Source organism: Sus scrofa, chromosome 6 (genome assembly GCF_054392235.1).
Source record: "Sus scrofa isolate SSC_HxYL_T2T_F1_AM1 chromosome 6, Sscrofa_HxYL_maternal_Yorkshire_Landrace_v2.0, whole genome shotgun sequence".
Taxonomy (NCBI): domain Eukaryota; kingdom Metazoa; phylum Chordata; class Mammalia; order Artiodactyla; family Suidae; genus Sus; species Sus scrofa.
Genome location: NC_139388.1, coordinates 4,771,984 through 4,881,414, shown reverse-complemented (window position 1 = coordinate 4,881,414; position 109,431 = coordinate 4,771,984). Strand labels below are relative to the sequence as shown.

Genomic DNA, 109,431 nt, shown 5'->3' with positions numbered 1-109,431 from the left:
CTCCACTCTGCTCCCCCCACCTCTTTAGGCTCCCTGTCTCCTCTCTCCATCTCCACATGCCACCCCTCCCAGACTTGCGGGCTAGCAGCCATCGTTTCCCAGAGCCAGTGTCCCAGGTGTGCTTAGCAGCCAAATGGCTGCTGCGTCCTCTTCCCCGATGGCATCACAGTGGCACTGCCCCAAGTTGGGAGGACCGGGGATAGCAGTGGCACCTCTTGCTGGTTTTATCAGTGAGCTGGCCGCCTGGGTCTTTCTCACACATCACCTGCCTGAGGAAGAAGGGCGAGAGCCTTTACTGGCCTCTGCCCCCCAGGCAGGGCTGCTCCCGGGGCCCTAAGGACCTCTGCTCCTGGGCTGCTCTTCTGACTGAGCCAGCTGTTCCGTGACATGCCCTGGGGCAGAAAGCGGCAAGGTGTGTGATGGAGGGGGTGCCATGCTGTCCACAGGACACCAGGGAGGCCCATCTCGTAGCAGCAACAGAAGAGGGCAGGGCATCTGTGTCCCATCCCAGAGGCCTCTGTTATGCCTGGAGCTGGACTTTAACCCAAGTCTGCCATCTCAGGCCCTGCTCTTGTTTCAACCACTTGAACATGACCGCCCGTGTAAATTCCTGCAGGGTATTCTGTCCCCAGAAGGCCTTGCAGGGCTGCTCATGGGAGCTGAGGGCTGACCACGGGCCTCCACTCAGCCATCAGCAGATTGCTGTCCCCACGCTGGGCTGGCAGGGCAGCGTGGGCTGGGCGGAGGGCAGCGAGGAGCCAGGCCTCCCTCTTCAGATTCACACACGGGGTGGGGGGTCCACACTGAATGTGAGCTGAGGCCAAGGTCATTGTCTCCAGGACGTAGCCACATCCTCCATGGAGCCTGACAACTCTGAGCTCGCTCGCAAAGGTGCCAGCTATTCACCAGGTTTGTGCCGGGCAGGCGGGGGGTGCTGGGATTACAGTGGTGAAGAGGCGGCAGCAGACCAACGAAGCCAGGTCAGCTAGGGACAGTGACAAAATGGCTTGAAACCCAGCAAACTGTACATTTTAAATGGGCAAATGTTATGTGTATAAATTATGTCTCAACAAAGCTTTTTTTTTTTTTTTTTTTTTTTTTTTTTTAATGGTATATGGAAGTTTCTGGGTCAGGGATTGAATTTGAGCCACAGCTGCAATTTACATGACAGGTGAGGCAACACCAGATCCTTTAACCCACTGCTGCAGGGCCAGGAATTGAACCTGTGCCTCTGCAGCAACCCAAGCCGCTGCAACTGGATCCCTAACCCCTTGCCCCACAGGGGGAACACCTTTGGGTTTTTTGTTTTCTCATGTTTTGTGTTTCTTCGGCTGCAGCATGCAGCAGCTTGATGGGGGGATCTCATTGCCCAGACCAGGGATCGAATTCCAGGCGCAGTAGTGAAAGTGCCGAGTCCTAACCACTAGACTGGCGGGGAACTCCCCAAAACTTTGAAATCAGTATGCTAAACTGAAGAAGCCAGGAACAAAGGACACCCTGACATATGATTCAGTTTATGTGCAGTGGCCGGAATAGGCAAATTACAGGAACAGAAAGTAGATTAGTGGTTGCTTCAGGCTGGGGTGGGAATGAGAGAAGACAGGGATGCAGTAGCTAAAGGCTATGAGTTTCTCTTTCTGGGGATGAAAATGCTCTAAAATTGACGGTGGTTGTATTTGTACATTTCTGTGACTATAAGAAAAGTCATTGAATTTTATGATACATGAAGTCTTTGGCAATAAATTTGTTGAAAATATTAAAGCGGTAATTCAGCCCATTCTCTGAGTTTTGCATATGGGTCTCCCAGATAATCACAAGTTGAGAGCCAGGATAAAACCCTCCTTACTTGGGTTCTAAAATCGGGAATAAATTGTTGAGTGTAGAGTCAGCACTGATTTCAGGCCTGCCCGGGAGCAATTCTCTGTGTGCAGGTCTCAGGCCATCCTCCAGAGGGCGCCCTAAAGCAGTCGTCCTCAAACGGTGGTCCCTGGATGGGGGCGGCAGCATCCCAGGGACTTTGGGAATGCGGATTCTCAGGCTCCACCCAGATCTGCTGACTCGGCCCTCCTGGGGAGTCTAATGCAGGCCTACCTGAGGATCATTGCTCTCTAGAGGGTTCTGTCCCCGCTCTGCACCCACAGGCTTTCCCGAGCTAGGAATCTGCCAAACCTAAAGCCCCCGGGCTTCTCTCTGGTTAAGTACAACCCGGCCTGGGGGTAGCTGAAGCTTCCAGCTTGAGACGGACGGAGAGGTCCTGGAGCAAACCTCTGCCGGAGCCGCACACCTGCTGCCTCCCAGAGAAAGTGAACTTCGTCTGCGGACTTCCTCTTGAGGGGGGTGGGAAGCCCTAGGGTGCGGCCCAACCCTTTGAATGGTGTCCAGCATCCGCTGGCCCTGGGACTGCAGGCTGGGCTCAATGGCATCCCTTTACCAGGCATGCCAGAGCAGTGATTCATCTTCCCAGGGTCACGGCGCCACTCCCTCAGTCACCTAAAGGCACTAAAATAACTGCTATGTGCCATTCCGATCTTGTAAGGGCACTAGTGCTGGGGGCCTTTTTGCGGTGGTTCCAGGCTGAAATTCGAGAGAGCAGGATGCCAGTCTGAGCTCCATAACTAATTAGGTTCAGGCAAAGCTGTGCTTGGGGTCTCCTGCTTTTAAAACAGGGACTAGATTCCCCTCTGTGACGTGGACAGAGCATGAGGCTTTGTACCAGGAAGGTGGGACTTAGCTTTAGCTCTGTCACGTGCCCTCTGCACTAGACACTTTCTCTCTGACATCTCCGTTCCCTTCGCTGTGGGCTGAGATGGCTGGAGAGGATTCATGTCCCTCAGGGTGTGACCTGCATCCCGCTTATCCTCTAAGCAGGTGCCCAAAGGAGCCCTGGTCAGGAAATGATTCGGGGGAGTTCCTGCTGTGGCTCAGTGGTAGTATGAGTACCTGAACCTGAGTAGTATCCATGAGGACGCTGGTTCAATCCCCTGGCCTCGCTCAGTGGGTTAAGGATCCAGTGTTGCCATGAGCTGTGGTATAGGTCGCAGACATGGCTCGGATCCTTCATTGCTGTGCCTGTGGTGTAGACCGGCAGCTGCAGATCCAAATCGACCCCTAGCCTGGGAACCTCCGTATGCCGCGGGTGGACCCTAAAGAGACCCCAAAAATTATTGTATAACTAATGGAGCAAAAATGCCAACAGCAACAACACGGCCTTATATACAAAACACTTTCATAGTAATTCTCTATCAAAGGGTAATCACTCTTTAATTATTTTTTAAGTTCCTTGAAAAGAATTCATCTCCGATTGGAATGAAACAATCCTTGTCACAAGCCACTTAGTCTAAAAAATGTTTGTCCATCTGGAGACCCCAGGTTGATCGTGATAACATCCTCCCTTATAATAAAGATGCTTAGCATGGACCAGACGTCGGGTGGAGCTCTGCCTTTGATGTCTCATTGTGTACACTTCTCCGCTGTGCTAGAGGCGCTCCTCGTAATCTCAAGATCAGAGATGAAGAAACAGAGACAGAAAAGTTTAATCTCTTGTCGAGGGGGCAGAACTGGAATCTAAGCCTCGGCGCGTTTGCCTCCGAAGTGAGGCAATGTCGGCCAGTACAGGTGTATTCACAACCTCTGTTCACAAAGGTGTGTTGATGGAAAGGAAAAGAAGCTATGCCTCTAGAAAAGGACTCTTTCCCTGCGCTTGCGTTCCTGCCAGATGACTCAAAGCGACCAGAGAGGTTCTTGGCAAATGCCAGTTCCTGTGTCCTACGCACAGCGAGGCCAGGCAAACAGAAACCTAAGAGTTTGGAGCAGAGAAAGATTTGTGGCAGAGCCAAGCAAGGAGAATAGCTGGCTAATGCTCAAGAACCTCGAATTCATCTCTGGTTTTCCAGGAGAAGTTTTTAACAGGCAAAACCTGGGGGGCGGGCTGCAGGGCATATGGCTTTGCTCTGATTGGTTGGTGATGAGGTCACTGGGCGGTGCTCCAGGAATCGTGTGCTCAGCAGGAAGTTGCCATCCTCCATCAGGGTGGGGGCCTTGTCCTGCAGAACTCGAAGATACTGTTACATCTCTTCCTTGAGAAGGAACCCTGGCCCAGGGCTACACTATTCTTTCTAGTTTCTGCATCCCCTCCCTTCCCTGATAGGCAACTGTTGGAATCTGCCCTTTGGAACTCAGGGAAGGGCTGAATGAAACCTAGTACCCACAAAGAGAAAGGATTTGTACCAGGGAGGGGCACAGAGGTTCCTGTGCCATTTCAGTTCTACTTACAGCTAAACATCCCCTGAACTGTTGACAGATACCATGATGTCACTTTTTTTTTTTTTTTTTTTTTGGTCTTTTCTAAGGTGCACCCATGACCTATGGAGGTTCCCAGGCTAGGGGTCAAATCAAAGCTGTAGCCACCGGCCTTTACCAGAGTCACAGCAACAGGGGATCCGAGCCACATCTGCAACCTACACCACAGCTCACGTCAACGCCGGATCCTTAACCCACCGAGCAAGGCCAGGAATCGAACCTGCAACTTCATGGTTCCTAGTTGGATTCATTAACCACTGAGCCACGGCGGGAACTCCAACATCAGTATTTTTCGATTCTTTCCCTTGTTAATCAGCTCCTCTGCAGCTTCCTATTCATGATGGCTTAATTGAGAAGGCTGAATTTTCTCTGGCTTCAGGTGTGGCTGTATCCAGGAGTTCCCAAAGTGTCTCCAGCCTGGAATTCAGTTACAGGCTCTTACCTGGCACCAAGTCCTCCTATCTCTTTGTGCTCCTCCACCTCCCCAGCCCCACTCCCACATGTTTAAATATGCCGATGCCTGAGATGTCTGTCTACAGTGAAAAAGTGATCTCCATTCCTGTGCTGAAAGCTTTCAACGACAGGATATTTTCACTTCCTGCCTTGGCGCAACCTGTCATACGCTGAGCTCACCAATCTTGGCTCCCACTGTTTTCACCCACATGTCATATAAATAAAAATTATCCCCTGTTTGGGACACTAGATGCTCTCAAGGTGTCTTAGCAGACTACGACAGCTTGTTCCTCAAGTCTGCCCAGGGGTCACCTGACTCTCAAAGGCATTAGAAGCCCCCCTGACGGTGTTACAACCCAGATTGCTGGCCTGCCTACTCCTGGAATTTCTGATTTGGTGGGGCTGAATTGGGGCGGAACCTCAGTATTACATTTCTCACAGTTCCCAGGGGTTGATGCTGCATTTTTTTCTTTTTTCTCCTTTTTTTTTTACAGCCACACCTGTGGCATATCAAAGTTCCCAGGCCAGGGGTCGAATTGGAGCTGCAGCTGCGACATATGCCACAACTTGCAGCAACTTGGGAGGCTTAACCCACTGATCGAGGCCAGAGATTGAGGCTGAATCCTCAGAAAGACAACATTGGGTCCTTAACCTGCTGAGCCACAACGGGAACTCCAGAGACCACAGCTCGAGGGCAAATTTTTCCTGGAAAGGGCCAGAGAGTAAGGATTTTGTGGGCCAGAGGGTCTGTGTTGCAACTCCCCAGGTCGGCTTTTGCAGCAGGAATGCAGCTGGAGGGGATATGTAAATGCATGGCCCAGAACTTGTTCTGATAAAACTTTATTTACATAAGGGAGCAGTGGACCACCTCTGGCCCAGAGCTTGCCTCTCCAGGGAAAGGTCATTTTGTGCGACTCACTGTTTACCACTGGACTCGCACTCTGTCAGTTGAGATGTTAGCTCGTGGTGAATTATAAGTCACATGTGACTTTGGTCCTGGAGAGATGAAAATGATGTACTTTTTTTTTTTTTTTTTTTTTTTTGTCTTTTGTCTTTTTAGGGCTGCACCCATGGCATATGGAGGTTCCCAGGCTAGGAGTCAATCAGAGCTGCAGCTGCCAGCCTACACCACAGCCACTGCAACGTGGGATCCCAGCCGCATGTGCTCAGCTCATGGCAACGCCCTAGCCTTACCCCGCTGGGCGAGGCCAAGGATTGAACCCACATCCTCATGGATCCTAGTCTGGTTCTTAACCTGCTGAGCCACACTGGGACCTCCGGGCATGGCTTTCTTGACATAAGAGAAGCCATTTTGGCCTAAGTCATTTTGTGACCGAAGGCTGTTCTGCCCCTGAGCAGGTCTCTGTAATGAGTGATCTTCACGGAGAAAAGGATACAGGAGCAGAGACGAGGCAGTGATAGGCCGAGTCTTAGCTTCTTCTCGAGGAATACACAAAGCAATAGACCTTTCTGCTCTCTGGGAACTAAGCCCCCTCCAGCCCCTGCGGGGAGGCGGGAAGGACCCTTCTGTCAAGGACGACTCCCGACTTCCATCAACTGAGGCTTGGCCTCTGTGGGCCTTTGCCCCAATTCTAGGCTGAATTCTCTTCTGCTCCAGCCCCTTCATGCATATGCATGTCCCCTTAGCTTCAAACTCCCCCAGTTTTGCTGTCGGGGGACCATGCTCTGGGAAGATGTTCTCTTTCCTGCTACGAGTAGTAAGAAACCCTTCCTCCTCCCCTGCCTCCCCCCTCCATCACCTTCTTCTCCTCCTCCTCCCCCTCTTCCTCCCTCCTCCTTCTCCCCCCCTTCTCCCCCCTCCACCTCCTTCTCCTCCTCCTTCTTCTCCCCCTCCTCCTGCTCATCCTCCTCCATCACCTTCTCCTCCTCCTCCTCCCTCCCCTTCCCCCCTCCCCCTCCTCCTCCCCCCTCCTCCTCCTTCTCTTTTTCTGGCCTCCCTACAGCATATGGAGTTCCAGGGCCAGGGATCAGACCTGAGCCACTGCTGCAACCTACACCACAGCTGTGGCAATGCAGGATGGTTTAACCCGCTGTGCCAGACCAGGGATGGAACCTGCATTCTGGTGCTCCATCGATGCTGCCCATCTCACTGAGCCACGGTGAGAACTCCAATCCTTCCTTTTTCTGATCTTTGGCTTGACTGTGTCTATTGGCTCAACGCCTACCAAGAGATGAAGCCAGTTTTCAGGAAATGGTAAGAGAGCTACCGAGTCCGCAAGACACTGGAGGAGAGGCTGGAGCAGGTTTATTTGTCAACACACAGAAACTATCCTGAAATGCAAGGGCTGCAGTTCCCATTGTGGCTCAGCAGGTTAAGAACTCAACTAGTATCCATGAGGGTGCGGGCGCAGTCCCTGGCCTCGCTCGGTGGGTTAAGGATCAGGTGTTGCTGTGAGCTGAGGTGTAGGTCACAGAGGCAGCTGAGATCCAGCATTGCTGTGGCTGCGGCTGTGGGGTAAGCCAGTGATTATAGCTGCACTATGACCCCTACCTTGGGAACTTGCGTATGCTGCAGGGGCAGCCCTAAAAAGAAAGAAGGAAAAAAACAAAAAAGACAAAAAATGCAAGGGCTTGTCAGAGAGCGAAGATGAAACTTGAGTTATTTGAAGGTGGTGAGGGCAGAAGTTACCGGCAAAGTCTGAGGCATCCAACAGGCCTGGGTTCAAATCCTGGCTTGACCCTCTAGGGAGGGACCAGTGACATGAACTAGGGTAGAAAAATCCACAATTTCTTCGTGTGTAAAATGAAGCGAAGAGTAATGGCTCTGACTTCCTAAGATTGTGGTGAGGATTTAACAGACTGATAGACACAAAACATGAGTCCAGAACCTAATTTCCATCTATAGGGCGACGAGGCCCTGGGGACTCAGGAGAAAAATGAGAGTGTTTCCACGGTGTCGCCAGAGTCCCCTGGAGGTGAAGGATCTGCATGTGCTCCTCCAGGAAGTAAGTGAATACAGGAGTTCCCGTCATGGCGCAGCGGAAACGAATCTGACTAGGAACCATGAGGTGGTGGGTTCAGTCCCTGGCTCGGGGGGGTTAAGGATCCCGCGTTGCCGTGGCTGTGATGTAGGCTGGCGGCTGTCACTCCAATTGGACACCCAGCCTTGGAACCTCCCTGTGCCGCAGGTGTGGCCCTAAAAAGCAAAAAAGAATGAAAAAGTAAATGAATATAATTGCAGTACACGCAGACTTGGCTTTCATTCGCAGTTAGATGATCTTATTCGAGGACAGGCCTCGGAGGGACTTATTCGTACGTGCAGACTTCAGAGACCGTTTGGTGCTACAGACTGAACGTTTGTGCTTCCACCTCGACAGGGATGGAGGGGGACAGTTGCCCAGGAAGCGGAGGATAGGGAGGGAAACCTGGGGGACTTTGGGGGACCTCTGTTAAGTTCATAATCACTCACGAAAGCCCTGGGAACTAGCAGGGAGAAGGCGCTGCCCTGAGGATTAGGCGGCTACGTTTGTATAATCCAAGGAAAGTGGGGAGGAGGAAAAGTGGCCCTCATCCTCATCCTTAGGTAGAGTCCGGCTCAGCGTCCGTCCAGTGGGTCCTCTGTCATGTCCGGAAAGAGAGTATCCGACCCTCTGAGGTCAAACCAGGACTGTCCTGGTGCTTATTCAGATCAGCAGAAGGCGGTGACTTAGGCTAAAACATGTCTGATCATCCCCAGCTTTCTGTATAATGAGGCTCTCCTACTTGGTTTTTTTTTTTCTTTTTCTTTTTTTGTCTTTTCTAGGGCCGTCCCCGCGCGGCATATGGAGGTTCCCAGGCTAGGGGTCCAATCGCAGCTGTAGCCATTGGCCTACACCACAGCCACAGCAACACAGGATCCGAGCCGCATCTGTACCCTACACCACAGCTCATGGCAATGCTGGATCCTTAACCCACTGAGCGAGGCCAGGGATCGAACCCGCAACCTCATGGTTACTAGTTGGATTCGTTAAGCACTGCGCCACGACGGGAACTCCGCAGCTCTCCTACTTTGGAAGGTCATCCTTCCCTTAAACTCCTGCCCTTGGTCCTGAGGTTCACTATCTTTTTGAACTTGAATGCAGGCCTCTGTTTCTCTCTCACTTCATGACTGGAGGCATAGCTGGGGCTTTTATTTATGGGTTTAGAGTTAAGCAGGCCTGGTTCGTTGGGATGCTTTCTCGAGCGATGGTTAACTTGCAGTGGTCTCCCCCAGTCCCCTAGCTTCCCTCTCTAGCTGTGGTCCCCTCCAGGGACTTCTGCACCCCCCTGTGTAACTCTCCTGCTCCATCCCCATCAAGGGACGAGGGCTGGTCTTCCTCTCTCTAACTAGCCGGGTGAGCTTGTCAAGCTCGGAAAAGCTCAGGGGTCCTGGAACGGGAAGGAATTTCCACTCAGGACACAGCCTGAGAGTGGGCGAAGGCTTGAAAGTGCGGCTTCCTTTGGAGACTCCAGCCCCGGTTGCCAAGTTCTTTGGGGCCCCGGTCCTTCATGACCTCGTCAGAAATGTGTGGAGCGTGTCGTGTCAGACATCAAGCCTTGTTGAGGCTACAGTGAAAAGCAAGCTGGGGAGTTCCTGTCTGGCACAGTGGAAACGAATCCGATTAGGAACCATGAGGTTGCGGGTTCGATCCCTGGCCTCGATCAGTGGGTTAAGGATCCGGCATTTCCGTGAGCTGTGGTGTAGGTCGCAGATGTGGCTCGGATCTGGCGTGGCTGTAGCTGTGGTATAGACTGGCGGCTGTAGCTCTGATTAGGCCCCTAGCCTGGGAACCTCCATATGCGACGGGAGTGGCCGTAAAAAGTCAAAAGACCCCAAAGAAAGAAAGAAAGAAAGAAAAGCAAGGTGGCGTGGTCCCCACCTCCCCAGAGCAAAAGCAGGATTGTTGGGGCAGAACCGGGAACTGCGTGGCTTTGACCTGCCAGCGTGTGAGGGGACCAAACCATCACTTAGTCTGCTGCTCAAGTTCACGGGCGGTAAGCGGCCCCCCTTTATGAGGAGGCCCTGCTGTCGGGAAACCCTTAGGTGCTCACTGGCCGCCAAGTCATTGCATATTTAATTACTTAATGATTGTTTAAAAAGGGAGAAGATGAGAAATGGGGCAATGTTCTCAGGGATGGGAATTCTGGAAACAACCTACTGGGCCCATGTGAGCTGAGAACTCGTGTGTATCTCTCTAGGTCCAGTCCGTGTACAGACACATTCTGCATTTGCTTCTATTTTACTGCCTGTGCCCCCGTCTGCAGCATCTGTATGGACACTTGCGTATGGTAGGCGCTCCCGATGCTCTGCTGAATGAAAACATACCAATAAATGAATCACTGACGCATTGGAAGGATTTAACCAAAGTGCCAGCACATGGTCTTCTGCGAATGGTGGATGGTATTACCTGATTTGCCCCCTGCCCATTTCTTTTTGTCTTTTTTTTTTTTTTTAAATTTTTGGCCATATTCACAGAATATGGACATTCCCAGGCCAGGGATTGAATCCTTGAACCCGCTGTACTGGGCCAGAGATCAAACCAGTGCTCCCACAGTGACCTGAGCTGCTGCAGTCAGATTCTTAACCCACTGCACCGCAGCGGGAACGCCATCCCTGCCCATTTCTCCACTGTCATCTCTGCCAAGGCTCCCAGCCTCTCCCGCCCGGACTCAGCTGCTGGTCCAGCCCCGTGCTTTAGAGATGCTGAGCCAACATGTCTAGTCTGCCCTGGAGCCCCCTCTCCTCCACCCCTGCATGGCCCACCACGCTCCCTGGAGGGTCAGTGATACCCGCTTCTTGGGCAGCCCTGGCTGTCCCCTCTCTATCTATGGTCCTCGGTTTAGCTGATGTATATGACCTCATTTAATCCTGACAAGGCCCCTTTGACAAAGGCATCAGAGGAGGAAACCAAGTCTTCCTGCAGCGGCACATCCACAGCTCCCCTGCTGCTGAATCAGGGAGCCGGGGACTGAGCTTAGGCCTCTGGCGCCCCAAAGCCCACGTTGCAGATTCCAATCGTATCCTTGCTAATAACTAGCTCAGGGGGAGAAGAGAAATCGAACAATCATAGGGGTCATGCCTGCGTGCTGGGGCCATGGGCGACGGTTCTTTTCAAAATCTCTTCATCTTTTATTGTAGTCAACCTTCCCTGGAGGGTAGAAAAGACCCTTATTTAGATAGGCGAAAGGAGATTGGAAGGAGTTCCCCGTGCGGCTCAGTGGGTTAAGGACCTGGCATGGTCACCATCATGTTTCGGGTCACTGCTATGGCCTGGGTTGGATCCCTGGCCCAGGAACTTCCACATGCTGAAGATGCAGCCAAAAAAAAAACAAAAAACAAAAACAAAAAAACAAACAAAAAAAACAGGCCTCAACTCTGTGTTTTCTGCCACCCAAAGTAAAAGAGCCAAAGAGTGAGAAGAAGAAATAAACGGGTGAGCATCGTTTTCGCGTGTCGGAAGGCAGGAGCTGATGGAGGGAGGCGGCCACCTGTGTTTCCTCCTCCACCTGCTCCCTTCCCTCCGCAGAGAGGTCGCTGGGCTGAGTTTGATGCTGACATTTAAAGATGAAACACATTTCCGATAACATGTCCTGCAGGGCGGGCCACACAACTAGGGGCTCAGGTGGACAGCCTGAAGTTCCCTTTGGCTCTGGGTGAAAACCCCTCAGACTTGGTTTTACGAAGTGACACAGCCATCAGGGAAAGAGCCGCGAGACCACAGAGGCAGAGATGGGAGTGAGGCAGCTCCCAGCCGAGGACGCTGGCAGCATTAGAAGCTGGGGAGAGGCCTGGAACAGATACGCCCTGAGAGCTTCCAGAAGGAACTGACCCAGCTGCCACCTTGATTTCAGACTCCCAGCCTCCAGAGCTGCCAGAGGATAAACGTGTGTTTTGTTTGTTTGTTTGTTTTTAGTGGCCACACCTTCGGCCTGCTGAGGGAGCTCCCTGGGTCAGGGATTGCATTGGAGGCTAAGCTGCAACCTGAGCCACTGCAGTCAGCTTTTTAACCCACTGTTCGAATGTAGGAATTCCAATGTCTGTTGTTTTAAGCCTGCCCCCAGTTTGTGGCAATTTGTTACAGAAGCCACAGGAAACTCATACCGCTACTAGGCAGGTTCCTTCTTGCGAGAATGGGATTCCTCTGATGGGCAAATTTGGCTCAAGGACTTTCTATCCATGTGGCTTCTCAGAGGACCTGACCAGACACTCTCATACCTTGGATTCACAGTTAGCAAGATTTCACCATATTAGCTTCATCTATTCCTTTTTTTTTCTTCTTTTTTTGGGTTTCTTCCTATGGCTGCACCTGTGGCATATGGAAGTTTCCAGGCTAGTGGTCAAGTTGATGCTACAGCTGCTGGCCTACTCCACATCCATGGCAACGCCAGATCCTTAACCCACTGAGCGAGGCCAAGGATTGAACCTACAACCTCATGGTTCCTAGTTAGATTCCTTTCCACTTAGCCATGACGGGAACTCCGTATTTTTCTTTATTGCTTTGCAAAAACAATTTTTTTTGATCGGCAAGAAGTAGATTTATTAAGATAGGATGCTCGTGAGAGATGCAAGCGGGCAGACAAGGAGGCTCGGTCACGAAAAACAAATTTCTTAAAGGAAAATTGCAAAGTGGAATGTGAAATCCTATCAATGAATTCTTGTAGCTCTTAGATTAAAATCCACCAGTCAGTCTTATACTTGGAATGGATCTTTCATTCATACATGCATGATTTTATAATATCCGACATGGGTCATTTGGAAAATATTGATTCAGTGAGTTAAGCAGATCTTCCAAATGTTGAAATATTCCATTAGTCATTATTTTTAAAAAAAACCACCTCATTTGTTACTCTCACCACCAATCTCATCGTCTTTAAGTCTTGGGAAGCTGCCCAGCTCACGATTGTGGATAAGTTTCCCCAAATTCTAATTTTTGTTTGAAAGCATGTTATCATTAGCAATAAATCCTGGCAAAAATGCACCGAGCCTATGCAAACATCACCTTCCCTTCCAGAAAGTCTGTGAATAATAATGATAATTTCCATCATTTATTGAGCTCTTGCTCTGTGCCAAACATCTTACTGAGGAATTTACACGTGTTTTCTTGCTACTGTGTTCATTTTCCCTGCATTGTTGCGAGGCATTACTTCTCCCATTTTACAGATGAGGAAACAGAGGTCCAGAGAGGTCAGGTACTTTTGCTCAAGGTCACACAGCTGGCTGGCGATACTCTTCTATATTATCAGAGTCCCAGGAAAGAATTTGCCAGATGGAGTTCCCATCGCGGCGCAGTGGTTAACGAATCCGACTAGGAATCATGAGGTTGCGGGTTCGGTCCCTGCCCTTGCTCAGTGGGTTAACGATCCGGCGTTGCGTGAGCTGTGGTGTAGGTCGCAGACCTGGCTCGGATCCCGCGTTGCTGTGGCTCTGGCGTAGGCCGGTGGCTGCAGCTCCGATTGGACCCCTAACCTGGGAACCTCCATATGCCGCGGGAGCGGCCCTAGAAAAGACAAAAAAAAGTCCCTTCACATGTGTTGAATGGCAGCTTACAAGTGTTGGGCACCATATTCCGTGGGCTAGATTTATTCCTCCCTTTCCTCCTGCTATGTGCTTGCAAAGGGGGTAGTATGTTCTCCCCTTGTTAATTTCCTACTGCTACTGTAACAAATGATCACACATTTACTGGCTTACAAATGATTATTTTACAGTTCTGGAGGTCAGAAGAGTCACTGGGCTAAAAGCAAGGTGCAGTCAAGGCCATGTTCCTTCTAAGGAGGCTCTGGGAGAAACTTTTTGTTTGTTTGTTTGTTTTGTCTTGCTTTGTTTTGGCCGTGCCCCCACGATGCAGAAGTTTCTGGGCCAGGAATCAAACTGGTGCCACAGCCATGAATGGCCAGTTCTTAACTTGCTGAGCCACCAGGAAACGCTGCAAAATGAAAATCTATGTCTTTAGTTGCCTCTCTCAATTTAAAAAAAATGTTGTTCATTTAATTTTATTAAATATATATATATGTATATATATATATATATATATATTTTTTTTTTTTTTTTTTTTTTTGCTGCGGTGTGCAGTGGCTTGATGTGGGACCTCAGTGCCCAGACCAAGGACTGAACCCGAGCTTTGGTGGTAAGAGTGCTGAATCCTAACTGCTAGACCTCCAGAAAACTTCACATCTTTACCAGCTTCTAGAAGCTCCTTCATTCCTTGGCTCTTAACCCCTGCCTCCATCTCCTAAGCCAGCAGCACAGCTTCTTGAAACCCCTCCCCTGCCACACTCCTCTCTTTCTCCCGCCCCTTCCGTGGTCATTTTCTGATTATCCGACCCTCTGGCTTCCTCTCCCTTTCCTTTATAAGGATCTTTGTATTCCTATGGGTTCCACCCACATAATCCAGACTAATCCATTTTAAAGTCCTCAGTTTAATCACATTGGCCAAGTGTCGTCACCCACCCCACCCCCACCGCCATGCTTGAGGTCTGTGGCATTTCCTGGGCCAGGTATCAGACAGACCCTCACCACAGCAGCGACCACAGCCCCTGCAGCAGTGCCAGTCCCGGTTGCCATGTACAGTGACATCTGCACAGGTTCTGGAGATTAGCAAGTGGACATTTGGGGATGGGATTATTCCACCTACCTACCTCCTTTTACAGAAGATTTGGAGGGCGTTCCCATCGTGGCTCAGCGGAAATGAATCCAATTAGCATCCCTGAGGACAAGAGTTCGATCCCTGGCCTCGCTCAGTGGGTTAAGGATCCAGCATTGCCATGAGCTGTGGTGAAAGTTGAAGACAGACGACCCTTGGATCCCGAGGTGCTGTGGCTGTGGTGTAGGCAGGCAGCTGCAGCTCTGATTCAACCCTTAGACTGGGAATCTCCATATGCCTCGGGGGTGGCCCTAAAAAAAAGACAAAAAAAAAAAAATTTTGGAGAAAGTTTAAATAACCTGCTGAAATTGACACAGCCCAGTGAGTGGGGTGTCAGGGTTTTAGTTCAGGTCTGTCTTCACTCTGGATTCTTCCGCCGGCTCCGCTGCAAATATGAGGGGCCTGCTAAACACCGCAGGGCCCACTATGCCATTCATATTTTCCTTTTCACATTTATCTCCTTGTATTGATTTTTTTTTCTTTTCTTGGCAGCACCTACAGCAATGGAAGTTCCCACGCTAGGGAATGAATTGAATCCAAACTACAGCTGTGACCTATGCCACTGTGGCAATGCTGGAAGCTTAACCACTGCACCACGGTGGGAACCCCACCCCTAGCTTTTTGTTTAAAAAATTTCAAACATACAGGGAGTTCCCGTCGTGGTGCCGTGGAAACGAATCTGGGAACCATAAGGTTTCAGGTTTGATCCTGGCCTCCTTCAGGCATTATGACATTCACCCCTAAATTTTTCAGATGCATATCTTTTTTTTTTTTTTTTTTTTGGTCTTTTTGCCATTTCTTGGGCCACTCCCTCGGCATATGGAGGTTCCCAGGCTAGGGGTCGAATCGGAGCTGTAGCCGCCAGCCTACGCCAGAGCCACAGCAACATGGGATCCGAGCCGTGTCTGCAACCTACACCACAGCTCACGGCAACGCCGGATCGTTAACCCACTGAGCAAGGGCAGGGACCGAACCCGCAACCTCATGGTTCCCAGTTGGATTCATTAACCACTGCGCCACGATGGGAACTCCAGATGCGTATCTTAACAGTAAAAACATTCTCTCTCAGGAGCATATCATTATTACTCTGTGAATGATACTAATAATGCACTAAAATCATCTATATCCAAGCCACACTCAACTTTCTACAGTTGTCCAAAAATATCACCAGCTTAAAAAACACACCAGGATCCAATCAAGAATCAAGATTCCAAAAAACTTACTTGGTTAAGTTTTTTAAAATACTTTTATTTTTTAAAAATTTTGTATCGAAATATAGTTGATTGACAATGTGGTATTCATTTCTGGTGTACAGCAAAGTGATTACAGTTATACATATGTGTATATACTCTTTTTTTATATTTTTTTTAGGGGTCCAATCGGAACTGTAGCTGCTGGCCTACATCACAGCCACAGCAACCTGGGATCCCAGAGGGTGGCTGCAGCTAACATCGCAGCTCACTGCAACGCTGGACCCTTACCCCAATGAGTGAAGCCAGGTGGAACCTGCCTCCTCATGGGTGCTAGTCGTGTTTGTGAACCTGCTGAGCAACAGTGGGAACTCCAAGGCATTCTATTTTTGAAAAGACCAGGCCCCTTGCCTTATGGAACCTGGTAATGGATTTACTGTTGATCTCCTCTGCTTAGCAGTGGAGTCTGGAGACTAGCCGCTGTATTCCCTGAGCACATGAGAACAATAATGGAGTCACAGTAGCTAATTGTTATTGAGGGTTGGATCTCTTGGCCAGTGGGCTCACTCTCATTTGATAGTCACAGAAATCTTATGAAATTAGAAATTTTATTGGGATTTCCCCGTTGTGGCTCATCGGAAGCGAATCTGACTAGCATCCGTGAGGACTCAGGTTCGATCCCTGGCCTCGATCAGAAGGTTAAGGATCCAGCGTTGCCGTGAGCTGTGGTGTAGGTCGCAGATGCAGCTCACATCTGGCGGGGCTGTGTCTGTGGCTGTGGCTACAGCTCCGATTTGACCTCTAGACTGAGAACCTCCATATGCTGTGGATGCGGCCGTAAAAAAAAAAAAAAAAAAAAATTAGTTTCACTCACAGGTAAGGAAACCAAAGGTTTAGGAATGGGAATTAACTCGCCTGAATCACTCAGCTCGAGAGGGTCAAAGCCGGTGGCGGTAAACTGCGTGGTCAGGTAGGGGTCACTGTTTCTTGAGTCAATGACCCGAAACTGGTCTGTCTGGATACTTGCACGTATGTGTGTGATGGGTGACACTTAGTGCTCACTATTTGTCAGGCCTCAATCATAGGCGCTTTTATGTGTCCGTCCTTTTTTTTTTTTTTTTTTTTTAAATCTCTAAATATATTCTCCCATGCCTATGGCACCTCAGTGTTTGGGTAATGAACGAAAAGTGAATAAGTGAATGAATGGACGGATGTGACCGCCGTAAGCCGAGACTACTCTGAGGTCTTCGGCCCTCAAGTCGGGGACCCGGGCCCAGGGAGGCCCTAGGCTTTGGCGGCGGGGGCCGAGGTCCGGCCGCGGCACTCGGGCTCCGGCCCTCCTCGCCCGCGCAGCACCCAGGTGGCCTCCGGGCAGGTGAGCAACCCAGGCCGACTGGGCGCTTTGGCGTAGTCAGCTCTGCCCGCTAGGGTTTTCTCTTCCCGCCGCGCGGCCCGCCCCGGAGCTCCCGGTCCGCCGCTGACCCGCCGGCCTCCGCGGAGGTGCGCGGGCCCCGAGTCCACCCGGGCCGGGTTCCCGCGTTGCACGCCCACCTGTCGGCCGCGCATGCGCAGCGCGCGCCCGGCGCGCCGCCTCCCCGCGCCCCGCGGCGCGCGGTCAGTGCGCAGGCGCGGCGGCGGATGCGAGTGTGTATGTGCGGGCGAGAAGATGGCGGCGGCGGGGGAAGCAGCGTGAGGACTCGGACGGGCGCCGAGGCTCATTGAAACGGGCCGCCATGGCCCTCCGCAACCCGCAGGTAGCCGCTGGCCGGCGCTCTCGGCTGGAAGGCGTCCCGAGCGGCGGGCGGGCCGGCCCCGGGGCTGGTGGGCGGGCGCCCGCACCCTGGCCCGAGCGAGCGTGTGGGAGTGGGGGAGGGCGCCGGGACATGCTGCCCGGGACTAGGCCCCGGGCCTCCCGCCGCCTCCGCGCCTCGGCCGCCGGCAGCCCGGCCGGCCCGGCGCCGGAGCCCGCCGGGCCCCCGCCTTGGGGGAGCGGCGAGGAGGGGGCGCCGGGGCCCGCCTGGAGCGGGCGTGGGGGGCGCGAAGGGGTTAACCTCGGGGCTGGCCCGCGGGCCGAGCCGGCGGTGCAGCCGGGGCCCTCGTCGCCCGGAAAGGCAGCCTGGGGCCTCGGGAGGCCCCCGAGGCGGCAGAACCTTCCACGCCCTCAGCTCGCTTCTCGGCCCGGAGCGAATCACCAAGATTTGGGGGTGGCCGGATTTCCCCTGTGCCCCCCAGGGTTGCTTTCGCAGCTTGATCAACCCCTGGGTGTGTATGGGGGGGCTTGTCGGTTTTCTGGCTTTTTAGATTCAAGTCACTAAGAAGCAGCTTAAGGTTACAGTTGCAAAGAAACTCGAAATAACTCGCCAGGACCGCACTTTGACTTGCCTTTGAGTGACTTCTTTTGCACGAATCCCTCTCCGCCAAGCTGACACTCCTAACGCACCCTGTCAGAGCCGTGGGTCAGGTTTAGGGGTTGTTTATAATAATCCCGTGGTGGAAAGAAAGAGTAAAACGCCGCTTTCAAAAGGGAGACTTGTGTGTTGAGTTGAACTTTTTTCCCCCTCTCCCACTCCCCGAAATTCAGTGAATTTGAGTAAAAATGGGCATGTGGTATTAACTTGTCCGGCTGGCTGTAGACCGCCGATTTGTCGACTTTTAATCCTAGGAGTTATTGCGAAGTTTCCATCATCTATCTCATTGTGCTTTTGTATTAAATCCGCGAGCATGAAACAAAGTAAGTATTGGAAGGCTGGCGACCAGTAAATCATAACCCTGTATAAGCAAGTGGCTTTTGTTGCCTCTTTGGAAATGGAGTCGATTTTAATAACTTGTAACTGATGCGTGTTGTGGAATTTAAAGTGAGGAAAATTGCAGAAAATTAAATTTTACAGGAACCTGCAGTTTTGTGAAGTTTTTGGCACTTGAGTGTGCTCTCCAACTTGCTGCCTTTAACTTTCTGCACTTGTACATCAACTTTTAAAGTAGTTCTTTGCATAAAAGAAGGGCTTCGTTGCATAAGTTTTTCAAATGTGTAATTGGAAGATTTTTTTTTTTCCCCTTAAGACATTTGGTATTTGCCTTTCTCTTAAAGTAAATAGCTGCAAAATAGGTAAAGGTTCATTATGCACGAATGGGTAATATGATATTCATAGTGATTTTAGAATGGGGAAATCGTGTTTAGGCAGAATTTACTTGCACTTTTTTTTTCCTTTTTGATGGCGCTGGAAGCAGCGGGGCAGTTCCCCCGACAGGGATGGAACCTGTGCCACAGCAGTGACCCAGCTGCTGCAGTGACAAGGCCAGATCCTTAACCCTCTGTGCCACAAGGGAACTCCATCACTTCTGTTAAGCACCAGTTGCAGTGCAAAATTGATTGAAGTGTTAATGAATGGAGATAATCTGTAAACTAGATTGTAGTTTCTTTTGCTTTCATTGTCCTGGTATTTATGTTTGTTTGTTTGTTTTTTGTGATTTCTTGGGCGCTCCCGCAGCTTATGGAGGTTTCCAGGCTAGGGGTCCAATCGGAGCTGTAGCCACCGGCCTGCGCCACAGCCACAGCAACTCGGGATAAGACCCAAGTCTGCGGCTCACAGCTCATGGCAACACTGGATCCTTAACCCACTGAGCAAGGCCAGGGATCAAACCCACAACTGCATGGTTCCTAGTTGGATTCATTAACTACTGCGCCATGACGGGAACTCCAGGTATTTATGTTTTATACAGCAGTATTGCTTGTACACATCTTTCTCGAAAATTGAGTGGCAAAGTAAGGTAAACTTAAATGTTAGCAACACTTTGGGTTTATTCTTTTAAAGTATGATTTAAATACTTTTAAATTCTAGCTTGGAGAAAGTAGGAAAGAGTATAATTTCTTGTATTTCTTTTTTTTTTTTTATTCTTAATTCTTTTTGAAAGAACAGTAGTGAAGGAGTTTCTGTCGTGGCGAGGCAGAAACGAATCCAACTAGGAACCGTGAGGTTGCTGGTTTGATCCCTGGCTTCCCTCAGTTGGTTAAGGGTCCGGTTGCCTTGAGCTGTGGTGTAGGTCGCACGAGGCTTGGATCCCCCATTGCTGTGGCTGTGGTGTAGGCCGGCAGCTCCAGCTCCAGTTGGACCCCCGGCCTGGGAACCTCCATGTGACTCGGGTGCAACCCTAAAAAGACAAAAAAAAAAAAAAAAAAAAAGAGAATAGTAGTGAAAACATCGATAACATGGTTGAATGATTGGATCCTGCTTGAGTCAGGCTGAATATTTTAAAGAATTTATTTTATTCAGTTACCTGCTGTCTGAGGGTCTGCAGCCTTAATGGCCGCGTGTTGATGGAGCACTCAGTCTGTGCACAGCACCATCAGACTGCCGCGTGGTACCTGTTTATGATTGGAGATGACAACCACAAATTAACAGTAGCGGGCCTATTTTAAAATTAGCTTGTTATGGTTAAAACATTTGTATAGGTTATATCCTATTTCTTTTCTTTTCTTTTTTTATTTTTATTTTTTTGGTCTTTTTTTTTTTTTTTTTGGTCTCTTTAGGGCTGCACCCGGGTCACATGGAGGCCAGGGATCGAACCAGTGTCCTCATGGATACTAGTCGGGTTCTAGTCGGGTTCGTTAACCACTGAGCCGTGAGGGGAACTCCTATGCTATTTCTATACTACTGATGGAACTCTGTTGCCTAGGTTGACATGAAACAGTGCAAAACTTGGAAACACTTCTAATGACATTAGCTTTCAACACAGTTTAACAAATACAAACGGTGAACTCTGACAATTGAAGTGAAAGTTCATCTCTAATTATGAATATTTGTTCACAAGGAAACTGGTTAAACGATTTGGGATAATTCATTTGAACTGACCAATTCTGCCTAAACCGGAAGAAATTTCTGTGATCCTTGTGGTTGCTTTTAGTGAAATCCCTACAGTAGTGCTGCGTACACCCTGTTTGGATAGCCTGCGGTTGCTCTGGTCTGTGCTCCCTCTAGGCTCTTCATTACCTTGCAATAATGTGGCCCTACAGTTTACACTGTGAGATTCTTTGTATCCAGTTTACTGCATATGGCAGAGTGTTACTGTATCCTTGTATGTCTTTGTGACTGACAGCCCTATTAGTAATTCTCCAAAAAGATACATTTTATTGGAGTTTCATGGTGAGCAGCTGAAGTAAATGAAATTATTTGAAACATAGGCTATTTGGAGATGGCCCGTTTTCTCTGCGGGGTGACAGCAACATACTGAAACATGTCCTCAGACTAGATGTGCTGTTTGAAGTTTGTGAGTTGACAGTTGCGTCTGGTTTCTGCGGAGCCCCAGCGCAGACGAGCCCTGTCCAGGGCCTCATGCACCCCGTGGAGTCCGTCTTGTTGGGACTACAGAGTACTGACATTACAGTGGTGATAGGTGGACCCGCCTCAGTCTCAATTCCTCTCTAGAGCAAAATTTAGGACGTTTGTTCCAGGGCTGTTTTTAACATGGACCTGGCATGATTCAAATAGTTGTTCACCATAGGGAAACCTAAAGGAGAAGAGAATTACAGAGCTTAATGATTATTTAATGCTAGGCCTGGTGGCACCTTTACTGTGTGTTGTGCTCAGAATGTAGTTGAGAAAAGTTGTGTGGTCTCTGCTTGAGTTAGTTACATTCGAGGTTATTTTTTGTTTTTGTGATTTTACAAATTTCAGACATGCTGGTACTTGCTATTAATGGATCTGGTTTTTCAAGTGGTGCGTTAAAGGACACTTCTTCCTGATAATATGCTAAATATGAAAAGTAGTAGGAAACCCTTGCTTTTGAATTTCTAAATAGGCTGTTACAGTTCTATTTACTGCCACACATGCGAGAATCACTGTGGCACAAAACAGATAAATCTGTTTGCAATGGAATTTACTGGCCTTGGGCCCTTGGATTACTGTCATTTGTCACTTTAGTGCTACTTCAGCAGTGTAAACGTTCATTTCCAAAGACTGACATGTGCTTGGACTGCAGTTTTCCTGTTCATTGAGGTGTCCTCCCAATAGGTCTTTCTGTGGCCGATTCTGTCAACGCAGGCTGGACTAAGGACTCGTGTAGGCACAATAACGGTAGCCTGTGGGGCAGCTTTATAGTTCTGTTTGTTTCAGGGATCAGAAATTGTAGAGTCTGTCATAAACCTAGATGTGGCGTCTTCAGAAAACAGACTTTTCATGAGTGGGCTACTTTCTGTTTGGAAAAGCTTTTCAATCAATACCCCATTTTCAGCAGAAGACCCGAGAAACCAGAAACTGTCTGCCGGTAGCTCCCTTCTGCCCCTTGTCTTGAAGCTCAGGTTGCCCTGCCCTCTCCTGGGAACAGGGAAGGTGAGCTGTAGGGTGGAAGTGTGGTTTGGAGCAGGGAGAGAGGATTAAAGCATGTCTTCCTGGACACTCCTTTCTGCTCAGTTGAGAATTGTGAGGTGACAGCGAGCCTGGAGGGCAGCCCAGTGCCTGCACGAGGCCAGTATGCTGCTCTTGTTCCTCGGGCCCCTCCCTTTTGGGCTTCATCTGCAGCTTTCTTGGTTGCCCTTCTTTTTTTTTTTTTTTTTTTTATAATTTTTTTTTATTTTCCCACTGTACAGCAAGGGGATCAGGTTATCCTTACATGTATACATTACAATTACATTTTTCCCCCCACCCTTTCTTCTGTTGCAACATGAGTATCTAGACATAGTTCTCAATGCTATTCAGCAGGATCTCCTTGTAAATCTATTCTAAGTTGTGTCTGATAAGCCCAAGCTCCCGATCCCTCCCACTCCCTCCCCCTCCCATCAGGCAGCCACAAGTCTCTTCTCCAAGTCCATGATTTTCTTTTCTGAGGAGATGTTCATTTGTGCTGGATATTAGATTCCAGTTAGAAGTGATATCATATGGTATTTGTCTTTGTCTTTCTGGCTCATTTCACTCAGGATGAGATTCTCTAGTTCCATCCATGTTGCTGCAAATGGCATTATGTCATTCTTTTTTATGGCTGAGTAGTATTCCATTGTGTATATATACCACTTCTTCCAAATCTTGGTTGCCCTTCTTTAGATCAATTCTCAGTGTATTTTTCTAGTATCAGTTCAAGGGCCATCTCGTAAGCCTGGATGCATTGTCTGGTTTAGTAGTCTCACAAGTAGTGCATTAGAAATGAAAGTCATCTCCCCCCCACTTCTAGGGCTGCACCCATGGCATATGGAGGTTCCCAGGCTAGGGGTCGAATCAGCGCTGCAGCAGCCGGCCTAGACCACAGCTCATGGCAACGCCGGATCCTTAACCCACTGAGCAAGGCCAGGGATCTTACCTGCATCCCCACGGATACTGATTGGGCTTGTTACCGCTGAGCCACGACGGGAACTCCTGAAAGTGCCTCCTGATAGAAAGGCTGGTGTTCCCTCTCTTGTGCCTTGGGTACCTGATTTTTATATATAGCTGTCTGCCTTTCTCTCTGGTGGTGGTGCAGTTTTGTTTCTCCATTGTGCTTGTTTTATGAAAAAGTGCTGCTTTTCATCTAAGTATATTAGAGGCAGACATTCGGCATGCCCTTGTTCTTTTCTGGCAAAGTAGTCTTAAAAGTTTCAAAAGATTGATCACGTCAGCTCCAAACTAAGATTCTCATTGGAGCTACTGTGAAAAAAAGGTTAAATGTTAATTTAATAATACTAGAGAAGTCAGGTATGCCCTGATGCAAGAAACTGAATGTAGGAAAAAACTCCCATCTAAGACACACGGAACACAGGGGTTCACGTTAGAGACCTGTGATTGTGGATGTGCTGGCTGGGGTGAGAGAATGTGCCCCCCCCCCCATCGAGCTTAGTTAGATGTGATCCACTGGTTGAACTGGAAGTGGTGGGGTGATGGCTTTTCAGACCATTTTCTCAGCTTACTCTCCTCATTTGCAAAATTAGAAGTTAACCGTTATTGTGAGTACAACTGGAAGGTGCTCATTTTTATTTTATTTTAAAAAATTTTTTATTTTTTTGCTTTTTAGGGCCGCACCTGCAGCACATGGAGGTTCCCAGGCTAGGGGCTGAATCGGAGCTATAGCTGCCAGGCTACACCACAGCCACAGCAACACAGGATCCGAGCTGCACCTGCGACCTACACCACAGCTCACAGCAACACCAGCTCCTTAACCCACTGAGCAAGGCCAGGGATTGAACCCACAACCTCATGGTTCCTAGTCGGATTTATTAGCCCCTGAGCCACAACGGGAACCCCAGATTTTTTTTTTTTTTTTTTTTTGCTATTTCTAGGGCCGCTTCCGCGGCATGTGGAGGTTCCCAGGCTAAGGGTCTAATCATCACAGCTGTAGCTAGGGCCTATGCCAGAGCCACAGCAACTGTGGATGCGAGCTGCATCTGCAGCCCACACCACAGCTCACGGCAATGCCGGATCCTTAACCTACCGAGCAAGGCCAGGGATCGAACCCGCAACCTCATGGTTCCTAGTCGGATTCGTTAACCATTGAGCCATGACGGGAACTCCCAGATTTTTTTTTTTTTTATTATAGTTGATTTACAATGTTTTGTCAACTTCTGCTGTACAGCAAGGTGACCCAGCTGTGTGTGTGTGTGTGTGTATGTATATTCTTTTCCTCACATCATTCTCCATCACGTTCTGTCACAAGTGACTGGATATAGTTCCTGTGCTGTACAGCGGGATCTCATTGCCTATTCATTCCAGAGGCACTAGTTTGCATCTACTAACCCCACACTCCCAGTCCATCCCACTCCCTCGTCCTGGGCAACCACACATCTGTTCTCCATGCCCATGAGTTTGTTTCTTTTCTTTAGATAGGTTCATCTGTGCCGTATATAAGTGATATACATGATCTCATATGGTATTTGTCTTTCTCTTTCTGACTTACTTCACTTAATATGAGATTCTCTGGTTCCATCCAGGTTGCTGCAAATGGCATGATTTCCTTCTTTTTTCTGGCTGAGTAATATTCCAAGTGTAGATATACTGCGTCTTCTTAATCCATTCACCTGCCCATGGGCATCGGGGCAGAGCACGTTTATCACAGAGCACGAAGTGTTGCAGTAATCAACATGTGGACAGTGTGGAGGGTATGAAGTGCACAGTTTATAAAGTGCTGTGGCTTGTTCCAGCTTTACAGCGACTCTGTAATGTATTGTTACTGTCACTATTTTACAGATGAATAAACTGAGACGTAGGGAGGTTGTGGGAGTTGCGGTTGTAGCTCAGCAGAAATGAATCTGACCAGTATCCATGAGGATGCGGCTTTGACCCCTGGCCTCACTAAGGATCTGGCGTTGCCGTGAATTGAGGTATAGTTTGCAAACGAGGCTCAGATCTGGCGTGGCTGTGGCTGTGGTGTAGGCTGGTAGCTACAGCTCTAATTCGACCTCCAACCTGGGAACCTCCATATTCCCTGGGTGCAGCCCTAAAAAGATGAAGAAAACAATGCCCTCCCCCCCAAAAAAACCCAGAGGTGGTGACTTAAAGTCACGTGGCTGTGAAGTCAGGAACTTGAGAGTAGGTCTTGGCAGTCCCCTTGCCTTTTCTGCTTTGCTGGGCCAACAGAGTCGTGGTCCACGCAGTGGCTTCCCATGGGAGCTCCTCGGCGAATGTTTACGGAATGGCCGAATGAGCAGAATAGAGGTTTAAATGTTCAAAGACATCGTTACTAATTACTGAGTGCTACTAATCTGTTACTAATTGTTAGTTAACGAAATTTTGTGTGGAATGCGTTTTGGTAAAAGTTCTGACTGGTTTTATTTTATCTTTATTTTTTGTCTTTAGGGCTGCACCCACGGCATATGGAGGTTCCCAGGCTCGGGGTGGAATCGGAGCTGCAGCTGGCAGCCACAGCCACAGCCACAACTTAGTATCCAAGCCCAGTCTGCGACCTACACCACGGCTCATGGCAACACCGGATCTTTAACCCACTGAGCAAGGCCAGGGATTGAAACTGCATCCTTGTGGATGCTAGTCAGGTGGTAGTCAGGTTTGTCACCACTTAGCCACGCTGGGAACTCCTGATGGGTTTTATTTTTAAATACAAAATAAAGACTTGGAGTTTCTGGAGTTCCCACTCTGGCTCAGCGGGTTAAGAACCCAACTAGTATCCATGAAGATGTGGGTTCGGTCACTGCCCTCACTCAGTGGGTTGAGGATCTAGTGTTGCTGCAAGCTGTGGTGTAGGCCAACAGCTTGCAGCTCCGATTCCACCCCCGGCCTGGTGATGGCTCCCAACTAACTTTTTCTTTTCTTTTTTAAAGGAAATGGTACTTTGATGACATTCAACCTGTTAATTATAGCAGCTGTGCTGTTTTCTATATTGTAAAAAAAAAAAAAAAAAAAAGTCTGATTCAAATTCAGATTCTTGTCTTTTGGTCAGCTCTTCCTTAGAGGAGATTGCTGAGAGGATTAACCTTTAGTTGGGGAGATTGGTAGGATAGTCCTCAGCCCTAGGAATAGTGTGGAATTGGGTGTGAACCTGGGCTTTCCTCTGTCTTCTCCAAAATCAGGCTTTTGGCACTTCTCCTTTTGTTTTTTTGTTTTTTGTCTTTGGTCCTTTTAGGGCCACACCTGTGGCATATGGAGGGTCCCAGGCTAGGGGTCTAATCAGAGCTGAAGCTGCTGGCCTACACCACAGCCACGGCAGTGCCAGATCCACGCCATGTCCGAGACCTACACCACAATTTACGGCAATGCCGGATCCTCAACCCAGTGAGCAAGGCCAGGAATCGAACCTACAACCTCATGGTTCCTAGTCGGATTTGTTAACCACTGTGCCATGACGGGAACTCCGCCCTTTTGTTTTTTATCAGATACTGTAATGGCCAAGGGAAACAAGCAAGCAAAAAAGCCAAACCCCAAACTCTCCTACTCCTTGCCTCAGATCCCTTCCCCCAGAAGCTGTACTCAACCACTACTAATAAAATGGCAAAATAAGGTCTTCGAAGGGTAGCATTCCGTGTCCTTTGGAATTAATTTGTGGGCTATCAGACAACTCATTCAGAACTACATATAGAGGATTATATATCTTTTGTGATTGTTCAAAAAAAGAATTTTAGTGGCCAGGCATTAGCAATATAGAGCTGAAAAGAGAGGTTCTGTGCTTTAAAGTTCACAGAGTAGTCTGGCGGGGGGGACAGGCTCACTGGTAAATTCTGTTTTAGGGTCGTGGTTCCTGTGCCAAGCGTGAACAGTGTCGTCGAGAACTTTCATTCATTCATTCAGCAAGTAGCTGTTGAATGGCTACCGCGTACCAGGCACTGAGTCTGGCGTGGAGAGCAGAAACAGGCATTGTCCCTCCTTCCAGGGCGCTTGCTGTCGAGTCAGATAGGCACAGTAAGGCGCGTGTCATCCCAGACTGAGGACCGTCCAGAAGGAAGGGCGCGCACACAGCCTGTGCCCAGCCTGTGCGCCGACTCCGTGGCTGGAGCCGGGTGTGGGCCGCCCGGGAGACTCAGAGAAGGCTCAGGGTGGAGGTGGGGGATGGCCACCTCCCCTTGGGGAAGCGTGGAAGGGGACGTGTTGCCCTTGGAGCTCAGACTCTGCCTGCCCTGCAGACCCGAGCCCAGCAGGGGAAGCTTGGGCGGGTGCGGCGGAGCTGGGGTAAAGTGGCATGGTCCCGGAGATACTTAGATTGAAAAGAGGAGTGCCAGGGACGCTGGGGAGATGGCTCTTCTAGGAAAGGGGACATTTGGGCAGAGGAGCACAAGAACATGGTGTGTGGGGGACACGGGCCGAGGGACAAAGTCTCCCAGCCTGCAGCCTGTTTGGGAACCTGAGCTCGATGAGTGACTGCTTGATGTATAGGATGAAGCAGGGTTCAGGAGTCAGGAGCGCTGAAGGGCCTTGATAGTCCAGCCGCAGATGGTGTTTGGTCTTGTGAGCAGGTGGTGTCTGGGAAGCCGCGGCTTGGTGTCCCTCCCCGTGTTAGCACTGCTGAGTGCAGCCGTGCTGCGGGGCCCTGATGGGGGTCCTACACGGCTTGGCACGGGTTTCACGCTTCCGGCTCTTGTCCAGAGCTGAGGATGGCCTCTCTGCTCGCCTTAGCACCCCAAGCATCTTAAACCCCAGACTTTGAGCGGGAAGGGAGGAAGCAGGACATGCTTTTGGGGTCATCTGAGGTGGATTAACGCAAGGCAGATAGCCCTTGAGTGTCCTTAGGTGTGATTGGATAGAGTCGTTGGGGCAAGTCGTTTGGGACGTGATTCCCTTTATTTTTTAGGGCGAGGCGCCTTTAAACACAAGCTTCGTCCCTTTATTATACTCCTAGAAAAGAGAAAATACTAAGAAAAACATTACCTGTGATCTCTCATGACTCTGAGGTAACGTGTTAATATTCTGAAATACTTCCTTTTGGGGCTTTTTGTAGTAAATTTTAGACATTTGGGGTCATTTTATTTATATATTTTTGGCTGGGCCCATGGCATGTGGAAGTTCCCAGGCCGGGGATCACCTGTGCCTCAGCGTTGACCTGAGCCACAGCAGTGACAAGGCCCAGGCCTTAGCCTGCCTGCTGTGACAGATGCCTGTCTAGTAGTGTTTCTGAAGCTGTGCTCCTTGGCCATGGTCCTCTTTCATCTGAACCACCTGGTGCCCTGATGGCCCTGCAGACACACTAAGTGGGGTCTCTAACTAGGCCCCCAAACCTCAGCTCTCTCAGGTCCCTCAGCCCAAGCAGGTGTCCGAGCCTCCACACAGCTTTTCCCCTTAACCCACTGAGCACCTCCTTTGAATAGGATTAATTAAATCATATTTTGGACATTTCAAAACTTTTCCAGTCTAGGTTAGGTCTGAACAGAAACAAAAGATACAGGCTTGGAAGTTCCCATTGTGGCTCAGTGGTAACGAGCCCAACTAAAATCCATGAGATTGCGGGTTCGATCCCTGCCCCCGCTCAGTGGGTTAAGGATCTGGCGTTGCCGTGAGCTGTGGTGTGGGTCACTGACTCGCCTCAGACCTGTGTTGCTGTGGCTGTGGTGTAGGCCGGCAGCTGCAGCTCTGATTCGACCGGAGTGAACCATGGGAATACAACCAACTGAGGAGTCTTCAAATGTTGCCACTTTGAGGACCCTGGGGCACTGGGTCTTCAGAATGAGAGTTCAGTTTTGCTTGAAGTTCATTCACCAACTGATTGACTAATTCCTTCTCAACATTTATCCTGTTTTTGCTGAGCCCTGTGTTGGGGTTTGTGGATTGCAAAACACCATTACACAAAATCTGTAAGTACAAATAGCCTCTTCCCCAAAGCCATGAGAAACTGCTGCACTCCCAGTCCTGAAACAGGACCCTAGTGGGGGCTGGGGAGCAGCGCAGAATCCACCAAAGCTCCCTGTACCCGTGATCATCTGATGCCCCCGAGCGCTGGAATGAGCTTCCTAGGTCGCCTCGAGGCCTGGCTGTGGTCAGGACGTCCTTGGGGATGTGTGCACCAGCAATAAGCCAGTTTGCTTCAGAAATTCCTGCTGCCTTTTTTTGTTACTGGTCATGGGTTTGTCAGTTTAGGGTATTCTTGTCTCCAGTTTTTCATGAACTGGTGCTAAAATAATCACTCTTGGTTGCATCTTGGTTCTCATGAATCCTTGGCTTTTCCATGCCATTCTGCACAGTGTGTGGGGGGGTGCCAGCAGCATGAACTTTTTCGTCTATGACAGGGTTTTGTTCCATGAGAAAGAAATGAGATAGCTTTTTAAAACTTTTTTTTTTTTCTAACAAAGGACTATTATGTGAACAGGTTTAATGTAACATGAAATGCCAAAGATTAGAACCATTAATAAAGTGTCTAATTCTTATTTCAACTTAAAAAATATAAAAAATCTTAAAAAAAAAAACCAAACCCGTTTTCCTCTGTTTTGGCTGGAAGCTCGCCTGGCTGTAACTTGAACTTCACACACAGTGACATTGTAGCAATATCCTCGCCATGACTAGTCCTGGACGCAGAGTTGCCCGAGTTCAGTTTGGAAAGAGTTTACCTCTCACCCCATGACACACGTTGAACAAGTGAGTTTGTTCTTTTTAAGGGAGACAGGAAGGAAGATAGGTTGCCATTTTGTTGCTCTGCTCTTGATTTCTTTTTGGGTGGGAACAGATCCGAGTTGACCTCCTCCCACCATGTGCCCAGTGAGCTTGGTGGGCCCCGTAGACTTGGACTCTGCAGGTGCCCTGCTTTTCTGCTACTGTCAGCCAGCCTTTCCCTGCCGCCTGCCGCCTGCCAGCCCCGATGGGCCAAGTGCCAAGGTGGTGAAAGGAAGGCATGGGCCTGCTGGACGGAGGGGGCAGCACCCAGACAGTCGTCTAGCTGGAGTCTGGCGGGTGCACTCAGGTGGGAGCCGAGGGGCCCCAGAGCAGCCTGGCCGCCCTGCTCCTCCAGGGCCCGCCTTCCCTGTGCCGCAGGTCGATGGTGAGTTAACCTGACAGAAGGAGCAGCTGGCTGTCAGTCCGCAGGTTCAGGACTGCATTCTGCAGATGAAGCTCAGGAGCAGGGTGTGCAGAGTTTCACGGGACAGATTTGCCTTCCCTAGAAATAGCTCCGTAGCAGTGAGAGCTGAGGAAGGGGTGGGCTGCTCAGTTCAGAGGGGTTGTAAGCAAGATTGTGGCTGGCATTGAGACTTCCTTTTAGAGTTTTCATGGCTCTCTTGCTCTCTTTTTTTTTTGCGGAGGGGATCTTTTTAGGGCCACACACTTGGCATATGGAGGTTCCCAGGCTAGGGATTGAATCAGAGCTGTAGCTGCTGGCCCACACCACAGCCACGGCCACAGCAACTCGGGATCCAAGGCACGTCTGTGACATACACCACAGCTCACAGCAACGCTGGATCCTTAACCCACTGAGTGAGGCCTGGGATTGAACCTGCGTCCTCATTTCATAGCTCTCGATCTCTGCTGGAGTTCCTCGAATCCAGGCGACTGACCTGTATATCAGCTCATTAGCTGTTTTGTTTCACTCTTTGGGCTGTTTCTCAACAGAGATAGCTGAGATCAGAGGACATTTACTGATGTAGATAAAATGCCTTGGCCTTGGCCTTCCCAATCCCAGTAGTGTCCAGAGCAGGGATCCTTTGTTGACCTGGTCTGAGCAAATGCTGTTATCCCTAAATGTGAGGCCTGCAGAGCTGCCTGCCTTGCTGGGTGGAGAGCCTGTGTCATTGATGCGTGTGGAAGGAGAACTTCTCCCTTGGCTTTTGCCTCCGTTCCCCACCACGACACCGTCGATATCTCAGCCAGTGTTAGCCTTCACCCATGGTACTTCATTTTATTTTTGTGACCACACTCGCAGCATATGGAAGTTCCTGGGCCAGGGGTTGAACTCGAGCTGCAGCAGTGACTCGGGCTGTTGCAGTTAAAATGCTGGATCCTTAACCTACTGAGCCACCATGGAGCGCCTCATGTTTGTATTTTAAGACTAGTATTTGAGACAGAGCAAGTTACACAGAGCAAGTTATGAAATAGTTGGAAAAGATTGAGAAAGGTCTTTTTAGAAAAAGTTTGTCAGTAAGCTGGCCCGTGTTTGGTGAAGGCCAGCGGCTTTAGCTGCCGCGCGTAGCTGACGGGAAGGTAATAACCCAAGCGGTCTTCCCTGTGTGTGCAGCGGGTGACTCAGCAGGTGACTAAGGCACAGGAGGCAACTGGAGGCTTCTGGGATGTGGGATTAGGTGCCGGACGAGGCGGTGCGCATGCTGAGTTCTGCAGGGTAATTGAGGGAGGGAGACGGGTCGTGAGGAGCCCTGAGAATGAAGAGGGTTTGGCACGTGGAGAGAAACGTGCCGTGTGAGGAGGGCTTCGGTCTCATGTTAACCTGTCACTTTGGCGTTTTGAGTGATCTTTGTAGGAATCCCCTGTTGCTGCCGTGGAACGTGAGGCAGACCTTTTATCTCCTATATGGCTCACTCCATTCCTGTCTCAGGATGCTTTTGCTAATAATTAAACGTTAGCTCAGCTCTTACACCATAAATTAGAGATTTACTAGCTCATAAAACTAGAAATTTCTATAGGTAGGTCAGGCTTCAAGGTTGGTTTGACTCATCAGTTCAGTGACATCTTTGAGAACCTGGTTTTTCTTTACCTGTGTTGTATCTGTTTTGTCCTAAGGCTAGGCATCCCCCCCGCAGCAAAATGACTACTGTAGGAGCTCCTATTGTGGCTCAGTGGTTAACGAACCCAACCAGCATCCTGAGAATCCTTGGCCCCGCTCAGTGGGTTAAGGATCTGGCATTCCCGTGAGCTGTGGTGTAGGTTGCAGACGAGGCTCAGATCCTGAGTTGTTGTGGCCGTAGTGTAGACAGGCAGCTGCAGCTCTGATTCAGCCCCTACCCGGGGAACCTCCATATGCTGAGGGTGCGGCTCTAAAAAAGAAAAAAAAAAAAAAGAGGCTACCGTAGTGGCAGGCTTCATGTTTGTGCCCGGCACACGCACTGGAACAAGAGAGTGAGTGTGTCCCAGAATTCTTTGGCACCCCCTGAACCCAGCACTCTGTGCGAGGAGGATAGCACGCCCTGTGGACTCCCCTCTGGAGCTGGGGGTGTGTGTGTGTGTTGGCCTTCTGAACTGGGGCCCCCTCTCCCGGGAGGAAGGGAAAGGACATTGGGAGGATGGCCACAAAGTCCCTTGCAGTCCTGAAGCCCTGTCCCTCCCCACTCTCCTTTTCCAGCTTTGTGGTTTCCTCGTTCTGGGCTCCCAGACTGAGGACTGTCCTTTCTCCCTGGCAGGTCATTCTGGACCATCTGAACATTTCTTCTTTTATTTTAGAGTCTTCCTTAAGTTTTCTTGTTGCTTAACTATCTATACATCTGTGCCTCGGGGTCAGCTCCAGCTTCCAGTCTCTCCTCTCCCAGTTTATGTTTGTGGGATCTGGGGCACGTTTATTTCTCTCAACCTCTAGTTCTTTTCATCATCACCCAGTAACAGCTACTTACTAGATTATTACTTTTTTTTTTCTTTTTTTTTTTTTTTTTGGTCTTTTGTGTTTTTAGGGCCGCATCTGTGGCATATGGAGGTTCCCAGGCTAGGGGTCTAATTGGAGCTGTTGCTGCCAGCCTACACCTCACCAACAGCAACGCCAGGTTGAGCCAGGCCTGCGAGCTACACCACAGCTCATGGCAACACCGGATCCTTAACCCACTGAGCAAGGCCAGGGATCAAAGATGGTTCCTAGTCGGATTCGTTTCTGCTGCAGCATAATGGGAACTCCTAGATTACTAGATTCTAAGTGTGCTTAAGTGGATGGGATCTAGAACTGAAAGATGCACAGAGATCATAGTTTATTTACAGAAACATAGATAAATGATAATTACCATGACATGTGAACAAGGCTTTGAAAGAAATAGGGGTTGCAGTGAATTCCCTGAGGGGGTGATGCCTGTTTTCAGCTTGATGGGCAGAGGAGTGGGGGGTGAGGGAGCCGCCTGCATGGAGGGCAGGAGAGTAGTGAGTCCATTTGGAGTCACGGGGTCTTAGGTGCACAGAGAGGTAAGGTCGGATCCTTTAGGCCGGGAGGGCCATTACACCACGCTAGAGAGTGTAGATCCCATCTCTGCCGTCCGTACAGGTAGCAGTTGACCAGATGTCCTGGTGCACACTTGTTCCAAGGTAATTAATTTGGTCCTTTTACTCTGAAAGTTGCCTCCCATTTGGATGAGAAATGTTCACCCAACTTAATGGAGGAGTTTGGAGCCACGTGGTGCTTACTTTATAGGAGGATCCTGGGGTTATGTGAGCCTCAGCAGCTGCTTTGCAAACTCAGCCTACACTAAGGATCCCCTGGGCATCTTGTTAATGGCATATTTGGCTTCAGTAGGTCTCGGTGGGGCCTCAGAGCTGCATAAGCCCCCTGGGTTCCGCCTTCGCTGCCGGGCCAGGGATCAAACCCGAGCTGCCACCCGAGACAGCGTTGCATCCTTAACCCGCAGCGTCACAGCAGAACTCCGAATCACTGTCTTTTAGGAGTGACGGGATGGCTAAATGAGGTCTGTATGTTAAACGCCTTCAGGGCAGCACTTAACCCGAAGGAGTCATGCAGCTCGTGGTAGGTACTTGTCCCCCACCTCCATCCCCGCAAGTTTTTTGAAGGCAGTAAACATTGCTTAAACATTTAAAATACTTTTTTTTTTTTTTTTGTCTTTTTTCTATTTCTTTGGGCCGCTCCCGCAGCGTATGGAGGTTCCCAGGCTAGGGATCTAATCGGAGCCGTAGCCACCAGCCTACACCAGAGCCACAGCAACGCGGGATCCTTAACCCACTGAGCAAGGCCAGGGATTGAACCCGCAACCTCATGGTTCCTAGTCGGATTCGTTAACCACTGAGCCACAACGGGAACTCCTAAAATACTTTCTTTATATCTTCTGTGCCATTGGTGCTCAGTAGAAATCTGTTTAGTTTGGTGACAGACTGTTTTAGGACTGTTGGCCGTTCTGTCAGCATTTTTTTTTTTTTTTTTTTTTTTTTTTGTCTTTTTAGGGCCACATCTGCGGCATATGGAAGGTTCCCAGGCTAGGGGTTGAATCAGAGCTGTAGTCGCCAGCCTACACCACAGCCGTAGCAATGCAGGATCTGAGCTGTGTCTTCGATCTACACCACAGGTGACGGCAACGCCAGATCCTTAACCCACTGAGCGATGATGCCAGGGATCGAACCCACGTCCTCATGGATGCTAGCTAGCCGCGTTCATTAACTGCTGACCCACGACGGGAACTCCCATTCTGTCACCATTTGAGGGTCTCTTACGTGTCAGGCGTTCAGTGGGTGTTGGGAGGCCGAGGTCTCATCTTGGTTATTGCCGGCGGCCAGGCCTGGAGGGGCTGGCTCATCAGGGCTTGGGTTGGGCAGTGCTTTCTGACTGGTGTGTGATGTGTGTGCGGAAAGGTGCTGCTCCTGCCTTTGCCTCATTGAGGTCCTGGTCTCTGGATCGATCGATCCTGCATGAAGTGTTAGTATGTAGCACTGCATTAGGATTCTGATTTCAGCCCCTGCAGTTGCTGCTGTTTTTACCAAATAAAATTTTTGTGCATTTTGGTACTTTGATGAGGTTTTTCCTAGGTACTTGGGTATATAATTCAAGGTAATTTTCAAAGTTTCTCATCTGGGAGGTTAGAAGAATGATGAAATTTGCTCTTGACATAATTGTAGAAGCTGATTTTGAAAAAATAATGGGCCTCTTGATTTTAAAGTTAAACTAGTACGTAGCAGCAGAAGAGCCCAAGAGTTGGGAGCTTGAAAGAAGCAACTGGAGGAGAATTGAGCAGCCCAGGTAGAAGATGTATTTGGACTTCGTCAACTTAGTTGAAGCTCTGAGAGTGGGTGAGCTGCTTAGCCGGGGAATATCCAGGTGCCCAGCCAGAGGGGAGAGAGAGAATGGTTCAAGAGGCAGGACCAAGTCTGTTTTTCTTTTTAGGGCTGAACCTGTGGCCTCTGGAAGTTCCCAGGCCAGGGGTAGACTCGGAGCTGCAGCTGGGGCCTGTGCCACAGCCCTGGCAACACCAGTCGTCTTAAGTTTAATTTTTCTTTTTTTCCTTGTTTTCCTTTTTTTAGGGCATATGAAGGTTCCCAGGCTAGGGGTCGAATGAGAGCTACAGCTGCTGACCTACACAAAAGCGACAGCAATGCAGGATCTGAGCCGCATCTGTGACCTGCAACACAGCTCATGACAACGCCAGATCCCCGACCCACTAAGCGAGGCCAGGGATTGAACTGGCATCCTCTTGGATGCTAGTTGGATTCGTTTCCGCTGAGCCACGACGGGAACTCCCAGTTTAATTTTTCTAATAAAGGATTTTATTTTATCTATTTATCTATCTGTCTGTCTGTCTATTTATTTATTGTCTTTTTGCCATTTTTTGGGCCGCTCCTGCGGCATACGGAGATTCCCAGGCTAGGGTTTGAATCAGAGCTGTAGCTGCTGGCCTACGCCAGAGCCACAGCAACAGGATCCGAGCCACGTCTGCAACCTACACCACAGCTCACAGCAACGCTGGATCCTTAACCCACTGAGCAAGGCCAGGGATCGAACTCGCCACCTCATGGTTCCTAGTTGGATTCGTTAACCACTGAGCCATGACGGGAACTCTAATAAAAGATTTTTAATCCTAACAGTGAACTTACTCATAATTCAAGAATGGAGTGCAGCCTCTGGTTTTGGCTGGTAAAGTAAATTATGGCTCTGTCATTACAGTCTTCAAAGGCTATTTTCAATAGGTTGTTTGTTAGGTGGAGGTTAACTGAGAAGGTACACAGTAGACTGGGCACATCACAAAGCTATCAGCACCCGTTTTGCATTCTTTCATTTTCAGGAGATAGTAATTTTGCAGCTTTCACTGCTCGATCAACCCTTCTAAGTAGCTTTGGGTTTCCTTTTTTTGGCCACACCCTCGGCACGCTGAAGTTGCTGAGCCAGGGATGGAACCCGAGCCACAGCAGTGACCCAAAGCACAACAATGACAACCCCTCATCCCTAACATGCTGAGCCACCAGGGAACTCCCAGTAACTTTGGTTTTCATCAACAGCCAAAGCAACTCATTAAATAGAATGTTCTATATATTAACGCCTTAAAATTGGAAGAAGAGGGGTGTGTGTAACAGCTAACATGAGTACCTTTCTTTCCAGCTCTGGGTTTTCCAGGTGTTGGAAGAAACCATTGGCAGTGACTAGGAGGTTAGAAGAGAAGAGTTTATCTTTTTCTCTAGAAGTCTGTCTGTCTAGTTACACTTCTTTTTTCCTGAAAGTCTCTTAATGTGCTGCTCTGGTTTAGTGACAAACTTTCCTTTCTGGCATGTGGGCTTCTGTAGCCAAGCTTTTGTTGGTTGAGTTCCAGCACGTTTCATTAAGTGCAAAATCCTGTAGAACAGATGGATTTACAAGTTTCTGCTCATGTAGCATTCTGTTTAATGCAACACTGGACTTTGGGTTCAGCATCGTTGGCAGTAATTGTCTATGTGTATAGTGTGGCGTTGGAGTAGGTGGTCAGGGGATCCAGGCAGTTATAAAAGCCAAGCCAGGCATGAACAGTCTGAGGTTGGAGGCTTAAAGAAGCCTGTTACAGTGATAACTGGCAGCAGTATACAAGTACATGCTAGTTTAGATGGTGTTACGTACCACTAGTTAAGAGTCTTTGAACCTAGGAACATGAAATCTTACTAAAAAAAAAAAGTCTTGGGAGTTCCCGTTGTAGCTCAGCAGTAATGAGCCCGACTAGTATCCATGAGGATGCAGGTTTGATCTCTGGCCTCGCTCAGTGGGTTAAGGGTCCAGCGTTGCTGTGAGCTGTGGTGTAGGTTGTGGATGCGGCTCGGATCCCACGTTGCTGTGTGGCTGTGGCATAGGCCGGCAGCTACAGCTTCAACTTGAGGACCCGTAGCCTGGGAACTTCTGCATGCCATGGGTGAGGCCCTAAAAAGACCAAAAAGAAAAAAGTCTTGCCGTGTGAGTGAGTATAGAGTGCTTACGAATTGTGCTTGTGTACATGAAAAGTTGGTAATGTGGTCCTTGGTCTTCAAGAGCTGTTTTTATAACAGAGCTGCCTTAGCCGTGCTCTTTATAGACGTGCACCTGCTTTTAAAAAAAAAAAAAGTCAACCATATGGAGGCATCATTTAATACAGTAAATATATCAATTTTAAGTTTTCCGTTTGAGTTTTGACAAATGTATATAGCAGAGTAACTGCCACTATGATCAAGATAGAGATATTTTCAGAGTTCTGGCTGTGGCATAGTGAGTTAAGGATCTCATTGCAGTGGCTTGGGTTGCTGCGGAAGCTCAGGATTGATCCCCAGCCTGGTGCAGTGGGTTAAGGGATCCAGTGTTGCTGTGGCTGGGGCATAGGTTGCAGCTGTGGCTCGGATTCACTTCCTGGCCCCTGGTTCGGAAACTTCCACATGCTGTGGATGCAGCCGTTAAAAAAGAAAAAAGATACTTTCATTGCCCAGAAATTTCTCACATGTCCTTTTGCCATGAATCTCTACCCCATACCTAGACAGTTACTCATCTGCTTTCTGTCACTACAGGCTAAGTTTCCCTTTTCTAGGACTCTCTTTATGTGGAATTATATAGAATATTCTTCTATCTCCCTTCTTTCATTCAGCGTAACATTTTTGAGATTTACCCATGTTGTAAGAAGAGTTCCTTTTCAGTGCTGAGTAGTAGTCCTTTATATGGATGGACCACAATTTGTTTATCTCTTCACCTCTTGATGGATATTTGTTGTTCTGTGGTTTGACTGTTGTGAGTGATGCTCTCACTACATTCGTATACAAGTCTTTGGTTTTGTACTTGTACAATATATGTTTTCCTTTCCTTTTGCTTTTTTTTAATTTTTAAAATTTTTTTTATTTATATAATTTTTTTTATTTTCCCACTGTACAGCAAGGGGGTCAGGTTATCCTTACATGTATACATTACAATTACATTTTTCCCCCCACCCTTTCTTCTGTTGCAACATGAGTATCTAGACAAAGTTCTCAATGCTATTCAGCAGGATCTCCTTGTAAATCTATTCTAAGTTGTGTCTGATAAGCCCAAGCTCCCGATCCCTCCCCCTCCCTCCCCCTCCCATCAGGCAGCCACAAGTCTCTTCTCCAAGTCCATGATTTTCTTTTCTGAGGAGATGTTCATTTGTGCTGGATATTAGATTCCAGTTAGAAGTGATATCATATGGTATTTGTCTTTGTCTTTCTGGCTCATTTCACTCAGGATGAGATTCTCTAGTTCCATCCATGTTGCTGCAAATGGCATTACGTCATTCTTTTTTATGACTGAGTAGTATTCCATTGTGTATATATACCACATCTTCCGAATCCAATCATCTGTCGATGGACATTTGGGTTGTTTCCATGTCCTGGCTATTGTGAATAGTGCTGCATGAACATGCGGGTGCATGTGTCTCTTTTAAGTAGAGTTTTGTCCGGATAGATGCCCAAGAGTGGGATCTTTTTGCTTTTTTAAGGCTGCACCCATGGCATATGGAAGTTTCCAGACTAGGGGTCACATTGGAGCTGCAGCCGCTGGCCTACACCACAGCCGCAGCAACAGGAGAGTCAAGCCATGTCTGCGACCTACGCCACAGCTCACGGCAATGCTGGATCCTTAACCCACTGAACGAGGCCAGGGATCGAACCCTCATCATAGATCCTAGTTGGATTCGTTAACCACTGAGCCACGACGGGAGCTCCATGTTGTCATTTCTTAGGTTAAAATGCCCAGAAATAGAATTGTTGTATGTTATATTGTAGATGTATGTTTTATCTTGTAAGAAACTGCCAGGCTTTCCCAAAGAGCAGGATCCTTTCACGTCTGTGGCAGGAGTGTGTGAGAATTCCCCTTCTGCATCCTCACCGACACTTGGTATTTTCAGTTTTATTACTTTGTTTTTTTTTGGTTGTACCCATGGCATATGTAGTTTAACTCTTGTGGGGTATGGAGAGGCTGTCATTCCTCGCCCCTGGAAATTTTGTTTCTTGTAGATTTTTTTTTCCTTTTTCCTCTTCAGCAGAGCTCTTGAGCACCTGCTGTATGCCAAGTACTGCCTTCACTGCAGGCAATGGAAAGATGAATTTCACTTGGTTTCTGTCCCACGGCTTGTGAAAGTTCCAGGGCCAGGGATCACACCTGCGCCGCAGCAGTGACAGCAGCAGATCCTTAGCCCGCTGTACCACCGGAACTCTGGTTTCTGTTCTTTTTTAAAACTAACTTTACTACGGAGGCATATAATACACAAGCAGTGAATTTCATCCGTTGAAGTATATAGTTCGATGAATTCTGATGTTTCTTTTTTATTAGTCTTCTGCTTTTCCTCCTTCCTTTCCCTTCCTTGATTAGCGCCACGGTGATTGTAATAGATGTGGAAATAGGTGGGATCTTGACTTCTTTCTGCTAAGGCTGTCCCAGATATAACACAGACTGAATTCACTCCCTAGTTTATCAGCTCTGTTCCATGTGATAAAAAGTCCATATAGCAAGTTACTGTATAATGAGGGCTATCTCTGTTCCTTGCAGTTTAGTACTGGTTTAGAGCAAAGCAAGTTAAAATTTAACTGGCATTGTTCAGTGTACAGTAGGCCTGGAAAGTTGTTAAGTGGATTTCTGCTAAATGAATCATGTTTTCTAACTTGGAAATGCAGTCTGGGGAAACAAGTTTTAGCTCAGCTTCTCCATGAGAGCGCTTAAAGAAATATATCCAACCTACTATGAAAAAAGCCTCCTTGGAAAAGTGAGAGGATAACTTTTGGCAGTACTTTAATAGTCAGAATAAAATGCACAGACCCCACCAAACTGACTCTGAATTGCAGTAGGTTGACGTTTGAATTCTAAGGAGTGGTGCTGCCTGGGGGAGTGGCTTTGTCACGGTTTGTCCATTTGTTCCCTTCTCAGGATTCCTCACCCCGAGAAATTCTGCAGGTTTCTGCTGCAGCCCAGTCAGTGGAGGAATGAGCCTTTCTCGCCTCCGTCTTCTTTTGTCTGCTTTTGCTGTTTATAATACTCTTTGCAGCTTGCGGTGCGCTTGCATTGTGACAACTGTCAGTGTCATGTTGTTGCAGACCCTGCATCTGTCTCATTCAGAGTTTATTCTCATAATCGCGCACAGTCCGCTGTGGATGGTTGGTGCCCAACACACGTTAAATTAATGAACTTCCCACTGTGCTCTGACTGAACAGTGTCGCCTCCAAGTGTCCCCCAGGCCACGCACGTCACTTAACAAAGTTTAGAGCATATGGTGACTGTTCGGCATCTATCAAGTACTGGCCCCAATCAGTAAAATATAGCAAAGAAACTAAAATGTATCTTTTAATGCAACTACTGACCTGAATTTTTTTTTTTCACTTAATTTTGTTGCGCTATTCCCATACCAGAGACTTCACGTGTTTAAATAGCGGTACGTTTTGGTGCTTTTTAAAATAGTCACAGAGGTGTGCGGTTAGCTCTTAGCAGTCAATCTTAGAACATTTCATTACTGCGGAAAGAAACTCCACGCCCATCAGGCGTGACTCCCTACCCCCCCCCCCCCCCAGCCTGGCAGCCGGTTTGCTCTGTCTCCAGGGAGTGGCCCCCCCTGGACGTTTCACATGGATGGACTCGGGCAGCGTGTGGCCTCTTTCACCCAGTGTGATGTGTTCAGGGTCCATCCACGTGGTTGCCGTGTTAGTCTAAGGACGTTTCTGAACCCGTTCCATAGTCCTGGTTCCGCCTGGGAGGTCTTCTGGGAGCTGGGAAGGACTTTGGAGGTTGTATAGTTTGGCATATCCTCACTTGAGAGATGAGATTAAAGCTTTTATCACTCGGAGCCGTTTATTAGCCCTTTCCGTTGCCTCCTATCTCCCAAATTCAATTTCCTTGGGTTGGGAAAGACTTTGTGCTTCTCCCTCTTGTCGCTGTGTGTGGTTCGGTCATTGAACCCTGTGAGGCCCAGCCTGCTCCTGTCTGTCCCGGGGATGCTGTCCCTGGGGCCGGGCTCCGATGCCCTGGAGCCAGGGCGGCACCGTGTGCACACACAGCAGAGTTTCTTGGTCAGACCTGTGTTAGTGCTTTTACCTCAGGGGCTGATCTCCCACATCCCCAGTCCTTTCGAAGGCAGGGGGCCTCGACTGGGGGGCCCCTGCCCAGTTACTGCCCTTTCTAGGGCTCAGGCTTTGGGAGTTGAGCGGAAGGCTCCGCGCTGCGCTCCAGCGCCCCCTGGCGCCCGGCCGTGGTGGTCGCCCTCTGTCCGTTTCTCCTCTTGGGGCGGAAAGCGCTCTTTGCCGAGGCTTCGTGGCCTCTCTGGAGATCTGTGGGCCGTGCGGGCAGATGTCTTCCTTCGCCCGGCCTCCCTTGGGCTGAGATTGGGTCTTTGCTCTGCCTGTGGCACAAACACCGGTGTTTCCCGTTCTGCCTGCCCTTTAGCCAGCGGCGCAGCCGGGGGACCAGGCCTCCGTCTCCCCCGAAGACCAGAGCGGCCCCGCCCAGCTGCGCTGCCCCGAGCGGCGTCGTGTCTGCACCCTGACCGTGCTGTGGGTTGGCCCCGTCTGCCAGATGTGTTTCTTTTAGATATACTTTTCATGTTCATTCTAGAAAGGATCCTAAAATGATCAAACGTGAACTGTGGGAGATCAGAAAGCTGGAGCTGGGCTTTGTTCCTGGCTCAGCCTAGAGCTGCACCATTTCCCAGGCCCTGGGCTGTGTCCCACCCCCGCTGGCCTTCCCTGCAGCGGCCACAGCCCCCCCCGGGGTGGGGGGAGAGGAGCGTTTGTGAGGAGCATTTGGGGTCGCTTGCTCCCACTTGTAACTCGTTTATTCACCTTCCTCTGCTGGGCAGCCCTTCAGACCTAGGGAACTCTGCGGGCTTGCCTTACAGCCGAGGGAGGCCTAGAGCTCTTAGCACCGTGTAAACAGTCACTTCGGCCTGGGTGGGCCGGGCCTGCCCTGGGCGTGGCTGCCCCCTTCACTGTCCTGGCTTTCAGCTGGCTCTGCTCCTGGAGGACAGATTCATGTGGTCAGGGGCATTTTCCCCCCACTAGCTTATAAATTCTGTGAAATCAGGTACAAAAGCCTTTTCTTTCATTTTTTTTTAAACCCTGTTTTTCCTAAAAACAGACTTTATTTATTTATTTTTTGGTCTTTTTGCCTTTTCTAGGATCACTCCAACGTCATATGGAGGTCCCCAGGCTAGGGGTCTAATTGGAGCTGCAGCCTCCGGCCTACACCACAGCCACAGCAACGCAGGATCCGAGCCTCATTTGCAGCCTACACCACACCTCACGGGAACGCCAGATCCTTAACCCACTGAGCAAGACCAGGGATCGAACCTGCAACCTCATAGTTCCTAGTCGGATTCGTTAACCACTGAGCCACGACGGGAACTCCTAAAAACAGACTTTAAAGTGTGTTAATTCTCCAGAGGAAGGGAAATACTTCACACACATATAAAGAGAGGGTAAGAAATTTCATCACAACTATTTTCAGCTTTAGCTTAAAAAAAAAAAAAGCCAAAAAACTATCTTGGGAGTTCCCGCTGTGGCTCAGCGGTTAAGTAATCTGACTAGCATCCATGACGACTCAGGTTTGATCCCTGGCCTCGTGCAGTGAGTTAAGGATCCTGCGTTTCTGTGAGCTTCGGTGTGGGTCGCAGACGTGGCTTGGATCCCTCGGTGCACTGGCTGTGGTGTAGGCGGGTGGCTACAGCTCCCATTCGACCCCAGCCTGGGAACCTCCATATGCCACTGGTGCGGCCCTAAAAAGACCAAAAAAAGAGAAAAAACACAAAAAACACAACTATTTGGAAATGATTTCAAATTTATCAAAGTTGCTTTTTTATTCACATTGACCTGTTACGGTTGGACCTCACTTGCTTAATCATTTGTGTGCCCTTAAGCTCTCGCTCCACAAATTCCCAGACTCCGCACACGTGCACGAACACACAGACCCTTTTTCCACCCTTTGAGATTTGAGGGAGGATTGGTGACATAGCTGGTGACCCTGCACCCCTATCAGCTTGAAGGCGTATTTCCTGTGACCGGAACGTTCTCTTACATAACCTCAGGGGACAGTCATCTCGTCATAAGTCTGCACAGATGCAGTACTGTTCTCTGACCTACTGGTCTTTACAGCGTGTCCCTTCCAGGGCCAGTCTAGGGTCAGGTGTTGCATGTGGCAGTCCGTCTCTTCCGCTTCCTGTAACCTGAAGCTTTGCCTCAGCCTTTTGTGACGGGAGCTTTCGGAGCAGAGGCCTCCCCCCGCTTTTTGGTAACAGTCTTCATTCTGCCAAACACCTAAAATGGTTTGCGATTGACGTTCGCCAAGACTCTAGCAGGCTGTGCGACTGGAACATTGTCGTGGCGATTGGCTGCCCTGAATTTCTGTGATAAGCTCTGTGCTGTCCCAAGACTTGGGCTGCTTCGGCCTTTAGTCAGGTATAGTATTACTTCAGTAATTGTCACTAAAATGCAGGGCCGCACAATTTACGTCCACTCACTGGGATTTGTAGTTGAATAAATACTTGGCTTTTTCTTTGATTTTGGTCATTTCAACTTTGTAATTTAACTTTTTTCTTCCTAGTAAATTTATTTAAGCTAAATTTTATTTTAATAAGCAGTACTCCTATTTGCCTTTTTGGAACAGTAGGGATAAAAAATGTTTCCTCATAGTAATGCTTCCTATAATATTTCTAAATGATGCACATTGATTTTTATAAGCACTGAAGTAGTTGTCTCCAGGAGTTCCCTTCGTAGCTCAGCAGAAGCGAAATCTGACTAGCGTCCATTGAGGGCACAGGTTCTATCCCTGGTCTCGCTCGGTGGGTTAAGGAGCCGGCGTTGCCATGAGCTGTGGTGTCGGTTGCAGACACGGCTCAGATCGGGCGTGGCTGTGGCTGTGGTGTGGGCCAGTGGCTACAGCTCCGATTGGACCCCTAGCCTGGGAATCTTCATATGCTGCAGGCGCAGCCCTAAAAAGATAAAAAATAATAATGAAATAGTTGCCTCCAAGTTTATATGGGCTGTTTAATTTTATCACTTCCACGGAATGTTTGCGTGGTTATCAGAGAGGCATTACTTTCTCTGTCTATGAAAGAAATACTAACCTTTTTTCCCCCCATGCACTGTGATGGCAGGAAATTCTCTCTCTCTCTCTTTTTTTTTCTTTTGCTTTTTTAGGGCCAGAGCCACAGCCAAAGCAATGCGGGATCCCAGCCTCGTCTGTGACCTACACTGCAGCTGATGGCAACCCAGGATCCTTTAACCCACTGAGCGAGGCCAGGGATCGAACCCAAATCCTCAAGGATGCCGTTTGGGTCTGTAGCTTGCTGAGTCACAGTGGGAATTCCGAAATGACTGTTTTTTATAATGTTGAAGTTTAACTACTTGCATTCAAAAACTCATACTTTTTTTTTTTCGTCTTTTTAGGGCCATACCTGTGGCATATTGGAGGTTCCCAGGCTAGAGGTCCAGTTGGAGCTGTTGGAACTGTAGGAGCTGGCCTACACCCCAGCCTCAACAGCGTGGGATCCGAGCTGTGTCTGCAGCTACACCACAGCTCATAGCATTGCTGGATCCTTAACCCATTGAGTGAGGCCAGGGATTGAACCTGCAACCTCATGGTTCCTAGTCAGATTCATTTCTGCTGCGCCACGACGGGGACTCTGAAAACGCATACATTTTAAGGATTGAATAGGCCTCATTAGGGTAAGAGCATGTGATACCTATATTTATATTTTTAAAATTGCTGTTCGCACCTGTGGCATGTGGAAGTTCCCAGGTCAGGTATGGAATTGGAACAGCAGCTGTGGCAACACTGGATCCTGCAACCCACTGTGCCAGGTCAGGGATTGAACCCGAACCTCTGTAGCAACCCAAGCCACTGCAGTCAGACTCTTAATGCATTGTGCCACAGTGGAAACGCCCATGTGTATTTTGATAGAGTTGTTTACTGATATATGTGAGCTAGTTTTAAGGGAATTAAGTTGGAGTTGAAAGCAGCTCTGGCTAGCCACTTGTCAAGTGTTAAATGATATTTTAGTGTTGAGTAGTTGATAGGTAGCAGTTGCTTAAGGTGTCTTTTTAGGATTACATGTGTTCATCAAGTCCTGATCTGTGGTCAAGGAGATCTTGTCTTTTGTGGGGTTTTTTTTGGCACCGCACACAGCATATGGAGGGTCCCAGGCTAGGGGTCTAATGAGCTGCAGCTGCCAGCCACGACCATAGCAGTGCAGGATCTGAACCCGCAGCTGTGACCTATATCACAGCTCACGGCAGTGCAGGACTCCCACCCCACTGAGCAACGGCAGGGATTGAACCCGCAACCTCAAGGTTCCTAGTCGGATTCGTTAACCACTGTGCCACAACGGAACTCCCCTCCTGAAATTTAGATAAGAGTAATGGTTTCTCTTTGAGGGAGGGGCAGGGATGTGATTCTGGGGCAACAGCCTTGGTGACAGATCCAAGCTTTATCAGCTTTAGGATGTTCTTTACCGTTTATGGAAAAGATGAGTGGTGTTTCTTGTTTGTAATTGGGAAACGCTACATGCAGAGATCTCAGTTTGCAGACCCTTGATTTGTTTACCTGAGAAAGGTCTTTGGGAGTCTGGCCAGTCATGTATAGGATCGGTGTGTAGCGCTTTTTTCTAAAGGTTGTTGTGCGTATTTTAAGTGATCAGTGATTCTCTCTTTTTCAGTATATTTTTGGAGATTTTAGTCCTGATGAATTCAACCAGTTCTTTGTGACCCCTCGCTCTTCAGTTGAGGTAAGACAGTGTTTTTTTTTTTATGTTTTAATGAGTGTACGTATACATATAACTGATGGTTATGTTTCCGTTTTGGTTTCTAATTTATGTGTTTTGATTAAGAATTCCGTTGTACGTAAGTGTAGAGACTACTGTGAGAAATGACTGAAACCTGCCATCACATTTGACTACTGTTAACCTTTTGCTGGATTTACGCATAACAGCCTTACACATGCCTTTGACGCCGATGTTGTGTGCTCTCCGTTTCACTCCCTTTCTTCCCCAGAAATACCGACTCTGCTGAAATCGCTCAGGGTTGTTTCCTGACTGGTTTTCACCCTCTACTGCGTCCACATGTGTGGCGACAGATGGTACAGAGTATTGCTATGCGATTAAAGTGTCACATAAGTGGTTTCATTCTGGGTTCATCATTTTTCTGTTTTCTTTTTCTTTTCTTTTTCTTTTTTTTTGGCTTTTCAGGGCTGCACCTGCAGCATATTGGAAATTCTCAGGCTAGGGGTTGAAATTGGAGCTGTAGCTGCCGGCCTACACCACAGCCACAGTAATATGGGATCCAAGCCACGTCTGTGACCTACACCACAGCTCACGGCAACGCCAGATCCTTAACTCACTGGGTGAGGCCAGGGATCAAACCTGGGTCCTCATGGATACTGGTCAGGTTTGTTACCACTGAGCCACTACGGGAGCTCTCTGGGTTCATCATGTTACAGTTTATTTTAGGCTCAGCATTCTTCAGATACATCTGAACGTTTTGTTCTCACTTTTTGATTTTAGTTAAGTCTTGAACTTAGCGAAGTTTCTTCACCCGTTTCCTGTTGAGGACTGTCTAGGTCTCTGCTGCTCTCTGAGGCAGGAAGCATTGCGTCGTGTCTCCTCCTCATCCTCCTGAGTTTCTCCAGGAAGTACTCCTGGGAATGGAATTGCTGGGCTCTGCGAGGACTGAGCACCTTTAGTTTTATTAGAGACTCCGAGTCTGCTTTCTAAGAGGATTTATAGTCTGCATTCCCAGTAGCAGTGCGGGAGAGTTTTTTGATCTCATTTTTTTTTAAATCCTGTTAATATTCAGTATGGACATGCTTAAATTTTTTGTTAATCTGATAGATAATAAGTGGATTCACCGTATTTTAATGTACATTTCCCAGATTACACAAATCGAGCACTGCTTCATTCGTTTCATTTGTCCACTGACGGTATAGATTTCTGCTTCTCTTCTCTTAGTTGCCCAATCTGTGTCCCTTGTCCATATTTTTATCAAATGGCTTGTCTTTCTCTTACTGATTTATAGGGTTAATAGTCTTTGCCTTTGAATATTACAGGTATCTCCTCCTATCATGAGGGATTTTTAAACTTCATATATGCTGAACCTCTTCCCCTCCCCAATAAGGGGAAATTACATTTTAAACTTTTAATGTCAAATGGATTGATTTTTTTTTTTTCTTTATGGTTGTGGGTTTTTTTTTTTTTTTTTTTTTTTTGCCATTTCTTGGGCCACTCCCGTGGCATATGGAGGTTCCCAGGCTAGGGATCGAATCGGGGCTGTAGCCTCCAGCTTACACCACAGCCACAGCAATGCGGGATCTGAGCCGCATCTGCAACCTACACCACAGCTCACGGCAACGCCGGATCCTTAACCCACTGAGCAAGGCCAGGGATCGAACCCGCAACCTCGTGGTTCCTATTCAGATTCGTTAACCACTGAACCACAACAGGGACTCGTGTCCCAGAACTTTCATATGCTGCAGGTGCAGCCAAGCAAAAGGGGGTTGGCAGGGGGAGAGAAGGCTGATTGTTCTTGAGACTGGCTAGAAACTCAGCATCGGGGCTGCTCTGCACTTAGCAACTGCATAACCAGCCCAGGGTGCACGGGCAGCTGTAGGTACGTGCGTGTGTGTGCGTGTATGTGTGCGTGTGCACGTGTGTGTGTGTGTGTGTATGTGCGTGTGTGTGTGTGTGGTGCGCGCGCGCGAGGGGTGTGTGCGTGCATGTGTGTGCGTGGGGTGTGTGTGTTGCGCGCGTGTGTGGTGGTGGAGTTAAGGCAGTTCTCAGTCGTGTGGTGTCTCAGTGGGATTTCAGAGAAGAGAGTCGGAGCTCTTGATGGTTTTAGATTACAGTAGATAGTGGTAGCACTGAAAGATTTTGAAATCTTGCCTTCTTATTGAAGGGCCTGAGTAGCTGTGTTTTCTAAGTTAATTTGATTTCGTATCTAATATAACTAGATTTCAGTGTTTTTTTTTGGTCTTTTTGCCTTTTCTAGGGCCGCTCCTGTGGCATATGGAGGTTCCCAGGCTAGGGGTCGAATCGGAGCTGTAGCCACCGGCCTACACCAGAGCCACAGCAACGCTGGATCCTTAACCCCCTGAGCAAGGCCAGGGATCTAACCTGCAACCACCTGGTTCCTAGTCAGATTCGTTAACTACTAAGCCACGCTGGGAACTCCTAGATTTCGGTTTTTTACATTGCTCAGTTTGCATTTGTATGTGAGATTTTATATTTTTGCTTTTTCTTCTTTTTAATTTTGGCTGGGGATCGAACCTGCGTCCCAGGGCTCTCAAGACACCACTGATCTTTTTTTTTTTTTTTTTTTTTTTGGTCTTTTTGCTATTTCTTGGGCCATTCCCGTGGCATGTGGAGGTTCCCAGGCTAGGGGTCGAATCGGAGCTGTAGCCGCCGGCCTATGCCAGAGCCACAGCAACGCGGGATCCGAGCCGCGTCTGCAACCTATACCACAGCTCACGGCAGCGCTGGATCGTTAACCCACTGAGCAAGGGCAGGGACCGAACCCGCAACCTCATGGTTCCCAGTCGGATGTGTTAACCACTGCGCCACGACGGGAACTCCCCACTGATCCATTTTTATGCCACAGCAGGAACTCCTACTTTGCTTCTTAAATTATCTATTCTTATAAGTAGCTACATAGCTAAAGAGAGAACTTTGAACAATTCTTACACTTTGATTCTGCTGTGTATTTATTGTACCCAGTTACCACAGGCTGAGGGGCATCTTAGAGGTGACGGAGGTTTGGTGAATTAAAGGGACCATATCGATTCTATAGAGTAAAAAAGAAATGCATACACAGATTTCTTTTCTGTACCTGAACTCATTCCAGCATTCAGTCAAAATAAGTGTTTTAAAACACACTAATAGAAAATGGCAGTATTGCCTTGGAGTCTGTCTGGTGTTCAAATTCTGCTTCTCCTTTTTTTTTTTTTTTTAAGTGGGCTGCAGGTGAGACATATGGAGATTCCCAGGCTAGGAGTTGAATCAGAGCTGCAGCTGCTGGCCTACGCCACAGCCACAGCAATGCCAGATCCCAGCTGCATCTGTGACCTACGCCACCGCTCATGGCAATGCTGGATCCTCAACACACTGATCGAGGCCGGGGATCAAGCCTGCGTCCTCTTGGATACTCGTTGGGTTCAGAAGCTGCTGAGCCATGACGGGAATTCCTCTATCACTGACTCGATGTTTGTCTAAGTATTGTATGATTTTAACAACGAAGCACTTAGAGCATTTACAGTTGTACAGATTTCCATCACCAGGGGGCACCCTAGTGCCACTGATGGAAAAAGACGGAGTTCTGTGAGAGTCAGCAAAGATCGTTTGTGACTGCAGAGGGACGTCAGCCTGATTTGTGACTTCCTCAGATGCACCTTTCTGCTGTGTGTCTGTGCCAGTGTGAGTGCTGGGCACCGGCTGTGAGCGTTTGCAGGGTGTGTGGAGCGCAGCCCACCTTGGCACACTGCTTTCGCCCTGTGTGGTGGAAATGGGTGCTGCTCTCAAGTCCTGGGAGTTGTCCGTTCCTTTTGAATCGCCCTTTGTTTTCTTAGCGTCTCTTTGCCATTACTTTTCTCAGGAAGAGCTTGTCTCCTTGTAGTGAAAAGCTTAATTGCGAAGGGTTGACCGGAGCAGTCAGCTGAGGGCATCACTTAGGCAGTGGTTCTCCGACAGTAGTGGGCACAAGCACCACCTGGGTACCCCTGAGCATGGCAGCCGCGGTGACCCCGTCCAGGCACCCCAGGCCATTGTACTGAGCGGGCTGCTGCGAGCTGACTCTGAGGAAGGCTGTGCTAAGATGTAGTGGTTTTGTTCTTTGGTTCCGCCTCAGGTAGCAGTTACCTGTCCACGTACCTAACCCTTCCCATCCTGAACTTTCTCATCTCAAACTTGTCTTCCTCCTGAGTACCGTGGACGAGCTAGGATGGGCGAACTTTGGTATGCTCACGGTACCTCTCCGCGTCTTGCAGAGAGCTCAGACCCCTGCCCTCTTGATGTCTTTCAAGCAAGGAGTGTGATCGCTAGCTGTTGACTCAGTTAGTTAAGACACTGTTAAACAGGAGCCACCATTCCCAGGCTTTTCTTTCCCGGGGCTTTGTCCCCTCTGTCCTCGGGCCGAGTGGACATGAAGTAACGGTCAGTGTCCAGTGCAGGTCATGCAGCATCGTCTTGCCTAGTGGATGGGGAAAGAGAAGCAGTGGTAGGACTTGTGGGTGGCTTGCACCTCCCTGTGAAATGAAGAATGCATCCATTTAACTTATTTACTTTTTTGTTTGTGTGTTTGTTTACGGCTGTACCTGTGGCATGTGAAAGTTCCCAGGCAAGGGGTCACATTGGAGGTGCAGCTGCCAGCCTACACGACAGCAACAGCAATGGTGGATCCAGGCCGAGTCTGCGACCTACACCACGGCTCACGGCAATGCCGGATCCTTAACCCACTGAGTGAGGCCAGCGATTGAACCCTAGTCTTTATGGATACAAGTCGGGATCATTACTGCTGAGCCACAGTGGGAGCTCCCCGTTGGAGTCCATTTTAATCTTTTGCCTCATTTTTTTATCTGTTTAATAATAACAGATATTTAAAAGCATTCTGGTGGTGTTTAAAAGGGAAGATGTGTGAACTCACTGTCTCTCCATCTGTGTTGTTTTGTTAAAAATAATGCCGTAAGAAGTTGCATGGATAAAGTGTTTTAATGAAGGTTGCTTTAATGAGTAGCATGTGTTGGGAGTCTCACAGTTTGTTGAATTAAAATTTGTTTTCCACTTCGCTGTGCAGCTCCCTCCGTTCGCTGGAACAGTCCTGTGTGGCCCACGGGCTGCGGATGACCTGCTCGACGGTAAGCTGGGGCTGGGTGGGCAGGCTTCCTGGAAACGGTGCTTTCCTGTCCATTCGTACGGTTTGGATAAACATTCCCTTTTTGCTTGATGTTTTTGCTGAAAACTAGAGCAGATTTAATTGCTGAACTGTGTGAGCTACTGAATTGAATTTTTTTCTGTGCCTCCGAGTGTCCCACGTTGCATGAAGGAAGTCGTTGCTCCCTTCTCTTTTTTTTTTTGGTCTTTTTGCCATTTCTTGGGCCGCTCCCGCGGCATATGGAGGTTCCCAGGCTAGGGGTCTAATCGCAGCTGTAGCCGCCAGGCTACGCCAGAGCCACAGCAACACGGGATCCGAGCCACGTCTGCAACCTACACCACAGCTCACGGCAACGCCGGATCCTTAACCCACTGAGCAAGGGCAGGGATCGAACCCGCAACCTCATGGTTCCTAGTCAGATTCATTAACCACTGCGCCACGACGGGAACTCCGCTCCCTTCTCTTTTTTCCCAACAGTCCCCAGCAGCGCAGGTGTGTCCTTCGTAGCCAGGGTTCTTCGTGAACTTCTGTCTGGATGTGCGTCACAGCCGCTGGGCACAGGGCTGGCAATACGCTGTGCTCGTGCTCTCTGCCCAGCTCAGTGGCAGCTTGGGTCTGTTGTCTTGCCGTTTGTGTCCCCCTCTGTCACCAAGGGTCGTGGGGAATTGGGTGACCTCTTTACCTCTTGGCCTGTTCTTAGTGTTTTTGTCTCTGTCCCAGCTCCTGAGCTGATGGCCGGAGGCGGTGCTCCCTGAGACGCACCCTTTTCGCCATGTTTGCCTGCCCAATGTCGAAGTGACAGCAGGGCCGGCTGCCTTCGCATTGTGCTAAAGGCCCTCGCTGGCCTTGGAGAAGCCGAAAGCTGGACCTTTTCTTCGAGGGCAGAATTGGGTTCCCTGTTTGATTAGCTTGGTCAGGTCTGTGGCAGGGTTTTTGTCATAGCTTACTTTTAACTATAGACCTCTGAAAGACTGCAGTAAAATGAGAATGTGACTATATCTATAATTTTTAGCAGCTTTGTAAGGAACATAACAGAGAGGGCTGGTCTAATGATGGCTCAGGACAAGAGTAAAGTGAAGCCAGAGGGGCCCACAGGCCCCTGCCTGCTGCCCGTCCTCCACCGGCCCCCAGCCTTGCTCGCTTCTGCCCCGCACCCTTCTTCCCTCTCTCGCCACACCCCGCCGTCCGGGCTCGAATCCCTGTTCAATTAAACTTTTTGGCTCTTTTTCTTTTTTTCTTTTGGTCTTTTTTGCCTTTTCTGGGGCCGTTCCCGTGGCATATGGAGGTTCTCAGGCTAGGGGTAGAATCAGAACTGTAGCCGCCAGCCTACGCCAGAGCCACAGTAACTCGGAATCCGAGTCCGAGCCGCGTCTGCGACCCACGCCACAGCTCACGGCAACGCCAGATCCTTAACCCACAGATCAAGGCCGGGGACCGAACCCGCAACCTCATGGTTCCCAGTCAGATTCGTTAACCACTGCGCCACGACAGGAACTCCCAAACCTTTTGGCTCTTTGTCTCCATTCTCTCCTGTCTTCTCCCAGGTCCATCTTTTAATCAGCCAAAAGCACAGCTACTTACACTGTTAGTGACAGACCAGCTTAAAAGCCCCCTCTCCGAGGCCTTTTCCCCTCTCTTGTCTCTTCTTTTCATTTCTCTCATGGTGCCAGCCCACTGTCCAGTCATTCGTCTGCCTCCCCATTTAGGCTGCGCTCAGCTCTGGGTGGCAGAGACCGCAGGGCTTCCACTCCTGTTTAGCAGCTGCCCGGGACAGCGTCTGCCGTGCTGTCAGTGCTCAGGATGGCTTGGATGCACGCTTTGGAAGGATGTGTCCTCCTTCCCGCCAGAGCCAGCTTCGCACGTCCTTGGCGGGGGTTCCTGGCTGGCGTGCTTTTTGTATTGCTGCCTCTTGTAGTCGGTTCCTAAAACATGAAAAGGCTTGTCCTCCTCAATCCCCGCACCCCAACCCCCCAGTCCTGTTATCTCCACTGTTCCACTGACCCCTTTGTAGCTTCTGATTGAAACTGAGCGCTTTTTTTCAGTGTCTGGAAGTGTTTGTGTAAAGCCCTTGAGCCCCTGGCTCACCCACCCTCTGTGCTGTCGTCTTCTGTCTTGGCCCTTGTCTCCTAGTAGAGGCGGGGCCCTTGCCCTGCTCACTTCGTCCCCTCCCCGTGATGGTGAGCGCTGTGCACACAGCCGGGTGCTGTGACTCCTGAATTGGCCGAGAGTGGATGGGACAAATCAGCTGAGGCTGCCCCTCGAGCACTTGTTCTCAAATAGTCTCGGGCCAGAGCCTCCCCGGGTGCCTCAGAACACGGCAGCCTCGGGGTCTCCTCCAGGCCGTGGGACCGTGTGGGCTGCAGTGAGCAGGCTTTGAGAAAGGCCGTGTTTTGCAAAGTTTTCCTTCCTTCAACAAATCCACTGCCTGCCTGACCTGGGCACCGAGTTCCCGTTTACCCAGTGCATTGGTGGGCCTGTTGAAGGCAGTTTGCAGCCCTTCCAGGCTCCCGCAGCCCGACAAGGGCAGCGCATGTGTGTCCACACCGGGGCTCTGAGGGCGGAGGGGGAACTGTACTGGGCAGGCATCTGCCTCCATGGCATCAGGCACTGCGCTGGCTCAGCGCTGTGATAACAGCTGTGGTGCATCACAGTGGTTCCACGGATGCCACATCATGTTCTCGAATGTTTTGTGATAGATAAGATTAAGAACATAGATGTGGACGGCATTGTGTCTCCTGGAAATGACCCCAGTCTGGCCCCCGCTGCACGAAACAGCACATGCCGTCTCCACGCAGCCTCCCCTTCTCTAGGCGCCTCCCTTGTGGTCCCTGTGGCAGCTCTGTGCCTTCCAGGGTGATGCTTGCGAGCCAACTGGACACTTGGCTTCTCAGTTTAATAGTAGAGAAATTAAGGAAACCGCACATCAGTGCTCAGGGGCCACAGGATTCAAATGGTCAGTCGGCAGGCAGCCTCGAAGGAAGGCTCGTGTTAGGTCTTTGTCTTTCGGGGGAGCTTGTTGCTGCTGGGCTGGTGTGCTCCTCCCACCGCATGCAGGCCTGGGGCTGTCGGAACAAAGGAAGAATTAGGACGCTCTTCGGGCCCCTGGCCCCTGTCCGGGGGTGTTTTTTCTTCTGTTAAAAAGACTTCCAAAGTATACTAGGTTTGGTTTTCTGCGCTAAAATAATCTTTTGGTATTGCGATGGTTTTTTCTTTTCTTTTTTTTTTTTTTTTTTTTTTTTTTGGTCTTTTTGCCATTTCTTGGGCCGCTCCTGCGGCATATGGAGGTTGCCAGGCTAGGGGTCGAATCGGAGCTGTAACCACCGGCCTACGCCAGAGCCACAGCAATGCGGGATCTGAGCCACGTCTGCCACCTACACCACAGCTCATGGCAACGCCGGATCCTTAACCCACTGAGCAAGGGCAGGGACCGAACCCGCAACCTCATGGTTCCTAGTCAGATTCGTTAAGCGCTGCGCCACGACGGGAACTCCTATGATGGTTTTTTCTTAAGGAAAAGTTGGCTTCTTGTGCAAGACTTGGAGAAATCTTCAGTTACACACTAAAAATTAAAAAGCATGTGTTCTTTCTTTAAGTTCAAGATGTATAACTGTTTCATTAGATATAAGATGACGTTGGTGCTTGATATTCGTTGAAAGACTCAGGTGATTCTAAAACTCAGCTTAGGAGTTCCTGTCCTGGCTCAGCAGAAACAGACCTGACTAGCGTTTATAAGGATGCAGGTTCAATCCATGGCCTCACTCAGTGGGTTAAGGATCTGATGTTGCCCTGAGCCATGTTGTAGGTCGCAGACAAGGCTCAGATCTGGCATTGCTGTGGCTGCGGCGTAGACAAGCAGCTATAGCTGCGATTCAACCCCTAGCCTGGGAACCTCCGTATGTCCCAGTTATGGCCCTAAAAAGTAAATAAATAAAATTCAGCCTAGTTTCTGAGATGCGACCTATGAAGAAAATGTCCATCTTAGAATGGATGGAATATGTAGATTTTTGTCAATGGGCAGGAAGTATTGAAGGATTCCAAGAAGATTTGTTAAAAGTTCGCAGTCCTAAAGTTATCTTTTTTTTTTTTGCCTTTTTAGGGCAGCACCTGCGTCATATGGAGGTTCCCAGGCCAAGGGTCCAGTTGGAGCTACAGCTGCCGACCTACACCACAGCCACAGTGATGCGGGATCCAAACCACGTCTGCGACTTACACTGCAGCTCACAGCAACGCCGAATCCTTAACCCATTGAACGAGGCCACGTCCTCTTGGGTACTACTCGGGTTTGCTGCCGCTGAGCCACAACAGGATCTCTCTTTTTTTTAAATGACTGCCCCTGTGGCATTTGGAAGTTCCCAGGCAAGGGATCATTTCTGAGCTGCAGCTGTGACCTTTGCCACAGCTGTGGCAGTGCTGGTTCCTTTAACCCACTGCCCTGGGCTGGGGATCGAACCCACATCTCCACAGGGACCCAGGCAGCTTCAGGCAGATTCTTAACCCACGCACGGATCCATTGGGAACCGTAAGGGGTATTTTTAGACAGGCAGGATATTACTTTCATCCTCATTTCATTTTTTTCCCTTCTGAAAATCTTCTTTAGCTGTCCTGAGAGTGGAAAATAAATACAGGTTTTGTATTTCGTATCCCCAAATTAAATATTATATTGTAGTTTTTATTTTTAGCAAATTATTCAGGACAGAAATTAAATGTCATAGCTTTGTTAATTGTCACAAGACTCTTAAGGTTTCAGTTTCGAAAAGAAATAATTACTGAGACTTTTATAGTTTGTATAGCTGTGTTCTTAACTAATGTGGTGTTTACTGATCATTTTCTTTCTGAACAGGACAAGACTATCAGAGAATTGAATTTGGTGTGAATGAAGTAATTGAACCCAGTGACCCTCTGCGGAGAACCCCCAGCTACAGTATTTCAAGCACATTGAATCCTCAGGCCCCGGAATTTATCCTTAGTTGCACAACTTCCAAAAAGACCCCTGATGATTTAGATAAAGACGTGAACTGCAGCTCCGCCGCCTGTCCCTACCCAGGCTCTGCTCTTGCTCTGGATGGCGGCGTTCCCGTGGAGGTGGAAGTTGGAGAAAGTGATGGCGTCTCAGGTGGTCTTGGGCAAAGGGAGCGTAAAAAGAAGAAAAAACGGCCACCTGGCTACTACAGTTACTTGAAAGACGGCGGCGAGGGTGGCCCTGCCGCGGAAGCCCTGGTCAATGGCCATGCCGCTCCAGCCGTCCTGAGCAGCGCAGGTGCTCGGGATGCCGAGCTGGTGGGGCACGGGCCCCTGTCAGGGACCCCCAGGACTTGCGGCAGCCCCCCGGACCCCACGGACCTCGTCAGTGACGCTGGGCCTGGTGGCTCTTTGCCCGGCGCCCTGGACGGCGGGGCCAGGACTGCGGGGCAGCCTGAGGACCCGCCCGGGGCTGACCTCGAGCAGCCCTGCCTCCCCGCCGAGGCCGGCAGCGACACCCTGTTGAGGACAGCTGGGGCTCAGCCGTGTGTCGGGACTGATACTACTGAGGACCTGGGAGTTGCTAACGGACAAATACTTGAATCCTTGGGTGAGGGCCCAGCCGCCAACGGGGTGGAGTCGCACACTGTGGAAAGCATGGACTCGGACCCAGCGAAAGCCGAGAGCACCTCTCCTCCTGGGGACGCCCCGGCCCCGGCCTCGGGCTCGGTGCCGGGCGCCGCTCCCGCCAGCCAGCCCGCGAAGTCGTGGGCCAGTCTTTTTCATGATTCTAAGCCCTCCGCTTCCCCCTCCTCGCCTGTGGTTTCGGTGGAAACTAAGTATTCCCCTCCCGCCACGTCTCCCCTGGTCTCTGAAAAGCAGGCCGAAGTCAAGGAAGGGCTGGTTCCAGTTACAGAGGATCCTGTAGCCATAAAGATCGCAGGTATAGTCCCAAAGAGGCAGGTCTGAAGTGAGCAGGCGCGCAGGTCTCAGCGCCTGTTGCGCGAGGAGTTGGAGGCCGTCTGGGCTGAGAACTGGGGTGCTGTGACCTTAGCCTGAGCAGTAGCAGGTCACCTGTGTGTTCCGAGGACTTCCTGCAGGACGCCAGTGCCTTACACTGTTGTCTGAAAGGAAAATGATTATAAGGGGGTGTCACACCTTTTGTTAACTGAAAAATCCATGTCTGTTGCCAGTCGTTTCTGTTGCCAAGTTACGTTGCCACTTCTTGCCTTTTGACGGAGTAATCGTGCTCCATTGTGTGACTGTGTAATGGACAGTCTTGCGTTAACAGCTGTTACACCTGTGCTGTCATAATCCCTGATTTGAACTCACTTAGTGTTTTTTCTTTTTCCTTTTTTTTAACTAGAAGGTAATTAAAAAATTGTATTTATTTATTTATTTTGGGCAACGTGCCGCATGCAGAAGTTCCCAAGCCAGGGATCAAACCCGCGCCACAGCAGTAACCAGAGCCATAGCAGTGACAACACTGGGTCCTTAACCCACTGAGCCAGCAGAGAACTCCTGTTTCTCTTCTTTATTTCTTAGGGTATAAAAAAATGTTTTTTTTTTTTCCCCCTTTTTTAATGCCTATTTGGGATTGAATAAGTGGATTTTACTCAGTTTTAGCACACCACGGTCAATTCTTGACAGGAAGAGGAAAAAAAACTAACAGTTTGGCCTAAAGTTAACATTTTATTTTGAAGTGCTACTCTGAAAAGTAGGACCAATTCACAATAAAGCTGTAAAGCTGCACGACTTCTGTGGTTTTCAATGGAGGCAGGCAGAAACAGAGGAGCGTGTGTTTCTGTACATGTCTAAGAAGCCGGGCTGATTCTTTCGGTTTCCTTGTGCTGGGAAGTTGAGTCACCACTTCTTCGGAGTCTTGCCCCACTGGCAGAGTTAAAATAAGCTGTCCTGGAGGTCCCTTGCGGCACAGCAGGTTGAGGATCAGGTGTTGTCTCTGCAGCCGCTCAGGTCACTGCTGAGGTGCAGGTTCGATTTCTGGGCTGGCACAGTGGGTTAAGGATCTAGCATGGCCACCGCTGTGGCTTAGATCTGTCCCTCGCCCCAGGAACTTCCATATGCCTCAGGGGAAGGGGGGGCATTCTAAGTTCGAAGTCAGAGATATTGTAATTTTCTGTTCCTAAAAATTGCTTCACAAAGGAAGGCTTCCCACCTCTGTGAAAATTTATTTAAAATTAGAAAGAAAATCTTTTTTTCTTTACCCATGGCGTGCGGAAGTTCCTGCTTCAAGGATTGAGCAGGAGCCAGAGTAGTGACCCACCTCAGTGGCAATGCTGGATCCTTAACCCACTGAGCCACCACCAGGGAATTCCTTAATTTTTTTGTTTTTGTTTTTTTGTTTTGTTTTGTTTTGTTTTGTTTTAGGGCCGCACCTGTGGCATATGGAAGTTCCCAGACTAGGTGTTGAATCAGAGCCACAGCTGCCAGCCTACACCATAGCCACAGCCACGCTGGATCCAAACTGCATCTGTGACCTGCACCACAGCTCACAGCAACATTGGATCCTTAGCCCCCTGAGCGAGGCCAGGGATCGAACCCGCATCCTCATGGATACTAGTCAGGTTTGTTACCACTGCACCACAATGGGACCTCCTTCTTGAATATTTTAAAGCGCTCTAGTTTTATGACTTTAAATGTGGTTTGCTACTTGGTTTTGTTGCGTATGTAAAATCTCGTTGACCTGCTAAAATCTCAGGTGAACCTACTATCTGAAATGGCGTGCAAGTCGGGGCTCTTAGTGGTTTGTGCTAGAGGAGAGCATTGCCATGGTCTAAACCCCTGGTGTTGCAGTGAAGCAGTGGGTTCCTTCATGCCCTCCCCCAGCAGGTTTATTTTCTTGCTCCTATTTTGATCGGTCAGTTATAAACATGTTTTAATTATCTGAGCAGAAATGTGGTTTCTTTTAAAATACTTCATTGTTTTTAGCTTGCTTACTGAACCTTAGATATAGAATGTAGTTGGTGACAGTTTTCAGTATTCTTGCTGTGAAATAATGCAGCCAGAGTTGTCACACTGAAGAATTCTAGAAATCATACTGAGCTTAGGTAAAGTGGATGGTTTGGAATTTTTTCCCCTTCGTCATGTTCTCCCATTTAGCGATTTCTTTTATCATAAAAATGATAAAGTAGCAGTTCCTGTTGTGATGGAACAGGATCAGCCCTGTCTCTGGAGCCCTGGTACGCAGCTTCCATCCCCAGCCCGGCACAGTGGGTTAAGGATCCAGCATTGCCGCAGCCGCGGTGTAGGTCACAACTGAGGCTCAGATCTGATCCCTGGCCTGGGGTCACCATATGCCATGGGGCAGCCAAAAAAGAAAAAAAAAATGATAAGTATATTCCGTTTGTTGCAGGTCAGACCCAGTACCACGGATTTCCCCTTAATGGGCAGTTGTAAATCTCAGGCCCACTTACTTTAAGCAGCATTTAAGTGTGTGAAATTCTAGCTCCATTAAAAGATCTGTTGCTATCATAGGAGTTCCCGTCATGGCGCAGTGGTTAACGAATCCGACTAGGAACCATGAGGTTGCGGGTTCGATCCCTGGCCTCGCTCAGTGGGTGAAGGATCCGGCGTTGCCGTGAGCTGCGGTGTGGGTCGCAGACGCAGCTCGGATCCGGCATGGCTGTGGCTGTGGCGTAGGCTGGCAGCTACAGCTCCGATTCGACCCCTAGCCTGGGGACCTCCAAATGTCGAGGGTGTGGCCCTAGAAAAGGCAAAAAGACAAAGTAATAATAAAAATGACAGTGAATTTTGTGTAACCGCAAGAGAAATAGAGATCAGAGGGGACAAATCAGCTGTAAAGAAAGAGTTGGAATACAGCCAGTTTGCGATTATTCAGTCTGTTTATCCATTGCTGTAGTGGTTTTGCTTTTTTGGTTTTTTGGGGTTTTTTTTTTTTTTTGGCTTTTTAGGGCAATGCCACAGCCATGGCAGCAACGGGTCTTTAACCTACTGAGCAAGGTCAGGGATCGAGCCACAGTGGGAACGCCACAGCTCTTTATTGTCTGAGAATTGGGAGCATCTAGGAGCTGACCCACTATCCCACTATGCCAGGTCCTCACCATAGCCGTGCGTTGGGCAGCACGCTGTCTGGGCTCCAGGCTGCTGGGTGAATGACGTGGCGGAACCAGGTGCGAACCCTCTGCCTGTCTTCCGGGACTCTTGCCCTTGGTCTGCTTCTCCACCGCAGCCTCCTGCTCCCGAGGCCTACCCAGCTGTGTGGTAGGATGACCTTGCAGCTCCCCTGGGTAGTTTCTGACAGACTGGAATGGAGTCATTCCCCGTAGCCCACAGCTTTCGTCTCTAGATGCCTCATTCCTCCTCCATGGCTGTCTAATGCGTGCTCACTGCTGCTCTGCACCGCCAAGCCTGGGAGTAGCTGTCAGCCTTGCCCTGGGGCTGTCTAGGGTCCGAATCAGGAAGGGATTGGCTGGAGCCCTTACAGCAGAGGGGACGTGTTTTATGCCGGGGGGTGGGGGTGGGGGGGCCCTTTGAAGCCAGTGGGCCGAGCAGTACCAGGCCGTGGACGGAGAAGGCCACACCCTGGGCTGCGGGGGGGAGTGCAGCTGAGCGGTTGACAGTGTGAGGCTGTTGCCGTCAGGAGCACCCCTTCTGCTGTCTGGGGACGGGGTGGCTCCCCCACCACAGAGACCTCCAGGCTCTGCCAGTCTGACTTGGAGAGGGGCGCTGTGGGGCGTGGGGACAGAACACACAGCAGGGTGACACTGTTTTAGCCTAGGGACGACTGGCCACCGCAGGGTTTGGAATAACCGCATAATCATTAGGAGAAATCAGAGAAGTGTCTTGTCTGTATGTTGCAAGTCTGTGAGCTTGGAGCGTGTGCCATGCTCCTCCACGTGTGTGGACGTTGCGCCAGACCCGAAAGGAAGCTAGTCCAGGACCTCCTCTGAGAAGCGTGCCTGAGAACAGAATGTCTGGTTTCAGGGTCTTTAGCTTTCAGAGTTTTTAGTTTGGAGGATGCGTGTCTACGGGGACGCTTGGTTACGTGCTGTCACTGAACAAATCACCGGGTGACGCTACGAGACCGGAACTTAATGTTGGGCAAGAAATCGTGCAACTTCTTGCCTGCCTGCTCCAAACGCGCAAACCAAAGTGAGGGCCGCAAGCTGGCACTGATTCAAGGGAAGCGCTGATGGAGGAACTCGGGTTTCTGTCCAGCCAGCACAGGCTGCTGCCCAGATACATGTTGGAAGGAAGTTGCTGACGTCACTTTTCCTTTGGATGACTTCTCCGGGTTCCGTCGGCCCGACGGTGTCCACCTCCAGGTGGCCAGGTGATTTGCGGCTCGTAGCTCTGTTGAGAATCTAAGAGGAGATGCGGTGTCCAGCATCTTAGACACAGTTAGTTCCTTAGAGCAGTTAGTTCCTGATAGTTCCTGATAGTTTTGCACCTGCTTCCCCTTCGAGAGGGGACTGGGCCCTGCCCTAAGTGATCTGTTAAAAATTCAGCAGCGTACAGATCCAAACCCTTCTGACCATCTGTAAACATGTTGTTGAGTCTCTCAGGACGGTTGGAACCGAGGGGATGATTCAGGTGAATCTTGCACGTGTCCTCGGTCATTTTCTGTTTTCCTTCAGTGTCTGTTGAACGGGAACGAATAATACTGTCTAGCCCACTCCCCTCGCCTTTAGCCCGGCCCCACCCTGGGAGACTACCTCCGACGTTGTCAAGGAAATTGTTCCGCTGATTCATTCTCTGCACCGTAGACGTGGTGGGTCTGCCCTTCCCTGGCCGCTCCCCCCTGCCGTGCTCTGAGCGCCTTAGCGACCGCCACCCTGCACACTCCTCAGCCAGGTGTCCGCTGCTGTTGTTTTCCTCCCTGAGGCCCTCCACCCTGCTCTGCCCCCACTGCCCATTTCAGTCACCCTGTGGGCGTCTCCTCGGCCTGTTACTTGGACGTGGGTGGAGCTTGGGGCTCCACCTTGGACCCGTAGCTGGCGGAGTGGGCAGTTCGGCCTGAGCTGCAGGGTCCTGTGTGCGTGTGGCAGTCGAGATGCGTTGCTTGCCGGTACCGGTGTAGCCTGTACTGGTGCTCGTTGTCTGGTACCCTTGTTTGAACCTCTGAACGTGAGCCCGTGGTCTTCTAACTGCACATAGCACAGACCCCCTCCCGTTGCACCTCTCCTCTGGGTGGGAGACACATCACCCAGCTGGACACACTTTTCTGGCTCTTGGCCGTCGCAGGCCCCTGGCCACTTCAGGGTTCTGCAGCCCTTGGACTGGGTGGAGCGTCCCCTCCACTGACCCCCTTAAGCCCAGCCTGCATCAGGGCCACCCCTCGGTCCTCTGACTGCAGGACACGGGCCCAGGCAGGGCCTGGCCAGTGGCAGCATGTCATTTAGCAGAGGTCCTTTGAGGGTTTTTTTTGTTTTTTTTTAACCATCATGTGAAAACTTTATTGGGTTTTTTTGGTTTGTTTGTTTGTTTTGTTTTTTTGTTTTGTCTTTTTATGGCTGTACCTGTGGCATGTGGAAGTTCCCAGGCAAGGGGTTGAATCGGAGCTGCAGCTGCTGTGTGACGCCACAGCCACGGCAACATGGTACTGACCTGCATCTGTGACTTACGTTGCAGCTTGCAGCAACGCTGGATCCTTAACCCACTGAGCAGGGCCAGGGATCGAACTTGCATCCTGTGGTCAGCTGTGTTGAGTTCCTATCCCACTGAGCATGATGGCAACTCCGTATTAATTGTTTTTAGATAATGAAAATACCATGGCCCCGAGTCATGTGTTGTGTTGGAGTGTTCTTTGGGACTGATGCTTATTTGAAAATGCACAAGTTTTTTGTGGAGTAATTCTGTTGAATAATTGCCATTCTGTGGCACACGTTGGAACTTACGGGCTGCTGGGATAAAATGGCTCAAAGACATTATAGAAATCCATTGTGAGTAGAAGATCTTTAGCTGGTGGGAAAAGTTAGTGTCTGAAACCTTAGAGGAAACGTGTTTTTTTTTTTGGTCTTTTTGCCATTTCTTGGGCCGCTCCAGCGGCATATGGAGGTTCCCAGGCCAGGGGTCGAATCGGAGCTGTAGCCACCGGCCTACGCCAGAGCCACAGCAATGCAAGATCCGAGCCACGTCTGCAACCTACACCACAGCTCACGGCAACGCCGGATCGTTAACCCGCTGAGCAAGGGCAAGGACCGAACCCGCAACCTCATGGTTCCTAGTTGGATTCGTTAACCACTGCGCCACGACGGGAACTCCAGGAAACGGGTTCTAAAGCAGAGTCCATTCATTATCTACTGAGAAGAAAGGGCCTGGCTTCTGGACCCAGGTTCTTACGTCAGCTCAGTTACATGACTCCACCCGTTACCTAACCCCCTGGACCTTGTTTTGCCTCCCTGTAAAATGGGACGATAGTGGTGACCGTCTGGCAGGGTCGTCAGGGCGGCCGGGAGTAGTTCAGTTAGAGTCCCACGCAGGCTGTGGCGCAGGTCCCTTCCTGAGCTGCTCTGCCCTGCAGGCCAAGCACCGTACCTTACAGGGAGAGGGGAGAGGACCATGGCCAGCTTAGCCCAACGGAGCAGCAGATGCCATGGGTTTTCTTGAGTCTGTAATTTTTTTGGGGGGGTCTCTTTAGGGCCGCACCCACAGCATATGGAGGTTCGGTTCCCAGGCTAGGGATCAAATTGGAGCTGCAGCTGCTGGCCTACACCACAGCCACAGCACTGCTGGATCTGAGTCATGTCTGCGACCTACACCACAGCTCACGGCAAGGCCAAATCCTTAACCCACTGAGCGAGGCCAGGGATCGAACCCACATCCTCATGGTTCCTAGTCGGATTCATTAACCACTGAGCCACGACGGGAACTCCTATTTTTTTAATAAATGGGGAAACTGTTCTCTGTGCTTCCTCTGTTAGAGGAAAGAGGGCATTTATTCTCACAGAAGAGGGTGACAGTGTGTGTGCTGACATGAGGATCTTGCAAGTTAACTTCTTCTTAAGTCTGGGACCGTTTCATTCCAGCTGTGTTTTTAGAAAGCAAGGGCTGCTTTTGTTGGAGAGATGCTGGGGTGGGTGCAGACAGCAGACAGACCTGTGTTCTCTAGGAACCAGTTGGAACCTTGTGGGAGGCCGTGTCGTGTGGCCGAAGGTTGTGGATTTCAGGTGCTGGCTGCACAGCCCGAGTCCTGTGTGGTCACACGCAGACCACTTAACCTTGAGCCTGTCTCCTTTTGGTGAGAGGGGGTTGGTGGTGGTGGTGGTGGTACTCTGGGGTCACCGAGGATTAAGTGCGGCCAGTGAGCATCTGTAAGTTGGGAGGCCACTTGCCAGGTGTGGAGGGATGCAGAAATTGGAGCTCTCCCTGTTCCACGATCTATAATGGACTTGGGGGGGCCTCATTATAAAGCATTTCTGAAAAGAAAAAAAAAAAGCGAAAGCACTTAACGAAGCACTGAGTTGTAAAGACGGCTGTTTTAAGACCGTGAGGAAGACGATGTGAGAAGATGAGTCTGAGGATAACCAAGCCTGTTTGTCAGTGGAACGAGGGACTCAGGTACACACAGCAGCCCCTCAGTGGGACTTCTGAGGGAACTACGGTTTAGTTTGTGGGATACAGTTGTCCCTAAAGGAAGGGTTGTCACTTGCTGAGCAGCCACAGAACTCCCGCTTCGATGTGCTGGGCGCCCAGACGTGGAAGGGCCGAGTCCTGTGTGAATGCCTTCCCCCGTGGGGTCTGAGCCATCTCCTGAGTAAGGAGGCCGGCCTCGCTGTCCCTGTGGCAAAGCCCCTAGCTTTTAAATCTTTCCCACTGGTACTGTTACTGGTTTTAAATTAAAGCGTAGTTGATTTCTCTTATATTGTTTTTTAAGCTTTTTCTGTTTCTTGTTAAAACAGTTCTTGTAGGAGTTCCCGTTGTGGTGCAGCTGAAACAAATCCTACTAAGAATCATGAGGATGCGGGTTCGATCCCTAGCTTCGCTCAGTGGGTTAAGGATCCGGTATTGCCATGAGCTGTGGTGTAGGTCACAGATGTGGCTCGGATCTGGCATGGCTGTGGCTGTGGCATAGGCCGGCGGCTCCGGCTCCGATTCGACCCCTAGCCTGGGAACCTCCATGTGCCATGGGTGTGGCCCTAAAACAAACAGACAAAAAGGTTCTTGTGTACCCTAATCATATTATTACAGGGAGATAAATGTTGGTGTTCTGGGGAAAATATCTTTGAACATTTAAATCATTGAGTACTGTGTGGTGGTGAGCGGAAGGAAGCTTTAGCACAGCGTGCCTTCCCTTTGGAGGTGATGTGTGCTTGAGGGAAGCGGGTTAAGGCCAGGAGCGCTCAGAGCGTGAGAGCTGTTCCTTAGCTGGCCGTCGACTCTTCACTGTGCTTCTTTGCTCTTGCAGAGTTACTGGAGAACGTGACCCTGATTCATAAACCAGTGTCCTTGCAACCCCGCGGGCTGATCAATAAAGGAAACTGGTGCTACATTAATGCTGTATCCTTCTCCGATGCTGTTCCCAGGCTGGCTCCCCGCAGCTCTCTCTTCTCCAGCACGCTCGACTTCTCAGTTCAGCTTCCTGGGGGCGTCTGCCCCACATTTTGACTCTAAAAACTTGGTTCCTTACCTCTTATCACGAGAGTTATTCCTGGCCAAAAAACAAAGATGATTTGTTGACTTGTGATGGGCAGACTCCTGCCAGTTTAATTCTCATTAGAATTGTTCTGACCGCTTAGCACTGCAATTCTTGTGTTACTTGATTTGATTATCTTGGTGCAATCACGTTCTTGCACATATACTACGAGAGCATCACAAGGCACTTGGCCCCGGGACTGTTGGGGTCATTCCTTCCTGGGTCTGGGCGTGTGCATTGTTCGGTATTCTTGGCTTATTTAGTTTTGAGTGTTCCTGCGTCTCCCGTGCCGCCGCGGGACGGCTCGGAGCATCTGTTTCGTTTCCTTCACGCTTCCTTACTGCCGGCGTTCAGACGCTGCAGGCCTTGGTTGCCTGCCCTCCGATGTATCACCTGATGAAGTTCATCCCCGTGTTCTCCAAGGTGCAGCGGCCGTGCACGTCCACCCCCATGATAGATAGCTTGTAAGTGGGGGGTTCCAGTGGGTAAGGGTGGGCTTTCCCCCTCTGATAATTCAATTCAAACAGCTTAGCGACGTGCTGTCATTCTACTTTTTAAAAAACTTAATGTTCACGATTTTATATGGAAGTTAACCAGAGATGGAGCTGGAGTATTTATGTTCTTTAGATGCTGTTGAACACATTTTAGCATTTACCTGTTTATGTCTCTCACAGTGCACTGAAGCATAACACCCTAGAGAGCAGATTCAGAGCTCACTAGCTGCTCTAGCAGTGCCTCTCTAAAGTTTGTTTTCTTCGTACTAGTTGATGCTCTGCTTAGCCAAGGCTCTTGAGCAAATGTGTATCTTTTTTTAAAAAATGTACTAACTTCTTTCCCCCCATGTTTAGTGTTCGGCTAATGAATGAGTTTACCAATATGCCAGTACCTCCAAAACCCCGGCAAGGTGAGTGAAAACAGGGTCTTGTGATGCCGTTGCGTCCTGGGAATTAGGGAGTCAGAGGGCGGAACTTGGTAAACTTGATCCGCTCAGTCTTGCTGGAAGGGAAACGCCTCTTCGTGGGGAGGGCTGCGCCTGCGCTGTCCTCAGCATCGGGCAGCGGTCGGGGGGAGGCTGCGGTGATTGCCGCGTTACCGTTGGAAGGCGTGGTTTCATACGAAGGTCCCTGTTCTGCTTCCGTTGCAGCGCTCGGGGATAAGATCATGCGGGACATCCGCCCCGGAGCTGCCTTCGAACCCACGTACATATACAGACTCCTGACCGTCATCAAGTCGAGCCTGTCTGAGAAGGTGGGGGCCCGCCCTGACCTCCCGTGTGGCCAGGTGCCTTCCCTGGTGCTTAGCCAGTGCTTGCCCTCCGCTCTCAGTGCAGCGGTTAAGTGGGGGTGCTGCGGATCGAGGCTTGCTCTGGGCACGTTCAGTTCGGAGTGAGCCTCCAGGGTGCATTAAATCAGGGACACCTTGTGTCATTTACTGTGCGCCAGCCTCAGCGCCACGTTTGTCCCCTACATTAGCTTACTTAACCCCGTGAATAAAGTACGATTGTCGTCCACTTGTTATGTTTGAAAAAAGTGCAGTCTTTGTCCAGTGTGACAGCTAATAAATGGCAGCGCTAAGCAGCCGAGTCAGCTCCAAGTCCACTGCACGGCCTGCCCTTCGGATGGGGGAGATTGGGCCTAGAACCGGTCAGGAGAGCTGCTGTCTTCTCATGTGCTCACACAGTGGCAGCTCCTTGGAGCCCTATGCTTTTAATCATACCCTTGCGAATGAAGGCCAAGGCCACAGGCCACAGAGGTCTTGTAAACGGCCCACCCTGGAGTTGCCACTGTGGCTCAGCGCTCACGAACCCAGCCAGTATGAATGAGGACTCGGGTTCAATCCCTGTCCTCGCTCAGTGGGTGAAGGATCCGGTGTTACTGTGAGCTGCAGTGTAGGTTGCAGACACGGCTCGGATCCTGCATTGCTGTGGCTGTGGTGTAGGCCAGCAGCGACAGCTCCGATTCGACCCCTAGCCTGGGAACTTCATATGCCACGGGTGCAGCCCTAAAAAGACAAAAAATAAATAAACGGCCACCCGGACGGCTCTTGAGAGTAGGTCAGGGCTCCCTTTGCACAGTTAACTGCATCCTTTCTTTCCTCCCTGACGGAGCGCGTGATGAGTCAGTACCAGCAGCTGATGTGATGCTTAGGGAAATTATTTAGGAAAATAGTCAAGAAAATTCCATTCAAGTTGAGTAAAGTCCTTTGTTTGATGCTCTGTTGTTTTGAAGAAGCTGAATGCCTCGGGCAGTGTGCAAGACCACCAGGGGCTCTTTACACACTTGTAACACAGCCTTTGGTGTTGGGCTCAGAGTTCGCATTTCCCAAGTCCCGGACGGCCACAGACAGAGGGCTGGGAACGCGGACGTGGAGTAAACTGTGCCCTCTGCCCCGAGAGAGCTCCTCGCCCAGTAGATCGGAAACCTGAGAAAGCGGACAAGACTAGCACTAAGATAGATGCTGTGCGGGCGCTTTGGGAGCCAGAGGAGGCCGCCCAGCCCAGCTGGACTGAGGCAAGGCCGGGGCTTCCTGTGGTTGAGCCGCGCTGAGATCCTGCTCTTCAGTCTTGGCTGTGCTGGGTCGACCCCCCTCTGCTCCAGTTCAGTATGACAGACACAAGGATGGCAAGCAGCCCGGAGCAGGCACGGGCGCCGTCTGCAGGAAACCTCCAGGCCCCTCTCCGGGTGGCGCCACACACAGCCCTCTTGATTCTGCCCGCATCAAAGTGTGGTTGGTCCACCAGGGCAGCTCCTCAGAGACTTGGGGTCCAAGGGTTTTGTTAGCGGCTAGTCATGTGGGCACCCGCTGCCTCCCACACCCCCACACTCCAGACTCCCAAAGGGAGAAGCCAGGCTCAGCCCGAACCACACTGCTGGCACAGTTCAGGCACGCTCCCTTCTCAAGTTCCGGGAGTGGTGGGAACCCTGAAATCCGAGTTCCCACTGAGGCAGCCAAGGACCAACAGAGCGAGCAGGCTTTCCTAGGGCGCCTGACTCCTCGGGTCTCGGGCTGTGCCAGCTCTGCCCTGTCCCACAGACACAGCACACTCGCCCAGACGGCTGCCATCCATCCGTAGCCACAGCTCCACTTGGAGCACACTCCTCGACGTGGAGACCGCAGGCAGGGGCGTTGGCAGATCCTCAGAACACGCAGCTCTGTTCCCTCGTGCGACCCAGGCCCCCGTCCTGATGAGTTAGGCAGTCAGACCCAGCCAGTGTGAGATCCAGCGGCTCGTTCGTATCACGCGATGGTTATGCTGATGTGTGCGTGTACAGCGAGTAGCTAAGTCTTTGCGTCAGTGGAGGTTTTCATACATGATTTGGGTTCTCTCCCCTTGGGTTGCCTCCGTCAGAGGTAGGAAATACGCACGGCAGCTGATTTTACAACTTGGGGCCAGAGCGGTAGCCCTGGGGTGCACAGCGAAGCGGCCGTAGACATCTAGTTCTAGTTTTCTGTTTCATTTAGTAAATAGCTTATTATTAAGGTGACTTATGTTTATTGTAGAACATGTCGAAAGTACAGAAGAAAGCCATGTGTCAAGCCCCACGGCCCTGTTGCTTAGAGATCCATGTGTTTGGTCTGCCCTTCCCCCAGCCCTGGCTTCAGCCCTTCCTCCGCCCTCCTCCCCCCATCTCAGTTGCCCGGAGGAAAATTCACGGGCTTTTGGGGGAACCCTTGACTCAAGTCTTACCAGAAGTTTAGGAGAAGGCGTAGTTTGAACACGCAGGTGGTCCCTTCGACGCGGGCCTTGAGTAATGAGAGGGACCCGGTCGCGTTGGGCCTTTGCAGGGTCGGCAGGAGGACGCGGAGGAGTACCTGGGCTTCATCCTGAATGGCCTCCACGAGGAGATGCTGAGCCTCAAGAAGCTTCTCTCCCCGGACAATGAAAGTAGGTTGTGGTGTACTTGTTGTAAACCTGTGTGAGAGCATTTTCTTAAGGATTGTTCTTAGGGGAGTTCCCACCGTGGTGCAGCGGATACCAATCTGACTAGGAGCCGTGAGGTTGCGGTTCCATCCCTGGCCACGCTCAGTGGGTTGAAGATCTGGCGTTGCCGTGAGCTGTGGTGTCGGTTGTAGACGCGGCTCAGATCCTGCGTGGCTGTGGCTGTGGTGCAGGCTGGCAGCTGTAGCTCCGATTTGACCCCTGGCCTGGGAACCTCCATGTGCCTCAAGTACAGCCCTAAAAAGCAAAAAAAAAAAAAAAAAAAATATATATATATATATATATATATATATATATATATATTAAGTGTTATGTATATTCTCATATGTTAAGAAGTTGCCTTTTCCCACAATAGTCATTTGCCGTTCAAAAAATCACTTATTGGAGTTCCCGTCATGGCTCAGCGGTTAACGAATCCGACTAGGACCCATGAGGTTGCGGGTTCGATCCCTGGTCTTCCTCAGCGGGTTAAGGCTCCAGCGTTGCTGTGAGCTGTGGTGTAGCTCGCAGACTTGCCTCGGATCCCGCGTTGCTGTGGCTCTGGCATAGGCGGGCAGCTACATCTCCGATTTGACCCCTAGCCTGGGAACCTCCACATGCTGTGGGACCAGCCCCAAAAATGGCAAAAAGACACCCCCCCAAAAAAAATCACTTATTGACTCATTAAGATAACTAGTTACTTTTATGTTGCTTATTGTGTACGAGTGCGATTGTTTGGATATTTCAAAATTTGTCCAGAACCTCTGCTTTTTTCCTTCGACTTTTTATTAGGAAAATGGTCAAATGCACAGAAAAGCTGCAAGAAGAGTTGGGGGAGTACTTGGCTGACTGCTGGATTGCTGTTACAGTGGTGTCCATGCCTCTGTCTCTTTCTGGCCCCTCCACCTCTGTCCTCTGCACTTTTCAAGCTACGCTTGCCAGTCTGTGGAGGCGGTTTCTGTAGAGCCTTCTTTTATTTTTATTTTTTGCTCTTTGGGTAAACAGCAGCCTAAGCAGCCCATCTCCTTTTCAGAACTTACTGTTTCCAACGGACCCCAAAGCCACCTGGTGGACGAAGACGAGCAGGAAGAACCAGGCGAAGGAAGTGAGGACGAATGGGAGCAAGTGGGCCCCAGAAATAAGACCTCGGTCACTCGCCAGGCGGATTTTGTTCAGACCCCAATCACTGGCATTTTTGGTGGACACATCAGGTTTTATGCTTTTCTGGAATAATTTAGCGTTTTCCTTTTGTAGGATTTTGGCATTTTGCTGGAGGGGGGAGGTGTAAGATTTGTCCTAAGAGATCTTGGACTTGGTGGTTTGCCTTGACTGTGCGCCTCTCTGTGCTTGGCCCTCCTGCCGCTCTTCCGCCGCGCCCCCTGCTCTCACGCTGCCGGCGCTGCCGCAGTGGGCACTGCCCTCCCTCAGCAGTGTTTACCCCTCTGTCCTCTGCTCACAGGCGAGTAGGGAGAGAAAGACCAGTTCATTGAAGTTCACGTTTTGTTGAGAGAAGACGTTCATGTGTCTGATTGGAGGACTTGGGAGCGCTGGCCCCAAGTGAGCTGGGGAGGGGTGTCCCCTCATAGAGCTCGTGACCGGGGTGCCTGGCACCTCTGCGCCCACTCCGCTGAAGTCAGCGCCTTCTGCTCATTCACAGAGGTCTTTATTCGTTGCCGTTGGAGCCGTCCAGGCCACCACCACCGTGTGGCCTTCAGTAGAGCTCGTGCCCACTCTAAGGAGGCTTACTCCTCCCCCTCATGGCAGCAGGATTTCCTTCGGGAGGCTTCGCAGCATTGCCAGCAGGAGTGGGTTTTGTCTTTTTTTTTTTTTTAATGCGTGCTTAGCATTTCATTGTCCTATATGCTGCATATTGAAAAGAAGTAGCACCCCTTTCAAGTCCTGAAAAGCTAGGTCAGTCTCTGCTCCCGGACAGCTTAGATTGAGCGCCTTTCAGCAGGTTAATGAAAACCTTAGGGATAGGCCCGCTTGCTCATGGCCTGGCTGCCGATGCTCTGTGGCGCTGGGTCTAGATGCCAGCTGTGCTGCCATGCGGCCTGGAACATGTTTCTGTGCTCCCTGCTGTGAGCTGGACTCTGCAGGCTCCTTTCTGTCCTGGAGTCTTGGGTCAGTCTCCAGTTCCTTGGCGTGGGCCATTTAGGGAGAGGGAGCAGGGGTCCAGGTTGGAGAACAGCAGTGTTAAGAGGCCATCTGTGTCCTGATCCCTTGTTAGCCCAGTAGCCTGATGCTGGCCATCTTGGGGCACCCACCAAGGGTGGCGGGCGAGGGCCCAGTCCGGTGGGTGTGTGTAGGTAGAGCACACCGTCCGCCACCACACCCAGAGATCCCAAATTTGTTGGTGAATCCCCAGTAGGAAAAACCTCAGTCCAGTTGGGAGAAATTTCTGGCTTGCCCCGGATGGCTCTGCCATGACCCTGCAGCCTCTACCTCGTGCGGTCTTTGTGTTGAAAGCAGTTGTTGGTACTTTTTTTTTTTTTTTTAAAAAAAAACACTCTGTGGAGTTTACTGAACCGGACTAGCATCTGTGAGGTCGAGGATTCGATCCCTGGCCTTGCTCAGTGGGTTAAGGATCCAGCGTTGCCATGGGCTGTGGTGTAGGTCACAGACGCGGCTCGGATCCCATGTGGCTCTGGCTCTGGCTCTGGCGTAGGCAGGCAGCTACAGCTCCAATTTGACCCCTAGCTTGGGAACCTCCATATGCTGCGGGTGCAGCCCTAAAAAGCAAAAAAAACCTCTAAAGCAAAGATAGGGAGCTAATGCTTAAAATTTAGGAACTTTTTCTCTGTGTAGTAGCCACCATTAAGCCTGATTCTTTCTTCAGAGCAGCTGAAGGATTTCTCCTAAAATTTCTCCTTCTCTGGTGGTTTTTCAGTTTCTCCAGAGAGACCAGCTCCTTTCTCGCATTGCCCACCCTTTCGAGAAAGTCCAGGCCCTTTGAGGCAGGAGCGCCAATCTTGATCTCTGCAACAGCTTTGCTGCTTTTCCCGCTGTTCCCCTTTGGAAGGAGGGCGCGGCCGTTACTCTCGGGTCTTCCGTCCCGGGCGGAGCCTGGAGGCGCCTGCCTGCTGCTCTAGGGCCTGCGCGCCCGTCTCCCGCCTTGTATTCGGTGAATACGCTCGGTCCCGCAGACGGCAGCGATAGACTCCCTAGAGGGCCGCTCATCTTGCTGAAGCTAGATGAGAGATGATGGGTCGAAGGCACATTTTTACTGAGAAAAACCTAGAAAAAAGAAGTGAAATGAAAAACCAGCTAAGAAAAGAAGGCTGAGCTGGCCGCCTCCTCCTGGGGCGGTGGCCGCCTCCCCACCGCGTGCACACCGCGCCCCGGCCTCTGCCAGTCGCGCTCACAGGGACATGCCGTCCAGGGCGTTCTGTTGGCCTTGGGGCTTCCCGAGTTTCATTCGAACAGGCCGTGGCGCTTTGGGGGTGAAAGCGTCCGGGTTTTCTGGCTGTGGCCTGGTGGCCGCTTTCCCGACCGTGCTTCATGCTGAGTGTGGAGAGGATGGAACGGTCTCCTCCCGGAGCTCAAGCTGGAGAATGATCAGCTGAGTTGCCAGAAGTTCTGAAGAGGCGATTTGAGCAGATTTACTTGAAAATCCAGTGTATTTTTGGTGTTTCCGGTCTCTCCGGCCTCCTCCTGCTGCTGCGCGGGGGTTCCTCTCGGGCTGCTGGCTAACTCGGGGGGGCGGGCGGGCGGCCGGGCTCTGAAAGGCCGTGTGTCTTCCGTCCTCAGGTCCGTGGTGTACCAGCAGAGCTCCAAGGAGTCTGCCACCCTGCAGCCCTTCTTCACGCTGCAGCTGGACATCCAGTCCGACAAGATCCGCACCGTCCAGGACGCGTTGGAGAGCCTGGTGGCAAGAGAGTCTGTCCAGGGCTACACCACCAAAACCAAGCAGGAGGTACGTCCCAGCGGTCTCCACCCCCACCCCAGCGCCCACTGGTGGTGGCGGAAGAGCGCAGGGTCCACAGTGAGCAGAGATGGGTTGAGCCCCGCCTCTCACGCCGGGGGCTGCCGGCTTCCACGTTTTTAGATTTTCTTGGTTGAAACGGACTGTCCTTACAGCTGCCTCTGGCTGCAGGTCCTGGGTTAATGATCTGGCGCGTCATTTTCCGGCACCCCGTCCTGGCGCCGTGGCTTATCAATGTTATTTACGTTCCTGATACCGCAGAGCCCGGTCTCGTGAGGTTAGTTAGGGCCTAAGAGATACTCTGAACTTGTGGTTTGCCGTTGATCGTGGATCTTCACGGACAGCGACAAACAGAAAGTGATTGTTCCAGTGCCTCTTCCTCTTCGATTTGGTGTGAACGGAGGTTGCGAGGCGCGGGGGCTGCCTGCCCAGATGCGCAGGTTCAGGCCCGCGCTCTCCTCCGCAGCAGAGTGTCTTCCCCTCACGTGGCTCAGATCTAGATGGCGGGAGTGAATTCGGGGAAGTGTGCCGGGAGGTGAACACAGGCGAGTCAGGGCCGTGCTTCTCGGATCAGCTTTGAGTGTCTCCTTGGCGCCTGCTTGCTGGAGTCGCGTGTGGTGGCTGCAGGGTGAGCCGAGGGCCTGCCCTGGCCCTGCCACTTGTGCCCCCGCTCAAGAGCGGAGGCGGGACAGGGAGGCCTCCTTTTCGTCTGCTCGCCCGTTGTCAGGCTAGCCTCTCGGGGGCTCTGCGTAAGGGAGGCCCAGGTCTCCGTGTGTTTTCTCATCGCTTCTGTGGGCAGTGTTGTTTTAAAAGATAGAAGTAAAAAATAAATAAATAAAATAGGAGTCTTAGGAGCTGGAACAGGATCTTGGCAGTTGGCTTAGAGGAGAAGCTGCAGGTCTGGTGGTGGGAGGCAGACAGGAGCGCTAGGGCTGCTTGTTCTGGGGGGTCGGTTGGTGTGACCGGGCTGTGGATCTGCCGTGGGGACTGTCCGCTTGGCTCCCTCTGGGGCAGCCTAACTCCAGAGCTGAAATCACCATCCTAGCTCCTCCACTTGGAGCCAGTCCCCCGAGTCTGGCCACTGGTCCTGCTGGGGAGGCCTCCTGCCTTTGCCAGGCTCCCAGGAACGCGCTTTGGTGACGTGTTGGTTTTCGTCATTGGCTCCTGCTGCGGCTAAACGGCCTTGGGGAGGGGCGGGCGTTTTGGTAGGGAAAGCCGTGGTCGCGGTGGTCAGTCTGTGCCCCGAGGGTGGGGGGGAGGAGGTGAGTGGTTCTAGAAGGCGGCTTTGGGGGAAGGATTCAGGGAAGAAGTGGCCTTTGGGTGGAGCCTTGAAGGCAGCAGGGAAGGATGCTGACTATTCCGGCATCTGAGTGGGCCAGCAGGTGTTTGAGGGAGGGAGGCTGCAGGTAGCTTGTACAGGTGTCAGGGGCAAGTAGCACATTTCCTGGAATGTCACTTTTTAAAAAAGTGTACCTTGTAAATAAAGTACCAGGTTTGATTTGGTTGTGTTCTTAGGTCATGTGTTTTTTCTCTGTGGGATCCCATGAAGGTTGGTGGGGAAACAGGATTCCGTGAAACGCTAGCTCTGTAAGAAGGTCTGATTTTGTTGGGTGCTTAGAAAGTGGCTGGAAGCCCAGGACACATAAGCCCAGGACACATGGCGCTTCACATGAGCCCCTTCATGAGCAGTCGCCCCAGAGAAACGGTGCTCCGCCTCCCGGTCTGCAGGGAGGAAGCTGGAGCCCGAGGGTCGTCCTCTCTGCTTTCACGGTGGAACTGCGGTCACGCTTTTCCTTCCTCCGCTGTCCTTACTGCAGAGGCGTGCGGGGCGGTTTCTATGCCTGGCGTCTTGTCTGGGTGGGAAGATGGGTGCGGAAGGGTCTGGAGACTCCTAGGCCTGCTGCCCCAAAGGGTCAAGTATCGTTTGTGAAGACGCATCCAGTAAACAGCAGCATTCATTCGACCTGTAAACGTAAAACCGAAACGTATAAAACTGATGATTGGATTATTTAAAGCATCGAATAAAAGAAACATCATGGCTTCAGTTTTATCAGTACTGCAAGAGTTATTAGAAAACAAATTCCTACATGTATAATTCAGGGTTTTCCTAAGTTAGCTTTTTGATGTTTATGCCAGTTGAGTGCATAGAGTGAAGATTCTTAACTTGACTCAGGGACGCAGCGGCTCCTCTGCGTTGTGTTTGTGGGGATGTATGCGTTTTTCTAAGCAGCATGTCCTGAGCTCTCAGAAGATTCCGTCAGACCCTCAGGGGACGCCGTGCCTCAGGAAGGCTGGAGCAGCACCGCCCTGGCTCTGCTCTCTGAGTGGGGTGGAGGCAGCCTCTGCCGCTCACTGAGCCGCCGCGTGTCCTGTGTGCTTTGTGTCTTAGGTTGAGATCAGTCGAAGAGTGACTCTGGAAAAACTGCCTCCTGTCCTCGTGCTGCACCTAAAACGGTTTGTCTACGAGAAGACTGGTGGATGCCAGAAGCTTATCAAAAATATCGAGTATCCTGTGGACTTGGAAATTAGTAAAGGTAACGTGGGTAAGGCGGGGGCTGGGGGCGGGCGGTACTCGGGACTCAGGAAGCCAGCGCCGCGTCCGCGTTTCTCTGATGGCGGGACTCAGGAAGCTCTCCTCTGTGCCTTTCTTTGTTTGAAATTTCTTTCTTATTGCATATGGTAATTCCCAGGCCAGGGATCAAATCAGAGCTCCAGCTGCTGGCCTGCGCCATGGCCACAGCAGTGGCGGATCCAGAGCCGCATCTGCAACCTGCATTGCAGCCTGTGGCAACACCAGATCCTTAACTCACTGAGCCAGGCCCGGGATGGAGCCCGCATCCCCACAGAGACAACGTCAGGTCCTTAACCTGCTGAACAAGAATTCAGTATTTGAAATTTCTTGATTATTAATAGACCTTTATGTTAAAATGCTCATTAAAATGACTTTTTAGGGACTTCTCTGGTGGTTAAGGACTTGGCATCGTCACTGCTGAGGCTCCGGTTTGATTCCTGGTCCAGGAATTTCATTATGCCAAGGGTACAGCCATAAAAAGTAACAAAATGGCTTTTTAAAAATAAAGGCAGGGTTGGAATTCCTGTAGTGGCGCAGTGGTTAACGAATCCGACTAGGAACCATGAGGTTGAGGGTTCGATCCCTGGCCTCACCCAGTGGGTTAAGGATCCGGCGCTGCTGTGAGCTGTGGCGTAGGCCGCAGATGAGGCTCGGATCTCGCGTTGCTGTGGCTCTGGCGTAGGCTGGTGGCTACAGCTCCGATTCGACCCCTAGCCTGGGAACCTCCATGTGCTGTGGGAGAGGCCCTAGAAAAAGCAAAAAGACAAAAATAAAATAAAGGCAGGGAATTCCCTTTGTGGCGTAGTGGAAATGAATCCAGCTAGTAACCATGAAGTTGAGGGTTCAATCCTTGGCCTCACTCGGTGAGTTAAGGATCCAGTGTTGCCATGAGCAGTGGTGTATGTCGAGGATGTGGCTCAGATCCTGGGTTGCTATGGCTGTGGTGTAGACCAGCAGCTGTAGCTCCAATTCGACCCCTAGCCTGGGAACTTCCATATGCCCTAGGTGTGTCCCTAAAAACAAACACACAAAAAACCCAAGAAAACAAAGGCAAAAATGAATGATGCATGTGAACTTACTTCTAGCTGAGAAAAATACTGAAAAAATACATGGATTAGTGAAAGAAAGGGATTTTCCTTATCTTAACAGCTGTGTAGACCCCCCTGCTAAGTCAGGCCTTTTTGGTGGGTGGGGACTGTTCCCCTGACCCCTGGTGACAGTGATAGGTGTAGGGCCACGGCTGCAGCCGCAGGTCTCAGCCAGGCACCTGGGCCTGGCAGCTTGGGCACACAGCGGTGAAAGCAGCCGCCGCCTGGCTAACGTGCGGCTTGAAGGAGAACCTTCCCTGAAAGCTTCCGGGTTTGCGAGAGATGTTCTTTGCAAAACCGAAGCTTCCTCAGGCGCAGGGAGCTAGAGGGCTTCTCTGAGTACCCGAGAAGGGGATGGGGGGTGTCGTCCCAGGGTCTCCAGAGGCCCCAGCCTGCCGTCCTCCCCTCCCCTTCCCTGGCCCGGTGACCAGGAACCGGAGCGCGGGGGCCTGTGTGCCCGGCCGCTTCCCCTGCGCCCCGGGGACGCTGCAGTCCCCCAGCCCTGAGATCCAGACTCTGGGTCTCAGCCCTGTTCTCCCGAGGGTCACCTCCAGCTGATAGTCTGGCTCTGGTGCCAGCTTAGGGCCACCCTCCTCTCGTGGCCGGTTGGAGGACAAAGGTGAAGAGACGCCAGCCGAGAGTCGCTTGCTGGCTTGCCTGTCCTGTTTCTTGTGGGCGTTAGGAAGCTGGAGCAAAACCCAGTCCTGCCGGCGCCTCTGACCCACGCTCCTGCCTCCTCCCTCACCCCAGCTCAGCCATCGAGGGGCATGCGTGGTTTTTCAGGCTGGATTTATTTGACTTCCTTCCTTCTTTCTAGGGCCGCACCTGTGGCGTATGGAGGTTCCCAGGCTAGGGGCCTCCACCACAGCCATGGCAACGTGGGGCCCGAGCCATGTCTGCGACTTCACCACAGCTCACGGCAACACCAGATCCCTAACCCACCTAGTGAGGCCAGGGATTGAACCTGAGTCCTCGTGGACAAGTTGGGTGCATTATTGCTGAGCCACAGCGGGAACTCCTGGTTGTTTTTTTGTTTGTTTTTTGCCCACGCCTGCAGCATGTGGAAGCTATCCCTGAGTCACTGTGGGAACTCCTGCATATCTTCCTTTAACACGTAGTTTGATATGGGCTGCCGCCTTGGGTGCTTTTTAGGAAGAGAAATGGCCTGAGGATAGGAGGACCTGGCTCAGGTGGTGCAGTGAGAGAGAAGGCCCTGGCAATGGTGCGAGCACAGCCCGTCCCCAGGGGCTCTTCCTGGTGCTGGCCACGGCACCCGAGGTGCCTCTGCCAGGAGGGAGCTGCACACCTGAGAACCAGGGGCTCCCCACCTGCTCCGGCCAGACTGACTCGCTGGTGACTGACTCACATGTGAAACATTCTAAACTTAGCCTTTCCCAGCCTGCTTTCTTCTGGTTTTTTGTTTGTAAGTGGGCAGCTTTTTTCTTTTCCTTTTTTAGAACGTCTACTTGTTTGGGTTTTTAGCATGGGCTGAAGCAGCTGGGACATGCGCTCCTGTCCCCTGGGGTGGGTTCTGATGGCACTTGTTACTGCAGCACACAGCCGATGGGCCTCACCGCTCAGTCCTCGTACGACTAAAGGGGTGGGGGGCAGTTCCCACCGTGGCTCAGCGGGTTACGAACCCGACGGGCATCCATGAGGACTCAGGTTCGATCCCTGGCCTCACTCGGTGTGTTACCACGAGCTGTGGCGTAGGTCGAAGACACGACTCAGATCCTGAGTTGCTGTGGCTGTGGTGTAGGCCGGCAGCTGCAGTTCCAGTTTGACCCAGAGCCTGGGAACCTCCATGTGCCACGGGTGCGGCCCTAAAAAGACAAAAAAAAAAAAAAGATGGGATCTGTTTGGTCTCCTGGCTCCACAGGGTGGGTTCCTTAGATGGAATAAGTTTACCGCCTTGTTTCCATGAGGCCTTTCTGTCAGTGCTTTTATAGACTGAAGCTCTCGATATTTTGTCTTTCAGAACTGCTTTCTCCAGGGGTTAAAAATAAGAATTTTAAATGCCACAGAACCTATAGGCTATTTGCAGGTGAGTGAATTTGTATGGCGTACTTTCCGTACCGAAGCAGTGATAGAAGGGGTTTGTACCCAGGCACAGTTTTGCTGTGATCTCACTTAATACAGAACCTGGATTATTATAGTATGTCTCTACTGGATTTTATAAGTCAGAACATCTCTTGAAAATGTGTGTTTTACCTAAAGTTTGATGTATTTGGCATTTGACAGAATATCCTTTTGGCTGAAAGCTCAGCCAGTGGAAGGCCTCGTTTAACAGGGTTCCTTCGGTCTCTGACTCAAAAGCGGGAGCTTTCCAGGCTGGGGCCCGTCCCTGCTGCAGCCGTGGGCCTGAGGGAGCTGGTCCCTGGGCGTGGCGCCAGCTGCCGGGAGGGCATGTCCTCCCCGCACGGTGCCCTCCTGCCCGCCCCCTTAGAGCCGAGTCTTGAATGCCTCTGGGGCTTCATGTGTCTTCAGAGGTGCTGTTAGCAATGTTGTGTTTGGTTTTCTGGGCGGTGTTATTACAAGTTTCTGGCTCCCTCTCCTTGTGTGTTGCTTTGCAATTTAAATGACGCTGCTCTTACCGGTCCTCCCCCACCGGTGGAGCCTTTCTGCCAGATCCTTTTATGTGCTGTCTCACCTCTTCTGTCACTGTCCTTAGAGGTAAGTGTGTGTCCCCATTGCACAGATGAGTGAGCGAGCACTCGCGGAACAGTACTTAGTGCTCTGTGCCCATCGAGCACTTAGGGCGTTGGGGTGGGCCCTGGTTGGTCGGGGGTCAGGCGCTGCAGCCACTGCCTTGCTCTTGTCCCGCAAGCGGCTGCTCACAGCCTCCCCCAAGCCTGCTGCGACCTGAGGGCACTGTCCTCGGGATGTGTCTGCTCTCCTCTGGTCCTGGCTCAGCCTGGCACTCAGGCCCTGGGGCTTGCCTCTGAGACCAGAGGGCTCCCAGGTCTCACCTGGCTCCCTGGGGTTTGGCACCAGCGTCCAGGGCCCCAGTGTGAGCGCTCCCTCCACCCGGCCATTGCAGCCTGGCGCACAGCCTGGGCCTCATCCTGAGTCTAATCCTCTCAGGAACAAGGTCACTGGGCTGCTGGAAGTTTCCCGTGTGTACATACACATAGAGAGATACATACATATCTTTGTCTCCGCATATATCTATCTATTCCTCTCCATATCTGTCTATAGAAAGAGAATCTCTGCAGTTCCCGTCGTGGCTCAGCAGTAACGAATCCGACTAGGAACCATGAGGTTGCAGATTCAATCTCTGGCCCCGCTTAGTTTATGAAGAATCTGGCATTGCTGTGAGCTGTGGTGTAGGTCGCAGATGCGGCTCAGATCTGGTGTGGCTGTGGCTGTGGCGTAGGCTGGCAGCTGTAGCTCCTACTCGACCCCTAGCCTGGGAACCTCCATATGCCACAGGTGCGGCCCTAAAAAGCCAAAAAATAAAAAATAAAAATAATAATAATAAAAAATAAAAAGTGGTTCTGGAGTTCATGTCATGGCTCAGCAGTAACGAACCCAACTAGTATCCGCGAGGATGTGGGTTCAATCCCTGGCTTCACTCAGTGGGTTAAGGATCTGGTTGTTGCTGTGCCTGTGGCATAGGCTGACAGCTGCAGCACCAATTAGACCCCTAGCCGGGAACTTCCATATGCTCTGGGTGTGATCCTAAAAAGCAAAAAAAAAAAAAAAAAAAAAAAGTGGTTCTAATTGTGGGACAAAAAAGCGAGTTAGTGCTGTGCGTGAGCACTTTTTTTGTTGTCTTTTTGCTTTTTAGGGCCGCACCCACGGCATATGGAGGTTCCCAGGCTAGGCATTGAATCAGAGCTGCAGCTGCCGGCCTACGCCACAGCTACAGCCACACAGGATCCGAGCTGAACCTGCGACCTGCACCACAGGTCACAGCAATGCTAGCTAGATCCTTAACCCCCTGAGAGAGGCCAGAGATCGAACCCAAAACTTCATGGTTCCTAGCAGGATTTATTTCCGCTGTGCCATGATGGGAACTTCCACGCGTGAACATTTTGAACACTCTGATTCTCAGCTCCATTCCGTGACGTGAGTGTGCTGGGTATCCGTGACATGTCACCATGTTAGTTACGGGGCTTTTGCTTGAGAAACCTCAGCTCTTCTCTCCTGAACGTTTAGAATGAGGGATCTTACAGGAAACACACGTTAAATCCACAGGTGCTTGAAATCGTACTGTTCTGGTCACTGAAAACCAACTCTTACCCAAGTCATTTAGGTCTTGGAGGTGAAAATTCAGGACAGAAGCCCCACAGCTGGATTTGGGGTCAGAGGGACATGCTGCTGCTCCCCTCGCCCTGTGGCCGCTGCTCTGTCACTGACCCGCAGGACCGGAAGAAGCCCTGATCTTGTATCGGTCCTTTTACTGGTTTCCCACCTGATGGCTCTGCAGTCTTGCTGTCCCCATGTGACCAGTCATGTTTGTCCCTGGCTGGCCAGGGCCCCAGTGTCCTCTGAGCCCCAGCAGAGTGTCCTCAGTGGCAGAGCCCAGGTCTGTCCAGCAACCGAGGCTGTCAGCGCTGTCCTCGGACCCCTGCGGGCTGCTGGCTCCCGAGAGCGCGCTGACCTCGGGCGTGTTGGTGACTGCACCTGCTCCCAGCGTGCCTCTCCTCCCCGCCTGGCCCCCCGGCCCCTTCTCTGCGTCTCAGTGTCTTCTGGTGTCTTCCCAGAGTTCTTTTGTTTTGGACATTTGACCAAGGCTTCTTGTTTGAATTACAGGATTTTTGACAAGTGTTTTTGGTTTTTTTTTTTTCTGTTAAAGCTGTTTCAAAAAAAAAAAAAAAAAGCTTATTTTAAAGTTGTAAGAAAAATTGGAAATGTTCTTTAAAAAGAAGAACCAGTAATGCCTGTTGCCACATCCGCCCTGCTGGCTGCCCTGCTGACCCTCCTGGGGCAGTGCTGTCCTTGTCACAGGTGACAGTCCACGGGAGACCTGGGTTTCTGGCTTCTGCAGGTAGTGGGCGTGTGCTCCTGCACCGCCAGACAGCCCATCTGCTGTGTGGAAAATACACCGCGTGGTAACAGCGATGCACAGATCGTTCTTCTCGGGGTGTTGAGGCTTTTCCACTTGTTCACTTTGTCTGAGGTTCAGCCACGCTGTTGAGAACAGTGTGGATGGGGGCATTGGGTCTCCGTGTTGTTCCCGAGGCCCCAGGTCTCTTGGCTTGCCCTGCTGGTGGCTCTGCGGGGAGGTCCCCCGCGCCCCCGGCTGCCTCCAGGCCCCACTTAACCCCCGTTTCTCTCACGCTTGGGGGTAGCGCGGGCCCAGTGTGTTATTCAGGCGTGTGTGTGCCTGTCAGTGACCTGTGCGGGGGTTTGCGCTGGACCAGGCCCGGCCCCACTCCCCCGCCCCCGCCGTCGGTGCCGCGAGGCTCCCCAGGAGGGGCAGGCTTGGGCCGGGAGGCGGGCTGGGGCGCAGCGCTCTCACCCCCGGCGCCCGCCTCTCTTGCAGTGGTCTACCACCACGGCAGCAGCGCCACGGGCGGCCACTACACCACGGACGTCTTCCAGATCGGCCTCAACGGCTGGCTGCGCATCGACGACCAGACGGTCAAGGTGATCAACCAGTACCAGGTGGTGAAGCCCGCCGCGGAGCGCACAGCCTACCTCCTCTATTACCGCCGCGTGGACCTGCTGTAGCCGCCGCCGCCGCCACCACCGCGCCCGCCGCCGCCGCCGCTTGTAGAGCCCACCTCGCCCCGCCCCCCTCCTCTCTGTAGTGGCTCTTTAGAGAGAAACTCGTTCTCCCTCCTGCAGAAATGGGCTAGGATGAAAGGAGACGCCTTGGGGTTTGCGCACAACATGGCTTACGCTGGCTCCTAACTTCCAGATCCAGAGCATTGGGTTTAAGAGAATACACCAAAAACCACATTTCTGAAATAATGCCGATTCCTGAGTCAGAAGGGGAACTTGCATTTGATTCCCAGTCTCATTGCGTAGTAGAATAAATCCTGCACCAGCAACACTTGTAAATTTGTGAAAATGAATTTTATCTTTCCTTAAAAAAGAAATTTTTTAATCCATCACACTCTCCTCCCCCCACCCGTTAGTTTTTGATAAATGATCAAAATGAGCCAGTTATCAGAGAAGAGACAGTTCGTACTTCAAAAGAAAAACACACACACAAAATCAGTTGCTGGTTCCTAACAGGAAAAGTACATTTTAATAATTGTGTGAGAAGCTGCTTAAACGTCTGCGTTGCGGATCAGATCCTTGGAGTTAACGTGTTAGTCGCATAGATGGGTGATTGTAACTTTATTGCCATTAAAAGATTTCAGGTTGCATTCCTGCTTCTGTGTACACCTAATGAAAAGCGGGCAAAATAATGAAGGTCGGTGTTTCCTTAAGTCTGCTGTTGACTTCTGCTGTCTGCTCTCCCACAATGCTGCGTCTCTAATTGTACACAGTTAGTGATGCCTAGGAGTATAAAGTTGTCGCCCATCAATAAAAATCACAGCGTTGGTTTTACGCTGAGTGTGTGGTGTTTCTTTGATGGCAAATGCCTTTTCCAGTAACTAGCTCATTTGGCCTCGACTGCTCTGCCAGAGTTGGTGAAAGCTGAACTTCAGTGATGTGGGCACATGGATGCTTTTGAATCTTCACGTAGCACAGAAGAGCAGGTAAGCTGTTCAGTCCCAGCGTGGCTCGGGGATGCCTGCCAGGTGTGGGTCCTGGCTCAGCCTCCTTGTACTTGCCTGCTGCTGAGCCTCTCAGCCGCCCCGCCAGACACCCTCAGGCTGTGGAAAGGAAGCCTTTCAGAAGGAAGAGGAGGAGAGGAAGGGCCAGGCCGCTTCCCTCAGCTCCTGTGCCTCTGGGGCCCTGGCTTCCGGAAGGCCCCCTGTGAGGGCTCCCGGCACAGCTCTGGGCTCCCCAGAGATGTGGTGTAATTGACGCAGGCCTTTTGCCCAAGCTCCTGCTCTTCCCTAGCCTGCCCTGTGCCGCTCGAGGGTCAGAGCCTACTTTTAAAATTACAGTCCTGACATTGCCCGCTGAGCCCGCTCGCCCTGCGTAACTCCACTCTAATGCGCTCAGCTACTTACAGGTCATGTCATCACTCGCTTCTCGGTGAGATAGTGTACACTTCTTGGCGGAGCAGGTGGAGTTCAGAAGCCAGATTAACTTCGGGGGAAGCAGCCCACGCCAGCAGTAACCAGCCGCAGGTGGCGTCAGAGCCTGTTCTGAAGCCCAGAGTTGAGTTCTGGGCTGTGATGCTTTGGTCTTTGCAAGAGGCATCCAGCTTCCATCACGGAGGTTGGTTGAAGTGTCCCCGTGTGTCAGTGAGCACCCCGTCTAGAACGCAGCCTCTGACTGGGAAACGCCCATGTGGGGAACCTGGCACAAGGGGCCAGACGGGGCCTGCTGTTCCGGGCACGCCAGCCTGCTTCCACATCTTCCGATGGACTTAGATGAGCAAATTTTCCTTGGAATGTCGTTCAGCGGTGACCCCGTGGTCTTTAAATTGCGAAGTCACTTAGGTTGCCGAGCTTCAGACGTGTTGAAAACGACCAAGATAGGAACGTGTTTGAAAGCCCTCGAGTCTCTCAGAGGTGGTTAGAGACGCGTTAAGTCCCGTGGGACGTCCCGAGTCCTGGTCGCCGTGCTCCTCCGCATCCTTGGGGGCTCCTGGCCCTGCTGGTCCCGCGACGCGTCGGTTCAGCCGTCTGGGAAGTAGCAGTGGTGTTTCAGGGGCGTGTGAGACAACACACGGACCCATGTCACCCAACAGCTTGGGTCGTGTTCACGACTGAGATAGAGCTGTGACGACCAGAACTCCGGGGAGAGCACGTAGCAAGGAGCCGCCTGCCAGGAAGTCACAGCTGTGGGAGCTCGGGTTAGGATCAGACCCCCGCCCCAGCAGTCCCTGCAGTGACACCGCCAGGTCCTCAACCCCCTGCCGCAGGAGAACGCCAACGTTTAGTATTCTGTGCTGCAATTTTTGGGATGTTTTTGTAAGCTTCATAGACTGTTTCCTTGGCTTCAAGGTCGTTTACACTCAGAACCTTGGTGCTGGGGGTACAAACATAGCGATTTTCCTTCATAAGCATTTGATGTGTTGTTGTAAGGGGCTTTTAATCCAGTGTGAGTGCTGGGCTGTTGTCAGAAGTATTACAGGGAGATTTTTCTTTAATGTGTGATGTTGCCCGCCAGACTTGGAAGGAAGCTCTCTTACAGGAAGAATGTAATCAGGTTTATGTGGTTGGCATATTGTTTGCCCAAAGCCAAGAAAGTGCATGTGCTACTTTCAGGAGGAACGAATGAAAAATGGGTCCTCAGAGGGTGAAAAATAGCAGTCCTTTCTCTCCCTGTCGGCTTTGCACAGCCGTGTTCAGCTGCCCAGTGGCCCAGAGCAGCCGTTGTGTCGTTTCCCAGCACAGGCAGTCCTGTCCGGGTCTGATGTGTGGATCGCACATGAGTAGTAACTTTGTAATCAGCAAATGCATCCTTTTGTGTTTTTTCCGTAGTGGACATTTCTGGCTGCTTGTATTTGACTGAGCCAGAGAGTTGAGAGTTAAGTTGTGTTTGGGGCAGAATGAGGACTCCCGCCTGGGGGGCAGCGTTTCCGAGAGCTCTGAGAAACTGCTCCAGAGAGACAGGAGCCGAGGCCAGTATGTGTGCCCCTTGGTGAAGGGGCAGGTCTGTGCACCACTTTGCGGGCATTTTACAGACCCTTGCTGCGAGTCTTGTCACAAGGAGCACGTGTCACCATGAAAGAATTTAGTGCTTTTCTAGATACGAGGAGAGGCAAGAATCGGGCTCATAAAATCTTCTGAAAATACCCAACTGTCTGAAGACCTGTCCTGCCAGTTTTTCCAGAGCGCACACGGCCTCACTCCTGGCCTCCACCCTGCGCTGCAGTGGCTCATGGTTCAGTTCGTGCAGAGACAGACGGCAGGCCCTCGTCTCCCGGTCACAGCGGCTCAGCAGTGGCTCAGCTAACCCGCGGGAGCGGCAGCCCTGCCGGTGCAGCTGCGGCCTCTAACCCGTGTCACACTTGCCTTCGGAAGAGCCTCGTCTGTCAGGAGAGACCAAAGGCTTTTCTGCTGCTTCTCTGGCTGGGGAAGAAAGATGCCTTGTTGCCTGGTCCCAGCGAGGACTGTACCCATTGCACTAATTTCCTGAGGGTCTCTGGGCTCAGAAAACATAAGGGGAAAAAAATCTCCGTGTTTAAAACACAGTCCACGTCTGGTGAGGCCAAGTGTTCACAGCCTGCTCTCTGTGTTCTTTAAAATCAGTCCTAGCAAATTGCCAAGCAGGCATGCCTTTGCCTCTTCAAACATTTTCTCTTGCTTCCTAGGATTTTTTTTTTAAGAGTTATTATTCATCTTTTGGACGGACTGTTCCCATCTCATTTGGCCTTTTTGGAGAAAAAAAAATGTATTTGCTTGAACAACGAGCTCCATAGCTTGGCTTGGGCTTGTGCCGATGTCCGTTCTCTTCCGGGGGGAAAGAGGCGACACGGCGGCCCAGCGCCTGGTCCCTTCTCTGAGGTGCACACTCCCCTCCCCCCCAGGAAGGGCTCGGCCCTGAGGGGGGGGGGGGGGGCTGCTCGAGGGGCTTGGCTTTGGGCCTTTCTCTCCCAGTCGTGCTGTTCCCTTTGCTGCTCAGACGCGGCCCTGCCGGGTGCTCGGGCGAGCGCTTGTGTGAGGATGTGTAATGAACGTGACGGAGGATAACCTGCAAAGCGCTTCCTTTTTTTGCTGAATGGAGCAGCGTTTCCTTGTGTCTCACCTTGGAAAGAGCTGGCAGGCAAGCTTATGTATATTTTTTTGTCTTTTTAGGACCGTACCTGCGGCATATAGAGGTTCCCAGGCTAGGGGTCCAATCAGAGCTACAGCTGCCAGCCTACACCACAGCCACGCCAGATCCGAGCCGCATCTGCGGCCTACATCACAGCTCACGGCAACACTGGATCCCTCACTCATGGAGCGAGGCCTGGGATCGAACTCGCAACCTCATGGTTTCTCGTCAGCTTTGTTTCCTCTGCGCCACCACGGGAACTGCAAGCGAGCTTCTAAATCAGCTGGTCCCTACCCCTCTAAGGGGAGTGCGCCTGAGCCCGGCTGCTGTGCTGTTTAGGAGGTGCTGTGTTTTGAATCCACCGTGAGTGAGACCATCCGAGATGGTCTCTTTTCATCTTCTCAGAAACTCCATTTCCTCCTCGACCCCGCTTCAGTGCCTGCTCTTGGTCTTATCGTTTGTTGAAAGTATTTATTGTTGGTTTTGTGATAATGCTGGGGCAGCATTGGTCATCGTACGGTCTCAGACCAGTAAGAAGTCCCCGCTGCCCTGCCCGGGGGCACCCTGCGTCCCTGTGGGCACGTTTAGGGACTGGGTGAACCCCAACCCCGTGTGCATTTTGTCCTTTTCAGAAATTACAGCTGGTTTTGTTCTTAACCCATGCGGGGCCATCTGCGCGGCGTTCGGGGCGGCCCTGGGACTCTGAGCTTGGGTCCGGTGACCCTGACCTTGAGCTCCAAAGCAAATCTCCTCCCGTGTTTTCTGGGCACTTTGGGATTCTCTACACGATTTAAGAAAAAAATCATCCCTCTGCTTAAAGAAAGTTGAAAGCCCCTCATGTGGGCGTGGGTTTCCTGAGGGACGGAGAATTGAAGTGTCCTGGTTCCTTCCCTCTGGGCAGCAGTGGCCACTCTGGACTCTGCCCTGTGGGGCCGGATTTGCTTTCTGCTTATTTTATCACCTACAGCTGAGAGCAGTGTCCTGTGCTTGGTGGGAGCAGGTGGATGGCTCCCGACTTTCTAGCTAACACCCCCCTTCATGTCCAAGGCCAGCGAGGGTCCTCCTGGGTGATGCACTCAGGGGTCACTGACATGGCAGGTGTGCCCTTTCTTAACGGTGTGAATTACCTTTGCAGTGACTAACATTCACTTTCCAGGAAAGTTTCCTGTTTCTCCTGACCTCAGACCCTCCCTGCCGTGCGGGGACCACCCCTCCCGGTGCAGGAAGCACAGACTCCATGGAACCCTCGCCGGGTGGGGGGCTGCTGCTGACCTGAGCAGGTCCTGGGCATTGGGACCAGGGACTCACCTGCAGTGTCCCCTGTGGTCACCCCCGGGGCGCTCCTGCCTGCCACCCCCTCGGCGCCTCCCTCCCGCTGCCCGCATTCTTCCTCCTTTGGCATCTCCTTGAGATGCTCCTGAGAGCCAGGGAGATGGAGCGCTGTCCTTGGGCCAGGCCTGCTTCTGAGCTCTGGACAGGCGCTGGGCCTCCTGACAGCCCCGGGGGTGCTTCCTGCCTGCCCTGTGCCGAGAGGGGGTTGGCATCGGCCTCCGGGTCTGCTCAGAGCCCCTGTGCTGTGCACAGGCCCACCCCTTCCTCCCCGCAGTCTGGGTTCAGGCCTGGCACTCGGGGTGAACTAGAATGGCAGGCAGAGGCCGGTGATAGCAACCCAGGGCATCTGGATGAACTTTCAATGCTTACGGTCTTAAAACAGCAAAAGCAGTGACAGGACTCAAACCAGCCTGTGACCTTGGGGAGGTGGCCCAGGATCGGTGAAGTGGCTGGGGTGGTGCTGCCACATGGGCCATGGGGCAGGGTTGGGCCAAGTGAGAGCATGGCCTTGGGGCTTCGTGAGCCCTGGACACCCGTGGCCCTTCTGGTGCCGTCGTGGAGCTTGGGGCAGGTCCTCATGGCTGCTACCTTTCTGTCTTTTATCTGCCTGACCTTTGACCCTGCTTGCCTGTCCACGCATTTGAGGTCTGTCCTGTCAGTTCTGGATGCTTCTGTCGTACCCAGACAGCTGGATGCTGTCTCCTGCCCACCAGGATAGGACATGTTTGCTGCCGGCCGAGTTTCCACCAGAAGGTAGCTGGAGTGTCCGGGTCGAGGCAGCCCGTCTCCCACCGTCCCCAGGGAGTGGTCTCAGCCGCTCGGCAGGAAGGGTTATTCCTCCCTTTTAGTGAGATGCACGCCCGGGGCTGGCTGCACACACCCGCCCTGGCTTTGTGCTGTTCTTCTTCTTTACAGCCCGATGGGGACTTGCAGAAACATTAAAATTCATCAGCGCACAGGAAGAGTAAACCAAAGACAGGCCCAACCTCACATTTGCTTTCAAAGACGTAAAAGCCCAGCTCACCCACGGTGACAACTAAGAAGAAAGCATGCGTTTCATTCAGTAAACACAGCACGCTTGGAAGAAATCTGCTTTATTTCTCCAGGGCGACCAGTTCTGTGCACTGTGGGAGGGAAGGAGGCTGGGAGGGATTCGGGCCCAGGGTCCTTCCTGGGGGCCCCGCTGCCAGTGACAGGGCTGCTGCTTCCTTCACACTCAGCCTGGATCTCCAGGGCCTGGCCTGTCCTCAGCGGTGGGGTCCAGCTACCCGGCCTGTTGCTGCTCGTGGCAGGGGGCTCAGTGACCTTACTTCTCGGCCCCCCGGTTAGGTCCCCATGACCAAGGCTGTGATATGAAGCCCGCATTTACTCTGATCTCCGAGTCCTCCTCTCCTGAAACCGAGTCCATTCCAGAGTTTTGGTCTTGTTCGTCCTGATAACATAATATGAATCTAGAGGTGGGTAAAACAGCAACAAGAATCAGAATAAATGGGCAGGCGGGTGCTCACTTTTTGTAGAGTGGCAGCTGCAGCAAGAGAGCCTCGCAGGGCCAGGCCAGCGCGTCCTTCTGGCCGTCCTTCCCCTGGGCTGGTGGGGTGACCACAGATCACAGCCTGAGCACGGCCAGCAGCTTCCTGGCCCGCTGAGCAGGTGACCTGCTGGGTCTTTGAACACCCTCAGCGCTGACACCCTGGAGCAGGTTTGGGGCCGATGGAGCAGGATGGGGTGGGCTCTGCCCCCCCCCTTCATGGACATGATGAGCAATAAAACCTGGGGAGTGGGGGGGCGCCGTAAGCTCCAGACGCTTGTGCTCTGCTGGCTGCGTCGGCGGCGGTGGTTTGGAAAGTATGCGCGAGGGAACCGCGTGGCTGCCGTGAGTCTGCGTGTTCATATGGTTCGTGTTTGCCTTGGAGCAGCCGCAGCCAAACCCTTTAATTTCGCTGGAGTAAAAGGGGTGCATTGACGAAGCTGTCCTGTCCTACTTAAGTGGGGGCAGTGGGGAGGGCAGTGGTGTCGCTGGAGGGGAGCAGGGCTGGGGGTGTGACATGCACACGGCCAAGTGCTCAAATCATAACAGGCAGCTCACTGGGCTCTGCGTCTTAAACACCCATGTGTACGTGTACGGCGCTTCCAGGGCCAAGGGTGACCAGTACCTGACGTCTGACGTACGTCCCTTCCTTACCCTTGTCCCTGTGGACACCTATGTGTGTGGCTGCCCTCTGTATTGTAGGCTGTTAGCATCCTGGCCTCGCCCACTGGATGCCAGTTGCACTCCCCCTGCAGGTGTGACAACTCCCGTCCCCATACATGGCCAGATGTCCCAAGTCGCCTCTGGTTGAGAACCACTGCCCTGGAGACTCTGACCGGTGAGGATGCTGCATCATACAGGATGTCCTTTCTGCAAGAAAGAATTCACGCGAGAGCATCTCTGCAGTCTGTCGCCGTGGCGGTTGGTCCCGCAGCAGGGTTAACACAAGCCCTCTGTGTTGAGATTCACAGCGGGGAGGCTGAAGCTCGAGGCCGGTACTCAGAGTGTGGCGGCTTTGACCACGGTGTGTCCAGCCGTAAGCGATGCTCTGCGGATCAGCCTTTCTTCCCGGTCACCACTGGCTAAACGCTCCTGATAAGCAAGTGCCCGGCTGAACAGGTGACCTCGAGTCTTTGCACGGTATCCCTCTGAGCCTCACCGAAATCTGCAGAAGGGGGTCCGACGAGTCCACTCAGAAACAAAGAAACAAGCTTAGCGGGTGGTCGTTTGCAGAGTCACGGCCTTTCATCCACCCTGGGTACCTCCTGCTGCCGTTTTCCCGGCCTTGGTGAGCTGGGCAGAACCTGGTGTCTGTGTTTCCTGGAGGAAGTTTGTGACAGGGACAAGTGCAGCCAGTGCAGGAATCCTGCCTCCTGGACCCTGAGCCCTCGAGTCCTGCTGCCTGAAGCTTTCGAGGAGGGGCTGATGGCTAGTTAACCACACAGCTCTGCCTTTCATCTCACCCATGCCTTTGCCACCTTGAAATCCAGTTCCCAAAGCCCAATGCAAAAGCAAAAACAAACGACCATGCCCCCTGAAAAAAGCCCTGAAAGCAGAATACCCTCATCCAAACATCACCAGCGCTTGAGGCTGAAGGCTTTTTTTTTTGCCCCCTCAATCTTTCTGTTTGTGTATTCCAGTTTCTCTACACTGGGCAAGTTTTCCTTTCCAAATTTAGAAATAGTTTCTCCTCCGTGTCCCCCAGTCAGAGTGCTGCCAGCCCAGGGATCTGCTGGAGCCCCTCTTCCATCCCCCACTTCTCCAAGATCAAGGTCTCTGAGATCTGAAGTTTGGCCGTGTCGCAACCAAGGGGTTTTCTCTCGATTCCAGTGATTGGGGAAACACGTCTGTCAACTCTGTACCCTCTTGGAGTAAAAGCGCCGGTGTGAGAATTACTGTGGCAGTCGGTTGCGTGCACTTCGGGGCAAGCCCCTAAGTCCACGTTTAAATAAACCGGGCACAGGCGGCCTGGCACCGAGGGCCATTTTCTTACGGTGAGTTCAGAACAATCCAATCCTCAACCCAAGAGTTAAACTCTTATTTCAGTACCTCTGGGTGTCCAACTTGTGGGGACACATGCCTGGGAAAGCTGTCTTTGGGGTTTCATCAGATGCTTGGAAAATAACCTGAAAACATTTATCCAAACCCTAGATGGTTCCAGCTTGAGTCTTAATTGATGCGGAATGTCTCCAGGGGTTTTCTAGGTCCGTTCTTAGTGCCCTATGTGCCGAGGAGACCTCTGCGCTGAGAATTCATGCTGGTGCCGAGGGGTCTGGGGATCCTTCTGCACTGGCCAGTCTCTTTGTCCCATCACAAAACAGCCTCCCCCTTCCCCAGAAATACTTGGCCAGGTCTGCCATTAACTATTACGAGAAACGTGTCTTGGATCGGTGTCAAGTGAATTTAATTCATTCGTCACACTGTTGCTGAGCATGGACTCAGTGCCAGGTTTCTCTGGCGGTGCTGAGATCAGAAATGAAAGGGGCTGAGGCGTTCTCGTTGTGCCTCATCAGGTCAGGAACCTGAGATAGTGTCCCGGGTGATGGGGGTTCAATCCCGGCCTTGCTCAGCAGGTTGGGGAAGCTGCGGCATGAGTGGCAGACGCGCTTGCCTCTGTCTACCAAACTCATGCTGGAATTTTGGTTGGAACTATGTTAGGTTCTAGCGGTCCCTGTGGAGAGAATGCACAGCTGAATTATGTCAAGACTTCCAACCCCTGAACACGGCCTGTCTTTCCCTTTTAGGTCTTTGATTTCTTTCATCAGTGTTTTGATGAAACATGCAAATCATATACAAGTGTTGTGAGATTGATACCTTATTCTCTCGTTACGGGGGAGCAGTTGAAAATGGTATTGTTTTAAGATCTTCATTTATCATTTGTTTATTGCTGTGGATAGAAATATGATTGGCTTTTGCATGTTGACCTTGTGTGCTGGGAGCTTGCTGAGCTCGTATAAGCTTTTACTCACACCTTGAGATTTTTCTACAGAGACAGTGATGTGTGCACATCGGACATGTCTGTTTCTTTCAGTCTGTGCTTCTGTGATTTCTTTTTCTTGCCGTATTTCATTGGCCAGGGCTTTTGATAAAATGAGGCATAAGAATGTTATGGAAATACATATTTGCTTTGTTTCTGATCCTAAGGGAAGGCAGGTCCTTCACCATTAGATATGCTAGCTGTGGGATTTCTGTGGATGTCTTTTATCAAATTAAGGTCCTCAGTTTTCTGAGAGTACTTATCATGAATGCATGTTGAATTTTGTCAGATTTTTTTCTGCACCAGTTAATATGATTCTGTGTCTTCTTTAGTCTGTTAATATAGTGGAGTGTGTTGATTTTTTTTTTTTTTTAAATACTCCACCAAACTGCATTCCTGGGCTAGACGCCATTTGGTCTTGGTGTAGTACATTTCTCACACTGCCGAATTTGATTCGCTAGTATTTGCTGAAGAGGTCTGCATCCGTTCCTAATGCACAGCGCTCTGTTCACTGGTCTTGTATGGTCTGTGTGTGGTTCGGGTGTCAGAATAATAGCGGCCTCTTGAATTGGCGCGTACCCGCTTCTTGAATAGGACTGGTGTTATTTCTCCTTTAAACATTTGGTAGATGTCTCTGTGAAACCATCTGGGCCTAAAGAAAATTGTAAACTACAAGTTCAATTAGTTTAATAGATATAGGACTCCCAGGTAACCTGCTTCTTCTCGGATGAGTTTCGGTCATTTGTGACTTTCCAAGAATAGTACTAATTCATCTCCGGTGTTGAGTTTAAGTGCATAGAGGTGCGCAGTTTTCTCTCGTCCTTGTGGTGCCTCTGTGGTCAGACTATGTGACAGCTCCTTTTTATTGCAGATACGCCCATTTGTTCTTGTCTGTATCTCTATCTTTTTTCTTTTTTGTTTGTTTGTTTTGTCTTTTTTTTTGGCCCTTTTTCTAGGGCCACTTTCTGCAGCATATGGAGGTTCCCAGGCTAGGGCTCTAATCGGAGCTGTAGCCGCTGGCCCACGCCAGAGCCACAGCAATGCAGGATCCAAGCTGCGTCTGCAACCTACACCACAGCTCACGGCAACGCCGGATCATCAACCCACTGAGCAAGGGCAGGGAGCGAACCCGCAACCTCATGGTTCCCAGTCGGATTCGTTAACCACTGCACCACGACGGGAACTCCTCTCTCTATCTTTTGTCAGTCTTGGTGGAGATCTGTCAGATTTTATTGGTCTTTTAAAAGTATCATCTTTTGATTTCATTTTTTTTTCGGGGGGGGGGGTCTTTTTAGGGCCACACCTGCAGTATATGGAGGTTCCCAGGCTAGGGGTCGAATTGGAGCTACAGCTGCTGGCCTATACCACAGCCACAGCAACATGGGATCAAAGCCATGTCTGCCACCTACACCACAGCTCATGGCAATGCCAGATCCTTAACCCAGCTGAATGAAGCCAGGGACTGAACCCGTGTCCTCATGGATACCAGTTGGGTTCGTTACCACTGAGCCACATTGGGAACTCCCTGATTTCAATGATTTTTTTTGCTACTGGATTTTTATCACTGATTTCAGTGTCGTTGATTTTTGTTTTTCATCTTTAGTATTTCCTTTTTTCTTTATTATTTCTGCTTGCTTTGGGTTTACTTTACTCTTGTTTTCCCTTTTTCTTCAGGTGAGAGCTTAAATTGTGGATTTGAGAGCTTTCTAATTTTTGCCCTAATTTTTTCTAATGCTATAAATTTCCCTCCAAGCATGGGCTTAGCTGCATCCTACCAAATTTGATACTTTGTATTTTCACTTTCGGTTCAATACATTTTCCAATCTCTCTTGAGCAGCATGGAGATGAGCCTGGGAGCTCCTATACCACTTGGTGGGGCGCTTTCTCCAGTTCCCTCCTCTTCCCACCTCCCCTACCCAGAATCGCCTCTTCACCTCCCATGGCCGGAGAGCCTGGGCTCTGATTCCTTGCCCTGCGAGCTCTTCCTGCCCCATCTGCCTCCAGGACCAAGTGGCAAGAGGGCTGAGTGAGGGAGATGCTTTGGGGAGGCCCCCACGTTCTTGGAACCGCCGTTTTTCTGCTTAGAGGGAAGTTTTTCCATCTTTGTGGTTCTAAGTGCCTGCTTCCCCCCCACCCCCACCCCCACCCCCCCACCCCCCGCTGCAGACTGCTTGGCGGCTGTGATAGGAGACAGTAGGAAAAACTTACCAAGGGGAGATAACCCAGGCTGTCCCCCACTCTGACTCTCAGACTCCCTGTGGTGTTGCTCAGAGTGAAAACAGAGGGGTTCCCTTGGAGCCCTCTCTGCCCCGCCAGGTGGGGGTTCCCTTCCAGCTGCCTGTGAGCTCAGGCCAGGACCTCCGGGGACAGCCAGGGAGACCCACCACCTGGCCAGGAGGCTTTGCCTTCTGACTCCTCCAGCCTGTCTGCCTGCATGTACTTCTGGGTTGATTTCACGGGAGAGCCGGGAAGGACAGTGCCGGTCCATCTTGTCAGAACCAGGCATCCACGGTTTCATCTTTGATAACAATCATCTACGTGGGAGCCCGCGGCAGCCGGGGGTGGGCGTCAGACACTCGGTGCCTCCTGGCATCACAGGGACCCGGAGGTCATCAGTTGGAAGCTTCGAGACCGCTTTCCTCTGCAGTGGTGTGAGGTCCACTCTGATTCGGCCTCCCTGGGTGTGTGCGCCCATCTCCATCCCACGTTTGCGTGTTGAGCTGAATCTGCTGCTCTCCTTCGGAAGGGTGGAGCTGACCAAGGAGCTGGCCGAGTCTCTCAGGTCACAAATGGACAAATGGAGGCACAGAGAAGCCACGTGCGGCAGAATGAGGGTGCCGCCTGGTCTCCTGCCTCTTGGGGCCAGGCTGTGGCAGCGCTGGAGGGTGCTTGGGGTCGCGGCTAACAGATCGTGACTCATTTAGGGAACATGACTCATCTTGGGTCGAGTGCACACGGCCAAGAGTCTGTATTTGAAATAGGGCTCGTGAGAACTACCGCTTCTAAGCCCTTAATGCAGCCGGGCCATTATGTACTTCACTTACTAAGCCCTTTGTAATCCTCTCATTTATCTCCATGGCAGCCTGTGAGGTAGATCACGCTTACTCTCCTCACGATGTGGTAAGTAAGGCCCAGAGAAGGCAAGTGACTTTCCCCGGGGCACACAGCAAGGAAGTGCTGTGGCAGGGATTGAAACGCAGACCCATTTTTATGGTTCCTCTTAGCCAGGATACACTGAAAAATAAAATTCCAAAGGCAGCAGCTTCTACGTGAACACAGGGGGCAGGCTGGCTCTTCTTTCGAGGATGGACTTCGGGAATGTCAGCCTTCTGCCGATCACAACTTCCTGATGCCTAACCAGCAGGTCAGCCCGAGTCAGCAAACCTTCTTCCCAGAAGCCTCGTAAAGAGGCCGGATCGTTAACCTCTCGTTACTGGTGGGAAGTGTTAGTAAAAGACGAGTTACCCTTGAAACGTTTGTACTTGCTGGCGTTTTGTTTTGATTAAGAATTCTGGGAAGCCTAGGCGTCTTCCTGCGTAGAGAGCCACTTCCCGCCAGAGCTGGCTGCTTCTGCAGGTCCTGCCACTCATGGGAGCTTCGTAACTGTCCCTTCTGCTGACCTGTGCCATCCCGGCCCCCGAGGGACTGAGTCAGAGAGGGCCGAGCCCCCGCCCTTCTTGCCGGGACCTGGGGGCCCGACTCCGGATCATTTTGGTAAACTTCACAAACAGCCCACCGGGGGGCCGCCGCAGGACCCCATCGGGCCAGCAGCACTTCATCCCTGCCGTCCCTGCACAGACGGACCGGGTGGCTGAGGTGGACCTGGTGGCTTGTTCTCAGTTAATAGAAAAGTAGCAACATGTGGGTTCAATCCTGGGCCTCGCTCAGTGGGTTAAGGATCCTGCGTTGCCCTGAGGTGGCTCGGATCCCGCGTTGCTGTGGCTGTGGTGTAGGCCGGCAGCGGTAGCTCCGATTGGACCCTTAGCCTGGGACCCTCCATGTGCTGCAGGGATGGCCCTAAAATGTATGTGTGTGTATATACACACACACACACACCCTCACGCACACATAGACACACACACGCATATGTGTATATGTTTGTGTATATACATACACACACACACGTATGTTTAGGTTGTACTTTTGATACTTTTTCTCTGTTTTTGCTTAATATGTTTTAGGAGTTTTCCCCCAGCCTCTGGAAAACACCAGCCTTTTCAGCAGTTGTTCGGGGGGTTTCAGTGTCCATCTTTAACTGGTCGCAACCTACTTAATCTTGAATGACTCCAGGAAAACGCAGGACCCTTGCAACCGTGTGTTTTCATGTGCCCTCCCCCACACTAAATGCTACCGTAAAGCACACATACAATTTCTACACACGTTGTAAACCAGCGACTCACTGTCAGAGCATGTGCTTTCGTCTGCTTTGTCAATTTGGTCTTTTATGGATCATGCTTTTGATATTGTGTCGAAGAAATCATTGCCTAACCCAAGGTCCCAGAGAGTTTCTCCTATGTTTTTGTCTAGAAGTTTTATTCTATTATTATTATTATTATTATTTTGTCTTTTTGCCATTTCTAGGGCTGCTCCTGTGGCATATGGAGATTCCCAGGCTAGGGGTCTAAGCAGAGCTGTAGCCGCCAGCCTGCACCACAGCCACGGCAACGCAGGATCCGAGCCGAGTCTGCGACCTACAGCACAGCTCACAGCAACGCTGGATCCTTAACCACTGAGCAAGGCCAGGGATCAAACCTGCAACCTCATGCTTCCTAGATGGATTCGTTATCCCCTAAGCTACGACAGGAGCTCCATCTTTTTTCAGTTTTAAGCCTGTTTCTTTTGTATTTTGCATACTGTTGTAAATGCTAATTATTTTTTATTTTTATCTTTTCTAGGGCCGTTCTCATGCCATATGGAGGTTCCCAGGCTAGGAGTCCAATCGGAGCTGTAGCTGCCGGCCTACACCACAGCCACAGCAACACGGGATCCGAACCACATCTGCAACCTACACCACAGCTCACGGCAACACCAGATCCTTAACCCACTGAGCGAGGCCAGGGATGGAACCCGAAACCTCATGGTTCCTCGTCGGATGCGTTAAGCACTGCGCCACGACGAGAACTCCTCTTTATCCTTCTTCTGAAGTGCGCCTGGTACTGTCCCTCCTTAGCCTTCCCTGGTGAGCGCGGACACGGGGCTCGCTGTCCATTCTCCCCGCGCCTTGCTTTGAACCCGTGCGTGTCTTTGTGTCTGAAGTTTGTTTCTCATACCTGGCCTATCACTGCGCCTCGCTTTTTTATACCATCGGACAACCTCTGCCTTCTGATTGGACTCTTGAGATCTTTGAGATTTAATAGAAATATCAACATGGTTGGGTTGAAACCTGCCGTCTTGCTGTGTGTTTGCCACTGGTCCCCCCTCTTCTTTGGGACTTTTTTCTCATTCTTTTCTTGTCTTCTTTCAGATTAATTGCACAGCGTGTTGCATTCCAGTTTATCTCTGTTATTTCCTTGTAGGTATTAAAAAGTTGAAAAGTTCATTAGAGATATATAAAAGTAGCTCTTTTCCCTAATGAGACCAACTCTGAGACAACTGGTGAAGGCAAAGTTCAGTAGTAATAGTAATAATAATAATGCGTGTTTGGATTGACTTTCGGTTCCAGTAGGAAACAGGCTAAACCTACACCACTGCACGTTATCCCCTAAGCTCGCAAGTGTGGTGTCCCTGCTTTGCATCATCCACGGAGCAAAGTGGAGAGTTCTGGAAATTCGGGAGAAATGAGGTGATGGCTGGAAGCGCAGCGCTGAGGATGGCGAGCTCACCTCGGTTCCCCTGGCCTGGGCCTCCCCTCCCTCCCTCGTGCTCCGTGTCTTTCTCCAGAGCTGTGTGCTCCGTGCTCCAGCACTTTCCTAGCCAAAGGGTCCTTCATAGAGTTTTCTGTCTGCACACTGCGTGACCCCCTGTCCCTGACCTTCTGGAACAGGCACAGCTAGCGGAGCTGGGAGGTGGGCGAGGGCTGACGGGGGAGGGGCAGGAGGCGGTGGAAACGTGCTGTGTGTGACTGAGGTCATGCGGTGTGGCCATTTGCCGGAACTCCTTGCCCTGCCTATGCTTTATCCACTCTGCGGTCCACCTCCTGCAGGGTTGATTTAAAAACGCCTCTGACCCCCCCTGCTGGTGAGATTGGGCTGGTGCGGGCACCGCCAGTCAGTGGAAGGGTCTGTGTGACAACACAGGATGTGCCCTCTTCTTGGTATTTCAGGATCCCTGACCTTTTCCCTTCTGCCCCGGGGCTGCTGGCTGCCTCTTGGGGACCAGGAACGCTTCGGGGGCCCAGCAGGAGAGGGGAGGCAGAGTCCAGCTTGTCGAGTTCCTACTGAGATCGGAAGCCTGAAAGCAGACAGAGGTAAAGACAAAGGGCTTTCTAAATGCCTTTAGCTCCCACTTAGCCTGTTACCACCCAGAAGTCTACAGACAGGAGCACAGAGGTCTGTAGGGGCCGTTCAGGATCTGGTGTTGTCACTGTTGTGGCTCAGGTCATTGCTGGGGTGTGGGTTTGATCCCTGGCCCAGGAACTGCCATGTGCTGTGGGTGCGGCCAATAGCAAAAAGTCCGTAAATGGTAGCTGCGTAGAGGCTGCGGAGAAAAGGGAGCTTTCCCACGCCGTGAGTGGGAATGTAAATTGGTACAGCCATTATGGAAAACAGAATGGAGTTTCCTTCAAAAACTAGAAATAGGAGCTCCTGCTGTGGTTGCAGTGGGCTCAGAATCCAGCCGCAGTGGCTTGGGTTGCTGCGGAAGTGTGAGTTCGATCCCCGGCCCAGTGCAGTGGGTTAAGGGATCCAGTGTTGCTGTAGCTGTGGCACAGATTGAAGCAGTGGCTTGGATTCAGTCCCTGGCCTGGGAACTTGCATATGCTATGGGTGCAGCGATAGAACAAACAAAAGAAATCCTTAAAATAGAGTTACCATGTGATCTGGTAATCCCATGCCTGGGCATATATCCAGAAAAAAACTCTAATTTGAAAAGATTCATGCAGCCCCGTGTGCATAGCAGCACTGTTTACAGTAGCCAGGACGTGGAAGCCACCTAAGTGTCCATTGTCAGATGAATGGATAAAGGAGACGTGGTACACATACGCAATGGAATATTACTCAGCCTTTAAAAAGAATGAAGTGATGGCATTCACAGCAGCGTGGATGGACCCAGAGATGATCATAGTAGGTGAGTAAGTCAGAGGAAGAGACTATTATATTCAGTATCTTGTAATACCTATGATGGAAAGGAACCTGAATCTGTGTGTGTGTGTGTGACTGCATCACTTTGCTGTACAGCTGAAACTGTGACTGTACTTCAGTTAAAAATAAAAAAAAGAAGAGGCCTGTTGAACTTTGCCTTCAAGCTGATGATCAGCCAGAGGAGAATAAATTCAGGGCTTCATGAAAGGAGCATCCTTGTAACACAAGAAGGTGTGAGGTCCTTCCCTCCCGGCCTCAGCCAGGTGGTGGTGGGGGGGAAGAGAAGGGAAAGGGGGTGACATGTCCTGAGCTGTTGTCCTGGGTCCTGCCTTGGAGTTGCGGAGGGAGGTAGATGAAGGGGGAGGCTGAAGGCAGAAGGGCCTGGAGCCTCCTCAGTGTGGTGGGGAGGGAGCCTCGCAGGCCCCGGCCCAGTCCCGTGTGGCAGCATTGCAATCCCAGGCTGTGGCGGCGGCCGGCTTGTGAGGGAAAGGCCAGAGCTGAGCCCCAGCTTGCTGTGGTGGGTTGAAGGCGGGCTGCCGACCCTGAGAACGGCAAACATGACCTTGTTTGGAAAAAGAGTCTGCACAGGTGCTCCTTTGATCAGGTAGCAGTTCCCAAGCGGAAAGGCTGGGGAGACTGGGCAAAAGAACGCCGGAGCCCCCGGCAGCGGGAAAGGGCAGGAAGGACTTTCCTCAGATCCTTTGCCGTGAGCGCCACCTGCCTGGACTTGAGCGTTCTGGCCTCCAGGGTCGGGAGGAAACAAATTCCTGTTGTCTTAAGCCCCCCAGTTTGTGGTCATGTGTCCTGGGTGCCTCAGTTCACTGATCTTGTCTCCTGTGTCTTGTAAAAGCATATGGGGTTGGGGGGTCTCCCCCAGAAAAACCACAAAGACCCTAAACGTCCCTGCCGCCCCGGGAGGCACAGAGGAAGGGGAGATGCAGCCGCGAGGGGCTCTCGTGGCACATGGTGGCCCAAGTGAGCGGCGACGCTCTCAGGAGGGAACCCGGGGTCCTGCTCATGGTCAGGTTTCGGTACCGCTGCCCGCACCACCCCCAGCCGCCCCGTTCTAGAAAACAGACCCATACCTCTGCGTAGGTGTGGTGTGAGCGTCGCTGCCAGTCCCACAGGGATGCGAAGGCCCTGGAGGAGGAGGCGGACTGTGGGGGCAGAGGCTCTTTGTGCCCAGGCTCCGCCCACAGCCTCGGCCACCTTCACGTCCAGCCTGGCCCATGTCCAGCCTGGCCGCATTGCTAGAAAAATGATCAGGACAAACCCAGGGCCTTTCTGGTAAAGAGGCCATAAGGAAGCTTCTCTAAGAAGGAGCCAGATGACTCAGGGCCGAGCCAGGGCCGTGTGGTCTGCGAGCCGGGCTGCCTGGAAGCCGTTGCTGGCACTGCTGCTGATTCACCGTGGTTTCCCCTCCGAGGGGCAGCGTGGAGCCCGTGGCCCGGCTCTGGGGCTGCCCGCTGCCCCTGCTGTCACAGCAAATCATGGATCTGTTTAGTGCCTGTGGCTGCTGTTGTCAGTGACCCCAACCTCGGAGACTTAAAACAGCGTAAATCAGCATAAATCTGCCGCCCAGCAGGTCTGGAGGCCAGACGGCCTCAATGGGTCTCACTGGGCCATGGTGGCGGAGCTGGCAGGGCTGGTGCCCTCTGGAGGCCCCGGCGGAGAATCTGTCTCCTGGCCTTCTCCAGCTTCCAGAGGCGCCCGGTCCCTCAGCTCCCGGCGCCCTCCGGCCGCAGAGGCATCTCTCCTGCCCCTCCTTCTGTCATCACAGCACCTGCTCTTTGACTTCGGGCCCTGCCTCCCTCTTCTAAGGACCCTTGTGGTTCTGTTGGACCCACAGGATAGTTCCGGAGAAGCTCCCATTTCCAGAGCCTAACCTTAATGCCACGGACGTCGCCCCTTCTCCTGTGTGTGGCGGGTGACTGAGGTGTCCCCAGACCTCATCTCCGCTCGGCCCTCAGGATGTGACTTTCTTTGGAAATTGGGTCTTTGTGGATGTAGTTTGCAGAGTTGGGGGCCTACTGGGGGAGGCTGGGCCCTAATGAGAGTCACTGTAAGAAGACAGTGACTTTACAGAGACGTCCGTAAGCAGAGGGCCACGTGGACACAGGCACACAGGGAAGACGGCCGAGTGCCCACCGTCCGAGGCTGAGGGATGCGTTGCTGAGGAGCCCAGGGGCTGCCGGAGGCCAGCGGAGGCTGAGAGGCGCCGAGCCGTCCACCCCGGAGCCTTCGGAGGGAGCAAGCCCCATAGACACCTGGGTGTTGGGTTCTGGCTTCCAGAAAGGTGAGCGCATACGTTTCTGTTGTTTTAGGCCCCACCCCCTGCCCCCCATTTTTGGTCCTTGGTAGATGCCCTAGGAAACTGCGTCATAGCAAGTTGTGTTCCTGGCACATCCTCGGGGACTGGCCCTCGGCCGGCGACAGGGCCTGAGAGATGAGGCACAGCCTCCGTGCCGGGCGGGCGGGGAGCCAGGATGCTGGAGACCACGCTTCAGCCAGGGATGGAATCTCTCTTTGCCCCCTTGAGCTTTAGTACCTGGGCTCCTGGGGACCTGGGCTCTTCGTTTTAACAGATTTTAATATACACATTTCTGGGGCAGGGGGAGCACAGTCCAGCCCGTAAGAGAAGTCAGAACATTCCCTGGCGTTTTTCACTGGACGGTTGGCTGTTTAGAGGGGACGTGTGTGGCCTTCCAGAACCTCCTCTCTGACCAAGTTTCTCATTACTTGACGTGATCTGTTTCTGTCAGCCTTTGCTGTGTAACAAGCATCCCTAATTGCAGTGGGTTCAAACTCTGCAATGCACTGCTCTCACGTTCTGTGGGGTGGAAGTCTGGTGATCCTTCTGCAGTCTCGCTGCAGGGGCCTGACAGCTTGGCTAGGGCTGGGGGTCCAAGCCACTCGCTCACATGCCTGGCAGTCGGGGCTGGCTGTCAGCTGAGGCACTGGCCCCTCCCTCCATCCTCTCATCGTCCAGTGGGCTAGACTGGGCTTCTTCTTCTTCCTTTTTTTTTTTCTTTTTGCTTTTTTTTTAGGTCTGCACTGAGGCACGTGGAAGTTCCCAGGCTAGGGATTGAATAAGAGCTGCAGCTGCCAGCCTACACCATAGCCTCAGCAACACCGGATCCTTAATCCACTAAGCCAGGCCAGGGATCGAACCTGCAACCTCATGGTTGCTAGTCGGATTCGTTTCTCCTGCATCACAAACGGGAACTCCCTAGACTGGGCTTCTTTAGAGCTCAGCTCTTCTCTGGGTCTGAGAGAGCAAGGGCAGAAGCTGCAGACCCCTTGGGTCCCAGGCTTGGAGCAGGTGCCATATGGCTTCCATTGTAATCCGTTGTGCACGCCAGGTACGGGGGGAGAAAGAGAGCCTGGCTCTTGATGAGCTGAGGAGCCAAGTCCCAGAGGGGCAGGGACACGGGGACACGGAGAGGTCCCTGGCAGCCGTCATCCCAGTGATGACTGGCCACGTGGTCCTTACTCTTCTGAAGAGATGTTTCAGCTCTGGCTGAGGTCGAAAGCGAGACCCAGTGAGCCGCAGAATGCAGTCATTCGGCTGCCAGCAAGACGCACGCAGGGCGAGGTCGTTCTTGCCGCCGCCCCCAGGTCGGGGATGCGCTCGGGCTCGCACGCCTGCAGGTCTCACAGATTCACTTACTCACCCAGCCACACCCGCGGCGACCGTGCAGCCGGTCTCCTCCGGGGCCGCTGGTGCCTCTTCACCAGGAGCACAGACACCAGCCCATCATCTGGCAAGGAGCATCGCGGTTTATCTCGGCTTAGGCAGAGGGAAGACAGAGCCCCGGCGTGTTCTCTGTAACGGATCCCGGGGGGTTCACGGCTTCCGTTGTGGCCGTCGCCCAGTCGTGTCTTGGGCATCAGACATGATTTGTCAGAGTCAGCACACATTTGATGAGCCCCGGCCATGTGCCCAGCCGCGAAGTGCGCGAGCTGGGGACCCAGGGAGCTTCCTGGTGGTCTAGCAGTTAGGACCCGTTGCTTTCACCGCTGCAGCCCGGGTCACTCTCTGGTCTGGAAACGGAGATCCCACGTCAGGCTTCTGCACACCACGGCCAAGTGTAAATTGGAAAAAAAAAGCACCGAAGGACGTTTCCTCTCCCTGTTACCACTTGCTGTACGAGAAGCCACCCCCAAACTGAGCGCCTTCGAGCAGCGGCAGTCATCGATTTTGCGGGAGGGCCCGTCGGGAGGCTCGTGCGGGCTCCCCTCCCGGCGACTGCCTCCCGGGGACAGCGTGGAAACGGCCCGTGTCTTAAGGCCTGGCGTATTCCTGGCCACACGGTTCAAAGTCAAGGGCATAGCGTCCTTCCAGAGCTCGCAGCGCCGGGAACCCCAGCAGGCGGCCCCACCTGGAAAAGGAGTCTCTGCACAAGTCATGAGGTGGGTGCTCCCTGAACGAGTGCGGCTCTTACCACTGGGGCTGGGGTCCTTAGAAGACGAGCAGGTCCCGCAGACCAGACCCTGGAAGAAGGGAGCACGGACCCGCCCCTCAGACTCCAGAGGCAGCCGCCCCCGCCGACACCCTGAGTTCCGACCCTGGCCGCGGACACAGTGGGGCAACAACTCTGTGGTTTTAAGGCGCAGGATGGCAGCCCTTTGTTCGGCAGCCCCAAACGTTCATTAACCCGCTTTTCAAGCTCTGACCACACACTCCCCTCATTTGATTGTTTTCGGGGGCGGGGGAGATGAGGGGGACGTCCCATGGGTGGTGGTGCTTGGCAGGGACAGTGTTTATCGGGACAGGAGGCCCGACAGCTCGGAGGACACGGATGGAAGGGGAGAGGCTTAGAATCCTCCGCAGTGAACTCCTCGACTCCAGCGGCGCTGCGGAGGGTCTGTCGGTGTTCCCACCGCACAGAGGGAGACGCCGAGGGACGGGCTGGACTCGGGGGCCCGTCGAGGTCTGGAGGCTCGCTGGCCTGGGGTCCTGGGGAGGGCCCTCTCCGCAGGGGGTGGGTGCTGTGCTTCCTGGCTGGCGGCTGCAGGGGACACCATCTCTCATTCTGTTCGCCCCCCCCCTCCCGGCCGGTGCAGGGGGGTCCAGCTCTCGCCGCGTCCATGGGAAGATGAGCAGCATCCGGATGCTTGGCTTCCCCCCAGGCTGAATCTTCCAGAAACGCCACACCCTGGGCATGAAACCCAGGGCCCAGCCTCCTCTGGAAAAGCCTGACTGTCACTGAGGAGAAAGCAGGCGTGTTGCAGCAGCGTTTGCCCAGAGAGCTGCTTCCGCAAGGGTCGCCCAGCCAGGTCCTTGTTCTCCGGGCCTTCTGCTTGGGTGTCGGCAAGGAGACGAGGCCGGGGGGGCTGGCGATGGCGGGAACCCGGACGTGTTGCAGACAGCGGTTTGGCCGGCCCCGGGTAATGATTTCAGAACAGCCCGAGTCTCTTATGAAATTGTGAAACCGAGTCTCCCCGTTTTTGTAAAGATATATCAAATGATTCCATTTCGCTGTTTCCCCCCAAGTATGAAGAGGTTCCAGGTGGATGAGTCAAAGGAGAGAAAACAGGAGTTCCTGTCGTGGCGCAGCGGAAACAAATCCGACCAGGAACCGTGAGGATGCGGGTTTGATCCCTCGTCTCCTTTGGTGGGTGAAGGATCCGGCGTTGCTGTGAGCTGTGGTGTAGGTCGCAGACGCGGCTCGGATCCCGAGTTGCTGTGGCTGTGGTGTAGGCCGGTGGCTACAGCTCCGATAGACCCCTGGCCTGGGAACCTCCCCATGCCGAGGGTGCAGCCCTAAAAGACAAAAAGAGCAAAAAAAAAAAAAGGAGAGAAAACAAAGAAACACTAACAACAACAAATAAACGCTCTCGTTCTAACACTCGCTCCATTGTCACTTTTCAACTAAGGATGTCGTCAGGATTAGCTACTATGAGAAGGACCCAGGTGGCTAGTGGGGTAGCTAGTGGGGCTGATGGAGAGACCCGGTCGTGGACCTAAATGCCACCGTTTAGGGCTCCTGTTCCCAGAGTACCTCATGGTCCAAGGTTGTTGCCAAAACGGTCTCTGTCCGCTGGGGCCGAATAGAAACCCGGAGACTGGGTTTTAGGTGAAGGGAAGAAAAAAAAGAAGTGAAGGAAAAAAAAAAAAGCTTTTATTGCTTTTCCAGGCAAAGGAATCCCCAGCAGGCTAGTGCCCTGAAGACTGCTCCCTCCTTTGGGGAAGAATTGCAGGGAGTTCTGTGGTCCAGAAGGAGAACAACAGGCTTTGAGATACAGATCAGGACAGGGGGGGACACGCTTTCTTCGTTCACTGCGGGAATCTTAGTCCGTGAAACCGGTGTCAGGAGACCTCGGCGTGATCCTGGCGGCGGTCTTCTGGGTCACTGCCTAGAGTAACAGTACTTGCTAAAAGCGCGTGTTGATCAGCGCTTAGAGCAAAAACTAGGCAAGTTCCCGAATGACATCAGGTGCTGATAATCTTTAACGCACAGGGAGTTGTGCTCAGGGGGCCGAATCTTTAGCTCACGGGTGACCGTGTTTAGGTGCAGGTGCGCCAGGGCGAGGCACCAGGAAGGGCTCCAGGCTGCTCCGTCCTAAAGTATTCATTGCTAAAAGCAGCATAAGGAATATACCTTTCCTCTTAGGTGTATGAGATGCCTACGTCACTATGTGTCTCCCTTGAGAGGGAGCCAGGGTCCCGCCCCAAGGCTGCCCTCTCCTTTCTTGACTGTTCGGCCCTTGCGTCTGCGTCCCCTCCCTTCCCCAAGCAGCAACTGCCTGAACCTGTCCCGAGGAACTCAGGGAGGGCCAGGGAGGCTGAAGGAGGCCCATTTCCTAAGAACTTGAAATGAGGGGCACAGAAAGGTTCTTGTGCCCAGGAGCCCCACAGGGTGTTGCTCGGTTTCAAGGTGGCTGCTGCACTCCTGCCATCGTACCCATATTCCAGGCAGGAAGGAAGAAGGAGAACGAAGGGCAAACCTGCCCTCCCTTTAGGGAGTCTTCCTTGAACCCACACACAAGGATTCCTCCCCCTTCCCTTTGGCCAAGTAGTTCCACAGAAAAGAGCAGACACAAGGCCGGCCGGAAGTAGCCTTTTACCTGAGTGACAGTGTACTCACTGGGAAGCCAAGCATCTTCCTGTTTTTAAGACAGAAGAGAGGCGGGCTTTCTGGAGGCACCTGCAGCCCCCATATCGCTGCTAGGGGGTCTTGTGGCTAAAGGATGGCGCACTGAGATGGAGCACCGGGCAGCTGGCATCGTTGGCCCAGGCTGGCCGCAAACTGTCACCCTGCGTGTTGATGACTTGGCAGCCTTATCACTTTTTATAAACTTTTCCTTGGCTCAGAGAAAGGATTCATGAGTGTTCCAGGATCACTGTTTATACTGCAAAGACCAGAAACGCATCTCCATCCCAAATCCTGTAACAAAATCTCCCTGAATGTTCTTGTACTTTCTTTCTTTTTCTTGTTTTTTTCCCCTTTTCTTTTTTCTCCTTGTAAATCAGTTATACTTTAATTTTAAAAATGGTAAAAAAAAAAAAAATACGAAACAACATGGTTCCAGTACTTTCTAGCCAAAGAGCTGAACAGGCCACTCCCTTCTGACCACCTCATTGCCTCAACAGGTGTCCCTTGCTCGTCGGAAGCTCGGAGGTGGAACTCAGGCCTGGATAGATCCAGAGACAGACAGACAGACGGACGGACGTGCGTTGGATGTATTTCTGACCATTGAGCACATCACATGTTGGGTAAAACTCCGGTTTGGGAGCCCCCGGGTTGCCACTGTCGCGCTGTGTGATCCCGGGCAGCTTGCTGAGGTGTGTGGTGAGCTTCGGCTTTCTCCTCAGTTTCGGGGGCTGCTGCAGGTCCCACCCTGGAGCAGGGGCGTGAGGCTGGCAGGCGGGATTCATGTGAAGCGCCCGAGAGACAACAAGCTGGGTCTTCCTGGTTCTGTCCTGGGAGCTCGGGACCCCCCAGCACCAGCCCGGATGCTGTGGTCAGCCATCCTCTTTGGTGCCAGGAGTTCCCCCAAACCATCCGTTCCAGCCCCCCTGACCCAGGCCACCCTCCCCACAGATCTGCCCAGAGTGGAAGGCTTGACCTCGAGGGCTCCCAGTTCTCCCCCCCGACCCGGGTTCGAGTCTGCGTTACTTAGCAGACTTGCACTCCCAGCCCAGCCTCGCCTCCCCACTGTGGTCCCTGCCTCACCCGTTCATCCTTCTAGACCCATCTGTCTTGGCATCTCTGCCCAGCCCCCTTCCTGGGTGCACCTGCTTCGGGTCCCCTCCCCCGGCCATAGACTGGTGGTGATGGCTGGTGTCTTGGTTTGAGTTTCCCCCAAAGAGACTCTGAGACAGGGTGTGGGCACACGGGCTTTACTGGGGAGATGATCCCGGGAAGTGGCAGGAGGAGGGGCAGGGACATCCCTGCAGCCCCTCTGTGGTTCCAGGAGTGAGTTCCCCTGGGGTCTCTGGGAGCCAGTGTCGCCCCGCCAAGGGGGGAGGGAGCTGGGCTGTCTACACGCCAGTCCGTATTAAGTTCTGGTTGGTGCTGCTCCAGGGGTGACTCCAGGCCTACCTTGGCCTGCTCAGGGCATCACGCCCAGAGAAAGCGCCGAGGCAAAGGCATGTCCGTGCTGGACCAGGATGGGGCATGAGGGCACGTGGCCGGAGCTGGACCTATCATGTCCTCCCTGGGATTTTGTGTCTCATTTTACAGTCAGATGGGAAGTGCGGTCTGATGGGACATAGATGGAGTCATAGCTGCCAGTGGCCACCTTCTCGGCCTGGTGGTGATGGCTGGTGTCTTGGTTTGAGTTTCTCCCAAAGAGACTCTGAGATAGGGTGTAGGCACACGGAGTGACCAGAGCAGCCAGGTGGGGCCCAGAGAGGCGGGGGAGCAGGGGAACGTGGTCGTTGTCTTTGCGTCCTGGTCTCAGATGTCCCTGAAACCAGTCTGTCGTGTCCCCCAGGCCTCTCACTCATAGCAGCCGGCATGTCACCTCTTTTTCTTCCTCAGTCTGTCCTAGTTATGGTTCCGTGACCCGCAGCTGGCCCCGCGTCCTGTCCCCCAGCCTCCTCACCCCTCGACCCAGACGCCTGCCGCTCAGAAGCCTCTAGGTCGTGTTCCTGCCCTGGGCACAGAGGGCGCATTGACCACTCGCCCGGGGTCCCTCTGTCCAAAGGCTCACCTCATGTCTGCCTTATTCATCTTTTTTCCAGGACGGCCTGGTCCCAAGAAAGTCCTCAGTAAATGTCATCCAACAGAATAAAAAATGAACTCCGGCATTCACTTATTTTTAAAAAAATCTGTTTACACTTCGTGCTTGTATTCCTTCTTGTGGGGAAACTCGAGTTGGGTAAATTTACCCTTCGCCGTTGGAGGAAGAATCCCTTTAATTCGCCCTCAACTACTTCTTTGGAGCTCGAAGTGGCCGCCCGTCGTCGTCCAAGGCTTGGTGTTCCCTTTCCCTACGTGAGTCATGGTTTTAATATAGTTAACACCGCAGCTCGGCCGTTGGCGTCCCGGGTTCTCCTCGTAAAAAGCCCTCCTCTCTTTGTGCGGCGGGACTTGCTCGGCGCGTCCCTCCTGAAGTGTCAGCGCGCCTTCTGGCGAGTAGCGGGCACTCAACCAGTGGTCGGGGGCTCGAAGAAGGAGCCCAGGTGTCTGTCCCCGGAG

General features: G+C 51.6%; 1 protein-coding gene and 2 long non-coding RNA genes across 9 annotated transcripts; 2 read left to right on the top strand and 1 right to left on the bottom strand.

Moving 5' to 3' along the window:
* The first annotated feature begins 17,179 nt into the window (after window positions 1-17,179).
* Window positions 17,180-83,436, top strand: USP10 (ubiquitin specific peptidase 10). Of its 4 annotated transcripts, none has more exons than XM_021093724.2 (14): window positions 17,180-17,316; window positions 45,654-45,722; window positions 50,773-50,833; window positions 55,691-56,752; window positions 65,198-65,289; window positions 65,780-65,889; window positions 66,274-66,329; window positions 66,570-66,673; window positions 69,212-69,311; window positions 70,378-70,555; window positions 73,095-73,260; window positions 75,659-75,803; window positions 78,908-78,973; window positions 82,421-83,436. In XM_021093724.2, the coding sequence occupies exons 1-14, from the start codon at window positions 17,296-17,298 to the stop codon at window positions 82,606-82,608; spliced, it is 2,418 nt and encodes an 805-aa protein (XP_020949383.2). In that variant the 5' UTR covers window positions 17,180-17,295; the 3' UTR covers window positions 82,609-83,436. The 4 variants fall into 4 exon arrangements, with proteins under 4 accessions (XP_020949383.2, XP_084815536.1, XP_020949384.2 ...); XM_021093725.2 differs by lacking the exon at window positions 17,180-17,316 and adding an exon at window positions 29,792-29,929; XM_084959410.1 differs by lacking the exons at window positions 45,654-45,722; window positions 50,773-50,833; window positions 55,691-56,752.
* Window positions 20,024-25,876, bottom strand: LOC146402169 (uncharacterized). The gene is made up of 2 exons (XR_014805321.1): window positions 25,744-25,876; window positions 20,024-24,917 (listed from the first exon to the last, which is right to left on the bottom strand). It is a non-coding gene; the product is annotated as an uncharacterized LOC146402169 (long non-coding RNA).
* A 7,777-nt stretch (window positions 83,437-91,213) lies between the features above and the next one.
* On the top strand, window positions 91,214-109,227 carry LOC146402168 (uncharacterized). Of its 4 annotated transcripts, none has more exons than XR_014805317.1 (3): window positions 91,214-91,560; window positions 107,379-107,570; window positions 108,975-109,227. It is a non-coding gene; the product is annotated as an uncharacterized LOC146402168 (long non-coding RNA). The 4 variants fall into 4 exon arrangements; XR_014805318.1 differs by lacking the exon at window positions 91,214-91,560 and adding an exon at window positions 98,750-98,949; XR_014805320.1 differs by lacking the exon at window positions 91,214-91,560 and adding an exon at window positions 101,703-102,077 and having other exon boundaries at window positions 107,379-107,501.
* Window positions 109,228-109,431: the final 204 nt, after the last annotated feature.

Excerpts from the sequence above, each read along its gene's own strand:
- USP10 (XM_021093724.2), top strand. The coding sequence starts at position 17,296 with ATGGCCCTCCGCAACCCGCAG. Across the intron at positions 45,723-50,772 it reads CCCCTCGCTCTTCAGTTGAG|CTCCCTCCGTTCGCTGGAAC; the intron begins GTAAGACAGTGT and ends TTCGCTGTGCAG. Across the intron at positions 56,753-65,197 it reads TGTAGCCATAAAGATCGCAG|AGTTACTGGAGAACGTGACC; the intron begins GTATAGTCCCAA and ends TTGCTCTTGCAG.